General features: G+C 41.0%; 2 protein-coding genes across 2 annotated transcripts; both read right to left on the reverse strand.

The window, feature by feature from the left end:
- Nucleotides 1–4294: 4294 nt before the first annotated feature.
- Nucleotides 4295–16044, reverse strand: inka2 (inka box actin regulator 2). The gene is made up of 2 exons (XM_085777671.1): nt 15641–16044; nt 4295–5960 (listed from the first exon to the last, which is right to left on the reverse strand). Exons 1-2 carry the CDS (start codon nt 15710–15712, stop codon nt 4704–4706), a joined length of 1329 nt encoding a protein of 442 aa, XP_085633797.1. The 5' UTR covers nt 15713–16044; the 3' UTR covers nt 4295–4703.
- An 8973-nt stretch (nt 16045–25017) lies between these two features.
- On the reverse strand, nt 25018–117681 carry LOC146988046 (A-type voltage-gated potassium channel KCND3-like). Its single transcript, XM_085777675.1, has 7 exons — nt 117278–117681; nt 115232–116404; nt 42592–42754; nt 32892–32993; nt 28248–28340; nt 27379–27641; nt 25018–26093 (listed from the first exon to the last, which is right to left on the reverse strand). Exons 2-7 carry the CDS (start codon nt 116332–116334, stop codon nt 25856–25858), a joined length of 1962 nt encoding a protein of 653 aa, XP_085633801.1. The 5' UTR covers nt 116335–116404; nt 117278–117681; the 3' UTR covers nt 25018–25855.
- Between the last annotated feature and the right edge of the window lie 15928 nt (nt 117682–133609).

Here is a 133609-nt window from a genome sequence, read left to right on the forward strand (position 1 = left end):
CGATTCTGGACTTTTAGTTGCTGACGATTATAAAAAATGAAACGTGAGCACATTCCTGAGGGCCAAGGTAGAGCCGTGTGGCTACACAGCTGAGGGCTCATTGAAAGATGAGCGCTTAGCAGGAAATTAGCCTACAGTTGGATCTGGAGAGGTCACAGGGACAGACATGCACACACATAAATGCACGCTCTTGCGCTGAACAGGCATCTCTGCGCTTTATGCACTTCCCCCACTCATAAAATGATCCCTTTTTTTATCATCACATTAGTCCCATCATTGTGTCCAGGCAATAAGTCACAGTCGACTAGTAAATCCTATCAGGACCCGGCCTGTGTGTTGAGTCCTGCTACGAGTCTGAGCTCTGCAGACTCTCTCGCTTGTAAAGTTGTACAACTGTGCCTCGCTCAGGCGTTGCGTGCCCCAGATCTGGGGGTGGGAGTGGTGTTGTGAGGCTGTGAGAGAGCGACAGCTGACTAACTGAGGAGGAGAGAGGGAGGGAGAGGGAGGGAGGAGGAGGAGGAGGAGGGGAAGGAGGGGGAGGAGCGGGTGGTGGTCAAGTTAGTCAGCGTCCACTGTTGGGATCCCAGGGGAAACTGAGCCAGAAGAGAGGGGACTACAGTTGCAGCTGTTGTTTTACACACACACACACACACACACACACACACACACACACACACACACACACACACACACACACACACACACACACACACACACACACACACACACACACACACACACACACACACACGGAGATTATTCGTAGCTCATTCTGAAATGAACCTGTTGTCTTTTTTGATTTCGAGTGCTCACTGGCCTGTTTGTACAGTGTTATGTAAAGTTGCGATATAATTATAAAAGACGTGATCATTGTATTGGATTCACGTAGTTCTTACATAGTTCAGTAAAATGTCAGAAAATACAGTCACGACACATTCCCCAACCCTTTGGAATCATCTAATAGTAATAAACAGCCTAAATTTCAAAGAAATCGATAACTATCCATCCCTCCATCCATCCATCCATCCATCCATCCATCCATCCATCCCTCCATCCATCCATCCATCCATCCATCCATCCATCCATCCATCCATCGTCTTCCAGGGTCATGGGGGGTTAGAGGCAATACCGGCAATAACAAAAACAAAAAAACAATTCACCTTGATCAGTTGAAACCTGCAAAACATTTGATGAAGCTTAATGATTATCCAATAGCACTTGTTTCTTACAGTAATCAGGACCCAGAACTGGAGATTTGTTACAAAACAGAAGCCAACTTCTCTGATCTATGACAGATCAATTGATAGATGGATAGTTGGAGCACTAGGAGCCAGATTATATGATGCTGGAGAGTGGTTTTGACTCTACAGAGCAGAGGTACAGTATTACTCGCTTCACTTGGACAAAGTGCTCGGGGACAGAAAGACGAACTGACTGATGTGGTCTGATGTGTGTCTCACAAAAAAGCGTCTCAGGGATTGAATGTCATGAAGTGCCTGTGCTGAACTGCAGGGCTGCAGAGTTCACATTGCTTTTGTTTATTTATTGAAGACACTGCTGGAGTTGTGGGACAGATTTAGAATCAATTTAGTGCACAGTTGATGCACAGGCAGTGAGTGACTTGCCGGCTCTGCCCTCAATGAAGCTGTTAGTCATGCAGCAGCACTTTACTACTGTATGGTCAGGATGCAGAGCAGAGCAGAAACAAATCAAACTAAGAGCTGCAAGCTAAAAGCAAAGGCTCCATGCTGGGCTCTGAGATTTTTCCATTTCTTCCTGAATAAATATTTCTTCTTGTAGTCTTGGTAACCAATCAGCTACAGTTTAAAATATTTAAGAAACATCAATTTGCCTTTTTAACAGTTTTTGGAATTACAAAATATTCATGTGCAAACTCTGCAGAGGTTTGTGTGATATGATCAGAAGCTCCACAGCAGATGACTCTGTGGCCCTTGTGGTGAGATTGTTTCGTCGACTGGTGTTTCCAAGGTTACGAATTAACTTTCAAACAGTAGTGTAAAAACAGCAAATACAAAGAATCTAGACTTTTTGATGAATATTTTGCTATAATGTGCTGCAACAGATTAAATAGACAACACAAGCCATAATATATTAGTTGGTGAGCTTCTTCTTTTCAAGTCTTTATGCTACGCTCAGGACTTGATGTGTTTCCAGAAATGTCAAACTATTCTTTTTAAATCAGAGCACAACATTCAAGAATTCTGTGTTTGTGTGTATTATCAGTAGGAGTGGGTGACAATTTATTATTACTGTTTACAGACTGTATTCTGATTGTGTCATATTTTACAAAATTTACAAATTCCCAAATTAATTCTATGGCTTTTTGTTTATGAGCTTTGCCAGATGTTGCGAACAATAAAACCCTGTTAACTGCAGTGATTTTGCATAATTTTGCCGTTGTGTTGTGAGTCATACACATGTTAAGAGAATATTTTAATTGACACAGTGCTATTGATTTCAACCATATTTTTCAGCTCATCACTGGAACAACTGTAGTAGCAGATTCACACATCATGTAAAAAAACGACCACTTCATGACGATACAAGACACACAGAGAGAGATTTCTTTCTGAAAACAGATTTAATTTACAAAGAGTCAGTGACAGTTTTACAGTACACATGACACAGAATCACTACTGAAAATTTGCAGAACCTCGATGAAAAATATCAACAGTGCTGAAAATTACACTTAGACAACTGTAAATAGGAAGAAATAAATGTAACATTTACATACGCATACTGTGATATGATATCTCAGACTGTTGACCGCCTGTGTGTGTTGTTGTTGTTGGTGTGTGTGTGTGTGTGTGTGTGTGTGTAAGTTGGACCCTCTCTGTGTGTGTTACGTATTGACCTGAATACTGAGACGACACCATATGGATCGAGCGGCCAAGACACTGAAAAGTCCTGAGGCCTAATCCCTGCTGGCTTGATTGGTCTGGTATCACATTTAAAAACTGAGTGAAATTGACTGTTTTTTTTTCTTTTTACAATAAGTTAAAGTATCAGATTGTCGTTGCATAATAGTGGTCCTATATAAAAACAAATGGAACGGGCAGTGTCATCTGTAATCCTGAGGGAATCCTGATGTTTCTATGAATCTGTGAAGGAAGCTGTAGTTTGTTTAACACTGCTGTGGTGCTGCTTGAAATGACGAATACTGTAACAGTTTACTGTGAAAAGAGAATAGATATAGATATAGACTGACCGGTTGATTTATGGTTTTAAGTACAAGTGTGGCGGCTTTGTTTACATGTAATGGTTAAGAACTGTGACATATTTATCTGCAGAATCATGAAAGTCATGCGATATGGGATATTAGAGAAAATGTCTGTTATTGCTTCAGTTTGCTTGATGGCAAATATGTACAATGACCTGTACATTTATTCTGTCAACTTGATCCTGGCTAAATAGAGATTACGTCTCTTTAGCGCCACTCTCAACTGTCTTGTCCCTGTTCCAGCCCTGCAGTGTGTTCACCTTTGTCTGTACAGCATGTAATGTAACACAGTCATCATAATAATTCAGTTTGTCTAAAGCCTTTGGGATTAACAGGAACGGTTGTGCATCTTCTTCGAGCCCGTGGTGAACAAGCTTTATGTAACATCCGGGTACCAGATGGCAGTCAGTCATTCAGCCAGTGCTCATGGTCGGCTGTGCCATCTTCACCCTCCTCCTCCTCCTCCTCCTCCTCTCTGTTAACAACCCAGGAGAGCTGACAGTTGACTCAACATGTGCCATGTCTAATGTACATGGCAGAGGGAAAAACAAGTGTTTCTGACATGACCGCAAACACCAGGGGCAAATCTCAAAGTTTAATGTGCACTCTTCTGAACTAGTCATGCACTGTATTGCTGTTAATTATTCCTAGGCTAAATGAGATGAGGCAAGACTCGTCTAAACTGTGTATAAATCCCATTTGTTTAAATGTGGCAGTGTCCTAGAGTGTCGTCCTGTGTTGCATTCACTCCCTGAGCAACGTGAAAGAGGACGACGGGTTCGATTAAACCTGAGTTTCCGGTGTTGGAAACAAAATGAAGCTTATGACTGTCGTTAGTGGCAGTGCGTTCAGTAACAGCTGTTTGTAGCATCACTTATAAAAACAGTAACCATGCAATCCAACAGTTGGTGTTTCTATTCATAGATGCAAAGAGGTGAGATATGATAGTATATGTCCACTAGCATTGAAGTGAAGTGGATGTTTTCATAAAGAACTGCAATGATGGTGACATTCTGAGAAGCGTGTCGTTTTTTTTCTTTTCTTTTTGTTTTAAAGTACCGTCTTTTAAGACAACCAGAGAACCCAGTCATACATGCACATAAAGACATTTGAATAATACAAAAACTTGCAGCATAAATCTTCAAAAAAAGTCTCTCTTCGACTCACACTCTCCAACACACGCTCATGAGCCCAGACACACACAGCAAACGAGGTTTCGGTTTTTTAGGATTGTCAGACAAAACGCTGCCCTGATAATCTCTCAGTCGCAGGAGAATCATGTTGTGGGTGTATCGCTTCATTTTTTGGAAGATAACTGTATCCAAGCCTTTCAGTCGTTCATTCGTTCATTCACTCACCCCGCCCCCCCCGCCCCCCTCCAGATCAGCCAATATCTCCCCGCCAGCACCTGTCATTCACTCAGTCTGGCATCACTGGTGGGCTGTTGGCCCGAGACTCACTGTCAGACCCAAACAGCTGTGTTGTAGTCAAACAAGGGCTGCATTTTCTCCAGACCAGTCTCTGGCTGTCTCCTGTCTAAATAAATCCCTGCAAATGGCTGCTGGTGGAACGGGGGGAAGCTCTGAGGGTGGTGTTGATTCCTCTCGGCCTCCGCTAGACACGGCCGGCCTTTGCCCTGCTGTCCGTTTGCCCAGAACGGCAGGTAGAAGCTGCCTTTTGAACTTTTGGGAACCAGTTTCTTGGGCCTTTTGAAGAGGTCTCCCTCTGGCAGCTCCGGAGCCATCCAGCCGGGCCGCTCCTTCAGCAGCTTGTCCCTGTCGGGCCGGACGCTGCGCAGGAACTTCTTGAAGATGTTTGTGGTCAGCGAGAACTTCCTGCAAATCTCCTGCGAGCGGCTGAGACGGAGAGGGTGAGCCGGGGTGTCCGGTCTGTCCGCTCCTCCGTCTGCCATCCTCTCCTCTCTCCTCTTCCTCCTCTCCTCCTCCTCCGCCGCCTCCTCCCTCTCCACCTCGGGCAGGTCCAGCCAGTTGCCCACCAGGTCGGCGAAGACGTTGTCGCCCAGGACTAAGGGCTGGCGGTTGCGGCTGCGACTCATGAGCGAAGAGGTCCAGTCGCTGGCGTCGTCCGTGCTGTCCTGGGAGTAGTCGCTGTCCAGTGAGGGACCCTCTCTGGAGAGGCTGTACAGTATGCCGGGCAGGTCCACCACCTGAGCGCGTTGCGGGGGCTTTGCCTGAGGGTATGGTTCTGGGGGAGGGTTTCCCACCATTGGTCCATAAAAGTCCACCTGAGGGGCGGCGTATCCCGACCACCTCCTGGGTATTGACTCAAGGTCATTCTCACTTCTCGCACTTCTTGAGGTCCTTTCGCTTTCGGTGTCCAGACTGGATGCGGAGGAAGACACAGACGTTCTCAGGCTGCTTCTATTTCGAGATGAGCTGTTGCCATCTCGGCTGAAGGTGTTCCTGCTCTCCACAGAAGGCTGTGGACTCGGCATGGGGCTTGGACAGGGCGGCTTCGGCAGGGTTTGGTTAAAGCAGGACCCTTGATCCTTTTCTGAAGCTGAAGCTGAAGCTGCTGCAGCTGATGCGTCAGGAAGAGCTGGTGGAGCGGGGTATGGGATACCTCGGTTAATGGGCCGACCTGAAATGTCAAGGTTCTCTATCGCTGTCTGGACCTGAAGCAGCTTGAGTTCCTGTAGAGCTCCCATCATCGAGTTCATCTGAGCGTGGAGGCCATCCCCGGCTTCTTTCATGGACAGCTGCAGGGAGACAAGAGAGAACAATACAGAGATGAAGATGAGACAGAAATTGGCAAATGTCCAGTTCATCTGAACAGCAACAGACCGTGTAGAGCTGAAACTTTCATTCATTTCACTCTTGCAGATTCCATCTGATCCATCAAAGACTGCTTTCCTCACTGTCCCATCTCTTGTTCATCATTCATCCCCAGCACAAATCCAAATCATACACAATATCAGACAGTATCAGAAGCAATGAACACATCTATCACATCACAGAAATAGACCTGCTTCTTGTCTGTGAGACTCTGTGCTCTCCCCTCATGCATTTCAGGCTGTGCACCTTGTTTAATTATGGGTCATGTGACCTAGTTTTGGATGACAGGCCTGGGTCCCATATGGCCTGCGTATGAGAGAGGATCCAACCCATGACAGCTGTAAAACAGACAAGCTTGCTGTTTTCTTTCTTCCTCGCTCTTCTGCTCTTTTTTCCTTTTTTGCACTCTTCCTATTTTGTATTATCCTATATTTGCTTTCTCCTTAGAGCTCTTTGTCTTCACTCTTACTTCTCTCTGTGCAGCAGTAATCATACACTCTGCTTTTATCTTCCTCCTCCTCCTCCTTTCTCTTTCCGCTCTCATCTTTGTAAGAGCCTGTGTCATGTGACCTGACAAACCGTCTTCTCCTGAGGGAAGACGGGAAGCCCAGAGGCGGCATCCTGACCTGTGTCTTAACTTGTAGACCTGAATCATCGCGCGCCGTGACCTAGACTTTCTCTCTGCCCTCTTGACACAACAAGTTCAACTTCTATCGTTTGAACACGTGCACACGTTGGCAAAGGTATAGCACCTTCATGATTTTCTTCTTATCAGCAGAAAGACAAGAGAAAGCATGTCAGGCATTTTGAAAAATGTGCAGGTGTGTGTTGGTAAATGTTGTTGGGAAACTTGATGAATCACACCTACACCGCAGACGATATGGAGCTGTCGGTTAAACTGATATCACTCAACTGAACATGAATGCATTTTAATGCAAATGTAATTTGCCTCTCTAATGCAAGAACAGATGCTTGATTTCAGTTGTAGTATTAAATAATGGCCTAAATCATATGAGCATCACTCATTCTATAAACTAATAAAAACCCAACCCTTACCTTCTACAGAGTCTGTCTGGATGTCCCTGTCTGTCTCTCCTGTTGTTAGTTTGCACCTCTGCAGCCTGTCACTGTCTCTCACCTTTCAAACGAATCGGTCCGACTGCCCCTATATGTATCTCTCTCCAATGGGGGGATACCGCTGGGCGTGACAGCCAATCAGCGCTGCCCGTCTAGACTGTAATCCCCAAATGGTGGTTGGAGGGGGGGCGGGGTCACTCAGGCGGAAAGGGACTGAACAATGACAGGGGAGATAGTGAGAGGGAGCGAAGGGGCGGTGAGAGTCAGCAGGATGAGCAGGGATGGAGAGAGGGGGAGGCGGGTGGATATGTGGGGTGGGGAGGGGAGGGGGGTCCCCTCACCATATGTTTAGATGTCAAAGAGAAAACTGTTGATGGATTCAATTATGGATGACACCGTAGGAACATAGCAGGGGGGAGGGAGGGGTAGGTGCAACAACAGGCGGTGATACTTAATCTTGGGGGAGCAGTGATTGTGTTTACCCCCTTGGTGGGAAAAGTAGCTGTGCAGAACAACTGACAGTGTGGCATCATAAACGAGGCCTCCTATAAGCACCGTGAGAGACGGAGGGGTTGTTACTGAGTGAGCCTGTTCTCTTAAACTCACATTAACTTCTCACACTTCTTATAGGTGTTGATTTTTCCTGTGATTGGTCTACCACTTTGGTGCAGTCAGAAATTTCTCATCAGTGTTGACCAGATGTTCCTGTTCCCCAGATGAATGAGGATGAACTTTTAATCATCTTGGTGATTGTTTACATTTTCACATTGAATCATAACCATGTCAAACTTTTGCAAGTTGTCCCGTTATTTGATTCATGACCAAAAATATTAACTAATGGTATTCCAATCACTGTTTAACTTAGTAAAGTTAGATGGTGAACATTATACCCACTTAGCATGTTAACATTTATCTTGGATTCTTTTCCCTGGACATGATAAATATCAAATACAAATATTAAATGAATGAAAAAGGAAAAGCAGATATTTTATTTTGAAAAGCCAGCACCAGAGAATGTTTAGCATGTATTTAGCATTCTTCCTTGATAAATAACTTAATTGATTATCTAAATTGTTGACGATTAATCATCTGTTAACTAACTGTTCCAGTGCTATAGCCCAAGGCCATTTCACATGGTTTGGACGTACCTTGACAGTTTTCCAATACCCTGCCTCATTAACATTAAACCTCTGGGTTAAAACACTGCTCATCACTAACATATGGCTGAATAGGTGCAGAGTGGGGGGGTTGGTAGCCTCTAAGATCAGATAATAAACCTATCAGTGCACATGTTGGGAACAAAAGCCTCTGAGCTTCCCGTTGGATCGCTAAATTAGCCAGTGAAGGTTCATGTAATTAGCACAATCAGGTTGTCTCTTGTCTTTGTCCCTTCCACATATGGCTGACTTCATTAGCTGTAATTGGCTGTGTCCTGGGAGAGGCTGGGAAAGAGTGCATAATTATGGTTTACTTTCCTGCACATCAAAGGTCAACAAGTCTGAAGACAAGACGAGGGTGGATTTCTGCATTGTTGTAACACTTTCGGAAGCAGACATGTGGCTTCGGTGAAGTTTGCGCGGGGATCAGCTGAGGGATTACCGCACCCCGAGCTGCTGCTGAAATACGGTCCACTTATATGTATTAAATCTGTTTTTGAAATATTATCTCCTAAGCAGACCATTTTCATGCAGTCTGAAAGAAAGGTCACACCTGTTTGCACAAGCTAACTAACAACACCTTAATTTACTGTAGCGCTCACATGCAACTTTTCTGTTATCCCCCCCAAAAGACGCAGGCATTCCTCCTGGTTATTTAAAACACACTGAGTTGTTTACCGGCATTTCTATTCTAAGGCAACATTAATAATTCATATTGCGCCCAGGGAAACAAACAGGGGAACAGTAGTAAACTAAACCCTATTATTCCACCTTAGCCATGCCAACTAACTCCAGGCACTCCACCACTGCCATTTCAAGGCTGAACTTTGTGGCCCAAATATGTCAGCCTTTTCAACCTCCATTCTGCCCTCTACTCAGGATGCTGAAAGTGACTTTAATATAACGTCCTGCGGCAGTTCCTGGTTGAGACACAGATGTTGTTCATCCTCACTTTTACAATGTGTGAATCAGCTGAGGGCCGCGTTAGGACAAAGACGCAGGATGCAGACCTGATGGGACCCGCACAAGCACCTTGAGGTCTTAACCGGAATAAAAGGAGATAAGAAAAAAGAAATGTCTGTCTAATCTAATTTAATAAGTAGGCTGGGATGAAATAGGGGCTGCAGGGAATTGCTGTACTGCCCAAGAAAAACTGGCATCATTAACTTAGTCTCATGAAGTTTAGTTAAATCTTCTTTTTAAACCAAAGCCTTCAAGTATTCCAGTCATTTAATCCATCAACCGTGTATTTCTATAAAAAGATGGCTTTAAAGGGGGAAGCCAAGTGAAAATCTGCTGAATGAAAGAAAGAAAGGCAAACATGGACTGGCCAGATTCTGCCCCCTCACCCCCCCCCCACTTCCTCTCCTCCCTCCTCTGACTGTAGTGATGCCAGCCAACCAGACATAATTGCCAATTAAGGGCTGAATGCTTCAAAGTTAAAGAACAATGGCTGGCAGACTTGAATTAATACTGAGTGGAGGCTTATTAAAGATTTCTGGCTATTTTAATTTGAAAGAGAAAATCAGGTGATTGCTGGATCTTTATTTAATATCCTCACATCATGTCTACTGTGAAGATGCACCCAGAAGGCCATTTAGTATGCACGCAGGACAATTAAATACCACAAAGTATAAATAAATCAGTGATTCTCCTCTGCTGTCTGTTGAGATCGGGCTTTCCTCCTTCACTTATGTAGGGAAAAATAAATTCACTGTGCAAACACACACTGCTCACAAATCCACACACATGTCCAGACTTGCCTCTCCTCAATGAAGTCATTGTATGTGCGTGTGTTTAAAAGCATTGATAGGCTATGTGTGCATGCATGTTGTGCTGACTCACATACATTAACTGGCTTATTAAGTGAAAAATAACAACACAAACAAAATAGGAAAAACAAGTTACTGCTCTGTTTTTGGTAGTAAAATAAAGGCCATTCACTGTTGTTGTTTATTTGTTATTGGCTGGAGGGAGGGAGGAAACAGTGAGACCAAGGTTATCAGACCCAAAAGGTCTTCCTGTTTAGAAGGAGCTGGCCAGCAGCTATGGTGTACTCCACCCTCCCTCCACCCCTAATTAAAAATGAATGGTGGGCTGTTTGGGTCAAGGACAGGAATGGGGTCTCTGTCCGGGGCGATACAGAGAGGGTCTCTGTGACTTAACCACTGGACACGCCACAGACCACTGTGGACAACCCCGGGGTCATGATGGAGAGGGCAGTAAAGCTGCACAGCGCCCACTGAAAGAAATGAATTACTGTGCACACAGCCATGAATGCCTCTTTGATTGAAAAAAAAAAGTTATATGGTGACTGTTTGGTCCGAGTGTCCTTGGGGTCACACTCAGTAGAAGGAGAAGTGTGAATAAGGTTCAACAAAAGAACGTGGAGCACAAATCCCTCTTGAATTTGGCCATGTCAAGTGTTATGTAGTTTTTTTGCATTTATATTAATTTAATATGCTGCATTCACTGACCCTGACTGAGAGTACGCTGAATAACCTCCTCATGCATGTCTAACTTCATAATGGATTGTCACAGAAAATGGGATTTAAATGGTCAGTTTGAAAAAAAATCTCACTAACACCTTGTAAATTTTTCCCCCTCCCCAAGTTAAAAACCCTATTAGACAAGAATGATTCAGCAGCATATTAGAATAGCTGAGAATTTTGTTTTTTGTATAGTGTCAAGGCTTTAAAGTAAATATAATGGCACTTAAAACTCTGGCTTTCTGCATTCTGATGCCCCATAAACACCACACCCTCACTATTCAGCTTAAAAGGACCCCACTTCATCTTCCATGTGTACTGGGCATTGATGTTTTGCATACATTATATCCAGTATATCTTGACATATACTGTACAGTATTTGCGTTATGCCACCAACTTAGTAAGATGGAGATGAACTAAACTTCAGTTTGATGATATTATACAGTAGCATGTCATTTGAGGTCACTCTGGGTCAAAATTCCTGTGTTTTATCCAGAGTAATGAAGACACTGTAAGAGATTATGTTGTTGCATGATAAGACCAATATCTGAAAAGTCTGGCAGATAAAACCAGAACTCTCTACAAATAACTAATGGGACCTTGGCTGAAAGTATTCCAACCAAATCTATCAGTGTTTCTTTGGACGTGCTGCTGCCCAGCAAACACTCCCTCATGGCCTTTTGAGAGATGGGAGGTGGTTTAATTGCTTATTTCCTGTTAGAGCTCATTTGTGCCATCAAGAAAATGATGCTGCCGTGGGAGATGCAGGATGATTAGCATCCACATCATCATCTTTGGCAGATGATATTTGGAAGACAGTCTGGGACCCAATCTGTTTGCCTTTCCTGCCTGCAAATCCTCACTGGAACCAATAATCGTTAGTGAGACGTTTGATAAGGCAGCGGTTGACGTCAGCGCCTCGCGTGTGGGCAGTGAAAGTGCTCGGCCAAGTCTTCAGCCCACAGATGCAACATCGAGCGTGACGTTGTTTTTGCAGATGCCGCCCCTTCTTAATCTGACTTGTGGAGAGTGCAAAATCAAGAAAACATTTCCTGGAGAAAACGTGTGTGATTGCTGTGTAGTCATGGGGAACGGGCTCCAGTTCAGGTTTATATTTAGACTAAATGGGCCTGCATCAGCTTTAGCACATTATATTACCACACTCATGCTATGTGAAAGTTATGTACAGTTGTTCAGGGGAGAATACAGAGCATTTTGGAATTTGGAGTTTGTACTTTAGGCAAGTGATGTGGTGTAAATATAATGGTAGTAAATAAGTCTCTAGTAGATTCAAGCTGCACCTGTCAAAATGTAATACGATCAATGACTTAGTGTAATGTCAATGAGGTTGCTTGTTGTAATAAACTAAAGAAAAAGCATTCAAATATATAGTGTCACGTTGTGTCACCTTGCTGTTTTGGTTTTATGGTCTGTGCATGGCTTTTCGTTCTGGTTCACTCTCACCACACTCATAGATTGTTTCCAGCAGAGCAGTTTTCATAAACAAAGCTTGGATAAATCCATTGTAAGCTGCCTTACCTGTAGCTCCCTAATGACTAGAGTTAATGGAAACCAAAACAGCTGAAAGGAGAGTCAATATTGCATTTGCATTTATCAGGTGGACAGAAAAATGGCTCTAAATTGACTTCATGCAGCGATGATTTGGTAATGTTTTCTACTCAGGTTGAGATGTAAAGCATGTCCACATTGTTTTGGTGATAGTGAGAGTGAAACAGACGAGAGGCGGGACCGGAGTTGATCTTAGTTACAGCAGCCGACTTCATCACTGTTATTTCTAAAAACAATATCCCCCAAAATAAATCTGCACTTTGTCGTCTGAGGCAGTGATTTCATTTTCCATTCTGTCAACTGTGATTTAACAGGTTACGTGCGTGGTGCCTTGATAAAAAGAGGCTTTGTATAAGGTTTGTGGTTCCATCTCAAACACAATGATCGCCCACGCAACGACAACAAAAAAAAAAAGCCCACAGCTGCCACTAAGAGTCGGGGCCAATTTTAGCCGAGGGGAAGGAAGGGCAGGTTGGAGAACAGGAGCCATGAGGGAGGCACAAAACAAACGAGCTTAAAGTTAAACCACTCCACAGCTTTGTGTTGTGTACAGTTTTCTGATCCCACGCCCCTAAAGGTAACAAAGTATATTCAACGTTGAGATAGACGAGCTTTTCACACAGCATTGGTTTTGGCACTTTTCTCACATTCCCTGACCTCATGTTTGCGGGCTTGTTGCGAGGCCGTTGAATTCCAAGGTGACAGACATGGTTGAAACTTGCCTCGGGTGTGAAATGGATAAAAGGGGGTGTGATGCATGTGAAATCATCTTCAGAGGTGATGATATCGAAAGCTCTGATTTATGCTCCAGTGTGTGGGATGACGCTGTTAAGCAGGTGTGAACCCTACATTTAGAGAGGGTGAGTCAAAGAAGGCATGTCGGCGTTTGCATCTCCGACTTAGAAGGAGGAAGGAAGGACTCTTTTGTCTGTGCGTTGTATGAATCATGAGTCATGCATAAGATTAAAAATATCACATTGTTGTCATCGTGCACAAGCCTTTGTTGTTGTTTTTTTGTAGAGCCTTGTTTTTGTAGGGAACCAGCCTTTTGGCAAAACACTGTTTTCAGTTAAACACGGGTAAAAAACGATTATGAATTCCTGACTTGAAAACTAATCCGGCAGGTTTTGAGTTTTAGCATGAGCGGTGCGTTGGATGTGGTCAGCAGCAACGAGAAATAGCCCCCAGTCGAGGGTCAAATGTTCAAGGGTGACCTGACACTACCACACACAGACTGCCCCTCCCCCAACCCCCTGACTGACACAGTGTTCACACTTTTATATGGTGCACTGGGTTCACTGTTGTAATTTACGTGACTTTTCACTCAGTCCTTGAATGCCACACTCACATATCTGTAATGTAACACTCACTACAAGTTGACACTTTGCCTGGGCGCGATAAACTCTGCCTAGAGGGAATTACGGCAGCTTTTTTATTGACATTGGCTGGATGGATTTGTCGCTCACTGCTGATTGGGTAAATCAAAATTACAGCCCCTCCCACCAGAAAACAGACGAAAAACACATTTCAGACTATATTATAAAGAAGTCAGATTATCAGGCTGCTGGAAACTGGCTTGTAGTCATGGAACATAAACACAGGACCCAGTACAGTGGCCTATACTGCCTGATGTGCCGTCAAATCAATCAATATTATGATAATGACTAAAATGAATGTAGACTTGATAATGAGTGTGATGGATCACACTACTCGAGCAATGTTCAAGAGCCTATAATTGATTTTCATACAGTGCAGCAGCAATGAATGGAAACCAGAGGCTGCCTGGGGGGTGTAAATACTCTCCAGTCTCTAAAAGCAGCAGCAGCAGTGTGGATTGCAAACTGTTGAGTTGTGGTTTAAGGTTTATGTAGCAAGTAAATGGTCCGAGATATGCAGAGGAACTCGCACGATCCTTTTTGAAGCACAGTTACAAGTGCTCCTCGACTCAGCCTCACAGCTGCATGTCGGCTGTTAGATGTTTGTGATCTGTGTGTTGCAGATGGAGCCGGTTTACCACTCTCCAGTGAGCACTGGATCAGAATCTGTCACAGTGGAAAGAGAAGCGACAGCGCTGGCATAGACGACTCTCGTCTCTCTGAACAACAGATTGCATCCCACATGGTCCAGTGCAGGAGGAGACTGCCTTGGCTTTTTAACCGGCATCTGCTCTCTGTTTCTCCTGTTTTGATCCCCGGCATGGCATGACACTTTTTTTTTTCTATTATGTTACCAAACTGTGATATGGCAGCTATAACACAACATGTCCTCCTGGCATCAACGTCTAACCCTAACCCCCCCCCCAAAAAAGCTCAAGTGCCACTTCACAGACGTGTGGCTAATTTGGAGCAGTGAATCAAGAAGTCACAGAGCAGATCATGTTGCAAAACACGCAGCCATGTGAGGCTTTTCTGCGGGCCAGTGGCTGGATGGGAAGAAAAGGAAAAAATCTGTGTCTGCTTTGAAGATGATTCCAATTGAAATCTGTGCCAGTTAAGGCTCCTTTGAAAATTGGTCTACACTGTGTCCCTGCCAAATGATTGTGAGGGTGCAGCTCACACAGATTGAGGTTGTTTTTTGTTTTACATTTCAAAGAGGAGGGGGGTGAGAGATGGCAGCCCAAAGTTGCACCCATCAATCAAATGTGTTTATTAGAGGAGAGGAGATGTGTGAACATATTAAATAAGGGAAACTGACAAATTCATTTAGGGCATGATAATGTGATGAAACTCTCGCCACTTTCACTCACTCCCCTGTGACCTCACAGAAGTCTATTACAGCACATGATTACATGTACAAACCAGATAATTAAAAAAATACTCAATCTTCTACATGTCTTTAGTTACAACCAAAATAATAAAAACAGCAAATCTCAGAGAGAAGAAGACGAAGAAGACTGTATTGAGCTCATTAAGCCTAAAACATCTGTCCCAGATGCGTGCACAGAGAGGAGGAGGAGGATGTGTACACATGCCTCTGGTCTGCTCAAAGCTTTAAGCCTGTACACAGATTAATGCGATTAAAAAAAGAAAGAAAGGGAAAAAAAAGTACACATGCACCCCCAAGTGAAACTAAGAGCTGTAATATGTGACAGTGAGAAGCACAGAAGTCTGCCAGGGCATATAAGGCGACATGTTGGATTCTATTGATGATGAAAAATATATAATTCATGGTTTAATATATTTTTTGGTCAAAACGCCAGTTTGCGCCAATAAAAACGATGCATGTTTACAACGGCTACCATAATCAATAATGAATAAAGTAGCCCGGTGCTGTTCGCAATAATAGAAGTAGAGATACAACAACAGAACCTACCAGTTCTTGCTTGAGTCGCCTCAGACACGCGTCCATGTTTTTGCTCTCAGCTTTGGAGAGCTGTTGTTCCATGTTCTTTCCTTTTTAAAAAAAAATAAATAAATAAAAAATACAAGAATCTCAGATGAAGCGCGTCGCCAGTCGTCGCTCGAGCATGACTATGAAAGCTTCCTCCTGGGCAGAGCAATTCAAACTGCTGAGCTGGAGAGCTGGGAGAAACAAATGTGAGATTGGAGATGCGCAAATCCTGCTGTGGAATTATGCGCGCGCGGCTCGTAATGACGTGAAGCCTGTATTAGAATGAAAATAAAAAATAAATAAAAAACTCCTGATGACGAAAATGTGTTTACTCCAAAAAATGATAATGAGGTCCGTCTTCTGTCTACGTCAGTCTGCGTCTGTGTGTGTGGGTCTGTCTCTCTCGCTCTCTCAGTGGCTGCTGTCAGCCTGCTCTCTCTCTCTCTCTCTCTCTCTCTCTCTCTCTCTCTCTGTGTGTGTGTGAGTATGCGTGTGTGTGTTCAGCTCGTTTTTCCCTCCTCTGCTATTTTCTCATTCAAGACGCGCCTTTACGCTGCCCATCCAATTTCCTCCAATGAGAGAGCCTCCCAGGACAGACTCAAATCTCGTTCAAACGAGGATAAAACGAGGATGCATCATTATTATGGAGGAGCAGATTTGTCCACAGCAGCTTCTAATGATTTCTCTGAGATATGAAGAGAAAGTCTGCAACATCTGGAAATGTTTTGAATAGGAGGCTGAAAGATCACATAGTGCTGGCTATTCATTTCACAGAGCATGAAAAATGTAATGTCTCCACTCCAGACTGACAGACACTGGTGGGATGGATCCTGCAGCAACTGTTTGAACACATTAGACTGGAGGAGGAAGTTTAAGAAGGATGTGTATAAAAGAAAGCATATGTGTCATTTGGCGGGCGGGCCATATAGGGCCAGTTTCCTGGCCACCATGGCTGAGGTCAGAGAGGAAACACCTGAGCTGCAGGCTTTTGTTGTGTTGACCTGGATATAATACCGTGTTCGCAAAGGGAAGGAAGAGGCACATAAGCAAGGCAGACAATCTGGAAGTTGTTTATCTGTTCCTCCCTCAGAATATAGATTTGACATTTCTGAAAGGTTGCACAGACAGAAACATTCAATGCATCTCCTGCAATCTGAAGTCTGCTCTCTGCAATGAATGCTTTCACATCAGGATGCAAACTTGGGCTGGGTGTTGAATTTCAGCACTCAAATCAATGCAGAGAAAATGACCAGGGAAATTACAGAGCATATGGACAGCCCACAGGGTTACATATGGTACAATACATACACATATACGATTAAATAAATATCCAGTTAGTTTCCTCGCTGCTTGCCTGAAGACCTCAGGCCGACAGTCAGGAAAAACTTGGTGCCCTCTGACCTGCTTCTGTCATCTGGAAGTTTTAATATCAGGCCTGATGTTGGGTGATGTTTCCCAGATGGATGGCTGAATGAAGAGAGGAGGAAGTAGATCCATTTCAGACCCCAAACAGGACTAATGAATAAATCATCTGAGCATAACCTCACTTCTGAGAAATGAGAGAGGAAGAGCTTTAACTGACTTGTGTGTTTTATTCTTTTTATTTTTTATTTTTTAATCTTTTCTAAATATCCAGAGTCTGCAAATGATGATTGTTTTCTGCTGAAACCATTCAGAGGATTTATGTAACTGTCATTTTCACAGCAGATTAACAACTTTTTCATGATTACGACTGTCATATAAATGATGATAATAACGTCAAACACACTTTTCCAGCTGCAGTGTGCGATCCTTCCCGCCCCGTCTGCACTTATCCTCCTTTACATTAATAACTAGACCCAAAATGTATGGAGCTAATCCTTCTTGCCAGATGCTCTTACTGTATGATGTCAGTTAATTTCTGCAGGAACATGTTCACAATCTTAACATGCTATTTCATGCACAGTTAAGATTAAGTTGCTGCATGCGGTTGTTTCTTTTCACTTGATCAGGGAAATACATTTGAGGTAGTGCATGTATGGACACATTTTCTTACTGTATATGCTACATATCAGTTCATCTGTTTTGTTTCAATAAAATGTCAAGAAGTGTTGAAAGAAATAGCCATCACAGTTTCCCAGAGGCTAATATGACCAATATTCAGATCCCTTTCTTTGAACACAACATTCAGTCCTTATGTTAGTGAAACTGGAATGTTTGTGTTTTCTTGATAAATTAGTCTTCTGTTGATCAGCTGATCAATTGTTTCTTAAAGTTTTGTCTCTTCTCCTCTCACTGGTTTGAAGTGGGCGGGTTTCTGTTGGAGAAAAGTGGTGTCGTATACATTCATTCACCAATCAGGATTCAGCAACATTTGAATCTGACAACAGTTGTGGATCAGTTGTTACCTGACGCTGGCAGTGAAGTCTGACCTGATGACTCTATTGGGCGTCAAACTCTTGAAGTTTAACTTGATTTGTTGCCAAATTTGCTACGGTTTATAAAAACTGAAGCAGAAATGAAACAGCCATGTGCACAAGATTTAAACCGGCATCCCAGCAGAAAGAGGGGTGCGCTGCGGCTGCACTCAGCTGGCGACCTCGTGATTATCGGAACAATCTCATCCCAAATGTGACCCCGACCTGCAGCTGCCTCTTGTGCATGTGTCTGCTTCCTCCCAGCTGTCAGCGAACACACACTGGATAAGGAAATGTCTCCTCAGATCACTCAGCGCTGAGACTCAGGCAGCACATGCAGCAGCAGAAACTGTCTTAACTATTCATCACTGCAGACAGAAAGTATTATAATCCTTTCACTGACTCACCCACTGTTATGACTTGTTTGGTTATCCTTACGTTTTTTGTGTGTTCAAGCCAGGAATGAATCAAAGCACCAAGCAAAGACAAAACATAATTGTCTCTGCAATGAAAAACCACTCCCTGTGGTGTTAAGACTCTGTATCATAGATGTTATTACACAGACATACACCGCCAGTGTTTTGGTTGTAAACAGAAACTGCTACAGATCCCTCCTGTCTGAGGGGAAAAAAGAGATTAACTCTAAAGTATGAAGTGTTGCAGGTTTAGATGTGATGTTTTTCTCTCCGACTGCCGACTTCACATTGAAGTTACTGCATTCCTCTTATTCTTTGCAGGTTTTGTGTCCAATAATGGAAACATATCTCCACTAAAAAGATAAAACTGCACTGTCAAAGCTGACATGACCACAAAGTATCATGTGAATTCACCAGTGCATGACAGTCTGTGTGGGGTGAGATACAGTAGCTGTTGATTCAGCTCTGTTTAAAGTTCCTAGAAATGAAGCAACAGATCTATTAATGGTCTTAGTCTCCCTTACTGTAGCAGTTCTCCTCACTGGAGCAGTGAGAGTATTGGATGGGATGTAATATGCTTTCATGTTTTTAGAGGAAACAAGAGCAAGGCACAGTGATGATGCAGTGTCTGCCCGTTAGTGTAATAACTGTTAAATATGGAGTAAAACCACATCAATGCTCTGAGTTTACTGGTGAGAAGCAGCAGCTGTTACCTCACAAAGAGGCCGATGAGAAGAATAAGAGGAATGCAGTAACTTCATTGATGTAGTCATTAAGTTTAATCACCCAGTTCTTGTTATTACATGTGAAACATGTATAAAAGTTTGCTGAACACTGAGACATTTTGAAGTAAAAATAAAATTGAGGTGTTCTCATTGTCTTCTATGTAAGATTTTTTAATATGACCGTAAGTCAGACAAAACAGGTGTTATGACAGGTAATTATAGTGATTATATGACATTTTATAGACCAATTAATCAAAATTATGAAAATGACATTCCTCTTCTTGTTCCACTGCAGTACAATTATCCTCTCACTAATTGTGTAAAACAGTGGTGACAGGGTGTGAAGGACATACATGATGGTGTTTATCTGCATTACTGACACACACACATGTCTTTTCACAGTGTGTCCCATTTAAATAGACCTTATAGTCTTTAGGTTACCAGAGACGCTAGACTGCCATCTAAAGTGCAGGATGTGTCACCACAGGATCTGCAGTGGTCAGTGTTAGAAGTAGATTTTGGGACTGGTCCTGTTGTCATTATAGGTTTAAGGTGCTGAAGGACACTGTCTCTGTTTCAGGTATGTTGCATGTCCTCCTCCGGCCCCGTTTCTCCTCCTACATTCCTGTCATATTTTTTAAAGTCAGTGAAAATTGTTTTCTACACAGATAGACATGTTTTTGACGTTTTGTGTCAGTAGGAATCAAAAGTCTAATCAACTTTTCTGAGAACAACAAGCATATTTCAGATGTTAAGTTTCAGGGAGCTTCAACAGCAAGAGCAAAAATCATTGGATAAAACAATAAAGCCATGTGTCAGTAGTGTCAGATAAAAATAAATGAGATGTAATTATAAAAATGAAATTAAGAGACAGCGTGAAAGACAAATCAATTAAAAACTCAGATAAAATCAGGACCCTGATTGTCTGTCATCTTCAGTTCCAGCCAGGTCTCTGGAGATATAATATCAGTGACTCACATGATGCTAATCGAAGGGCCTTGAAGAGTAGAGTTTTTTGTTGTCGTTGTTTTAAAGAGTAAAAGTGATCTAAAACATACTGTGAGTCAACGTAAAGACACTAGGACTAGCATGTCATGGTCATGTCTTTTGGTTCTGGTTAAAAGCTTGAGAGCCACGTTATTATGTTGCACTCCTGAACCAGCGATAGAGTGAAGAAAATCTAACATGCTCTCATCTCAAGATTTAGTTTTCTTTAATGTTGTGCTTGAGTCATTGCAAAGTTGATTTGAGAAGCAGTTTGATGTGAAGTTCTTTTTTAAATCCCCAAACCGAGTTAGTCATAGTGTGTTTGAGTCATTCAGCTGTTCTGTGTGATGGCATGAGCCAGACGACCACTAATAACAGGTAATAAGCTGTGGATGATCGTCAGAATTACTTATGTGGATGAGACCGAGCTCCAGGTGCAGCACCTGGTTTAATACAAGAAATAAGGTGTGTCACATCACAGGTGTGTCGGCAACACAACATGACATAAGCTTTGTGCATCATATTATATTACAACATTTATAGATGTTTGTTTTTCACATTACCTCATCATCACATTGTGACCATAGTTTTGATCTGGTCTCAGGTCTCATATTGGAGATCATCAAAGATTATGATTGTGATTGTGAAAGGTATTATAAATGAACTATAAATTTGTCATCAGTTCTGTGCAGTAATCAATCGATTAAATATTGATTATTAATTTTCATTTCCTGGATAACAAACAACTGATAGAGGAGAGAGAAACAAATTTAAAACAGATGTCTAGACAAAACAGTATTTCCTGAAAAAGAAATACTGTATTAAATATTCATAACACCTATTATTTCATAATGATTTACCTGTTAAGGTTTAAAGTGTTTTTCTTGATACGGTGAATAGTATAATTAGAACAGTTCATCTTTTTTTTTTTTGAGTAATTTGATTTTTAAAACAGCATTGATAGTAAAATGTTAAATAATGGTGTGCTGTGTATAGAAAATGTGTTGTGCTGTTGTACTGTACAGTCAAAGAGGGGAACTACACTGCCATCTAGTGACACATGGACTCATGTGCATAGATGCTTGCACGCTTATAACTAATAGTGTGAAATATGTGTATATGTGGAACATAATGCTGCCATAAAGAGACGTATAAATGATTCTCAAGGGAGAGTGACTGTATGGTTATGGTTGTCTCATGGTGCAGAATGGATTTGAGGCTGGTCAGACATTTTCCTCATGATAGTGCATGAGAGATGCGAATTGAAAATGTTTTCACAGTACTCTACTGTACCACACTACCAAACTTTTCAAAGATGCAGGTGGTGATGTCAGTGCTCTTGTTCATAGAGCTTGAGCCAGAACAGGGAGTAATGGAGATGTACTGCAGAACAATGCAGAGATTACATGATGACATCTGACTCAGTAGCTTTGATTTCTTACTGTTATTTGTCAGAGTGTCTCCTGCAACCTAATGCAAATGGGTTGGTTGGTTGGTTGGTTGGTTTGTGTCTATTTTCGAAGGGTGAAACAAATAGTGACAGGCAAGAAAAAAAAATACAACAAAATATAATAATAATAATCATAATAACTCTGTGGAAAAGCAGTACATTGCTTGTCTGCTTTGAACTGCATGGAAGGTGGTATTTGACAGTATTCTCTTAAAATACATTTGATTTAAAAACTCTGTCTATTTTAAAAACTCAGGTGGTTGAAGTTTTGAAATGTGTTGTAACACTGAGGGTATAAATTCAGCTATACATGATGTCGGTGTCGGGCGCGAGAAGAAACACGAGGCTTTATTTTGTGTGGTTAGATTTTAATTTTCATCTGACATTTCATAGTCGTAACAAACAAACCGACAGGATACTGTATACACAGCAAACAGACATAAAAGCTCAGTTCAAAAGGATAAAAAGATAAGAAACAACACAAACAGCAATGCCAAGACTTTTTAAAAAAGTGACCCCCACAATCCTTTAGAGTTCAAGTCCATCGTATAATGACGAGTCATCATGGTACTGTAGTCGTACTGGTGTGAGAGAAGTGCTTTCTCTAAAAAACTGTTGAAGCATGATGGTGACCTATGATACTGCACAAAGCCCTAATGTGTAGATACTGTTTCAGCGGTAACCAAGATCTGAGTTATGAACACCACGACCGAGCAGACGCGTGCTATTTTTAGCAATAACAGTGAGAAGAAAAATTATCTAAAGGGTTTGTAGTTCTTTATATAGCAGCATAGAGAGTACTGAGAGGATGAAAAAGTGACCGTTTTGGCACAAAGCTTTCACCTTGGTTGTAAAACGTGACAAAATACAGAAATGCAACACAAAGTTTACCAATACGGGCAAAAACAACTTCACTTCCATGATCAAAGAACACATGAAGGTAAGCTCTCACTTTTAGCAAAACAGAAACCAAAGGACAAATAAACACATTGTTTATTTGATACAGATAACCATAGCACACTTGGCAAGTACTCACAAACTATTCCAAACACCAGGCGTCTATCAACATCACATGAGCGACAATGTGTAGCAGGTAGGCCTATAAATAATATCTGCACACAGGAGTAAGGCCACAGACCAGACCAAGGTTCAGTTCATTTTCAATCAATCATTGCTGCCATCTAGTGGACAGAGCTGAGACTAACCATAGAGCTTCTTGTTCTTCAGCATCAGCTCCTTATGTAAAGTGGGAAATGCTAGTCCCCACTCCCCGATTTCATCACATCTGGGCTTTCAGCACTGACTTACAAGTTAAGCAAATCTAATACAAATTGGAGAAAATGTGAGGCAAAACTGATGTTATGTGTTTAAAATTTCTGTAAAAAAGGGCAGTAACTAGACGTTGAGTTGGGGCTGGCTGGTTTTGTCAATCTCCTCAATGTTAACAATTTGAATTTAAACACCTTCCACACTTTGTAGTGAGACCCGCCCAGAGACCTAAAAGCCAGCCAGCACTGGTGTAACACAGATGACATAAGGTGTCTCAGGGCCAACAAAGCCTTGCTGTTACCTGAGACCTCTTCTCTGCTGCAGGCATGCTGATGACCAACTGCTGCACTCTGTACAGCAGTAAGTAGAATTTATAGCCTCAGCAGCTACAATACTAGCTGACAGAGCCATGGAGTATAGGCGCCACCTGTTGGTCTAAATGTTGCACAAAAGGGAATGTAATTTACCTCCACCAGCTCCTTCACCATTTATCAGCTACCCATTGTCTAAACAGGTCATCTGGACGCCAGTCTATCACAGGGCTGACACATGGAGACAAACAACCTGACACTCACCTACGGGCAATGTTGTTCTTGCTGAGCAGCAGTTCAAACCTGCTTTTTTAACTGCTGTTATGGAAATTTTGGTTGTAGATATTATGTTGATTCTTAATCAGAGTAACAAACTGATGGTATAATCTGTCCTTCCCTGAATAGAGTGGTGCCCAGAAGAACGGATGAATTAAATTTCAGTTATTTTTAATGTCAATATTAATTAATATATAGGCCCAACACACCTCATGCTACCACTGTAGTTAGGGTTTGGCTGTTTCTGGAAATACCAGAAAGAGCACTGTGTCTTGACCAGCTTGTTTTTTATGCTTTCTTAAAGGGACAACGAGGAGTTTGTATTTGGTTATCAAAAAAGTCTCATATTAATGTGGATGAATCTATGCTACCCACACTTGTTAATGGCTCCATTTTCGATCAATATATCGTTTTGTCTCTATCGTTATTTTGTTATTTTAATTAGTGGTGGAAATGCTGGGCGAGCCGACCAGCCTTTCCTTACTTTCGGTTTCGCTGACGCTGCCCGGCGGGTCATGAAAATAACGCCGCCGAATCGTTTATGGTCGGAACTACGACGGTATCTGATCGTCTTCCAACATCTGACTTTCATTCTTGATGAATGAAAACATTGTTCGCTGGTCCAAGAATTTCACCGTGCGCGCGGAGGCTCATGGTAAATGTAGTATGAGAACACTTTGCTTTCCAAAACTCCTCGTTGTCCCTTTAAAGTTCATACAAAGGTAAAAAGGCAGAAAAGAGAAAAAGAGAGAAAATATTTTTCCAGCCATCACAGTGCATTTCAAAACTCCACAATCAAAAATCATCATGTTTAAATTTAGTCTTTTAGTTTGTAAAAAACTGAACTGAATATGAATTGGCCCTGTTCCTGTTTGCTGTCACAGTGGTGCTCAACCTTTTTGGCACTCAGTACCTAACATGCCCACTCATGCTCAAGAGGAATACACACATTGTTGTCATTGTGTCGAATTTTTCTCTCTCCGCCTACAATAGTTTGGCGTGTGGAGGACGCCTTGCAGCTTTTTATTTTTCCACAGGACAAAGAACACCAAATTACATTCATAAACACATGATTTTGTTGTTATATGGTAAAAAAATACTGCATGTAATTTCTTTAAAGGATAAGGTGATTGTTTTGTTATTGTTAACAAATCCTATGACCAAAACCAACAATGAATTAAACCTCTTTGTAGCCAGAGACTGCGGCCTGTGTGCCATAGAGCCTGCATCAATTTTGATAAAGATGAGCACAGGTTTTCTATGAATCTGCAGCTGAAAATGGTCCCTAAAAATACACAGTTTAAAATATGTTTGCTACAATTCCCAACTGTTTCTTAAAAAAAAGGAAACATGACACAGGTCAGCACGTTTTGAAATTCACGGTTGGTCTCTTCATGTGATTTGCTGACGGCAGGAAATAGAAACACAGTGGCCTTGTCCTTTAATGAAAATATCAAACCTTGACTTGAAGGTCATTCTGTGGTTAATTTCAGGGGGTTTTGACCATCAGGTTGAGAACCACAGACTTGTTTCACCTCAGCAGATGTCTTAAAGACGGTGTCAGGCTGCCTCACCCTCCTGCAGTCACTCTCCAGTCAGAATTTTGAAACATGAAGGAACTAAACAGCACAGTTTGGCTTCAGTCTTTGACGTGATGAACGGAGACAATCGTCCTTTGAAAAACAAAGACCTCCAACTCTCTTCAGTGTCTGACACATCAAACTATTAGCATTGGATGCTGTGACTTTTCAAATGATGCCGTAAGGAAATGAACAGTTTTCAATTTTTTTTCTCCCTCAAAAATACTAAAGACAAACGACACATAACACAAACAAGACCAATCAAATTCAAGTCAACACAGTCAACACGTTTCTTTGTCTTTCTTTAAACACATTTTAAACGAAAACATCTCCCCTTTCACTATTTCACCGTGAATTCACTTTAAATTTACTGTAAATTTGTGGCATGTTGATACTGTAGCATCTGCTGATGTACGAATATGCTAGTTGCACAATGTCTCTCCATCTTTTTCACAGTACTTTGCTGTAAAACATCTGTCCTGCTGTTAGAAACTATTAGAAATGCAGCGATTCTGTCCGTATCTACTGTACATACACGACAAGACGAGCGCGTGATTCTCGGTTCACCTATCTACAATCCTCTACCTCAGTGACGTCTCCACATCAGCCGTCTTCTCTCAAACATCACCCGGTGACTCCTCTGGAGAACAGCGCTCTCCCTGTTGACACCTGTGAGACAGGACATGGTGCGTCCATTGTTGTCCATCCTTCTCCCCCTCCTCCTCCTCTCTCTCTTCTTCTTCTTTACTTCTCCTGCTGTGCTGACTCACATCCGTCGCCTAGAGAGTCACAGAGCAGAGACTTTAACGATGTTGGTGCCAGCTGAGCTTGTTGTGGTCTGGATGCTGGGGGCTGGGGGGAGGCCTGGGGGAGGGGGCGGCCTCCTCTGCGGCGGCCCGTGGAGGCCGTCGCCGTCGGGGGTCAGAGCCGGGGGCGTCGGGAGGCTGATGATCGCCGTGGTGATTCGGCCACCCCTGCAGTTGATCCTGCTGCTGTCGTCAGTTTTCAGGTTGAGGTTTGATCGACTAGAGAAAGAAAGAGAGAGAGGGAGACTATGAAGAATATGTAGAGAAGAGAGTGTAACCAGGTTTTGAGCTGTGATGAAACACAGGTAATCCTGACTTTACATTGAGTCATATGTTAGATAACACTCTTTACATCTTATTCACAGGATCCCATGAATCTGAATCGTTACATACTGTATTTTATAGCTTCTACAGCATCTTTTCTTTTAAACTAGTGTTATTTCGTAATTACTGTCAACATTGAACTTCTCATCTACTGTTATTGTTAATTAAAAGCATTGCTTTAAAATATTACTATTAACTTTTTGAATCTAATTAATTCTAATTAAAGAAATTGAGGTAACACTTTAAAATAAGGGTCCCTTAATTAACGTTAGTTAGTACATTATTAAGCATTAATTAACTGTTTACAGATATATTAACAATCATTATTATGTATTACTTAGGATTAGGAAACACATTGATTCATGTAGCCTATTAGTAAGCAGTTAATTAATTAATTAAGGGACCGCTACCGAAATGGAGAGGGATTATGTTATTCCTACAGTATGTTAATTAAGTGTCATTACAGATTATACTGCACAATGTTCCTACAGCCCCCTCTAGTGACCACATCGTATGATACACTTTAGCTTTTTAAACCTGCACCTAAGTATGTTCATCCAAATTACTGGAGACATTTTTCTTACTCGACCAGTTGTATTCAACATTTAACAGTTTTGGTTTTGTCCAGTGATATAGGAAACCAACAGGGTTTTATTTGTGCCAACCAAAGTTTTGAGAAACAGCACATTAACCATTAACATGGAGACAACCTGCAGTAACAAGAGGCTGACATTTATCTCTCGCAGCAATCTAAGTATTTTGTTTTAATGTCATTCATCTTTTCCTCTTGCAGTGAAAATCAGTACACGTGGCCCATCCTCAGATCTTCACCAAATAAACTCTGCACAGTTACCACCTCCTTGGATTCTTCAACTCAACGTTATACAATATAAATAAATAAATAAATACAGTAAATAGCCTATTATAATATTGTATTGAATATTCTGAAAAAGACACATTATTACCAAGGTTTTCAAACGTAACAGCAAAAAACCTTGGTGTATAAAATAATTGTTGCAGCAAAAGAGAAAGTGTGTTGTTCCATAATTTCGACATTGAGTGTAAATATTGTGGGCAGCTCAGTTGTTCCCCAACATAAAGTTGGCATTATTCAGCCTCTGTCTCCCTTTTGATGCTGCTGGCGTCAGTGCCTCTCTGAGTTCCTGCTGTTGAGATTCACCTGGCGCCGTGGGACGGGGGGTTGCCACACTGTATGTGGATGGCGCTGAGCTCCTGCAGGGGGCCCTGGTGTGTGGGAATGGGATGGGCGGTGGTGGGCGTGCTGGCATTAGGCAGGGGAGTGTTTCTTTTTACCCTGCGGCCACAGCAGGTTCCCACAGAGCTGTTGTGGCTGGATATGGAGGGGCTGCGTGAGGGGTAGGTCTGCAGCGCTGTTTCTAAACAGTTCTGCTCGTATATCTGCTCGTCCACAAACTCATGAGCCTGGAGAGAGGAAAGAGAGTGACTGGATGAATAGAAAACAGGGAGTACATAGAGCCTGAAGCGATACAGGATATGAATTCTAACAAATAGACTACCACCTAAGTTGAGTAATTAACAGTGACTTGAATAATCGGGCATCATTCACAGACTCATGCACGGAGCCCATTTACCATTTTTGACTGACTAGTAGGAATCTGCACAGCTACAAAACCCAAATCCCTGTGTGAAGACTGATGATTAACCTCTGTTCACACCCAGCCTCTCGTGAGAAGTGCCAAACTGTCATGTAAACATTGTGAATCATTTTTGGCAACCGATTCTAGAGCACAAAGCAGGAAAATATCCCTGTCACGATGATCGACATCTTTGGGGCTCATAAAACTCCCTGCAGACTCTTTTTAGATGTGCTGTGGAGGATTTGGGAGCTCAAGGGTAAAAACAGTAGCAAGAAGAAGCTCGTGACAAGGCAACTTTTGGATGGTATATGTGGTTATTATAATGGTTCAGTCCTTTTGATGAAAGTGAATGACTTTATACCTGGATTAAGTTTATATGCAAGTGTAATATATACACAGACATAGTGGGTTTAGAGAAAGGTGCACTCACAGTGGTTTTCTCCAGACAGTGCAGTAGGTGGTGGTGTTGGCTCTCTAACAGAGAAATGGACTTGTTCAGCTTTTGCTCATCTTCGTCTGTACCCTGAGTAGACACACACACACACACACACACACACACAGACAGACACACACACGCACGTACATACACACATACACACAACACACGTACACAAACAGTGGTTGTGTTGACAAATTGTGTTGTGTTGACTCTGATATTTACAGAAGAATCTGCAAACAAACTTTGTCATCGCTAATGAAAAGTCAGCCATGTGACGCTTCCGTTTCGCTTCATGTACCCTCATTTTCTTCTGAACTATCTCGCCTTGTGCTCGTTGATTTCACTCTCATTTCCATTACGAGCAGGTATCCGACAACTCCTGCTGTTGGCTTTCAAATAATTTACTGGCCAATTAGTCACATAACAGACCACATTTCTGCTCGGTGTGAATTGATCCTTCAGCTTTAGGTCTGCCTTGGCAAGTGGTTTGTTTTTTCATTTATTTTCTCTACGGTGCATCTTTTGTGTCATTAGTACTGTTATTGCCTATGGTTTGGTAAGCACGCTGCAAAACAACTTCCTCTTACAGTTTATTTTAACTAATAACATAAAAAAAACCTAAACTGTGCTGTTGCCAGCTCTTCTTTGATTATCTGAGTAGGTACCAGCGAGAGTCATTTGATCCTTCAGGCAGCTGAACACTTATTGATGTATGAAGCTTCAGGACAAGTAAAAACAGCAGAGTAGAGAAAAGCAGAAACAGAAACTTATAGAACCTTTTTTTTTTTTTGGTATTTCTCCAAATGGGACTTGGTTTCAAAGCTCAGGCTCCAATTCAGCTTCGTCTCAAAGTAATCACAATTGCCAAATAACATGAAAACTGAAAACAAATTAATTCTCTCCCCGCAGCGCACACTGTTACACAAAGGATTTGGGTAGGAGGCGATTCAGCCCAAGGACTCTTCATTCAGATTCCAGACACATGAACAATACAGCGATGTGAACGCGAGAACAGTGCGCTCTCGGATGTCTCAATGTGTGGATTTACCCTCTGGCAGAGGTGCTGTCAAAGATATTGTATAGCAAGATCTAGAGCTATAGAGGCTGGCTCAGAGACATGTTCAGGCTCAAAGTCCTCAACGAGTAAGAAAGAAGCTGCAATCCATGAGTAATGTAATCCCAATTGCATTAACCTAATTGTTAAGACGAGGCCACTGAAGAAGCTTCTCTTACCTTGATAAGAAATGAGGCAGGTTATTCAGTTACATATGAAATAACTCGACTGTGATTCATAATAGGCAATATGCATAAAATCTATCACAGTTCATATCATTTTGTACCATATAAAGAATTGTGATTAAAAATGTAAAAGGATTATCGTATAGACAAAATAATCAAAAGGATAAGTCTCTCTATCTGGCTCAAACAGTGAATTAAGTACCTGACAAATAAAGGACTTAATCAAAAAACTTTTATCCAGGACCGATTAATGTTCCAGCATTATCTCCCAGAGCTTGGATGTTTCAGTCTACGGTATTCAGATTTTTTTTTTTGATGGTGATATTTTTGTGTTGAGTTATATTAGATAGACCTTTTAATAATGTTTCTCCTATGCTGCCAGACAATTCTTTCCCCACATCTTCAATAAGATTCCCTACCAACCAGGAAAATTCTTCCTAAAACAGATTTTATGGGCAGACCTCTGACTTGAATGAATTGTTACTTCCAGAAGACAGTGGAGCATTAGTAGTCACGACTGCATCATTACTATTCATCAGACGACGTAATTGAAATATGAGGGTAAGGTAATACAAAGTTACTCATCCTGGTAGCACTCCAGTCGTCATTTGGGGGTCTATACTTGTTTGGTGTTTTACCTGAAGCTTGATGGGAAGTTGGTATCAGTTTAGTGTGTGTCCCATGGAGAGACTGGTCCAGGAACCAGCTAGCTTGGCTCACTTTTCTTTGAGACTGGGATTTCGTGGGGAGTTGTGTGCAGTCACAGAGGCGACTAAGCTCACTGCTGCCGGACAGTCAGTAAATCCCTCCAAATGGTAATGCCTGTCAAGCACAATTTCTGCCTCTTCATTTCTATACATGTTAAACACAAAAGATGTAAGTGTGGGGTGTGGCGCTGTTTGAAGACACCTTTACTTGAGCTGAGTAAGGAAAGTAATGGATTGTATGATACTTGATGCTTATAGGTGACATAATTATTTTTTGATAGTATGTAATGAATATTTGATCACAGTATGCCCAACTTTGATCATTGTACTTGAGTAATATTCTGAACATACTGTATACCAAAAGTGAGACTGAATTTCCAATCAATTGGAGTTATTATTTTCTTAAGTAGACTTATAACTCATTAAGTGTGAGTGACATGACTTTTTCTTTTCATACATCGCAGTGTAATACTGTGGTGCAATAGGAATCCCTTCAATATCTCTGGTTGCTTCATGGTTAAATGATAAAGAACTTAATGCTGTATTAGTCAGTCTCTCAATTGATTTCCCAGCCAGAAAATGTAGGACCCCTTCATAACAGAGGATTTTATCCATATTGCCCATTGATTACTCGCATAGATGAGTTGATCTCATCAGCATTTGTTGACATTTTTCTGGTATTTGCGCAGGAATTTGATGTCCTTGCAAAGATCTGATTGGTTTGGTTATCTCTTTTCAGTGAACACACACCACTGGACCTGTTTGAAAAAAACAAAACAAAACTGAGATGTCAGGCAGCCAGTCTGAGAAAATGAAGAAGTCTTGAAAAGTGACAAGTGAAAAGTGAAAATTAAGTAAACAGCATCTAAAGGGATGAAGCTGTGCTGCCTTTTTCATACAAGGCTATCATAAAACTTAACAGGATTATTCACACATCACCCTATGATAATGAGCCTGAGATCTGGATAACAAATAAATAACCGTCAGGCAAAAAAAAAAAAGCCTTCAGGGAAAACTGAGAGACCAGCAGTGAACTTCTAATCTAACTATGGGTTATGAGAGAACCAGTCATTTTATCATATCCCCACTCTCTCCCACCCTAGCCCTACGCAGCATGGCTGACTGACAGGCAGCGGTGACACTACCATAATTTGATGCGCCAGGACGCTGGCAGCCTCATCACAGACACACAGAGGGATGGGGGTCGCTCAGCACTCACAGATGGCATTTATATGATAATTCTAACCACTTCCAGACACCCATGAGCTTTTAGACTGGACTCGATTAGATCCAAATGGATTTTAGTAACCATCTGCAAGAAGGGGAGTGTGTGACTGAAAGCAAGAGTGATGGACTGGATGGGAAGGATATAGGCAATTTGCTCATGCATTACCAAACACATTTTTCCATGGTGGTGACAAGTTAAAAAAATAAAAAGCGGGCGAGTAAAAATTGAAGTAGAACATAGTGCTTGGGCGGTTGATGTCTGCAGGTGGACGTAAAAGGAGGAGCATGTCATTTAAGGAGTTGCTAGACTTAAAATAGGCTTTAGTTGTCCTCTTGCATAGCTAGATGAGAGGGTTTATACCAGTCTCATGGCAGTGCTATAAGTATGGAGAAACAAGGAGCTAGCTTAGCCTTGCATAAAAAGTGAAAGCAGGGGAAAAGCTAACCTTTTCAAAGTTCAAAGTGCCCTCAAGTTACAGTAGTGTTGGTGACTGACTCTGCTAGGCTAAGCTAACTGGCTACAGTAGTTTTAGCTGTATAAGCCTAGTTAGGCTTGTAATTCCTGACAAAAAAGTGTATTTTTCAAAATGAAATGAACAATTTCTTAACTACTTGTATGCTTCTGTATGTGCAGTCAGTAGCTTCTTAGCACAAAACAACAGATACAGTAAGTGATTAAACATGTAGGCCTAAAAACGACTTAAAATAAATGGTTAATGGGAACAAGGGAAATGTTTGCTACTTTTAAACACCATGTTTACCATGGTAAAGAAGACAGAAACATGTTTTCTTATAGGAACAGGAGTGTGTGAGGCTATAGTGTCCTATAGTGGCCTCACTGCTCAACTTTACTGCAGCTTGTTTTAATGTGCTAACAGTCTAATTATCAGCACAAACTACTGAGCAAGCAACTAAAGTGAAAACAGCCTCTGTTGTGTGAGCTTGCTACTTTCATAGACATGGATTAAATCAAGTCCAGGATTGAGGACAGCTAGGTAAAGTACTTTGTGTGATTACGCTGATAACACTCGCATGGAGGATTATTGGCGTAACTCCTCTGCTATCACCCCTGCTCTGTATAACAAGAATGTAATGACTCCAACTTCTGCTGCTCTTTTATAGCCTCTAAATGACTTTTAAATTGTCCTTTGGTTAATTATGGCAGTAATTGTTAGTCATTTTTTGTGTGTGTGTGTGTGTGTGTGTGTGTGTGGATAATAGTGTGTGTGCACTGCAGATGTGAAGTTGCTGCTTCCAAGCTATTGAGTTGCACTGAACTGAAATAATTAGTAGATGGGCGTTTGACAAGAAACAATATGATTAATCTCCCATACTGAATTACAATCTGCCTTTTTTTCATGTAATTTTTAATGAACACATTTGAAGTCACTTCCGAGTAATGATCTCGCCACTGTGCTGTTGGTGGTTCGTTGTGTTCAGAGGGTTCAGAGGTCTTTCTCACCTTCAGCTCCAGCAGTTCGTTGAGCACTCCATTGTGTTTCGTCTGTAGGAAGGCGTTGGCGCTGCCGGACTTGGCTATTCTTATCCTGGCCAGTCTGGCTTTCTGGACGTGGGAAGAAGAAGAGGTTGTAGCATCAGACAGGGTGGGCGGGAGGTCACAGTATGACTAACGCTTTATTCAGCGGTGAGAATCTGCCAACTCACTTGGTAGTAATCTTCACAACTACTACTGCACTGCTATTACTCCTTCAGATTTCTACACTACCCGATCACTACTTCTACACTAAATATACATGGACACCAAACAGTACACCCATATGTCCCTTTCTGCATATTTAATTCCAAAACTGTGGGCATTAATGTGCTGCTATAACCACCTCCACTCTTCTGGGAAATCTCTCCACAAGATTTTTTAACCTGACTGCAGGCTGCATTCGCTCCCATTCATTCACAAGAGCAGTGGTAATGTTGTGCAATGGGGCCTGACGTGAAATTAGTTTCCTCCTTAGGTGTCAAATGGAGCTGAAGTCAAGGCTCTGTGTAGGAGAGAAGTTCTTCCACACCAAACTCTGTAAATAATTTAAGCCAGGTGGTTTCAGGGAGTGAAAAAAGAGTTGACTTTCTCCAAACTTTTGCCACAAACTGGAGGCACGGTATTGTCTAAAATATCAAGAATATTATAGGATCTTAACTGGAACTGAGGGGCCTCTCCAAGGCAATGGAGAACAGGCCAAGGTCAGACAAACGATCATGAGGACTAAAGCTAAAATACATTTTGGATTAATCCAGTGGTAAATCAACAGAAAACTCATTTGTAACTCATGATAACTTATTTTACACTGTAAATCTTGAAGTTTTTGATTGTTGACCAGACAAAAAAAAAGACATCAGAAGATTTGAAACCTGTGTTCTTGTTGTATACTTGATGTGCAGGCAACAAAACTTGATTAAAGGGACAACGAGGGGTTTCTCCAGCGGCAGAACGAAAAATTCTGCAACAATAAAAAAGTCTCATATTAATGTGGATGAATCTATGTTACCCACACTTGTTAATGGGTCCATTTTTGATAAATATATCGTTTTGTCTCTATCATTATTTTGTTATTATAATTAGTGGTGGAAATGCTGGGTGAGCCGACCAGCGTTTCCTACTGTGGTTTCACGGACGCTGCCCGGTGGGTCATGATAATAACGCCGCCGAAACGCAGTTTATGGTCGGAACTACGACGGTATCTGATCGTCTTCGAACCTCTGACTTTCATTCTTGATGAATGAAAACATTCTTGGCAAGACGTCCGTCTTGCGCCGGTCCAAGAATTTCACCGTGCGCGTGGAGGCTCAACACTTCACTTTCCAAAACTCCTCGTTGTCTCTTTAATTGATCAAAAATGGGATTTATCAGATTTTTCTCATATTATGACCATGGTATTTTCATTCATCACCAGTGATCAATCAGTGATGAAATCTGCATAGCTACTGCAACTGTGTCTGCAAACACACGTTGTGTGATTCTGTGTGTTTTTGATTCAGATTTAAATATTTTTCTTTTTTCTTTTGGATGACACTTCTACATCAATTTCTCTTTTTCATTGATCTTGTTCCATAGATACAGTCTAACTGCTGCTGGGTGTTAATCATAATTTCATGTGGACCCCAGGAAGACTAGCCAACTCAAACTAATGAGGATCCAAATGAATAATGAAAAATATCTCTTTGAAAATGCAATTTTTGAAACATGTTGCAGGACCCCTCAGTCTAATACATTTCTATCTGATCCTAGGGACCATGGATGCTGCTGTGGATTCAGACAAGGCCAAAAACAATCACCATTGATCATGAGCCAAAATGAAACAACAAGAACTTTGCTGAAACTTGGGACAAAATAACATGACACGCATCAAGACACAACATGAAGCCAAGTCCCGTTGCCGATGTAGTTTGTCAGCAAATGAGACCCACAGCTAATAGTTAATGGACAGTTTACTGCATTAGGGCTGTTTCTGCCACTGAGAGGCCGAGGGGTTTGTGACAATCCACCTGCCTGCTGAATTTAAAATGAATTATTTTCCTATTCCTTTTTCAAAGCCTGTTTGCAGCATTTATCAGTTTCTTTGACACTCCAAAGGCTGGGGAGAAAAAAAGAGGCCTGTGTTCAACTTTAAACTGTGTAGCAAACACTTTAAACAATAAATATAAAACAGAACAGAGACAGAGAGAGACAAACAGGAAATAAGAGAAGAATCGTATTGGGAATTTCTTTAAATGGACAGGGCATTGGGACGAGTCCATAACAAACACCCACTACCTCGAGTGCTTCTGGACACGGTAAAGTGAGAGACTTCTTTAACCTTGTCTAGCTGCTTTCTCCTTCTTCCATAAATGCATTTCAGAAACAGGAGACAGACGGAGCAATCTCTGCTTCCCAGGCATGAATCAAAAGTAATGGAATTAGTTTGGATGCCTCAGAAATTGTCCGTCAGACTGTAGATACCTGTGAATGTGTGAGGAATGCTGGAGACTGAGATGTAATAATAATGATTGTGTACGTACGTGTGTAGTGTGTCAAGACAGAGGAGTGTGTGTGTGTGTGTGTGTGGTGGTGGTGGTGGGGGAGGGGGGCTTCATTCTTCGAAGCTCTAGTTAAAGAGTGAATGAATTTGAAAGTGAAAAGTGCTGTCATGTGCTTCCTGCTTATTGATCAAAGGCTCTTCTTGACTCAAGGAGGCAAAATATGGAAAAATAACAAATTCTGATTTCTCTGAAAGTGCAAGAGCTCTGTAAGTGGTAGCACTGATGTTCTGTTGAGCATCCACTCTTCTGTGATGGTCCATTGAGCCCAGCTCTTGTTTTAGGAAACCTCTACTCTAACTGCAATCTAATGAAATTTTTGGGCTCTTTCTGAAGTCTCGAGCCGTGACAACGGCAGATTTGATTTCATTCAGAGCCAGACTCAAGCACTGTGGCAGCGTTTCAGTCCCAGTGGGTTAAAATCAAGCCCACGAATGACCGATAAAGGTGACACAAGGGGACGAATATTAGTTCACCGGCAGGAAGAAATATAAATTTTTCAACTGAGTATTGCAGTGTCCATTTTTATACTGTATTGTAAACCCAGCTTTTTCCAGGTCACCATCTGCTGAAATCCATTTAATTGAACTTTTGTTCTAAACTTTAATGAGACAAAATTAAGTTGTCATGTTCAAATTCAAATCCTGATTTTATTCTAATTTAATCCTAAATTCTACTTTGACATAAAAATCTGAATTTTTCATTTGAACACTAAAACTTGCAAAATTATTAACTGCAGAACTCATTTAATTATAATTGTTCATGCAAATTTATTTTTACAGTGTAAGTTTAACTCAACTGTCAAATCCACAATCTGGCAATAATAGCATTTAATAAAACGTTGTAAATAAATAATAGTTTTTCCATTTGTATTTGTTATCAGTAAATTAATCTGAAGTGGCTGAAAACCTTAACACTCTTGTGTAACATCAGCTGTGGTCCGACCACATTCACTTGTGATGTCTAAAGTTGAGCAGTCTGGGGAAACAGTGGCGATACTGTTCATAGTTTGACACTCAATTTGCCGTTATTGAAAGCAGAAGCATAAAATAACGTCACCTACAGTAGCATGAACCAATCAATCCTCAGGCTGCTTAAATTAGCCGGCTGAAAATATGGGATGTCTCTCCCAGTTCACTGTGTTCTGATATGTACTTCAAAGTTTCCAGATAACAATGGAGGTACAGAGAGTGAGACGTATCAGACGTTGGCTACAGGCTGTACTTTTCATTAGGACAAAGTCACTGAAGCTTTTGGTCTTTTTGTGGGATTTGTTGGAACAAATATATTTTATCGTCTAATCTGTCACCAGCAGTTTGTCTCAGCTCATTTTGTTGCTACAGCAGGTAGAACAACTGACAATGTTACAGTCACCATTTCATCATAATCTGATTAGGCCTCTTTTATAAGATAACATGGGCTACAGTGGTGCTGTGACCCGGATGAGTTCAGCGGAGGTGAGTGTAATGGAGGGTCCGGGTGCACTCACTCACCCATAAAGGATGTGCAAACCAGACTGCCAAGTGGTCACTGACCTCTTGGCAAAACGGTTTGCATTGTTGCCCGCCGTGCAGGAGACTTGGGTTCAAACCCCACCTGGGGCAGTCGTACCCAAACGCAACGCAGAGGGCCAGGTAACATCAGTCACTACTAATTTGTTCATTACATTACATGTAGGGCACACTCACACTAGGGCCAGTTGTTCCGTACCGTGCTGAAGCACGAATGCCCCCGCTCACAGTTGCCTCCGACACATTCGTCATCACGTTGATTAGAGGGATAATTTGTTTACCAACACGGCGGATGTGCGCATACTCTGACTGCAGAAAGAACGGCGCTTTTTGACTGTTTGACCGGTTGTCATGGTTATCTTGAAGTTTATTCAAAGCGATGTTAGCTAGCGGTGTTGACGTACGCATGGCACGACGTAATCGTTAAGTGACTGTAGTTTACATGCGGTTGCAGAAACGTGGTGGAGAACGAATCCAAAGCGTGTTACTGTACGTGCTTGTGCGCATTTGTGACCAAGTGTACACCTCTCCCAACCGTGCCGGGCCAGGGAAGTGTACGGTACTCAGGCACGGAACACTTGCACTCACACTAGCAATGGAATCTGGACTTTAGGGGGCAAACGTGCTTGTGCACGGTACGATTGCCTAGTGTGAGTGCGGCCTTAGACTGTAACAGTTCTTGGTTGAAGTTCAAAAAAAATTGTGGCCTGGATTAAGGCTCTGTGTCTTCAGAGATTTTCCATTGACAGTATATTTCACAAAAAACAAAACAAAACATGATGTGTCCCTAAACTTACCCAAAGCATTTTTGTTGCCAACACAAAAACAACTGTGTGTGAATGCCTGTGACTGTGACTATGCTGCTGTTAATAAATGTACCATTTCATTCACTCAAAAGATATGCTGCCTCTGAACATAATTCAGCAAGTGATGCAGAGAACAGCGGTGACAAAGGAGACTGGTCTTTCTTTGGTGATTATGTGTCTATTTTGACAGTGTTTGTTTGTGTGAGAATGAAATTACTTCCATAATACACTATATTTACTGTTCACCATTTTATCTGAGTGTCCAAATTCTTAGTGTTTATGTATAAGTAATTTTTCATGTAGTGGGCTGAAAAACATTACTGTCACTCTAAATCATTTTCTAATGCCTTTAGCAAAACTATTGTTAAATAAGCGTTCAAATTTAAAAACTTTGAAAATTCCTACCAAACCAATGGTACATGTGTGTAAACCTTTCAAACCTATACTGAGTAACGGTGAGAAAAGATGAAATTGTAGTTTAAAATCTTCCAAAATTAGTATTCATTCAATTCACAAACTCGTGTGTAAGGATAAATGGCTCCTTAGGGCCGACGCTGAAGTATTTCAAGGCTGAAGAACTTTGAGCTGAACACACTAACTAAAGTAACGGTCTGTTGAGAGGCGGTCCGTCCTAATCGGCTTCCTCAACACCCTGTCCAAAGTCCAGGGATGATGGATTCTCATTATTCGACCTTCTCATCTGCGGTCTTGGTCGACCGAGCAAATCAAGCTTATATGTTCCAACATTACCACAGACAGACAGTCGGAGAGCCAGAGTGCAGCCTTCTAGGGAAAAAAGGCCTGAAACGTTCACCTCCAAGACAAGTGAGCCTTGAAACTACTTCACATAGAGACCTTCTCTTTTTTCTTTCCTTTTCTCCAATCAGCCTCTCTCTCTCTATCCTGCCTCTCTCTGACTTTCCTTTGTCTTCTTTTTTCTTTTTTGCCTGCCTTTGTCCTCTGTTTCTGCACCTCTCTCTCCTGTCATCTTGTTTTGCCCTCACGTTTCTGGTTGTGGGTCTTTTTGTTCTTCCCACTCGACAGCCTGCCATCTCTGTGCGGCTCCACTGGACATTGCTGTCCCATTACCGGCGTGACCTCAGTCCATTTACTGCCTCGACACTCACCGACACACTGATGGTGAATATGCTGTGCTGCTGATTTGTGCAGGAATAATACAAAAAGAGGAAAAGAAAAAGAAACCTGTCATCTTTTTCTGGGGGAGTTTTCTTTTTGCCTTGTCAGGGAATTAGGCACATTAGTATCAGGGGTTGTTCCTCTGGCTAGTTAAGCCCTCTGTGGGTGACTGAACATTAAGAGGAGAAACTCTGCTCTACACTGAGGTGCACACACACACACACACACTGCAGTATTTAGTGGGGAACGACTATCATTAAATCCAATTGAGATTCTCCACTTTCTATTTTCTGACTATGAAGCCATGGAGGGTACACGAGGGCCTTTTTGTAAAGTCAAATCCCCTGATGACGACATAATTGTAATGGGAGCCTGGAGCTGGCGACTGTTAGAGAAGGATGAAGATGAATGAGACCGAGAGAGGAAGAGAAGGCCAGGAGAGATGCAGTAATAAAAGGAGGGAGAAAGGATGAACAGGGTTAATATACAACACATCTCCTGTTTTTTTTTCTCTTCCCCTTAATTTCAAAAAACAACGAGCACAACTATAGGAGGAGTTTTATGTGCAGTCAGTGGTGAACAATAAGAAGCTCACATGTGCACGGTAAATGTCTCATTTATGACTTCCTCAGTTCTAGGTATTTACTAGACGGTAGGAACAGATAATTACACAGACCAGTCCAGCAGGTGCTACATGCTGAGCTCCAGGTTCCCTATGCACATCTACATAGTGTAGTTTACTGGATGGACAAAGCATCCTGTCTGTGCAGATAACAAAGTATTTAAAGCTGCGATTAATAATTAGTCAATCTGAAACATAAATATACCTTTCTGGAGAATTTATAACAGTGTGTTGGTGTGTTATACTGATGTCAAAAATATACCTCACACTTTTACATAATATAATTATGTATATATATATATTCCCATTTTTTTTATTATAGGCATAGATATGATGAGTATATTTTATTTTACTCCTCATATTGAGTATAGTCAAAATAAAAATATACTCCTGGATAAACAAGGTCTTATCCATCTGAAGTAAATAATTTAAAACAACTGCAGTACGACTGCAGTATTGAGCCTCAGAGTTATTTAATAATAATAAGCCCATTTAGTAGCTTTTCATCATTTTCGATTTGATCACTTCTGACATTTTCTTAGTGGTTTGTGGACTTAATCCTTTATCCATGTTCATTCAAAGTCTAGTGTTGGGTTAATATAATATATTTTATATCCATAATAAAACAACAACAACAAAAAAACATTTAGGTGTTTTGCTTATAAAATGTTGATTCTGGTCCGTTCAGTTGCGCAATGAATTTCCAGTGAGAGGGCGTCCTCCATGACCACACTGTAATAGCCTCAACAAAATGTTATGTCTTTTTAATTTCCATTTAGCAGCTCAACAATGTTTTTTGTAAATGAATCTTCATTTATAGCAGGTATTGTATCCCAGAGTTTCCCCTCTGACTGATTTAATGGGATGGCTGAACCCGAGGAGCTGCTGATGGTAAAATAACTTCATTAGTGTGTGTTTTACTGAGGAGTTTTACTATTCTGTCATGGTGTTAGACCACCACCAAGAATGAAAAAAATAACAATTTCCTTCAGGAAATTGCTGATATTGTTGCTGATATTGCATATTTGAATGTTACAAAGCTACGTGACTCCTGTAGCCAGTCAACAAATTAAAAATATCTTTGACGCACTGTAATTTTTTCATGGTGAGTCACGAAAACCTGTCTCCTGAGATCTTCACACAACCAGCTTCATCTGCCTTTGAGGCATTTACTGTATCTAAATTAAAGTTGATGCTTCTTGATTATAATGGGAAACATCTCACTTTATAGACTTTTGTTATACTTATTAACTTTTGTTTATCAAGTTTGCATTAATTGCTCCTAATGTACTTTTTATACTGCAACATAGACTGACTGTTACCTGAATCTATAGTGATTATTAAGTAAATCTCTCACTATCAAAAATAAAACCTTGAATAATAAAATACATCAATACAACAGTTACTGTTTCTTTATTCATAAACATTGATATGACATTGAAAAGAATACTCAGTAGTCAGTGAGCAGACCTAAGCTGCACCAGCTGTTCATAAATTTACTATCAAATTTGAAAATAACTGCAGTATCATTAAAACTTGAGAATCGTCTTTGCTCTTTGGAGTCGTGTGTAAACTGAATAGAAAACATCTGACAGGCTTACAGTTACAGTACATTAAATATCAGAGGAGCCGACTTGAGACCAGAAACTGTTACTAGTTTGATCCCCAATCCAGCATTGTAAATCATTTATTCACCCTTTTCTCACCTCTGCTACTTCAGCGCTTATTGGTCAAATGGATTTCACTCAGGAGATTCAACCTGACTGGAGCCAAACTGGACTACATGAAGGTGTAAGAGGGGCTTGCTTCATTGCCTTTGAATTGTGTAAAAGAAAAAAAAAATCTGATTCAAACCAGACTTTTTCCCTCCTCAATTAGCTATCAGCAGCTGCTCTCTAACTTAATAACACTCTTATCTACCCCTGTGGAAAGGTCAAGCCCACTGGGTGAGTGTAGTGAGTGGATAGCTACCACTTGCTACTTGGATCTGAAGTGTGTGTCTGTGCGTGTGAGAAACAAAGAGGGAGACAGAGAGCGTGTGTGCATGTGAAGAAGGACATTGACTAATGTGGATCTAAAGGGCAACAAATGAGTGTGTGTTGTCAAAATGTGTGTAGTTTGAAGGACAGCGATTTTCAGTGCAGACGTACAGTCACTAATTGGGGTCAATCCATTTCATCATCTTTTTTTAAATTTTTTTAAATTTATAGATGTGTCCTAGGTTTTGGATAAAAGACACTCATCTGTCATCAAGATCTTTTAACCCACCGCTATTATTTTAATGATCTGTTATCTAAAAAAGAAAAAGAAAAAAGAAACCTTTGAAAGGTCTTTCAGGCACGGCCATTAGTGTCCACCCACCCAGTGTTTTTATTCAACACTTCAATCTCCAATTCACTCTCATTAATTTAACAACATCTAATAATCTTGTGCCACTCCGGCCCTTTCAAAAGCAGGAGCACACAATCACATTCAACCCACACATTATCTATTGACTGTCCCTATAGGTGCAGATCTTAAAGGTATAATATAAATCACCCCCATCTAGCGGTGCGGTTGCATATCGGAACGTATTCTTGATGTTGCATTCACGTGAAATCGGGCAGACATCAGACAGACAACAGACGCTGCATGTAACAGGATAAACAAGCGTCTATGTAAACAAGTGGTCCGCCAGCACGAGGCAAAACAATGCAGGCGTGACAATATGTTGTCATGGTGATGTCATATTGTTTACTTGACCCACGTTTTACGGTCTTTCTCTTGTTGAGTAAAATGACATCCTGCCTGACTGCACCTGAATGCAACATCAGTGCCTCCGTCCTTCCTCACACTACACAGTGGTGACAGTTTTAACAGGCGCTACCTGGAAAACTTTCTCCTCGAGCCGACAGCTCCGCTGAGTTTCCGTGGTTACCTACGGTCACGCTGCCCACTTATGTATTTGTAACGACTTGTAACAACTCTTTCTAAGGTACAAGAAAGCTTTCATTTGTATGCAGGTGTGATTCGACTTCAGTGAAATACATACTGGGGCTTTAAGATGGGGGCTTTTACCTTCTGAGCGCGGCGTTTGTCTGCTCGCTGGTTCTGGTGGTAGATGCGACTGAAGTTGGAGACGATGACTGGGACGGGCAGAGCGATCACCAGCACCCCACTCAGGGAGCAGATGGAGCCGAAGATCTTTCCAGCGATCGTCTTTGGCACCATGTCTCCGTACCTAGACATGAGACAGATGGGAGGAGTTAGACAAAGTGTTGACCTACATATGTTGCTCAGGATTCACTACAGGTAATGTTTCCATTTGGTTAATGCCCATTTTCAATTAGTATGTGAAAAATGTAAATGCTATAATCAAACATCATTGCTAAAGAGTCGGTGAACTGTGGAGGGGATTAAAAAAAGGCATATCAGAAAAGAGAGATTTTTCATCTGAAAGCACTCCTACAGTAATTGTGCCATTTTATTCAAATGTCTCTGTTTCTACTCGCCGCAACAACTTGAATTAAATCTGAAAGTCTGAAATTAGACATGTAAGAGCGGAGAATAGTCCCTTTCAATTAATGGCTCACTATAGAATTAAACCCTTAAGTTTTAATTAAGATTTCTTTTGGCCCTAAGAGATGACACTGGACACTGACACTGACTTTTAGCTTTGTGCTTTTGCAACAGCAGCTGATTTACATTCAACAGATAGAGAAAAACTATTAGGATTCATTTGTAGTCATGTATCTGACCACGTACTGACCAATGTCCACTTTATCTATATAGCCATGTTTCTTTCTTCACCAGTTACTGTGTGAACTAGCCAATCTGGCTCCAGTGTGTGTCTGCTCTATTGTGCTTGGCACGTCCAGTGTCTGGATCCTGTTCTGGACCTATGAATTATTGTTAATCATAAAATTTTGAATGGGTGCTTTGCCTTTAGCCTTCACAGCTCGGGTTTAGCTACCGAGAAACTCCCAGGCAAATAGCAAGCCTTGTAAATCATCTGCTCCTCAGCCAATCATTGTGACTCGAGTCAGTGACTGAGATACACTCGCAGGGGAAAGATGAGAGAGAGATGAGAGAGAGGGTAAACGGTGTACGGAAAGAAAGAGAAAAAGAGGTGCTTAAGCTATTCAACTGGGAAGATGTGTTGAGTTTTTTGATTCTAAAGTAAATTGGAGTTATCAAAAAAGAAAAAAGAAAAAAAAATACAGAAAGCCAAGCGACACTTTTTTCATATTTATAACATTAACAATTTAACTAATGTTTCACACACGTTTCAAAAGCTCTTGTTGCAAACCTTAATTTCCTTAAGGAGAGAAAAGAACATTTAATCGTTATTATTTTGTTGAAAAAATGTCACTCTAAGCGGACATCTTTGAACGTTAATTGCATACTCCTGACCTGTAGCCTTGTGTACGCTTTTTTTTCAACAAGAGGCCAGTCTCATTTTAATGCCTGTTGTTCTCTGATTCCTTTGGGCTTCTGATTATTTGATTACACAGATGAATGGCTGCTGTAACGGATGGACATTGGCGAAGGAACCGGACGGCAGCTATCTACTCAGCTCAGTCTGGGCATAACAAAGCCGTACCAGTGGGAGCTGGGGCCAGGAGGAAAACAGGGTCCGACTCGCTGGCCAAAGCTGTGAGCCATGCCGGTGAGTAGTGGAACAAATTGATATAAAAACACAGACTTGTGGGACAAGCTTATAAGTGGGTGGGAGGAGAAGACGCTGGAATTGTCTCCTGGAGAGGCTGCTGACATGAGGCTTAAGCAGTGTGAAGTCAAGTGATGGGAAACAATGTTTACTGGAGCAGGATAGGTTCTGTTTTCAGAACAAATCAGAGGAATTAGAGAAGGGGGGAGATGACAAGCAGGAGAGATGAGTGTGTATTATGCATACAACCATTTTCCTCAAGGCCGCTCTAAAACCAGAATTACTGCTTTACAATTGTGCACCGTCTGCCTGCCCACTCTGATATACATATTGTGAGGGAGTTCAATAAAAGATACTAAGTGTATGTGTTAGATTGTAAGTGTTATCATCTGTGGGTATGGGTGTCAATAAGATTTATTTTTCATCTAATCCATATCTTTATTGATCTAGTTCAGGCAGTTGCAGTTTTCTTTTTTCTTCATTAAAAAGGGGAATAAATCCAGAACTAGGTTAGAATTGATGGGGCTGGTTTATCTCAGCCAGTTGCTCAGTTTACAGCCATATGGTACATTTTGAAAGTCATCCATTTCCTTTTAGTGTCTCCTAACAACTCTGTTGTACCAGCATCATGTTGTGTAAAAGACTTGGAGACAGCAGGCAAAATTGTTGTTTGTTGCTTGTTCAACAGGTGGTGTGATAAAGTTATTATTGGCCTCTACACTCCAGTTGTTGCCAACTACAGTAATCTTCGGTTATCTGTAATAAATCTGGTTCGCTGTGTGTGTCTCCTGGAGAGCAGAGGTCTGAGAAGCAGTGTGACTGGGAAACATAAAGTAAATAATTATGGCAGTTAATAGTGACAGGTCAACCTGTATAACCCAATGAATGCATGGGAAACGACTCGTCATCTTAAAAATATGATACACAGTAGACGTCGATATGACGACTGATTGTGCCAGTTCTACCAAAATCTAATCAATTCATCCTTGAATCCCAGTGAATGTTTGCTCCAAATTTTTAGAAAGATTCCTCAGGGTGCTTCTGACACGTCATGTTCACAAGAATAAGATGGACAACTTAAAAGTGTAATGCCTTCAGCCGTGAACGAGGCATAAAAATAGATCAAGCACGGGTTTGATTTTGATCCTCAAAGTTGAAGTAAAATGCTTGTGCTTGTCAAAAGACCATTTTCTCTCTTCCTCCCTGGTCGTTTGGCCTCTTTGGCTCCTCTGAGTTTCCTCTCCACTGCGTTCTAGACACAATGAGACTTTTGACAGGTAAGTCCCATGCACTGTTGACCACTGTGCCTCAAGGACCACTCTCCGCCCAAACGTGGGTGCTGGCTTTTCACATTATTGAATGTTTTTTTCTTTTCTTTTTCTTTTTTTGGGGAGGGGCAAAGCTCCCACTGTAGATTGCTGGAAGCACGCTAATCATCAGACTTACCTACCTCCTGTTTACTACCCACAAACTGGAGAGCTGAGGGATTATCACAAACCAGCCTTCTGCTCTGACTAAATAAATACATGAGGGAATGAACATGCTCAAATCCTCTTTGAGAAATATTGCTGTTTTTCTTTCAAAGTAAACACACCATGTTTTTTTCCTTTTTGATGACAAAAGGTTGACCTGCAAAGATTGACTGAAACTAGAAGGTCACTTGGACCTCACTGTCAGGTCAATGCCAAACAGCATGTTGCAGATTGCACACTTCAGAGTAGAAGAAAAAAAAAATCTGGATCTTCCCCAAAATAATGCGGGCCCTTCCTTGGCCCATGTCCCATCTCTCCGACAAGTTCAGTGAAAATCGGTTCACAGCTCAGTTGGCCTTTGGCTAAACAATGATTGTCCATTACAACCTTAATTTGACCAGCAGGCTTGTATTTCCAAAAGCTTTACAAGGTTGAAGATGAGGAAAGAGAGTTATTCATGTTTAAATAGTTCTAAGGGGAGTGTGCTTTTTATTTAAAAAATAAATCAAAAGCAATTTAAAAAGCCAAGCAGCACATCATCAACTACCTATCCCGAATCCATATCTGAGATCATGTTGAAATTGCCAAACAGATCAGTTGGTCCTTATCCTCAAAAGAGTTTCTCTCTAAACCATCATAGCCTCTGTATTGCTTGTTTGAATACATTTTTGAATAGAATAGTTTATAATAGTATTGAATAGTTTGCGTCCAGTTAGGGTTACACTTCCAAATCATACACAACATGATTATTATTCCCATGCCCTCTGAGTAACATACTGTATCACTTGCTATGGTAATGGATTTTTACCTGAGGTGTGCAGTTTTAGCCTTTGTCTTTTCGTGAAAAAAAAAGACACTTAACCTCTTAGGGCTTAGCGGCCACATACGTGGACAGCACTTTTTAGCTCTTATGTCCATATTTGTGTTCACTGCTGAATTGGGGGTGTTGTGGACACATACTTGGGCACTTACACTGCCATCTGGTGGTGTCAGAAGAGTCAAGCATATTACGGTGAAAATTCAATATGGCGGCAAACACAAGGGAAGATTCAAGTGGCCGCTCCATACACAAACATAGACCAGGTAAGAATTCCTGTCTTATTTTATGGCTTATTCTTATTTAGATATTTATAGGAGTGTTGGACATTTGTTATGACAAGCAAATCTGGGGGGAAAAAAGTAAAAATAAGAACTTAGCATGTCGCTAAACGTGAAGTACACATATGTGTACTTATGGACTGAAGCTCCTCGAAACAGCTAAAATGCTTGTAAACATGCACACATGTAAAATGAGAAAAAAAGTATCTCTGGTGCAGCTAAAAAGCTGTACATTGTCTAAATGTAATAAATAACAATTCAATCACTAAATATATATACATACATAGATCAGTTGGGTTAAAACCTGTTAAAATCCAGAGTCCCCCATTTGGGGGACTTGAAGACATGCATAAGCCCCCAGTGCACTGATCATGAAAGAATATGGTCATATTATATGTCAAATTAAACAGCAGAAGCTGGGCTACAACGTGTAAAAACCATGTTTATATGACCCAAACACAGCCCAAACACTACTCAAACAAACAACTAGACATCAAACTTCATAAAGCACCTCTGTGTGGACCCAGTCGCCACATTTCTGGCTCGTATACAACTGTACATTATGCAAAACACATCAGCGACCTCTCATCTGAACGTGAACATCGGGGCGTCCCCCAACAACAGCAGCTAGCAGCAGCAGCTAGCAGCAGCACGGCAGAGGGAGAAGACAACAACCAGCAAAGTCGAGCAAAAACAGACACTGCGTGGCCAAAACATGGTCGTACATTTGCTCTTACCTTTGCTGTTTTGCCGTGAAAAGGTTGTGTTATGGGTAAATCCACAATATTTCCAGTTGAACTCTGCCTAGTGTTTACATCTGAATCAGCCGGGCCGAAACCCGACGGCTCTAGGACCCTGCACTGAGCCTGACGGAGCGCACACAACCCCACGTTGGCCTGCACGTGGATCTGCTGATCTGACTGGTTCATGGCTGTCACATGGCTGCCAGTGCGGCCAATCACATCGACCTGGGTCTAGCGTCATTCCTCTCTCTCTATTGGTTAAAATGAGCCGCCACTCACTCGAATCGACCACTCCGCTGCAGAGATAGAGGCTGAAAGCCAAACCCACCCAAATAAGCTGCTCTGAGCAGCAGGGACGCAGAGAGACTGAATCCACAATGTTAGTTATTTACAATCGGTTCCAGTAGATTTATTTTCAGTTAGTTCATCCAAATTGTGTGAAAATAAAGATTAAACAATAGTTTATAGTAGCAGGTGGTTCCAAGCTGTGCCAAAAATGGACATTTTGGAAAGTTCGCCTGGATATTTTGTAGTAAAATCTCAATAATTTTGTCCTGCTTCAATTAATCAGAATCAACCACTGCAGAGACAATGTTCACATGTTGTACAATGATTTTATAGAGAGTTTGAGCTTCATCAGCATTATTCTAAAGGGCACTCATCAAAAATATGATTTTTTTTTAAGGCGAATATTAATTTTATTAATTTTTTTCTGTGTGTCATCTTCATTTACTCTTCACCAGTAACAGATATACTGAAATTTACACATCTCAGCAATTCCTCATTTTTTTCCCTTTACTATGACACCAAAAGTATTCAAATAGACCTTGTGGTTGCAGAGATATACTCATTTTATTATGGATATGCAATTTTCGAGAAAAGGCCTAAAAAAATATTAAAATGTCAGTAAAATGTAATATGCTAGTAAACTAAACTAGCTTGAAGCTAACTCTGGTGCAGCTAAAAAGCTGTACATTGTCTAAATGTAATAAATAACAATTCAATCACTAAATACATATATACATACAATGGTACAATGTACTGTACAGCTTTTAGCTTTTAGCTTTTTACTTGCTGATATTCAAAACATGTTCAAAAATGTGTGTGTATGTGTTATTAATACATGCAAAAGCAGTCAGGAAAAAAACTGCTGTGTTCAAGGTGGAAATAAAGAATTTTTCATTCTATAACACAAAGGTGACTTAATTGTGTTTTATGGAAGTTCGGAACAAGAGTCCACATATGTGGACATCATTTTTCTCAAAAAGTACATCATATCAAAAGATGATGCTTAGTTTTTATTCTAATTAGGTTCCAATAAGCCCAAATAGCAAAGAGAAATAAAAAATGCATGTAAAAAAACTCCTTGGGCCTTAGGAGGTTAATGGAGTCATTAGGTGCTTTATTTTTGGATTCTGGTACAGGGTTATTAGTTATGATAAAATATGCTAATGAACAGGGATGGGAATTGAGAGGCAGGTCCAGTTGAGAGTGAGTCTCAACTGGTTTTAGCTTCCTCAACCACTCAAAACTGTTCCAAGATAACATCGTCTGTTGTTGCTTACCCAAGAAAAATAATTAGTAGCCCATTGATATTAATGAGCCTATGAAATTCTAGTGGTAATGACCTACCAGTGGCATATTTGCTGCTACTGAATACGTGCCAGGGAAACACTTTGGTCTGGTATATCTTTACATTGCACATCAGCATTCATTCAAAAAGTCTCGGATTTGTTTGGATGGATTCTGAGAGAGACGGACTCTGACCAGGGGAGGGGAGCTGCCGATGGGGAGGCTCAAGTAGTGTTCCTGTGTCCACAAGCGACATTAGCTCCCAGGCTATCCTCGCTCTCCCAGCTCCATGTCCCAGCCCTGCTCTGCTCCCCCCAGGGTTAGCCAGCGGCAAAACCCCATTCACACTTGCAGCAAAGGGCACAATGACACAGGAGAAAGAAGACTTGTCTGTCACCATGCTGTAACACAGTTGGTAGTTCTTTGTTGCTTTTTTTTCTGCACACAGAAAACAGGAATTGACAAGGGAATGGATAATGCAGAATCAGATTGGTGAGGAGAATTGATAATGACATTGGTATTAATAAAATCCCCATCCATACTGGCGACAGTTGCCATCTCAAGCCTGCGTTTGTGAGACTAAGAAAACACAGACCACAAAAAAATCTCCCAATATTAATATTGTGAGCTGCACATGTGCTGTGTGAGGTGGTGGATCAGAGTTATTAATCAACATTCACTCCATCTTAGACTCCATGTGACTAAAATGCTTCTCACATAGTTGTGGCAGTCATGGCAGACAGGCTGACTTGCACAGAAGGCAGAGAGTCAGACATACAGTATAAAGGAGTATTAACAAACTATGGAGATTTGACCACTGGGCTTGTTATTATTGTTGCCTGGTCCTGGTCCTGCTCCTGGCTGACAGACTATCAGACAAATGATTTCACACTTTGCTCCGCTCTCTGTCTGCCAGCTGATGGGAGATGACATTCTCCTGGCTGCGACGGCTTTGTTGTAATAACGTTTGACACTGCATACCCACTATGATGCGTCAGACATCATAACAACTGCAATACAGTGGAATAATTCAAAACTCTACAGTGTGTGGGTTCACAACAGGGTGCCATATCTAAAGGAGAACAGAAAAACACTAGTTACGATTAAGCAAGCACAAAATGTGGTCGACCTGGCTTTCACTCTTCACCTGACCCACCTAGCCTCTTTAACTTCCAAATGTCCAAATAACTGATGATGATTGATATGATTCATTATGATTAACTATGTGTATTACAAGAATAAAGTTAGGAATTTGAAACAGACACTGATTAGTTAAACTGTAAGTGGCATAAACATTTAATTTCTAAATTTATGCAGTTTTTACAGCCTTTGCTGTGCTGGCACTGCGACATGAGTTTTGAGGGAAAATCCAGTATTGTCAAATGTTACATGAATATGCAAATGTAATATTTGTATTGACTAATCAGACTCTGAATTCATTTAGTACAATTCAAACAACAACATTACTTTAACAAATCTCAGAATGATGGTGTCACTCTGACATCAAAGCAGAGGCAGTCCAACTAAATCATGGTAGAACTACATGTCCAAATTCACTGCAGGGATAAAAAGCAAAAATCCATTTGTTGTTTACTTTAGCTGAACAATCCCCTAAAGGAGCTGGGTTACTGAGGGTTAAATAAAAGTTGTACAGTAATAACCAGTGACTGGTGTGTCATGCCCTTCTACAACAATATAGTGTGTGCAATTCCTTGCAATTTTCGCAAGGTATGCCAAGCCGGGTCACTTACAACATTGGTATGTATTTATTTTCAGGAGTCCATATTATTTTGTGATGCATTTCTGCTAATCCGATGGGTGTATTTTGCATAAATAGATATATAAATTTGCATCAGTTTCAGTCAGCAGCAGGAGAGAAGCAGACTGGAAAAACAACAGCTGCATTGTGAAATGTCAAGAGTTAGAACCCTCTTCTCGTTCAAATAATCATGATTAATTAGTGAGTCGCTGACAACTGCAATCAGGAATATAAATATTTGTGTATAAATAATGCAAAACACCGCAGGTCAGAGAGTTGCTTGTCTCCTGAATAAGCAAATATGGATATAAATATAAGGATTCGCCTTGATGCAAGGACTCAGCTGTTAACCTTTCCAAATCTGTACTGACATACAAATGCTACTATGACATACGGGTCAGTATTCAATTTATTAGGTGGGCAATGAATTGTTCAGGGAGAGGCTGAGAGTAGGTAAATAATGCAATGAGGTACAAAGCAGCAGCGGCACGTCTTTGTCTCTGGTAAATGATCGTCTACTATAGCCATTTATTATTTTGTTTTTCCATCCGCACAGTTTAAAACAGAGACCTAAGCGGGTGGAAAAATCAATTGTGAGGGGAATTTATTCAGTCGTGTGTTTTACTCTTTCCAATCTCTTCCTTGTTCTTCTCTTCATTAAAGGAATATCTGCTGCGGCTTCCCACGGCACACGGGTAGAGCAGCGTGCTCCTAATAGATCTATGATAGGCGTCAAAAGAGGATTGGATTGGATGTGCCGCATCAAAAAAGCCACCATGACACCGAAGCAGTCAATCTGGTTGAATGATTCCTGCTCATGAGGGGGAGAATTGAAAGCAGCAGAGTCAAAGCAAGTCAAACTTTCTTCCAGCTGTGATGCTGGGGATTGAAAAGGGTTATCACAAGTACAGCGGACACAACTATTTTTTTTAATCGTATAGGTGTCGTATTGGTGTTTGCGGCTTCAATTGTAATTTGTCGATTTTTTTCACAGTGACTGATCACCTGTAGGAGAGGTTGAAAAATACTCTGAAAACCCATAAAATGACCACAGTCACTGGATGTAAGTCATCAATCAACACACATACGGCGCACAGGCCTACACATTCTCACACAAAGAAAATCTACAAAAATATTTCAAGAGCAGGTAGGAGTTTTTCTGCTTTTCTGCAGTCAAAATCATGACCGGGAGGAAGGATTTATCTCACATTCAAACCCACTCAGGAATATTTCACATCACATTCTTGTGCATTCGTTTACTGCAATAAAACCTTTTAGGCAGTCACACCGCGTTAGTGTTTTTTGCACAGTTCATGCAGCTGGCTTTTTAACACATTACTTTGTGCAAACCTGTTTTAATTTAGACTCCACTTAAGATTCTTGGCATGTGAGTAAGGTGTTGTGGATGACAACGGAGGTAAGTGGGGTCATTGTAGGATTCCCGCTGGCTTTTGGTGGAAAACAACATTTTGCTAATAGCTCGCAGGCATTAATTATGGATGGACCATGAAGACAAACAAACAAAAAAAATACTCTTTTTTTTATTCTGCTGTGATAGAGCCCAGCTGGATAACACCAGGAGCCACACGGCAGGTGCCATGAATGAAAGCAGTCTCTCCTAGCTCCTAATGCTACCTGCAGACTGTTGCTGACAGATGTTACAGCTGAAGCAGGTCCCAGAACAGATATAATGGATTATTGGAGTCCTGTTTTAGAAGCCTTTAAAGATCATAACAAATAAATAAATGATGATACTAGAGTCAAACCTGAGCATTTTAAAAATGATTCTTAGGAGAAAGGAAACAAGGAATGACTGTAAATTTGAGTTTGTTAAATTCTCTATGACTTTGCCACTGGCTGATGCACAGGGCAGGAAGGAGGCAGAGGGCAAAATCATCAAGTCCATGTTTACTTTGCACCAACTTTGACTTCATTACTCCTCAACAAGAACTTCATTACATTTCGTAAATAGCCAATTGCCTCTGGGCTTCAAATAATGCAATTTATTTGAAGCTAACAAATAAAATGGTGATTTCTTGCTTTAATTCAACGGCTCTACCAGGGAATGAAGTGTTTTCAGCATTGGGGGCATCTTAGTCCTAACAACACCAGAATGGCAGAGGACATTCGGACAGAGATATATTTGCAACAATGAGGCTAAATTGATCTCAGAAAGCAAATATAATGGTTACTTATTCCCCCAAATGAAACCAATTGAAAAGTGATGATGACAGTTACGCGAGAGATTTCATTTGTTTTTAACACAACACACACATGTTAAGTTTTGAAAGTAACCATTTGCAAAATGCAGGCGGATCCTCTCATGTTTTTAAAAGGATTTACTGTACTGCAACACACATTTCAATAAATCTCCTCAATATTTGCTAAGCTGTTGAATCCTGATTGCTTTTTGTCAGACACACATTCACTGTGTGACAGTGCAGGTTAGCAGGAGATCACTTTGCATGCTGTTTACATAATCTGCCTTCAATACCAGCGCTTCCTACAGTACGCCACTGGAATCAGTGTTCATTTTTGGCAACTGTTTTTGGGCTTTAGAGGAAAATGTGCATTACTTTCATTCAAATTTGAGCCATTTAGTTTTTGCATTTTTATGTCCTCAGTGCATTTTGAGGCTGCAGCTGTTTGCCATGTTTGTGTATCTGTTACCACGGTTACATGTGCCTCATGCAAAGTGTCCATGTGAACTCAGTAAACCAGTTTCCAACCGGTGAATTCCCTCATCTGTTCACTACAACACTGTTCATCTTCTGGGGCTAGGTTTAGGGTAGTTCACATTGTCAGAAAATAATAATAATAAGTACTGTAATTTTTAAGTCACCTCCACTTCCATATTGTGTTGACTGCATGTGCGTCTTTTAGGTTTATTCCCCTAAATTAGGGATATGCCAAAAATTATATTGCAATTCCTTTTGTAGATATTACAATAGTAAAATGAGTCATTTAAAGCTGGCGTAGGCAGGATTTGTGTCTACAGCAGGCACGTGCAGAGGGGGAGGAGGGTGCTGGAGCACCTGCCCCTTTGCTCCTTGATGCCTATACCCTTTTGTAGTGCAATTTTTTTTTCTTGCGTGTGTGTGTGTTTGTGTGAAAGCCTGTCAGTAGCCCTTCAGGAATAACATTTAACAAATAATAATAATAATTTATGTTGCCTAAATGAAATGACCTGGCTCCCCTTGGTCACATCATCCACCAAGATGTGCCCCGACATGCCGCAGCGAGAGACGGGCTCGGCCCAAAATTCGTCCTCTAGTGTGGGTTCAAATCTCAGCATAGGTAGTACCTTTAGTTAATGTGTTTGGTTGAGGAGCTGGCCCCCAGTCAAAATAGATTTGATTTGATTGGTCAACCAGGAGCTGTAGACTTTTCAGGCTGCTGCATACAAAGAAACCCTGTGATCGCCCCAAACACACTAACCTTTGCTTACAAATAGCTGAATGGGAAAACACAATTTTCTTTAAAAAAAAGTTAATATTTTGTTTTTAAACTAATCCTGCCTACCCCAGCTTTGAGTGAGAATTTTCATTGAACTACTGTAATAATGATGATGATGATGATGTCTGCTGAGGTCTGATCATCTTCATAATGGATTTCTTCCAATAACAGGTAATTGACCCTGACAGACATGTAACTCTGCAGGGTGTTTTAGTTTTAGTTGTGTTTTTGTTCTAACAAAGAGTTTTCTTTATGGTTTTTTATTCACAAAATGAATTAGTCCCTGATGAATTGGACTGACACTCTCAACAACAAGGCAGGTGGTGGTTTTTGAACAATAAAACATTGCGTCAAACAACAACTTGGAAAATAACTGAAATCTATTCAACACCGTGATTTTCATTTATTTTTAATATTGGTGGTGTCTTTAGAAAGAGGGTTTCTTTTATCTTTTTCATCTTCCTTTGTTTTTTCTCTACTGAGAAGAATTAGGGAAAAAAAACCAACAACTCCCCAAGGTCGTAAGTTATAATCCTCATGATTTTCATGAAATCAGAAACCATTCTCTGATACTGTTTATGGTCAGCATTTTTCAGCACATGCAATTTAATGTCTTCACACTAAATTAGCTTTCTATGGCAGAGTCAAACATTCCTGTGGTGGAATGAAATTGCCTTCACACACAATTCACAGGAAACAGAGGATCCATGTAATGCAGCGTTTCTGTAATTTCACCTCATTGATATTCAGCCACACTGTTCACCGTCTACGCTGTATCAGAGCTGCGCTAAGTTACTACAGTACAAAATTACCGAGCATTTCCTCCGCCTGCTGCATCTTCACCTTGAAAAACAACACTGTAAGGAGTTTTTTGAGAGAGTAGATCATAAGTATCTTGAGATCATAAATAACTTAAATATTGGAGCATCAAACCAGTTGCACAAGGCATCGTGGAGAAGCGCAGCTATTGACTGATTTCTTTATTACAACATATTGAGCAGATTTGGCTTCACTGGAAGCAGAAAAACACCCGTGGCTCCTCAGTTGTATATCTGACAAAGCACACTGGGACCTGAAACCTTACACCACATTTGCTGTTTCCATTGGTAACAACCATAAACTTTATATTAAAAATTGGACATCAGTGACATCATCCAGCCATACTTCACAGCTCATAGCAGACTGCCCCACGATCGACATCTTGGCAGTGCCTGGTTCCCCCCAACTAACCACCTCTCACTCAAACGACACAGTGGACACACACTCACTTATGCAGAATTTAAACCTTCAACAATGTTAAGAGGAGAATTATATAAAAATTCACCTCCACTGTCATGAAACTGGGAATTAGTTTCAGAGACCAAAACTACTGTACTTTTTGCACTAGACTTTAAACATGGCACTGGTCTTGGTGTCACCAAATGAAGAAGAACTGAAATTGGAAAGATATGGACTTCAGAGTAAATTTTGAAATTTGAAATAAAACTTATATATATATAAATATATATATATATATTGAAGTGTTGGATAAAACCTGGAAACACATTGGTAATGAAGTCTGACAGGGCAGGTAGGAAGGAGCCAAATGTTCAGACAGATTGCAAAAAAAATGTCCACAACAGCACATGCATTTACAACTATGATTCTCTGTAAAATGTGATGACAGTTTTTGGGAGCGTGTAGTAGTTTGAGTTTGGAAAACCTCAAGGTTTGTTTAAAAAACTGTATGACTGCCAGGCCAAGAAAATTATCCATTAATCCATTCAATTCAAAAAGCAAAAATAATTTATTGTAACATTGTACAAAAATATGTAAGGCCAAGAGAATTGAATACCACTGTTGAAACCGTATGAGAACGGCACATTGGACTGAAATTTCTTGCATATTTTCTTTTTCAGTTCAATCTCTAAACTGCAAAGTTAGATGCTGCATTGTAAGTAATACTGCTTCATATATTTCCCCTCTCTCTACAGATAAAGCAACGTTCACAGGTGAAACACCTTGAAGCACCACTGTTTTACCCCTCACAACAAATTTATGGCCCTCTCTTGTTCCTCTCATCAGCGCTGAGCCAACACAGAAACCAATCTGCTACCACAAGAAAGTGAACATGAGAAATGGCTGACCTGACCATATATCCAGGGGGAAGTGCGAGGGTACACAACCTGCTGTCCTGACATTCACACACAATCTCACCTTTCTGTTTTCCACTGAGTGAAGCAGGAGAGGGGGGGCGATAACAACGGAAACGGGAAGGGAAGGTAGGAAGAAAAAGACAGGGCCGGGATGGGATTAAACAGGAGGAAAAGAACCAACCTGATGTCTGTTATTACACGTGCCAGCATGTGAGCGATGCAGGATATTAGTTGGTGTGACCCGCTGCCACTGGAAAGAAAGCGCCATCCATCATGACCTGTGCGAGCTCCTGTTTGAATTAGAGGCTGGTCTGTCTCAACAGGGACGGTTCACATCAAGGGCAAAGCAACCTGCCACAGAGCTGAAGAAGATGACCTAAACAATAGCAACTGTATTATTATTATTAGCTTGACTAAAAGAGGCTCAGCTGAGCTTCACTGTTGGCCAAAGGATGATGTATGAGTGACCAACACTTTGTGCCACAATGGCACAAAATAAAAAGAGTGAATTAGGCCGTTTTTCTTAACCTTTATTTCTCCAGGGAAACCTCTTTAATCATATCGTCCTTCTCAACTCCCTGCTTAATATTCACACAGCTGGAGCAGGGGCTACTCACGCTGCCCGGTAAAGTAACGGCCCCCTCCCAGGTTGCTCGGTTGAATTTCACCATCCGGTTTTTCTCTCTGCTGCCGTGTGGATTTCCTCTCTAACATAACCTGGTTTGCAGTTATGGGTATTTGAGCTTAACTTTGTTCCTTTGTCCCTAACCTCCTCGGCAAAGTGGTTTGACAAAGCCTTTCAGATGTAAATGATGATGACTGGACCTGGTGCAAATTATATTTATTTTTTAATTTTAGTCCAGCCTTTTCTGTTTGTTTCCTGGTTTAACGCTGGTCTTTATATGTAAGTCATGTATAGATGAGTCTGCTACATTCCTGAAAGCCAGAGAATATTTTGTTCTTAGGAAAATTTTGTCAGTTGTCAGTGTGTGAGAATTTTCCTAAGAACAAAATATTCTCTGGTTTATAGCAGACTCATCTAGACATGACTTTGCCTCAGGGTCTCTCTGCAGGTCGCCATCCAGTGGTTCATCCAAACTCACTCACTCTGCATTATAACTACATGGATTAAATTCTCTCTTCCATCTCCATGACTGTCACATTACCTTGACTGCCTTCCATTTACAATTTTGTTATCTGTTTGCTTTGCAAAGACATTTTCCCTCATAACTTCCTATTTATTCCTTCATTATTTCTGCCACCACACGCCCCTGTGATGACACAGCATCCACAGCTCTGGTAGTATTTCCTCTTCTTTTGCGTTGTTCTTTAATACGACTACCGGCGGTGCTATATTTACCATGATTTAATCTGCTGATTAGCAGCAGCAAGACTTGTAGCTGTTCTTCTTTTTACTTGTTGATATTTTTGTGAATAAAAAGTTGCCAACAAATTCAGCAGAGTGGGCAGCACAACGTTGTGTTGGCGCAGGCGACGTGGTGAGAGCAGCATGTTAACAGAGCAGTGGATGTTGTGCTCTGTGTGTGTGTCTACAGGATGCATTAAAGGAGAATTCCAGTCATTTTTGACCCCTAAATCATTGTCCTGATAGTCAGTGTTGGGGGGAGCAAAAAACGTGACTAAAATTGATGCAGGCAAACCGGAGTTACACCATTGCTACCCGGCGCTAGGGATAGCGAGAACGTTAAACTATGGGGGCAATTCTTTCAACCACAACAAACACTCAAAAACAATCAAATATCTATGGTACATGACTCGAATCATTATGACACACCACTGAACTCAGTGTTTTTGCATGTAATCAGAGACGTTCTCTGAAACATCCTGAAAAGACATTACTAAGCGATCGCAGAGCGCCTGCTCTCCCCGCCACAGAAACAAACACTCTTTTCTTGTTGTGATGATTTCTTTACAAAAATAAACGGTCAAGCAGTGCAGTGGTAATGTCCAAAATATGTCCGACCGACCAAGCAAGTCTCCCACACATAAAAGTGAGAGATCGAATATGAAGAATCAGTAGGTTCTACAAGTTTTTAACTAAACAATACTGCGTGTATTTTCAGTTTCCCCCCCCTCCCTCATTGATTCCAGCTCTGAATCACTGCTCTCATTCTTTGTTTATCAAGGCTGCCCAGGCTTCTTTATGGAGTTTCTCTCTATTGCTGTCAAACAGGTTTCATTGACAATTTCAGCCACACAATCATCAGAAGTAATGAAGCATACGGTGTGTCCTGAGGATGTGACAGGAAATTTATATTTGTCTTTTGTGTTTTACTCTGCCGCAGAGATGTAGCAGCATATGCAGCTCAGAGAAGTGCTGGGGCAGCAAAACATTCAGGAACAATTATGTATCAGTGCTGAGCAAGACAACAGGATTGGTATTGGCTTTTTTTTTTATTGTGATAAAAACACTACAATGAACAACATTAAGCCTACTAAACCTGGCATTTCAGCAGATGCAGACAATGACATATTATTGCCACAGTCCATTATAAACAGTGCTACAAGACACAACATCGTTCAATAAGCTTTGTTCTAAACCACATTCTACCTCAAGCTGAGCGGAGGATTTACAGTGTTGACTGTGGTGAATGGCAGACAGAGTTATTGGGGCTGAATAATTAACATTTGTGTGTGCAAAAATGATGAAATGCTGGGTAAAGTCTGGCCAAATATTTGCAAAGACTCTTGCAAAGTGTTTTAATCAAGAACTGATGTGTTTGACTGCAAATACTTCAAATCCTTTCTGTGCAAAGCCTCTTCACGTTGTTTGAGTCGTTATTTGCAGTTTTCTTTACATTATGTCACTTCACTAAAAGAGACTGCAGCTCCCACAGCAATAGAGTTGCCAATCTCATTCAGCTAAATGGTGGAATATATTGCATGTGGCCTTACATGCCAAATTGTTGTGGTGTATAGTAAAGGCTGTCATTTGACTTCAATTAATCTGGTTTCTAATGAACCCATAGAGTGCAGCCAACTTTGATCTGTCCACCTTCATATGTCCCTAAGGTGAGGATATATTCTCATAGCTGAGTTATTATGGACTTTCTACCTTGTCATTTCCGTTCTCTGTGAACTTTCCAATGCGAGAGCATGTGACATCTGGTGAATGTAATGTTTGACAAGAGGAGTCATAATTGGAGCCAACGATTTAACCTACAACCAATTACTTTATCATCTCTGCTCGAGCCCTGCTTCTCTTGTACTCAAAGTTCCTCCACCATGATGTGCTGGAATGATACACAATTAGCGGTGGATCTAGGGAGCTCGCCTCCAGTGTCAAATCAGGGGCAAGGAAATGAAAATGTGGCAATTAATAAGCAGGAAGTGCTGCCCTGCCTATTCTCTCCCTAATGTACCAATCTGGCAATTCTGTGACTGAGCTCCATCACTGGAGCAATAACAAACATGACACTAACTGTGGCGGAACCAGACCTGAATCGACGAATTGTAATATCAGAGGACAGCTGGATATAACATGCCTACCCACTGTCTCACTTTGATATGAGGGCATTTTGCATTAAGCAATTGCTTTTTAGTGGGAAGCCTAATGCCAGCCAGAAACATTTATACTGACCAAATTCTCAAAATGGTCATGGCCTATGATAATGTTTAGTGCTGCTGGTGCATGAAGTAGTCTAAAACAGCTGTCTCTGTATGTGCACGGGCCATTTGTCATATTAAACCAGCTTGGGTGGAGTGGGAGTTGCCAATAAAGCCCCCCCAAAAAACTGTGCCTCCATCGATATTGAACAGTTATTTTGCACTGCCTCTAATCAGGAGCATTGGGACTGGATAACTAAGGAAATTTCAGTCTTGCAAATAATATAGTATTTAGCTCATGCAAAAAGCCTAATGGCCCATCTACAAAGGAGGCATATCAACCGATCAGATCTGCATCTATGTATTATGCATCCGTCAGAACAGGTACATTACTACAGTATTCCTTTTTAATAGAGCTACACAGGTCAGATGATTCCAGTCAGATGTACTCATATGTTCCTATCAACAAGTCTATATTATGCAGTAACTACACTTACGTGATCTATCTGACAAACATGATGTATTTTAGCAGACAAGCAAACATTTTGGAGAAAATGAATATTCATGGGGAGCCACAGCTGGTGTGAGGTTGGCATTTTACATTTTTGCTTGTTAGCATGCAAGTATCTGGTAACACAAAACATAGCTGTGGCTGACGGGGGGTGTCATTAGTGTTGCAGATTATGTGTCATAATATTGCACAAATTCACACACCATTTGTTGTGAATGGTGACATGAACATGTGTATCAAATGGCAATCCATCTAATAGCTGTTGGGGCATCTCACAATTAAACAAAAATGTCAACCTTCTGGTTGCATTGGAGGAAAAGTCAGGGTGGTCACTGAGGTCATTAGGATTCATACTAGGAGCACTGTTGATATATGAACCACATTTCATTGGAATCCACCCAATAGTCATTTGGACCAAAGTCATAGCACAACCAGCAGACTGACATTTACATCCCAAAAGTCATGCTGCTAATGTGGATAATAACTCTCCCCAAGGCTTTATACACGTTACCTGTTTTGGGGACAGTGTGAATTTATGACATAACAACGTGTAATTTAACTACAGCACAGTAAAGCGTGCAACAACCGAAGCATCATCTTGGTATCAATAATAACAGATGCTTGTTAAAGCGAGGAGTGTGCCCCCGGTCATCAGGGTAGATAAGAGTTTGTCCTTCACACAAGTGTGAGGAATAATAGGAGGTTGGCTCCCTCTGCGTTGTTAGCCATGGTACTCTACTGTTCAGAGTCCTGCTGAAGACCTGTTGAATAAAACCTCTCAAGACAGGAAAGTGGGTTACTTTACGCTTTTCTGAGAAAGCTTTCAGTTACATACTGATGATCACTTTCCAACGTCCTCCTCGCATGACTGATAGTTTTCAAGAAAACATTCTATCAACTGCTGTCCTTGATTTTCACACCAAACTGTTAAAGCGCCTCATTTCATTTTCGATTATCAAGCTTCTCTCTCAAAGAACTAATGCCCAGCAGCCAGTGTAGCTGCCTGAGTGCAAGACGGACACGACACAGTCAACACAAAGGAAACAGACTAAAGAGAAGAAAAAAAAGAGGGGGCTGATGTGAGTCAGAGAGAAGAGACCTATATACACCACAGATGGTCAACCAGATGCAGCCGATCACTAGCGAGTGCAAAGTGTGCTGAGTGGTTTACTGGATCATAGACTCCCTTCTGGACAAGACTCTCAAAGCAGCTGTTACATCTCATCTTCAAAATGCAGAATGCAGGGATGGACATAAACAAGAATGTTTAGGGACTGATTCAACAGACTTAAACGAGTAATGTTACAGTTTATAATCCTCTTGAAAAATTAAATTTACAACACGCACTATAAAGAAGCAAATCATTGGTGAGTTTTAGGTTAATACAATGCACGATGCTGCAAAACCAAATGTATTAAAATATCCAGATTTATCCACAGAGAGAGGTGTTAACAATAGATGAGACATCTGGTTTAGTGAGCATTGTGATTGTTCTACATGATGAAGGCTTGTTGAAGTAGGTGCAAATTAGTTTCTGTTATTGATTACTGAGTGCAAACTGAAGCAGTAACTGCTCTGTTCTACCTCCAGAAAGCAAATACTCACGAAACACTGTTTATTTCACACCTCATTTGACCTCTAGTTGGCTGAGAGTCCTAGTAAACAGACACTTACACCGCTACAGTACCGTCCAGCCACACCAACCACGTCCCCCACGTGTCTACCTTGACTTACGGTGTATATCCCTCGTCATGTCCGACCTCCAATCAGCTGTCTCTCCATCTGGCTCCTTTAGAGAGCATGAGATGAGAACAGAAATGAAAAGGCTTTCTTTGGGATCTTTTTAAAAAGCCTCCTAAGTAGGTTACAGGAGAAAGTAGGCTGCCAGAGAGGCTCAGGAGACCCAAGGAGCTACTGTTGTATCACTCGAGAGGAGTGGCATCCCACTTCAGGAGTCCACATAAAGCGAGGGAGGATGGGGAAGAGAGAGGGAGATGAGGTATTTGTGATGCAGCAGGTAGAGTGTAAGTAGCCTCGAATCCTGGAGCACAGGGATCATTCAGGGAGCTGATGGCACTTCTAAACCTCCTACACTTTGTTTTTTAAAAACCATCTGGTGTTGAATATCTCAGCACGTAACTTGCAACACATTAAATAATAATTATTCCCCCTTAAATTTTTACAGCAGTATCCTTAAACTAAATCTTTTGGGGAAGTATTTCAACAGCAGAGAGAAGGCATTGCTTATGAATCTTTTGCATCGTGCTACTTTGGTATACAAAGAAACATCTCTGATACAATTTCAGATTTAATTTCCTCATTATATAATTGGACATAATCCCTGCTAATAAAACTATAATTAAGCAATAGATAATTATGTTTCTGTGTGAGGCAGCAGCCATTATGTACCAGGATTGCAGGAAAAATGTCATTTCACTCAGCATTTGTAACCCATGTCACTGAACCCATGATTAGCATCCACCCAGGATGGAAAGATGGGGATTTTCCAGAAACTTAATTGGAAGGAATAAAAATGTGTCCTGCAGCCTGATGTACCTTGAGATAACAGTGATGCTCACCTGTTTTTGTAATTCTTATCTCTGATCTCTTATCAGTCTAGTCTGTTATCTGATGTGTTCGTGGAACAGCTGGTCAGGTTTGACCTTCTCCAGAAAATGAAAATGGCTATAAAATACTGCCAATGTGTGACTGACTGGTGACTGAAAACAGTTTACATCACAATTATTTTTTCCCAACCTCTCTCACTGCTTCCTGGAGCAGTCTCTTGTTTAAAAGGTAATCAATTGACCAAGATGTCCTCTAACCTTTACGACCCTGCAGGTTATTTGTCCCGACTCTCTGAACATTTTGTGAATCAGATCTACCTCATTAAATATGAGAAGCATGAACACTGGCTCAAAAATGTTGTTAAATGTAACTTATAAACAGTTTTGTGTTGAGAAACAGCATTGAACAAATTGATATTATTTGTTTTTACTGGATCCATTGAAACTAAAAATCATCAGACATTCAGTATCTTTAAAAAACAGCTGATGTTGTTGAGCATGTGGTAATTTTGATACATCAAGGAATCCTCAATCATAAGGGACCGTTCGTTTTATGGAATGGGCCACCGGAGGAAAATGGGGGGGGGGGGGTCATGTCATAATATTCTTTGTTGAGGGGTGGGTCCACTAAAAAAAAAAAGGTCAGCAAGGGGGGATCATTCAACATTTTGTCTGGAGGACACTGCAATGCCCGCAGAAAATAAACACAAAACAAAAACGGGACATTTCTAAGCTGCAAACGCTGATGACAACGAGAGCAACGGCCCACATCACAACGTTATTTTATATTGCTCTGGTCTGCCCTGAGTGGGGTTCGAACCTACAGTCTATGGTTCGAACCCGAGTCTCCCGCACGGCAGGCGACGATGCTAACCGCTTCGCCAAGAACTCAATAAGGATTTTGCCCGCGGCTTAGCACGTCTTTTATGAGTTTAACTTTAGTACCATACAGAGGCTACGCTGCCTCATTGCGTAACTCTACATAGTCTGAGCAGCACGTACGTTCACGTTGCTTTCGTGAATTGTAAACACACAGACACCCCCCTCGGTTTTCGCGTCCAGCAGTTTAGCGGCTAATTCAACAGCAGTGATGGATAACTGTACCGGAGAGGCTCAACAACTTAATGAGCTTCATTTGAGGAATAAACAGCAGCTTTTACCTGACTGGAGACCGACGCCTGAGTTATGGTAGCTAACAGTTAGCTGGTTTTATCTACTTCTCTCTCTCTTTCCCTCTCTTTCTTACACACACACACACACACACACACAGTTGTCTGTCATATCTGTCGTAAACCTTGTAATAGCCTACGTTGTTGAGTGCAGTTCACATTATTGTTGCTTCGGTTTGAGTGTGGATTAATTGTTAATGGTTTATTGTGTAATGTGAGCTGGTCCAAAATCGCGATTCTGTTATTGATGAGTTGGGTTTTAATAACAGCTGATAAATGGCATTGTGATGAGAAGGTGTTGCACACATGGTTGTCAAAATGAAATAATGGCTGGGGGGGGGGGGGGTCATGTATCTTTTGATAAGACTTATGCAGGGTCATGTTAAAATTTACTGACTCCGACAGGGGGGTCATGTAAAAAAAAAAAAAAGTCCCGTGAATCCCTCCGGTGGCACTGATGATAAATAACGAACAGTCCCTAAATGAACGAGCCATTGCCATGGTTACACTTATAGCCTCCGACAACAACACTACTTTGCAAGCAGCAAAAGACTGATTCACCCAAATCAATATTAATGGCTGTGTATGTGCATTAATATCTGTTCATTTGTGACAAACATTGCAGGCATATTGCTAGAAGCAGCACAGCAGGAAAGATTAACTGTGTGATGACTGTACTTCATCATAGCTTGGAGCAATCTGTCGTTATGGTGTAAATGTAGGGCAAGGTATGACGAATCATTCTTGAATGAGAGACAGCTGTCAAGAGAGCACGGTGACAAAGCATAAACAAATCTCTATAGTGACAATGTAATTTTACAGACTGAACAAGTTAACATTTAAGAGAAGAGCTTTTCAACACACTAATCCCGATAAGAAATAATGGTCTAGACTTGTCTGTGGGATTACCCTTTGTTTCACTCCACAATTCACCACAACAAAATTCTGCAAAACAGAGAAGAAGTCCTTTAATAAGTTATCTTAATTAAAGTCTGGAGACAGAGATAGAATCTAATTAAATGATAACAAGTTGTTGTTTTTGCTCCATGAGGGATAAAACTAATGAGAGGGAAGAACTAGTAGAGCTACAGTACCACAAACAACTGGCTTTACCTTTAGAAATTCTTATTCATACACTGTTCCATGGGAACTTAATAAAACTGGAGTGCAACAAACTTGAAAGATGTGTTAGGAAACATTCAGCCTTTGGGTCCAGTAATGTGGTAAGAAATGAGAAGATCGAAGAGGAAAAAAAAGGAAATATCATTTAATCTGCACAATGTTTCTTCTATGGGGGTCAAAATTCATAACGAAAAACTGTTGCTTGAGATTTCATCATGGGGTGGACCTTGAACACACATTCCAAGATATTTAGTATTTCATTGCTTTTTTTTAAATAATTGAAAACTGATTCTGTTTAAACACAAAGAAGGACTTCCATTTTTTTGTCATAATAAGTAATCAATACTGTCCTAAATGTGATGTTGAAAACATAACAAGGTTCAAGGACTTGGAGACGTTAAATGGGAATGAGCTGTCTAGGCGATGCGTGTGTGTAATTAGCCTGAATATAAACAGTTTTATTTGAGTATGGAGCAAATTCATTTTTTCATCGTTGTGGCTTAATGAAGATGTATTCCCCACCCACGGACAACCATACAGTTCGGTTAGAGCAGAGATGACTTTCTCTCCTCTCATGTTCCTATTTAAGGAATCAGAGCTACAGGCACTTTGTTTTTTTCGCTTGTTGGTTCAGTAAACCATGCCCACAGGCTGATTGAATTCATAAGATGAAAAAAATCAAGACAGGGCCTGCTCTTCTTGCATAATTTTTTGAACACAGAGGAAGTGGTAGCAGGTCTTGTATATTCCTTTCTGAGACACTACTGTATTTGAAGCTTTTTTCTAAAGATCTCTACCGGTTATAGGAATTTTTAACAGCATATGAAGTGACTATGTGAAAACAACAGTCCAATACAAAAAAAGCTCGGTCATAGTGATGGACCTACTGTTTTCCTCAGCTGATTGTTTCGCTATAACTTTATAGTTTTGGTTCACTCTCTCTGCACTGATATTCTTGTATCCATCTGCACCAGGCTGTGTATTAGGGATGTCCCGGTTTTCATTGAAATACATAATTGATGAATCAGAATTAATGCCTCTAGCCACCAATCACCTTAAAACAAAGTTTTAGCTGTGTTTAATACTCCCGCCTCCCAAACGTCAACTGGAACTTTACTGCAGATAATGTCCCACACACTTTATTAACACACTTAAGTGTGTGGGACTGGAATAACATACATTATCTGCAGTGCATGCCATGATAAAATACCTACAATAAAGCACTGTGTATCTACCAATCTTACTAGCTTGCATGGTGCAACTGAGTTAATATTATGAGGCAGATTTTATTTTATTATTGAATAGCTTCTAATTTGTTTTAAGTCCTAATAATCATGCTTTACACAAAGCACATGCAATGTTGTAGAGATTAAAATCTGGGCCTATAGTGTTGAAGATATGGAATTGCATTGCAAGGTTCAAGTCAAGACTGTGCTGAACAAGTAACACTGCTCAGAGGCTGGCTGAAGTTGGTATGACAGGCAAGTAAACAGCTGTTAATGGTAAAATTCCTATAAAGCGATTGGAAACTTAGAAATTTCCAACATTTATTACATTAACTGTTCCCTTTCAGCTCTCACATTGTGATATTTTATGAATTTGTTTGTATCATTTTCCTGTTTTGTCCCCCCCCCCCACCCCCAGATGCTACAGTCTTATTCAGGTATCATTTAAGTCATGTTATCTCTGAAACACATCCTCACCAGCAATTCATCATGGACTAAAAGCCAATATTTGGCCAAATTAGCAACTGCACGGAACTCATTGAACAGAATTGTTGGAGTGAAAATCGGATGACTGAAAAAACATTGTTTTTTCCTTAGATATCACATGCCTCTTAGTGCTTCAATACAGCGTGAAATACTGTGGCTCCCAAGGGGATGGCTGATAGAAAAAGTTTAGAAACCACTGGTCTAGTCAGTACTTGAAATTAAAAATGTAAACCGTGAAAAATAATTATGCATTACTTGGACATGCAGCCGACATACACTATAGCCTTGACAATCATCATCCAGCAGAGAACGATACAGAGTACATACTGTACAGCGACCCGACCAGACTCTTGCCAGTGTGTGGGAGGCTTGGTATTTATTTTGAGTGTGGCCCTTTAGCTTCAAGGTTTATATGGGCCAGCACTCAGACGAGGTGAATGTGATGGCAGGTGGTCTGGCAAAAGTCTGTCTATAGGGGCATATTGCAAAGATATTAAAACTATGCTCATTTTGGAGCCTGTAGTTTATGGTGGCGGTGAATGTTGTTGCATTATCCTGAGAGGTGACTGTTCCAGTGAAATCAGTGAGCGTCGACGTATTCTGTTGCCATTATACTTTTTATTTCCAGATTAATGATTCAGAACAAACAGATAGGGAGGATACATACTGTACACTCCCTTACTAGTTTGGAGCGGTCAGTTTTTTATTGATTACGTAGTAGTAAAACTAATGACTTGTGTACATTTTGTACGTGCAAACACCCACATCAGTATAAAAGTGCTCAGTGCAAATAGTGTAATTAAGTGTCTGAAATGAAATCTGATCGGATAACTTGCTAATAACAGTGTGGACAGCCAGTCGGGAGGATTCAAAGAAATAAAACATGATAGTCTTGGAAGGCTTTAACTGTAATAAAAAAGATATATTGGGTTAGATCAGCTTCAAAGGACTGAGATAGAGCGTAGTCTTGTGAAGGCTAAAATGCATTAATGAAATAGGTTTGTCAGAGCAAGAGGGATTGAAGGTCTTACAGGACTGGATTACACAGTGGATGTTACACTTGAATAGCACAGGTGAAAGAAGTCAGCTAAAACCTATATGCTGTCAGTGGAGGTTAGTTGGCAGTGATAAGCAGGCATTTCCTATCAGTAACAAAGGTATTACCCAGCTAAATGTGAGGCAGACAACACCTACACACGCAGACAAGTATTTTGTTGTGTATGTTTAGGTAATTCCAAGACTATTACAATCTGTTTGTGCTTGTCTCGCCATGTACTAGGCCTTTAAACAAACAGTATTTACTCTGCCATTTCCGTGGGCAAACATCTGCTCAGCTGCGATAGGTTTTAAATATTAGGCTGCAAAGCTTCCTCGAGCTACCTGGCAGCCGCGGAATAAATTATATCTGACATTTTCCATGAGGGTGATAATGGAGGGATTCTGTGCCACTGGAGAACACTGTTTATTTTCTTGCGTTTAGTTTACATACTAGTTGATTTCCCTTTTTTTTGTTAGTGTTGCACAGCCATACATGACCTACAGTATGTGTCTTCTAACTCAGTTCAGAATGAATGAAAGTGTACAGAAAAATGCAGTGGGTTTCCTGTTGGTGTCCCTGTGACTCTCTATATATCTCTTGACTCGGTCTCTCACCTTGCATTTCATTTCAGGCTTTTCATCTCCAAATCGCTCTCTATCTCACTGTGAGTCCGTGCAACTGCAAGCGGAAGTGCGAGCAGTATGCAATAGCATGGAAATTTGAGCTTCCCAACAGGGAAGAAAGATGTAGATATGATACCTGTGTAGAATAAAGATGGCCTCCTGCCTCTCTGGTTTTACATATGGATGTCTTACTATTTATGTGTGGTTAATGGATAACAAATATTATGGCCTAAATATTAGCATGCATAGAGTTATCCTGTTAAATCTTAAATTAGGTTGTGGGGCAGTGTTTAGCTCAGTTGGTAGAGCACCCGCCCCATGTGTTGAGGCTATAGTCCTCACTGCAGTTTGAATCCTGCGTCGAGTGGCCCTATCCTGCGTGTCATCCCTCCCTCTTTGCCTCCCATTTCCTGTCACTCTATCAACTGTCCTGTCAATTAAAGGCAAAAAAGCCCCCAAAATATATACTAAAATTAGTTTGGCCTAATAAAAACTTAGCTATGAAGGGGGATGGAAACTATATGCTTCGTCCATCCCCTTTTCAGTCCAGGTGTTGTTTTTTGTGTTGTTGCCGTTTTGGTATGTTGATGTCTGAGTTTGTTCTGTCTGGTTGCTGTGGTCTGGTGTGAAATAAACACACACCAAAAAAAAGAATGGTAGCTAAATAAATGTAAAACAGGGAGATAATTAAAGGTATAATGTGTAGGAATTCCCCCCATCTAGCGGTGCGGTTGCATATCGGAATGTATTCTTGATGTTGCATTCACGTGAAATCGGGCAGACGTCAGACAGACAACAGACGCTGCATGTAACAGGATAAACAAGCCTCTATGTAAACAAGTGGTCCGCCAGCACGAGACAAAACAATACAGGTGTGACAATATGTTGTCATGGTGATGTGGTATTGTTTACCTGACCCACGTTTTACCGTCTTTCTCTCGTTGAGTAAAATGACATCCGGTTGGTTTGCCGACGGCCGTCTGCCTGACTGCACCTGAATGCAACACCAGTTCCTCCGTCCTTCCTCACACTACACAGTGGTGACAGTTTTAACAGGCGCTACCTGGAAAACTTTCTCCCCGAGCCGACAGCTCCGGTGAGTTACCGTGGTTACCTATGGTCACGCTGCCACTCAACGTAAAAAATGGCGATGCAACATGGCAGCCTCGGTTCAGTGCGTCGCCCACTTATGTATTTGTAACGACTTGTAACAACTCATTCGGTACGAGAAAGCTTTCATTTGTATGCAGGTGTGATTCAACTTCAGTGAAATACGTATTTATGAAAGCAATATTTGATTTTTGCTAATAAAAAGCCAAATAAGTTACATACTGGGGCTTTAAGGAATACAGAAATGTTCAAATGTGACTTATTTGATTGACTTATCTTGGGTTACAAATTGCTGCGTACAATGTCAAATTTAGAAATACATGTTACAACATTTACTGGCGATGCAGTTCTGCTGTAATGATGTAAGAACAGGTGAAGTACTATCTAATTATTATCTTGTTGTCACCAAGTAGCATTTTCTCTTTGGTTATAGATAACTTAGTATTCAATGTATGAGCTCTGAAAGTTGCATCACACCCACATGACATTTGGGCAACCCTGTGTGAAATATGGATTGCATCACATGGAGACACAGGAGATGCCTATACACATAATAAATCAGCTCTATCATACAGCACAACACACAGTCTTTGCTGCTTACTTGTTGCACCTACAGTATGAGCCAATTTAATGACTTTAAAATCCTGCAGAAGATATGCTATGTGTGTGTGCACCTGTGTGAGAATGAGTCATGCTCACAGAGCCTCAAATGGATTATACCCAATAATGTCATCATGTAGAGGTCACACATCATGATGTGTTTGCAGGCTGCAGTTAAGGTCTGGCCACCTAGAGGAGTCCCGGCAAGGAGATGTGCACACAGACAGGGTGAAGGGTAAAAAATCTGTGTGAGCACCATAAACAATGAAGGGCACGAGGAAGGGTGAGGCCTGCCTGATGATTCCAGTGGGGCTGTTATGAACTCAGACGCATGTTCATTTAGACTTCCACTGTGCAGGCGTACTCTAATTAATCACCTAATAAAATAAAAGGATATCTGAAGGTGAATTTTATATCGGTGAGCGGAGGAACAGATGCGCAAAAACTATTTTGGTCTAATGTATGTTTACAAGGGCTGCCCTGCTCTTCACTCTTAATTCAATTTATGAGTCAAGAAGAGCCTGAGTTCAGCCTTATTTTTACATCGTTGTGCTGTTTATGTTTACAAGTGTGTCGTGGCAATCTGCCTGGATAACAGTCTGGAAGGCTTTAAACTAAACTAGTTTCATCTCGTCTCAGAATGAATCTGAAACAGATATGGAAAACAGTTGTGGATGATCACAGTGCAAATTGTTTTCTCTACTCTGATGAGTAGCGACATTTTGTTTGACTTTATGACTGGAAATGGATTATGGGCTAATCTTATTATTCCAGATGAATAATGGTGGGTAATGTATTCTTTTGAGAAATGTTGAAGAGCCTAATAAAATCTGCACATGAGAAGTTAAATTTTTCTCCATCACAACAAAACAGTTTAACATTTTCATGGCCAATGAAACAAAATTTGCATTCAGAATGTTTTTAAAATGCAGATGTCTGCAGATAATAGGCAGAAAAACAAATAAACATCTGCACTGTGGTTATTTCTACCTGGACCATGATTTAAACAACTGCATTAATCAGCTAAAAGTAACTTTCATAGTTTCAGAGCAGTGACAGTAGTAGGAACAGTAGTGCAGCAGTGCCAGCCACTGTCGTCTGTACTGACACAGCAGTGGTCAGATGATGCTGATGATCCCTGGGTCAAGATTAGAGGGTGAAAACCTGCAAGCTCAACAGTTAGCACTGAGTCAGTCAGTTAGAGGTGGGATGAAGCTCCTGAGGACAGTCTAAAGGCTATAGCTCTGTAGTTCTGAGGTACTTGTGAGGAGAGATAGAAAAACTTTTTTCCAGTTGGCATCCCGCCAGGCTCTTATTTTGATATGTGACAGGGAACAAAGTGTCTGCTCTTGTCTCTTGAGAGCAGTCCTAACTCTCTGACAATGTGGGAACAGGAAGACAGGTGAACCTTAATGAAGGGCTGGAATTAAAAAGTAAGTGTAAGACTGGGTTTGATAAAAAATCTGTTCGATAATAGTTGGTGGCATGAGGAGATGAGACGATGGAAATGACAAGCGATATGATATGACTCTCTTAAAAAAAGATGGAATCCACACATTTCAGTGTGTAGCAAAAAAAAAGTTTGCACATGTGCATGCATGGCCTTGCCTGACTGTCAAAAATAAAACAAAAGAGAACAGAAATATACTGGTATTGATTCTTCTGAAGCTCCCTACTCCTCCCCACACCATGTCTCTTCCATCATCCCCCCACTTTCATCTCACAGATGCTGGTGCTGGCGAGAGAAGTTCATGCTATTCACAGCTCTCCATCCACTGTGATCTGCAGCAGGGGGGTCTACAACCCAACTAACTCCCCTCCCCCTTGTCTGATCTGACTTTGAGGCCTCACATCATGCCCTTTCAAGCCAACACCAACCTTTAGCATTCTGCAGAAATGCTCTGAGAGGCCAGCCTGCAGTTTCTCTGCATTTTTACCAAAGCCTCTATTACTAAAACATTTTTCAGTCCAGTCAATGAAAGCACAGAGTCGACTTTCGTCAGAAACAGTCTGCATTTTGACTGTAGTGTGGAGTTGAAAAGAAAGTTACCTACACATATACCCATGCCAGCAGCTTAGTGAGACAGTTCTTGAACACACTGGTGCTTTGAGTTAAAAGTTGATAACATGTTAAAGGGACAATGAGGAGTTTGTATTTGGTTATAAAAAAAGTCTCATATTAATGTGGATGAATCTACGTTACCCACACTTGTTAATGGCTCCATTTTCAATAAATATACTGTTTTCTCTCTATCGTTATTTTGTTATTAGCCTATTATTAGTGGTGGAAATGCTGACCAGCGTTTCCTTACTTTCGGTTTCGTGGACGCTGCCTGGTGGGTCATGGGAATAACGCCGCCGAATCGCAGTTTATGGTCGGAACTACGACGGTATCCAATCGTCTTCCAACCTCTGACTTTCATTCTTGATGAATGAAAACATTCTTGGCAAGATGTCCAAACACTTCGCTTTCCAAAACTCCTCGTTGTCCCTTTACCGGGTTAACAAGCTGGAAATTAGCATGTTTCTCATGTTCAACAACTTAGATTAGTTTTTTAGATCTAGCTGGTTGGCACTAAAGAGAAAGTACAGCTGAGGCTGATGGGAATGTTATTACTTTTCCAAAAGTTGGACAAATTGAAATTGTGAGATATGAAACGTCAAGGGATCACTTACTTAAATTCTTCCAATTCATCCTGAGGCTGGCATAGTGGTCAGTCCAATGATTGTTCAGACATTTCTCCCAAAAAACTAAAAAAACACAGAACCTCAAAATAGCAGAGAGAAAAACAACAATACACTTTATTTCTGAGAAACATAGAAGTTTCTACCAAACTTTGTGTCAAATTAAGTGACCGCCAAGACATCAGCCAGCAGGACTCATCCTCTGGGAAGCATGAATATTTGCAAAACTCAGACGACGATGCCTCCAGGAGTTGTAGAGATACTTATCTCAGTCTGGACCACAGTGGTACAACTGTTACTTGAAACTCAATTGTTAGTTGTGGTTGAACAACTGTTAACGTCACCTGTTTAGATAAAAGGGTTCCATGAGTGGAAAGTTGTTTTTCAGTAAATGCACAAAAAAGCCATCTCAGCCAGTAGTAATGATGACACAATATGAAGGGGCCTGTAACACAGGGATTGACGTCCAATAAAAACATCTTAACTTTAACTTTGTGTTCCAATGCAGTAGTAAGGGGCAGGCAGTTACCACTGAAATCAAATAACTCAGTAAACCGTTGTCACCACCACTCACAAGTACTGGCTGCAATTCACCTAGAACAAGGCCCTGCAATTTACAAAATCACCTTTGTTTTGCTGTCTGGGGGTGTCTTTGGTGTCCAGCCGTCAGTGAGTGAAAGAGACGTTTGTTTACCACAATCAGAGCGAGCAAAAGTACTGCAGATTCCACAAATTACATCCAGCCACTTAACTCTCTCTCCGTCTCTCTCCTCTCTCTCCGCTGGGCAGGTGAAAAAACCAAGCGGAGAGGCACACTGAGATCAAGGCTGCAGCAGAGAAGCAAAAAATGAATAATTTATTTATGCTATATGCTAGGGAAACAGAAATTAAGCTCAAGACACACGATACAAAGGAGCCAGAAGTCAGAGGGGAAATAATCTTTCTTTTCTTTTCTCTTTTTTTCACCTGCCTATCTCCTCTCAGAATTCAATTCAATTTTTTTTCAGTACAAGACATGCCCCTGTGGAATATTGTGGTCAAAATGATTAACTTTCTAATAGAAACTGCTCTCTCTCCAAGATCTCAATTTTCCTGTGTTTACAGTGTGTATACTGTGTGTGTGTATGTGTCTGTGCAGAGGTTTCACACCTCCCTGCATTCTACGTAGTGCAAATGAAGCTCTGTTTATTCCTCATTTTATACAGCAGCTGCATAATAAATCCCGTATGAGAGGAAAACGCATTGGAGCACTCACATGAGTTTTGAAACAGTCTGTGAGACTTTAAGCCATATCTGCTACTGCAGTTGATAATGCCCTTGCACCCAAGTATATGGTGAAGTACTGTACTGCACAGTGTGTAAACAGAACATATAACAAGCAAACAGCAACGGCAGAGCCAATCCCCATGGACCTTTGTATTAAAATTCTCCACTTGATGGCAGAAATAAACATGTTTACAGCCTGTACAAGGCCAATTTCTCCCCTTTGTGGAACTCACCAGTGCTGCTATGTCGGCCACAGTGGATCAGCACATGTCGTGCTTCAGAACCATTGTTCAGAAACAAAGTGATGTCAATAAGCTCCATTTTAATATACAGTCAAGGATAAAACTAAGGTCGGAAATGATACTGTACAGTACATTCAGGTGGAAGGAGCTCTAGCCTTAGCTCCTTCATTTAAACATTACCAATCCATCGACAAGTTGTGGATGGTATACAGTACAGTATTCAGTTGCTTGAATTAAAAGTACAAAACTACTCTGCAAGACAAAAACACTGTTTTTTCATGCACTGCTCAATCCTGATGCATTAGTGCATACACATATCGCACTGATGCAATTAGTTTCAAATACTTGATAAAATGTGAAGTAGTTCACTACAGTGGTTTCCAAAGGGTCTGGTCTCTCCCAGGATCAATCTGAAGGGTCATGAGATAATTGAGAAAAAGCGAAAGGTGTGTGAATTTGTGAGGGACTGCATGAACTGTGTGATGTGAATGGCGTATTTCTGCTGCTTACATCACAAAAGTCACAAGGAGAGATAAAGTAATTGCTAATGCGATAACTTTCCAGAGTTCTAAAACCCTGTTTTACAGTTTTTTAAACAGCGCCTGATAAGCCTCCAGTCTCTTTTTATTCAGACTGCACTTCCGGGATTATATTTCTTGCTTCATTGGCACATGAAGCAACACACCCACATCAACGCAGTCCCTTAAGTTAAGGCTTTTAAACAGACCTTTGACGACCATATGCCGCATGCTTTTATTCAGAAATGGATTGGTTAAAATATTTTTGCTTGAATTCTTTTCTCAATTAAATGTGGTAAAGTATTTAAAATTCAGGTGAAGAGGCAGATTTTGTCGTCATGAGAACGAACAAGAGTTACTGCATTTTGCAGTGGCCATGAGTTTTTGTCGGTTCCTCACAAAGTGTACTTTAAATATTGATTGGCACTACACTACACACTACCACAAGAAACTTCAGATCAGATATTCTATGGTATCTTTCAGAAATTCTGAATGATACAGTAGCACCCACGGGCCTTTTCCAATACACAGTCTCTGCTTATACCTGTACCTTATGTACAGCTATTGTTTTTTACCCAGGCATTTGTTTGTAAAATACACAATGCAATCGACCAAGCTGGCGGAGCCTCATTGGTTATTACCCAGTTTTCAGTTTTCTGAGCTTTTTTTGCTCCTTGTTTGAAGCAGCTGGGTGATCCACAGTGCAGCCTGCTGTCTGCTAACACATGGGGGCAAAAACACTGATTTTTGGAGTTTGGGAGTTAAGCCAAGCATATTTATTATTCAAAAGCTGAGCATCAGGCTACTTCCACTAGCCGGCAGCATGCTGTATATTCTGAGTCAGATTGCACAGCACGTTTGAGGCTTTCATAATGTCTACTGTACTTCATTTCAACTCAAAAGCTTTATCTAACAGGCCTTGTGTGTGCAAATACTTCACGGATATGTTTGTTTGGCTTTTGACTGGCTTTACTATGTGGACATATTAAATATAAACCTAATTTCACATCTGATGTGACCATTATGGAAATCACGTGGAGCTTGTGAGGCGTTGAGGCGCTCAGTCTAAGCAGTCAAGGACGACTGCACATTGAAACTCAGACCACATTGAACTCAGTGTTCATGTCGGTCCCTGGAGAACCACTGAGCAGCGTGATCAGGAACTCACCTGGCTCAGCCTCTGCCTGCAGCCCAGGGGACTGAAGCCTTGCGTTAACGCTACAATAGTGTATGTGCACTCTACCACCACACAGTAAAACTCATCTTAACAGATGGCTTGTTTGGCCGCAGCACTTTAATTAATACCAACGAGGCTTTCAGTTTCCACTGATTTTTGCATTCTATTATCACGCCATGGATTTTTGTGTTGTGTTGTCTTATGGAAGTTTTGCACTGGTTTAATATGTCTCCTGAGATGGTCTTTGAAATTTAAGTTTAGTTTTATTAAGAAGGCCATGTTATAAAGGCCTTGAACTGCATTTTGCAGTACATTCTTTGTGTATCACAGTTACATACCTTAAAGAGAGGAATGCAGTACTGTAGCTATTAGAAACTGCTACTTTAAAAACCATAAAAATCACTTCTTTTTTTTCTTTTACACAAAAACAGCACTTTGGTCCTATCACAAATATGAAAGAAAAAAGCAGAACTGCTGAGCTAATCACTCCATCAAATACCTTAATAGATTACAATCATTGTATTTTTGGCATTTGTGACTTGATCAATACACTAGATAATATATTTTACATGACAGTCAGATCTAAAATCCACTCAGTTTGAATTTTATGTTCAAAGGGTTCAGCTCTGCTGTAGATGTCTTTAAACTGCAAATCAAATAATCAAACTGATAACAAAGTCTCTCATGTGGCGATAGGTTTGAAATGTATCTGACTTTCTTTCTGTGCAGAGGGAAAACCTGTAAAAGCACACGTGGTTCTTCCACCTCCAGCTGTCACATAAAGACCCTCGGGTGTCTACTTCATTTTCAGCTTTTGCTGTGAAATCATCACCACATGCTGAAAAAAAAACATCAGGTGCTATGGCTATATGGCTCCTCATGGTTTACAAGTAATTCCGTTATATGTTGCCACTAATGTATAAAGATGCTCGTGACTGGTGTGCAGTGATGTCCTGATGGTTGTATGCTATACGCTAATGATACACTTAATTTGAAACAGTGAGGGACCCTTCCATGTTGGGTCTGGCTGTTTTAGCGTCAGTGTCAGTGTAAAGTGTCACCTGTCAACAGAGATGCAGAAGGGCTCTCCTCTCCAGAGCTGGAAAAACAAGTATGAGCTTGTATATGATTTTATGTATTTGTTTTATAAATAGCGACATAAATCACAGGCCAGCCTGGCCAGATCTTCATCCTATTCAGTGAAGCAACTGTTTTATTTGCCCTGTTATTGTTATTATCAGGTCTATTAACTTGCTGTTTAAAAAAAGGCTGAATGAGACTGAATTGGTTCAAATTGCTGTTACAGTGCTTTTACTGTCATTAGTTTGAGGCTGTGAATGCACTTTATTTCTCGTTTTATTTCATTAGGTTTTAAGTCCCAATTGTACTTTTTTTCATTTAAAATTGAATGGGTTTTAAGCTTGTCTATGTGTGGACTGTGATGACTCTGGAGAAATGTAACCCCTAGGCTATAAACACTGCTGTATACACTATACTCAAAAAAGAGAGAAAAAAAACCTAATTAATTCCCATCTTAAATTAATCAAAGTATATTCACCCTAAAATCAAATGCAGCAGGTCTTTGAATGCAACACAACACAATGGCCTCAAGGACACAGAATGAATTTCCTATTTCTGCCTTAATAATCTCTAATGCTCTTTAACATCTCAGCGTTTATGACAGTGGCATCTCAGAAGTGCTGATTCCTAACTGCAGTCCTAATTTAGCTTTGGAGTAAATTGTATGGTTGTAAACTCCACCTCAATCGATTTATGATAAGGTTTGTGGGGCTATTTTCATCTCAGTTTCCCTTTCCAAAACTTGCTCCTGAAATGCATACAGAATATCAGAGAGCGCAACATTTTACTGATGGGTTTGTGATTGCCTGCAGTATGCCACCTGTTTGGATGTGGGCGGACAATCCATCACTGATGTTGACATACAGAATCATTATCATTAAAGCCCTCGTCTCCCTCCTCTGGAAAACTGCTTTAATGTAATGACATCAGGCACTGATGAGTATATACCCGTTCCTTAAAGCACAATTACATTTACATTTCATGACATGCTGTAGAAACTCAGCTCAAGGGAGAGCTGGCTCGCTGCCTGGTACCTGCACCACATACAAAAACAGTCTGGGGAAACAAAAGCTGCAACCTATCATTTTTATCTTCAGCTGTGACTATAGGAGCCCCGGGAGTCAGTCAGCATCACTGTGGTTTATTTGTTGTTTGAACTGGTCCTCTATAGTTTCATGAAAGGCTAGATGTCAGATCATCAGCAGGAGTCTGGTGCTCAACTGACTCATCACGTTGCATATATTTTCTCAGAGATGATACATTGTTTCAGAGAGTAAATTGGGTTTGGTTGTAAAATGAGGAGTGGAGGCCGTGGGAGTTAGAGAGATGGACAAAGATTTGCAGAGGGTTAAGAGTTGGTGGGCTCAATGAGCTCATCTGGAAAACCTCCAACATTGATTGTGCTCAAGTGGTCATCTCGTGGCTCACTTACAAAAAGGGCCCAGCCATCGTCAGTCATCATCATCAACCTCTCAACCATTAACACAATACAGTTCCCCTGCTTCTCATCTCTGGTGAGTTATGGATGTTTGGAAACACAGAGGAAACAGTATGGGCTAGTCAACAACACTAGAAGGTTTGTTTTGACCACTTCAGCACAAGATACTCTAGTTGTGGCCTAGAGTGAAGTAGAGTAGAACACAATGAAAGAGTCTGGGTGGTTTAAAGTGTTCAAGTGTTTAAAGGCGGATAACAAACTATTTGGTCCAAAGTGAAGTGGCATGGGAGCTGCAACCACCCATTGTCGAAGGTAACAAAGTGCAATTTTATATTTGTGCTTGAGTATTTTCATTTTGTGCTCCTGTAAACGCCGACCACTACAACTGAGAGATGGCCCCCTAGTCCTTACTCCTTACCAGCAACAATATCAGATTGATGACTTTTGACAGTATTTTCTTTTTACAAGATGGTATTTTTTTTTAAAGTATATTTTTTGGGGCTTTTTCGCCTTTAATGGACAGGAGAGTTGAGAGAGAGATTTTAAAGTCATTAAATTGGCTCATACGTGCAACAATTTAGCAGCAAAAACAGTGTGTATGATAAAGCTTATTTATTATGTGTATAGGAATCTCCTGTATCTCCATGTGATGCAATACATATTTCAATATACTGCAATACATGTTGCCCAAATGTCATGTGGGTGTGATGCAACTTTCAGAGCTCACACATTGAAGTTATCTATAAGAGGAAATGCTACTTGGTGACAACAAGATAATAATTAGATAGTACTTAAACTGTTCTTACATCATTACAGCAGAACGGCATCGGCAGTAAATATTGTAAAATGTATTTCTAATTTTGACATTGTACACAGCAATTTGTAACCCAAGATAAGTCGATCAAATAATTATTCCTGTGATATTCAAACAGGGGCCGCCTGCAGTGAGGGCTATAGCCTCAACACATGGGGCGGGTTCTCTACCAACTGAGCTAGACACCGCCCCACAATGTGGTATTTTTACTCTATTTTCAAAAAAATATTGCCCTTCTTTAGACAGTCAATTTGTTGCATCTAATGTGTGTTAGCTCATGCTTTTCCCCAGAATTTTATTTAGTCTTTCTCACCTTCAGTGGACACTCCATCATAGAGAGGCAGACAAGAAATAGGGGACAAGTGGGAGCTATGACATACAATGCAGGTCCCTGGCCAGAATAGCACCATGGATGTTGCTGTAATCATTCAGCTGCAGTGGTGCTCCATGGAATATACTTATAATTTGCTCCTGGTCCTGAGGAACAAAATATAGAAGGGAACGGGTAACAGCTGCTGCATCTAACTTGTCAATGCTGACCACTGACCAGTGCAGCACAAATTACACAGAGCCAATGGAAACAGTGAGGGAGATATTGTGAAAGAACTTTGGTCAGTAAAAAAATATCCCTTGGAGTAGACTATGGTATTGCAGCAAAGTAAAAAGTGATGCATTATTAAGTTACTCTATACAGTATGGTAGCTCTGTATTTCATTTTCAATACTTGTGTTGTCCCTGCAGTGGCTCATGAACCAGCTAGAAATACTTATCAAGTTATTGGGTCTGTTTTCAACAACGATTGAATCAAAGCAGCAGTTTAAAAATTTTCTTGAAAATCTCCCACACAGACTTTTCACAATTCATTCAATCAATAATTAAATCTTTTTGCTAAACTGACATTAGGTTATTCAGCTATTGCTACATACAATCCTCTGCTTGCATGATTAATAGAGCTTTCAATTCCACAACAACAAAAGGCGCTAAAAGTGTCTTCACAAGAAATGTTCCGGTTCAGTAGCACAAAACATTATTTTGTGCTTCAGAGGAGCTGTGGTTGGGCTCATTTACATTTATAGTCTCTAGAAAGCCTGCTAAATTGAAAAATTGCATTGTCAAAACTTTGCACCTTTGACAGTAATTTACATCAGGGTTACTAAATATTCCCCAGTCTAATGGATGGCTAGCATCACAGAACAAAGAGCACCTTCTTAATTAATGGTGGGATGGTGAGCAGAGAAAAGGAAGCAACTCACTCTTGGTGATGTACTGTCAGTTATTAAACAGGATAAAAAAAAAAAATCAAGAAAACTCAAATGGCTTCTTAAATCGTTAGCTCTAAGGCTGACCACATTCATATGATATGTGGACTTTACAAATCTGGATGAATCACTTGCCCTCAGATTTACCAGGTAACTGCCGATTTAAAAAAAAAAGGATGATATTTTATCAGAGCCAAAGCTCCAACAGACACAAGGTTTTCCAGAACGGGAACCAAGCAAGGCAGCCTGTCTATTGTGTTGAGGACACTGGAGGAACACATTGTTGACAGCTCAAGGGAATGAAGCATTGTGCCGCCGCTGCGTCTGAAGAGACAATGACAGAAGAGAAAAGGCCACCGGAGACAATTTAGACTGGAGTCGGTTCGTCTCCATGGTGACTCCTCACTTTGTTGAGCTGCCCTGGCTCCTCCAGTGGGACTTGGTGCTAACAAGATATTTCTAACGAAGTCTGCCATAGACAACATCTCGCAATAATGAGGTGTATTTTAGGGATCGTAATGAGTTACTGGGATTTTAAAACTGTTTATCTTGATTAATTGAATGTAAATTGGTCCTGCACACTCGAGACAAAACCTCTTATGGGCAGCTACGCCTAACACTTTTTTGTGAACTTTTATCTCTCTTAACAGCTCATAAAGTTCTGTATCTTCATGTCATGGTTGAAAAAATCTTGCTTGCTCTCCAGTCCAGTAGGCTACCGCACATACACAGAGCGGTGATGCTCTCAGATGGCAGATTTACCACTCCAAAGAAACAGTCCTTTTTGAAACAACAGGTGGTTGATAACAGACCAGCTGAAAAAAGAGGCTTCAAGTTTCTTTAATCCATGACCATTTATTTTAACGGTGCTGGCTGGCAGCTAGTTGCAATTCCTGTAACATGTTATTTCTCCTTGCACAAGTATAGGTCAAATTTAAATCAATTCTTGATTTCAGCCTAGTTTTTTTTTTTTTTTTTTTTTTACGTATATTTTTTTGGCTTTTCATGCCTTTATTCGATAGGACAGTCGAGAGTGTGACAGGAAATGGGAGGCAGAGATGGGGGGAATGACATGCAGGATAGGGCCGTCCGACGCGGGATTCGAACCGGGGCCGCCTGCAGTGAGGACCACAGCCTCAACACATGGGGCAGGCGCTCCACCAACTGAGCTAAACACCGCCCCTCAGCCTAGTTTTTTTTTTTATCATGTAATAGTCCTAGATCACTACAGTAGATAACTTTAAGCTTACATGCTAATGTTAGCAACTTATGTTAGAGATCGTACTCCTGTTTTGTCTTGTTGTTTGCACTTTGAAGTCGGAGGGCACAATATCAATCCTCTGTATGTCTTGTAAAGAAATCAACAATAAAGCTGACTTTGACTTCAGTCTCTAGCATATTCCATACAATTAAATATAGCCTCTAGGTCTGGTTTCAGAGAGGTCATAAAATGGATGAGCTGTGCTGCTGTAATTTTAACACCAACTCTATCAATCCTACAATCATTCAATGAACCATGGTAATTGTAAACATGGGAAACTTTCCCATCTTTCTGTTATCATGTGGTCTCCTTAACCAAACTACTAAAAACACTTGAGTGTGTGTGGGGGCTACAAAGTACTTTCTCATCTTCAGTCACAGTATTGGTTCATTGAGATAAACTACTACTCATTATTAGAGGTTTATCTGCATGGCTGATTAAAGCAACAGTGCCTTACTGGATTTCAGTCCATGAACTCAGTCTGTTTGCAAACCTTAACTCTGTCAGCCATGAGGCATACCACTGCAGTCTTTGCTTACATTTTTTCAAAACTAGCACAAAAAGAGGAGTAACAGTGATAATCCAGACAGCAGAGGTGTGCACTTCAAGCTACATTGTGATTCAGACTTAACCTTGGCTCTAGCACAGATATATGAGAGATGACTGTAGAATGCTTTTACAGAAGCATCAAGTTAGCGGTGACATTTTTCCTCCATGATTATGGCACTTCTGACAAACACAACACCATCAGCTACCACACAGTTTGTCATAGCAACTGAGGAGAACAAAGACTTTTTAAAAAATTGCAGAACTTTCATTGTGCTCTTTTCATGATTCAATGGCAGGGCATGATGAGACATGGCTCATAGTAAGTTTGTGCATGCAGTGGGAACAGGAGGAATACATTATCACAGCAGCAGACATGAACATTCCTCTCTGTAAAAGCAATGCACTCTGACTTCGCCCAAATAACGTCTTGCAGCAGGTCTCTTCACTGAATCTACCACACCTTCTACAAAATGTCCTTGGAAGGAAATAACACCTTTGGTTATCTTGTCACCGTGTCCTAGAGGAGTCATTGCCCACTGAAAGAAATGGCTCAGAGATATGTGAAATCCAAAAGAGCCAGCTGTAGTCTACAAGCTCTATTGGCTATTGACGAAGGACTACTGGTCATTAACACTTTCATCGTTGTCAAAATATGACAATGGAGAGTGGTTTACAGGTAGCAGCAAAGTATGTTTTTCAGAACGGGGCCAATGCAGGGCCTGTGCACGATCCTTTTAATAGATTCTAAAGAGTGTTGGCTCTGCAAACTCTCAATACCAAGAGTCTCTATTTGTCAGTAGTAAGAGCTTTATGTCCCCACAGCTGGAGAAATCACTCTGGAGATCCTGAAAATGCTCTGTTTGTGTAATTGAATTCCGTCAGTCGAATAGATTCGTCATTATAGCGTCAGCTAAATATAGAGGTGAGTGAAGCTCTCATGTAACCTCATAAAAAGGATGTCAAGGATTTCCAGGATGAAGGAGCAAAGCCACTGAGGAGAAGAGGGCGAGGAGGAGAGAGATATTTCCAGAAACAAGAAAAATAAATCATCACCAGCCACTGTCTCAACAGGTGGGACTGTGTAATGATGAATATCACCCAATTCTACTATGAAATTAACAGTGTGCTGTATTGATGAGGTTGTGCAAAGACTACATTTCATAAATTGGGTTTTCCATGTAAGAGAAAAACCTGCAAATGACTACTACTGTACTATACTGAACTGTACTACTGTACTCACCTCAAATGGCCACTTGTCTGTGAGCCGTCAGCTTCTCTGTATTGGGATTCAGGATTCAACACAATATTGGTTCATATAGTCAGTATCAACAATAGTCTATCTGAGGAAGGTTTGAATCTTTGCATCTAAAATTCTTCTCCTTCCTCAATGGGCTGAAGCTTCCCATGCTCAGGCCAGATCAACTAAGCATTGTGCCCGTTGTTTTAGAAGCGTGCTGCTGCCTCTGTGTGAGTGATAATCAAAACAGGCACAGAAGCCTGGAAGTGCAGTTGGCATGACATCTGAGGCAAACTTCGTGAGCTACCATGGAAGTGCATGGATCATCTTGATGCATATGCATGAAGGAGATCTGTGTTGTACAGATAACAGCAGAGGGTATACAGTGTACTTAATGACACATTTCACTAGATTCACTGATGTTCTCATGTTAAAGTCAGCATTCTCCACTACACCACAGAAGGTTTGTGGAGCTCTCTCAAAGAAAGCCTGTTAACAATCTGTATTCTGTCTGTCTTCTATCTTATTTCTAGCCACAATACACCTTGCATGGTTTACAGGTTGAATCTAGACTGAACTGGATCTGTAAGAGTTACACTAGTATCCTGTAGATTGTCATTTTCTGAGCTCTTTGTGGGGGAACACAGTTTATCACATCTTAAAGCGATGGGGATGTAACAGTGATATAACAATGTATGTTTGTGATTCTGCTGCAGCTCACAGGAAGTGGTAAAAAGTGATTCTAAAAAATCCTGGCTCTGCCGCTTTAACCAGGTTGGTACCGAAATTTAATGAGTTCTTCCATGGCCCATAATGCATCCATCAAATTTGGTGCAAATTGGTCCTGTTCTTGATATGTAACTACACTGACACCTCCAACAAAAAATCGCAGCAACCAATGACCAAGACATTCAACTTTCATTATTATTAAACTTTACTTGGAGACGGTCTCATATGACAGAGCGACATCTGCCAAACCACAATTATTACCTGTCAGTAAACTTCAGTTCCATCTTCTAACTCTTGTTTTAGATTATTAAAACAAAAGGTTCAGATACAGCAACAGATGAGCCCTCCTGAGGCTGGAGCTGCAAAAAATCAATGGTGGCAATCACTGTTAGATGTGAGGTGACAGCTGTGTAGAAAACTAATCTATAAAATCTCCTCAGGATTTTTATAAAGAACTGACAAACACTATTTTGAATGTGGAAAATAAGTGCAAGCAAAATTGGTTTGTTTGGCACACAATCAATGTCCCAAGCAGCAATGAGGCGCTGCTTTAACTCTCTTTAATATCTGACCCTTTGCCACCAAGAAGTGCCAGTAAACCCAAAGTAACAACTGGCATTGGTGCCTCATTATAGGCCACTTAGTGAAATTCAGAAACCACAGCGGTGTCCAAACAAAGGAATCAAAAATTCACTATAATACAATGAGAGCAATAATACATTTAATGGCCTCGAGAGCAAAAGTCTTAGACTAATATGGTAGTCATACTGTTTCCAGGGCTGAACCTCTCCATTTTGACACAAATGTGAACATGTAGACAGAGTACAATGATGCAGTGTAAATTTTAGGGGAGAAGATAAGTGGCTTTTACTCAGAAATCAGAGATAGCGTCCTTCCATGGATAAAACTAGTTGTTTTTCTGCCATCAGTGGTGTGGACTCTGTTTTTACTGCTCTATTTTAGAGGTGAAAAGAGCATTAAATCATTTGCACAGCACAGACGAAATCTGCTTGGACTATTATGTTACCTCAAAAGGGCGGAAAAATAAAGAGCCAGAGATGGGGCTGAGAAGTCACTCTGCGGCAATGTGATACAAAAGGTACAGAACGTCTCAAGACGACAGAAATAAAGCTTATGATAAAGGCAAGAGAACGCTTTGTCAGTTTTGACCTCTGAAGATGAACAGCTGAATTATCACCATCATTCATGTGCAGAAGAACTTCATAATGTTCTGTCAACAAAAAAAACCTCAACAGTCTCTGAACAAGTGACATTGTTCATGTAATAAATATGCTGAAGAAAAAACCTTTACATTTTTGTCTGCTCTATGGGAACAACCAACTCTATTCATAATTATTGCTACACATAATGAAGTATAAGCACCAGTGAGGTGATATAACATAATTATAAAAACTAATTAGTGGAACTATAACTCTAACTATAACTCTAATGAATGGGTGTTAATGTTTGTAAAACTGTCTTTATGCACTTATGGTGCATTTGTTTACCTGGTGTCCTTGCATTTATTCAACAGTTCCCCTTTACTGAGGCTTTAGTGCTGTGGATTAAAGTGTCTGACAAATTAATTCACATGATTTAAAACACCTGGGAAACAAACAGTCTTTTTATTCTATAATATAAAATTCTGATGTGTCTATTTATAAATGAACTAAAGAAATCAAAGATCATCTTACGATGGGATCTCACCAGCTCAACATGTTGACATTCTGACCCATGAGAGCGCACTTTGGTCAAATGAACTATCTATGATCTATGATCTCAACTGCAGACTGGTAGGATCATGTCTGTATCTTGCACGGTTGTGAGGCTATCGCTCTGGCAACATCTGTCCACAGACACAGAGAGAGGAAGAGAGGAAGAGAGACAGACACGTACAAGGTGAAAATGACACCAGCCTGCTGGTGCAGCTGATAAAATCGCACTTCATGTCCTGCGTGTTTCTAACCTAATACAACTTACACCCTTACATCAGATATCATAAGATTATAATTAAACACTCTGATGTTAACAATACCAGTAACAATTTCTGTTCTTCTATTTCATTCTAATCATCTTCTATCCATGATTATTGCCACACAGTCATCTTCATTAGCAGTTTTATTATGATAAGCCACGTCTCAGTCAAACAGAGACAGAGCACCTGGTTTATTGGCACTGAGTTGTAACCTTTAGTGAGAGGGAGGGGGCGAGGGAGAGAGACGGCGCAGCATGTAAAGTGATGGGCCAAGTGGTGCTGGTGGCTTGTAAGAGCCCAATATCATTTCATTAAACTTGTTCATCTTCTTCGCTCATTCTATAAAAGGCTAAATAATCAGGCTCGGGCCAAAGTGACCTTACAGGTCCTCCTTAGAGTTCTGGCTCAGTAATATTGTGGTTTGTGCACACACAGTTGTAAGGTCAATCTTCATTTGGTAAGATGACATTTGCTGCTCAGGGGAACATGTTGAACTCTTTACCCACAGAGCTCAAACCTATTTTGAACAGTGATGTAGTCATGTATGATCTGGTGCTTGTTGTGTTGTTGATTTACATAATTCTATTGCATCATAGTTTAGGAACAAGATCTATTTAAGTGTTTACGCAATTTATCTTAGGCTATAGATAGTTACACATACATACTGCACATATAATATTGCATAGCCTACAGCACAGCTCCTTTAATGCGTCAAGCTGTTCACCTGTTGTATTACATTGTCGGCTTCTGATATGTAAATGAATGTGCTGGACAGTAATGACATGATTACTCTTTTCTACATAGGTGAGCCAATCTGCCAGCACAAGCTGCTATTTATTATAGACTGATTCGGCGACGTCACCGGAAATCGAACGGCCGCCATTACTGCGGTGACAACTCACAGTCAGGCAGCTGTTGGCTCTGTGCGCGAAGCGGGCATTTGAATGCAAGTGGACCTTTTCTCTTCCCTTTCTCTTCTGCGAACATGTCCAGGAAGGCTGGGAGGACATGTGCCGTCCTCGACTGCTCTAATATCAGCAAAACACAGCCCCTTACTTCAGGAGGAGTGTCCGTGTTTAGACCGTAACGTTACGTACAGCGTGTCAGCAGCAGGAGCAGCAGGAGCAGCAGCAGCAGCCAGCGATGCAGTCACAGCTGACCTGTACAACCTGGCTACTCTCCCTTCTCACCGTTACCTTCACATCGTGTGGACAGTCTGTGAATGTCTCACTGATCCCTTCAATATGATGTGATCATGGTCGTCTAAAAGCCGGTGTAAAATATGTCCGACCCATCCGGAGCTCAGGTAATTTTGACCATAAATCAGAGACCTGTAATTGACGTTTTTTCTGATCATCGGAGGCCAGCTGGTCAATAAAATATTCTTGAATATCTAAAACAAAGCAAAAGTTGTTGTTGTTTTTATAATCTTATTCATGTAGCCTGTCCACATGATTAAATATCCCGCTGCTGGCTTGCTAACGTCAGCACGCATAACGTACCGGTATGTTATATCGTTTATGATACAGTCTCTTATCTCCCTGTTACTCTAATCTTTCCTGCTAATCGCTCAAACAAATGATTAATTACTAAATTAATATTGGTATTCATGTAAGATACCTTAATCAGTTACTGGGGGGCACTAAACATCACAAATGCAGCCTATTTATGATGCTGTCATAGAGAATCAGTTTACTATGACTGACACATGTCACCGCAGCAATGGCGCCGCCGCAAGATGGCGGCATACACAAAACGTTCTCCGAATTCGTCTATAGAGGGAGGCCTTTGAAATGCAAAGATGATATGCAATTCACTTGGTCAATTTAATCCTCCTGCTAACTTGTCATTATCGCCTGTCGACCGCTCGCTTATGTTTTAATAGCTTTGAAAGGGGTTGTCTTAACTTATTGTCCAGTTTTTTTCTTTTTTTTTCTCCGCATGTGTTACATGCTAAATAATTGTCATGGGAAACATTGTTCTGGTTTTTTTGTCAAAGCTGAGTTTTGGTTGGTTTAAAAAACACTTAAAACTAAATATAAAATATGGTACGACACCAGAATAAGCAAAAGAAAATCCTAAAAAGCGTGAGATGGTGAAAGTGAACAGCTGTCATGGAATGGTATTTTTAGAAATCCGCTGCAACAGCGGCTGAATCTTATTGACAGGCTTGACAGTTGAATGGTACTGTGCGACAACGCTGTTCAAATACACAGATGCAACATAAAACGCGCTATTTGTTCTGCATTTCAGTTCGCACAGTTCCACAGCATCTGTGGTTTAGCTTTCATAAACAAGTTCAACCCAGCGTGAGAATGAAGGTGTTTCACAGTGCAAGAAAAAAAATCAACACAACACACACTTCTCTAATGTGCACCGCTAAAAAACTGAGGCACCTGCTGCAAAGATGATGTGGCATTTGCTTTCATCTGTGGTCTGTTCTGAGGCAGGAGTCATTTTATTTTTCTATTCTGTTGAACTACCTAAACGATTTTAATAAGCTGAACTCAATACTTGACATGGGCACCACTATCCTTTCTGAGAAACTACTGATTTTATAGTATGTCTAATAAAATCCAGACATGGTAAGGGCTGACAACTGATTGAGGTCATTGATTGATTGACATTAGACAAGAGTAAGAGACCCACAGATAAAAGTGCCAGGCCTTTCTGCAACCTTTCACTTCAGTACACTAAGTGAATGGGTTTGAACTTCAATCCTCTCATCCCCCATTGTCATTTGATAGCACTTGGCCACTTACCAAAATTTCTGTCCAGCTGGACATCTGTAAGCAGGTCACTTTCTCACTGGATGTAGCCACTATCTAGTCCACTGAGTTACCAAAGTGAGTCCATTCCTCTTTTAGAATAATTTTTCTCTGACAGCATTGTTCAGACGCTGCTTTTGAGCTCATCATCCACGGCGGACGTCATTTGCGGCTGTTGGACAGAGCTTCTGGTTTCTGGTTTATCTCTCCACAGCGAAGACATCGCAAACACTCACAACTCTTGCACTCGCACTACTACTGTGATATGGTCTGGGCAGCTACACATCCTACTCATCTCAAGAAATTATGTAGGCTACTATTCAGAGGAGGTTCTTAAGATTCAAGTATTCTCTTCTACCAATTCACAAACTGAATAACTATTAGATTTGTTTGTTTATTCACAAGTTTATTTACAGAAACCAAGATATCCCTGTCACTTTTCAAAATTTCTTTACCTTCACTTATAATGTACATTCTCACCATACTAGACACAGTAATAATCTCACCCTTTACCCGCACATCACACCACCAGTTTAATATGTCCTACAGTATAGATCCTACTGTATGTTTTGGAATGGACTACCTCCTTCGCTAAGATCCATATCTTCCTATTCACTCTTTAAAAAGCAGCTAAAAGTACATCTTAACTTTTCTTGAATTTCTCGCTTTCTCCATATCCCACATCCTTACTCTGTCCTTTTTTAAGATTTCAATCTATGAATTTTTTGTACCTCATTTCCATTGTCTCTATTTGTTACTGATCATTTTGTTCTCCATCTCCTCATTTTTGCTCATTCGTTGATTATGTATGCACTTTATCTCCTTTTTTTTCTCTATGTTTATTTGTTAGCCATATAATTTTTTTGTTGTAATTAGTGACAGGGGGAACTTATGTACAAGCCAATCAGCTGTGTTCCCTCTTTGCACCATCAAATATAAATGTGTGCTAAACTTAAACCTAAATAGACAGACTTGAAAAGGCTTACTAGCCTTGCGATATTTAAACTACAAGACCAACAATACAACATTCTTATCATGTTACTCTCTACACTCAAAAAGAAAACCTCATGTTAGGGGTCAGCAATCTGGACTAAAGATTATACCACAATTCATGATCACCTGTTGTGCATGTGCCTGTCACTTCACCTCAATACAAGTCATCTTGCTCTTCTCACAATGCTTTCATCTGTTTACAAATTATTTGATGACCAATACTTCAGATAAGGTTGCTGTTTGAATGTAGCTCTTCTTTATTCAGGAGCTGTTCCCCTGAAAGTTCAGTCGTTGCTAACCAGCTCAGTCAGCTTCCTCATGGCAGCAACATCTGAGAAGCAGATCATTGCCAAAGTAAAATTGTCTACAATATAAGATCGTCTGATTGCCCTCCCGTACCCGATGTAATAAACATGTAAATGTCTGGTGCTCCATTGTAAGATGACGCACACTTTTTCAAAACTAATTTCCAGGAAAAAAAAACCCATCATATTTACGCTTGAACAGGTTCCTTTTATCCTGGGCAGCCGAAAACTCTCTGCATAATTTCTTTTACATTCATTCACCTTAGGCACTCACACAGTCTAAAGGCATACTGTAGGGAAAACCATGACAAGTGCTATGACAGTGTTCACTACGGTGAAAGTAAGTCTATCAAAACCTTGGTGCTGGTCCCTGCCTGTTGAGGACTGTGGTTCAACAAGTAATACAAATGTTGCTTCAAATGGCTAAGGCATACTGTATAAGCATCAGCATAAATTATTTAATGTGGGCACATATAGTAATAATAGACTGAGAGAGGCCGTTTATGTGACTGCAGCAATGAGAGGAAAAACATCTCAGGCTTCAGAAACTGCATTAAAGGAATAGTTCACCAAAAAATGAAATTCAGTCATTAGTGACTCACACTTATACTGATGAATACTCTGGAGTAGTTTTTATTTTCTTCAAAGTGCATCTGGAGATCCGGGAGGCCGGTTCGTAGTCCGACGAAAACTTTACATGAGAAAAATAGTGCCCAACACAAAAACGTTCACGCTATGCACGCGTGCATCGTGCCCGACACAAACAGGTCCATAAAACTACACAAAAACCTTGAAATATTCGTCGGCACCGCTCGCCCACGGCAATCCAAGTGTCCGCGTGTGTTGCCTGAATGCGAGAGCGCGCACCAGGTAAATTCAATACAGGACTGTTTAGGCTGTAAAAATGTCCTAAATGACGTTGTTTTGAGTAAACTCTGGACTATATCCCTTCAGGACACTTGGATTGCAGTGGAAGAGCAGTGTGGAGGAATATTACAAGGTTTTTGTGTTGGGCGCTATTTTTCTCATGTAAGACGGGACAAGTGGACAAGTGGACAAGTGTTGTCTCATATCATGCTTCTCCCTCTTTCCCTTTCGGGCCATGTTGCTGTATTACTTAAACTGAGATGATGTGTGATGAAGTCTGATTTTATTAACATGTCTGAAATGCATGGATTAAAGCAAAAAAAAAAAAATCAATAAATGATTCTGCATATGCATAAACCTGAAGATGTACACTAAACTCAGAAGTGGTGAAAAAGGTGAGTCACCAAACCCCTGTATGGGGGTCTGGGGGCAAATTGTGATTTTAACACATAAATTAAGCATTCTGGTGTACTCTGAGAAGAACATGAAGGGAACATTTGTTTCAGATTTAAAAAAAAATTGAGTAGCTACTGACTGAGGTTCCGATCATTGTAAGGCAACAAGGAAAGAATGGCTGTATGAAACTTAAACTGAACTCAGAACTGGTCTAGTGGGGAGCAAAAACAAATCTCATATTTTAAATCTAGGGGTCTGGACCAGTCATTCAAGGGCCCGTTTCCTCTGCTATTTGTCTGTGCAGCGGTGCACCGCGGACATGCACGGTAAAAAAACAAAAAAAAAACGAAACCAAATGCGCACCGCCACGTCCGCTTGGACCACGGCCACTCGGACCAACAGGTCCGCTCGTGCCGACGTCAACAACGGCAGGAGACACAAAGCTACTACGTACCGGTATCTGCCTCCAGCGAGTGACGAGTCACGTCACTGGGCTCATACCATAGATACGCGCAGGCAGGCCAGGGTTGCAAAAAATATCTGATTAGCGGGAGAAATTACCTCCACCCTTCCCTCCTGTGCTCGCGCCGTCCCCCCACCCCCGCACCTCCCCGTTGAGAACCACTAGGTTAGGTTAGTTTTATTGATTGAGAGCAGCAATAGTAAACCACAACAAAAACACGTGTAGCCTTTTTTTTTCTCCCCTCATTTTTTCCCATTGACGGAAATCCGTTGTGGCGACGGAGAACTTTAACCCCTGGAAATGAAGGAATCAATAAATCAAGTTTTTGTTGGACTATGAACCAGCCTCTTGGATCTCCAGATGCACTTTCAGGAATGAAATAACAATATCACAGAAAAGTCCATTTCCAGTAGTTCAACCCCAACCAAGTATTGAGTGTATATAGATGGACAGTTTTCAGAAGGCCAACATTTCTATATTAAAAATGCTTTAAAAAAATAAAAACCATTGCAATATTAACATTTTGGAGATACTGATTTTTAGGTCTTCACTGAATGTTAGTCATAATTATTACTATTAAAATAAACTGAAGAAATAAAGACATGGGATTTAACATCCCATTCAGTGTGTAATGGACATATAGGCCTATATAATGTGTTAGTTTCACTTTTTGAATTGAATACATTCTACATCGCGGAGGCGACGTCTTTCCACTCAGGGCTTCCTTCACCTCTGAAACAGGGCAGAGCTCCGTGGAAACACCTGCCTGACACAGCAACGTAGGGAACCGTGCATGTCCGCGGCGCACAGCTCCACGGACATGCACGGGGGGAAAAAACGGCGTCGCCGCTTTGGGTAACGTGCGTGCATGTCGCGTGTCTACATTGGAGGTAGGCTGTTATCAGTATAATCAGAGACCATGAATGAGTTCGCCTCACGTGATTGTCACTGTCAGCCTGTTAGAAAAACATTTTACTGACCCGAGCTGAGACCCCCCCCCCTCAAAACAAAAACTCTTCGGATCTGAACGATTCACACAAGTCACCTAATTGGTCATGAAAAAAGCGAGTTTCGCTTTTCGGCGCGCTGTTTGCATCCCTGTAAATGACAAAAGTTGCACACTTGCCGTCCATCTATTCAGCTACAATGGCCGTGAACTTTGCTCCACCATTGCCTAAACTCAAAATACAGCAGCGGCGGTGAAGAAAGTAGCCACTTTCATGCGAGAATAACAATCCCTCCAAACGGCTTTTATTCTGTGAGGACACACAAAGGTCGTGGAGATGTCGACGTAATTGGCATCCAGAGCTGTTGATTCACTTCAGCAGACGTGTGTCATGTTGACGTGGCCAAGAACGGAGCTGCACTCCTGTTTGATGGAGGATAATGATTGTGAATGGAGCCTTTCATGAAGGTCTTTGGTCTGTGGGAATACTGAATCAGTGAATTGCTTGTGGATATTTATTTTTGATTACAGCTTTATTATTGCTGTTGTGTTGTTGCACCAAAAGAAAAATGGAGAGTAACACTGTGACTACAACTACAACTTTGACAGTGAAAACATGGCCATGGGCTGTTTTCTAACTGGAAATATTCCTTCAAACATTGCTATATTCACTCATATGTACACAGTATTTCTATGGCAGCCTTTTAAAACAATGGTAATGCATTGCTTTAGAGAAAATACGTGTAGGTAGCGGATTAACCAGAGCTACAGTACTGAAACTAGAGTTAATGGTTTTTACAATTTTACTCTTCAGCACTGGTTAAATTTAGTTGTCAGGACTTCAACCACTGATTATTTTCATTATCTGCTGATTGTTTTTTAGATTCATCAATTGATTCAGTCCATGACATTAGATTACATTTTCTGTTGACTTGCAACTGATCAACAGACTAATTGTTTAAACTCTGGCTGGTGCAGATAGTGTTTCTTCAAATCAAATAAAGATCATATTCTTGTTTATTTAGAATTTAAAGGTACATTGTGTAGGAATTACTCCCATCTAGCATTGCGGTTGTATATCGCAAGCAACTTAATCGTATTTTTCACGCTGCATTCACGTGAAATTGGGCAGACAGCAGACAGACAAGAGCCACTGCACGTAACGGCATAAACAAGCCTGTATGTAAACAAGTGGTCCGTCAGCATGAGGCAAAACAATACACATGACAATATGTTGTCATGGTGATATCGTATTGTTTACCTGACCCACGTTTTACCGGCTTTCTCTCGACTTCCGTGACTAAAATGACATCTGGTTTGTTACCGACGGCCGTCTGCCCGACTGCAGGTGAACGCAGCATCAGTGTAACGCTCCATTCCTCCTCACTGCGTTACCGCGGTGACTTTTCACAGACGCCACCTCAACCTGAGCCGACAGCTCCGGTGTCTCCGCTGAGTTTCCGTGGTTTCCTACCGTCACGCTGCCACTGAACGTAAAAACATGGCAACACCACATGGCAGCCAGCACCGAGCTTACCCGCTCCATGTAGATATGAATGATATGAACGACAAATTCAGAGCTGAAAGGAACACTTCAGTTTGTTGATGGGGGGATTACTGATTGATGAAAAACATACTTTTGAACGTAATAGTTGATTTTCGTGAATAGATAACAGGAGAAGTTACACAATGTCCCTTTAATATTTCAGAAAAATACAAATTCAACAAAAGATTTTAAAAGATTTTTTAAATTGTTATGTGTGTTTTTAGTGCTCCATTGACCTCCAGTCTTGTGCGTCATCTAAAAGCAACAGAGAAGAAACAAAAAGTGAAGGTTTCTTTTGTGTCGTGTGTTGACTCCCATCCTTCCCTGCTAATCCTTCCTGTGTTTCAGATGCCTGATGGGTGAGGCAGGGATGGCCGGTGCCAGCTGGGACCACCAGGACCCAGTGTTCCCAGTCTACAAAGCGCTAGCTGCTGCTGGCAGGTCTCTCTCTCTCTCTTTCCCTCTCTCTCTGACTTCCTGTGGACAGCTCTCTTTTGTTCCTCTTCACTTCCTCTCTTTTTATGTGTTTGCATCTTCAAACACTCAAATCACAAATCCCCACTCTCTCTGCACTTCTGACATTTTAAAAAATGTGTTTAACTCCTTAAAAATGTTTCCCCCACTCCTGTCAAGGCTGTGACACCTGCCACTCAAATGAAAGGAAATAAGCAGTAACATCTGTGGACATCTTTTAAAACTACATTGCTCCTCTTATCAGTTTGAAGGCTGTGGGAGTAAGTAATTGTACCACAGTCCACACGTGAACACTATTCTCGACTGAGTCCAACAAATAATGGACAATTTATTCCTGTTCTTCATCACAGCCAAGATTCAGTTTATTGACTCCTCCACTATCACATATACAGTAGATCCATTTATGACTGTCTCTGCAATCAATGCATTCAGCAGCAATCTTTCACTTTTCAGTGCTGCTAGCATTGAAAAAGCAGCATCATTCACTCCTCTTTTGCTCAGACTTGTGCTTTCATTTTTTAAACACACAAGCACAGCTACAAATTCAGGTCAGGCAGTCTGACTGTCATGTTAACATACCTTTTATAGCGTCTGAAAACTCTGTGTGTTGAAAAAGCTATTATTCACAGCACTGTGGACAGTTCGGCTGAAGCTTCTACAATGTCATTAACAGACATTTGAAGAGCTCTCTCGCAATTCACATCTTTTACTACATTCGTACCTGTGCTGTATTATACTATATTATGGAGATGGGATGTTTCCAAGGCAACTAAAATCAGTATTCATAGTACTTATCGAAAGGCTATAAAGAAAATCATGTCTGTAACCTATTTAACAACATGGTGTTTGTTTTATAGTAATAATTACAATAATGTGAAATAAGCAGTCTACACCATAGCTTGACATATTCACCTTGTGTGGGTGTGTGTGTGTGTGTGTGTGTGTGTGTGTGTGTGGTGTGTGTGTTGTTGTGTTGGTTTCTCCCCTCTGACACTAACCATCCTGATTACTGCTGTTTCATTGGTCAGCTTCAGCACTGCAGCAACATAAGAGCAGTGAATGGGAGACAAGGAAGTCAGGGTCGGTGCACTTGAAGGCCTTTGTGTGGGAAAACTATGATCAGTTAAATACTAATCATAGCTAGGGTTGCAAAATTTTCAAAGTTGAAAACTTTCCAATGGAATTAAAGCAGAAGTAAGCGATCCGGTCGTTTTTCTGACTTCTTGTCAGCCGATGGAGTTAGCAGTCCCCGCCCTCGTCATGGATCTATTGGTCCTCGTCCCTACGTCACCACATTCACGCACATCCCTTGGCTGCACACACAGAGAGGACCGCCCCTTCATGCCGTTCTCTCTCCTCATTGGATAAAGGTTGTAGGATACAAGGAAAGTTTTCTCCTCGGCTTACAGCAGAGCAGAGTGACTGACAGACCCGTGTTTCAGACCAAACACTCTATGTAAGTGATTGCCGTCGGAAGATATAACTATTTAAGACTTATATTAACACAAATATTCCGCTTACTTCTGCTTTAATGGGAATATATGGGAAATAATGTGAATAAATGTGAATAAATCCTAAATTTACAAAATTGAAGGTTGGTCCTTAACAGGGACCTTACTGTAAATATAGTTGGAGAAAATATATTGTTTTTGGAGGGAGGGGTGCTCCTTTCATTTAACATTTTCAGTGGAGGGTCAGTTTACTTTTTGATTGGGTGGGGGAGGGGGGGAGTAATATTTTACTCAACATTCATGTTTTTGTTGTTCAGTAAAATAACTGATTGTTCATACAAGAATTAATAAAACTTGATAAAGTTCTACTAAATAAATCTGTTGAAATGTCATGTTTTTAATTGTATTATTTTGCATGGATGTCTGCTTATGACAAAACAAAATATTTACATTTACATTTGGATATGACATCCCCAATTTTCAGTTAATTCCCATAAATTCCTAGCCTAGAAATCTAGATGCACCCTAGCGACAGCAAAAATATTTGCTCCGTAGGTGGGTCTAGAAATGAGCCATAGGAACTTTTTCAGTCTTGAACACCGATTGTGTTCACCAATCACAGCGCTCTATCTGTTTAGAGAGTCGTTGGGCGGGCTTAACGCGATGACGACTTTTAATTGGCTTGTCAGGCTAACGTCATCCTGCTCTTTGCTCTGATTAGTTGTAGCGCTACCCTATTGCGTGCAGAGGCAGTTTGAAAGACAGCCTTCATCCCGCCCCCTGGATTGAGCCGAGGTCTACCGGTCGTTGCCAGACTAGACATTTTAATGATATAGTCTGGCTTGTCAGGATAATAAATTCCCACAATTCCCCATAATTCCCATGCAAAGTTTCCAATTTAGAATATTTCCAAAATTCCCCAGTTTAACTTCCCATGGAAAGTATCTGGAAATTTACCGTAAATTTACTGGAAATTTATCGCCCCTTTGCAACCCTAATCATTCTACATACTGTACAACATGTCTGGAGAGGCACTGCAATAAAAGCACGTCTACATATTTGTTATTGACATACAGACTTCAAGATACACAGGGCCACAAGTTATTTCTTCCATTGTTCATTTAAAAACACTCTAGTATGAGGAAGCCATTACTAGGCAGCTCCTGAGCATCTCTGTACTTAACATTAAACATGCTGTGCACATCTGAAATATGTCACAAGCCATTGTTTTATTCTAGTTTATTGGCCTTTTGTGAGTTCTTTGTTACACAGATATTCTTTGCCTTTATTCACACAGCCGAGAGACAGGAGAGTCGACATACAGCAAGGTTAAAGAGGTTAGGCTCAAATTTCATCCCACTGCCGTTAGGAATAAGACTTTACGGCACACGCTCCACCAGCTGATCCACTAAGACACCCTCCACAGGGGGGATTTGTGGCACAGCTTCACCTACCTCCAAGGTGCATAGAAAAGGAGAAGCCCACAACCTCAAACACACTGGCCTCTAACTAACACACCTCGTACTAGAATCGTTGCTGACATTTTGACATTTTCTTAGAAGAAAACCGCTGCAATCACTTCCTTTGCGAATATGAATTAGCTAATTTGATGGACGTGCAGCTGCTTTTCATTCAAGTTAGATTACTCTCTTCACAAGTCAAGTCAGTGAGGGGGATTTAAATTATATGTTGTTTTTCGTTTGGTGCGATTGTGAAGTGTGTTCCAGCACGTGAATTAATAAACAACTTGGACAGCGTGAAGACGAAGAACAAACAACACATCTCACAGCTGGATCCCCCCCTTCCCCCATTTATCGAACCACAAACAGACTGAAAAACAAGAACAGGTTATTATTAAAGTCTTCCTATGATATCTTGTCATGAACATTTCAATGTTGTATGGGATGATGCCAATCTAACACATTACAACAGTACAAATTAAATAGCTCCTCAGGTCAGTTAAATAAACCAGCGTAGTAACCTTTCTGTTGTATATCTATCACCAAGGACGAAATAATAGAAATGTAACACCACCCCGCCACTTCCCTCTTCAATATGAATGTACTCTGCATCTTCATTACAACAAACTCAGAGACACTGATTGTTTTTGCCATCCAATCAGAAAGCTCATTGTGGTTATCGTATCTCATATCTTGCTTCATGAATGAAACACAGCCACATCATCACTTTCAATTCTGATGCAGAGGGAAAGAAATGAATTCTTGATTCAAGTAAATGTCAGGTGACCTACACTTTTTAGGCATCGGCCGATCTCAAAAAAGCAAATAAATTGATATTTACAGGCAAAGTGAAGAGAAAGCTGCTGCATGAATGCTACATTTGTATTTTTAAAACTCCCCGCTGATGAGTGGCACCACTCCTCATCAGTGAGGGGGATTTACGTAATTGAATCATCTTCTTGATTAATACCATCAGTCTAATCTCAGGAGTTGTGATGATTCAATGGATCTACAGTCTGTACTTCAGAGGAACACAATAGGACAGTGACTGAGTGTAGATAAAGAGATTTATTTTCAGAATAATATATGTATATAACTGCTGGTCACAATTGGGGACTGGAATGTGGCTTGCAATTTATGATGACTATTATTCAAATAGCAGTGTTCTTCCTGCCATTATATCGGGGACGTGGGGTCTTCTGAAAGTTTTAGAGGGCAGTATTCAAACTTTGTGAGTCTGTCGTGAGAGTCGAGTGAGCTGTAGTTGTGCTTGCAGAGCAGAGATGCACTCTTGCACCGGTGAGTTGTGCACTCACTCGCAGCTACTGTACTGTACTGTGCACTCCGGAGTTTGGTTTTATCTCATGATGCGTTGCGTCACGTGTGCCTGAGGGGTTCCTACTGTACGAGTTCAGCGACTTTTGACTCTGAACTGTTTGTGCAAGTTCAAATGCCCTCCAATTTCTCCAGTTGGCCTGGTTGCCCATTAGTTAGTCCTCCGGAGTCTGGTTGTCCATCTCCCTGATGTGCTAAAAGCTTGTCTGTTTGTTTGAGACAAAGCTTTTTTGTCTCTGAAAGTCTTAATTTTGCGTCCATAGTTCACATGTCCTCATTATTAACTTTGCTATATAAATGTAATCCATTATTATTATTGTTATTATTATCTTTAATGGCTTGTAACAGACATGGAGCTGTATTCTGCAGCTGTATTTCAGACAGTAATGGAAAACATGAATAAAGATGCTGCTGTCATTATTTATAATGTCTGGAATTCAAATGCATCTGGGCTAAGGTAGACAACACACACACACACACACACACTTTCATTATATAAGATTGACTTTTTTTTTTTTTTTCAAAGTGATGGACAGTAAAAGTTTCTTTTTTTCCCCTTTTGCATTTTAAGCTCTTCATTTCAATTTGACTGCATGATCAGTGAGCTTTGACACTCCTCGGAGTAACAGTGAAAGTATAATTGCACCACTACACTTTCCCACCCTATATCCTCCTTCACAGCACGCTGAAGGTTATTAGTACATTTTCTTTACCTTTTCTCTCAGCCAAACCCTTACCGGCTGTATAGTGAGATAAGGGCAGAGCATCTAAAAATATCCCACTCATTCGCAGCACAGAGCGTGTCTTGTCATTCAAGGTTCTTCTTTGTGCCCTGATACAAACATCTTGAGATAGCATGTACAAGATAACATCCCATCTTCTCTCTTCCTCACTGCCTTCCTCCCATTTCCTTTTTCTTTTATTTGACATTCACTCACTTCCTTTCCCTTTCAGCCTCCCTCCCCCCTACTCTCTTCCCTTTCCTTGTTCTTACCTTGTCTCATCCATCTCCTTTCCCATTTCCTCTCAGTGACATGTTGTTGGGTTGTTTTTATACTGTCAATTTTTAAAACTCTCATTCTTCTTTTACAGATTTTAGAACCTCTCCTGACTCTTGACTTTTCCTTGACCCTACATGTCATGTCTTTTCCGAACACTTTCCCCTCACTCTGTTGACCTTAGCGTGCCAAATTCAATGACATACACACACTCATCTGGCATGAAGACCAGGACGAGTGTCTTCGTGCCAGTGCTCTACCTCCACCCTGGCTGTGGGCAACGGCCTGGTGCTGTTCTCACTGACAGTGAGATCATACAGGAGCCGCAGGAAGCATGTCACAGGCAGTTTCACTAATTTGTAAAGCAGGCAACTAAACACCATCTTATGTAACTCAAGAGGACAACTTCAAAAAGTGCACCATGGGAAAGAAAAGGTTGAAATAAGTGTCATGTGTTTCTCTAATCAAAATGTACTGTTGCTTCTTGTTAGAAAAAAATTGGCATCAGCCTCACACACGCACACACACACACTCACAGCCCTGTCTGTCTGTGTTTCATGAGCAAGAAGAAAGATTAGAGTCACTAACAGCTCTTGATTAAGCGGAAAAGACTTTGTGAAGTGAGCTGACATGAAACAAAATCAGATGCAAAAAAAAAGGCTGTCACTCCTCTCACCACAAGTTTTGTTTAATCTCAATTAAAGGACCACTAAGTGATTTGTTGAGAAAAGGGGGAAAAGTTGCTTCAACAGGTTTATAATAGCTTGTTCTTATACAACAAAGCACGGGTACTGCTGCTTGAAGGCTGTTTACTGCTCAGGTTGTGCAAAGACAACATTTGTGCCTGTTGCCACTAGCTTTCTGTTTCCCTTTTCTTTTCTTTTTTTTACCGTGGTCGGGTTGTGAATTAATTAATCAATGCTCGTCTCCGGCCGTGTTGGGTCCGAGATTCAACAAGCCGGTCGGGGTCGGGTTTTACCGTTATATACCGGCACGGCAGTATGCTCATTTATCACCAATAAACACAGTAGATGAGGGTGAGTGACTGAGCTGAAGCTGTGTGGCGGGCGGAGGGGGGGCCGCGGTGTGGAGCATTGCGGGACTCTGACTGCAGCCGGGACTATCATGTCTCTGCTCCGTGACACTGCTGTGAGACTGACCGCCGGTGAGTGCTTTGACACGGTGCCGGGCACGGCAGCAACCGCTGATGGTTGAAAACAGTCTCCAAACCAGAAACGTCTGGAACAACATTGGAAAAGTCGCTTTTGATTTAAAAAAAAAAGAGCGCGAGAGAGAGACCCGCCGTTCCATGTAAAAAAAACAACAACAAAAAAGTATCACGTGTCATGACTTCCTGTATTTGGCCCTTCAAAATAAAAGTCCATATTGATTTTGACTTAATTTTGACAAGACAGGGCTCCAAATGTTTGTTTTTTTCCTGCGACCAATCGACCAATGAAATTTTGGTCAGCTAATGATTTTTTGGTCGACCAGGCAGTCCTAATTTATATATTATATAATATATATAGATATATTATTATAGTAATACAATTTTAAAACTTAATTTAAAAAAAATAATAATCGGCCGATTAATCGGTTATCGGATTTTTTTCCCCCTAATAATCGTAATCGGCATCGGCCCCAAAAAATCCATATCGGTCGGGCCCTAAAATAAACACCCATAATGTGTATTTTAGACCATTTCTTTGTATTAGTCTGAAAGAAGACATGTTATGGAAGCAAAATAGCCCAAAATCTCAAAATTGATAAGTGCATGAAAAAAACGATGTTTTTGCCTGCCGTGTCTCGCCTTAAGTAAGAAGGTAAGTAAAGTAAGTAAAATACAGAGATCACAGCACAATACATATAACAGCACAAATACAGGTAACTTCACATGTTGTTCTGATTCAGCTGCTGGTGTTTACCGTGCAGTCTGTATGGTGTGTTCACTCCTAAGGTCAGGTATAAAAAACAACCATTATAGGCCTACCTTATTGGCAAAAAAGTGCTAAACAATTAGGGCTAGAGAGAGAAAAGAGATGAAAGACAAAACAAGATGAAAGAGAAAAAAGAAATTGGAGTCCAGTAGCAGCAGAGACTGAGAGCAAACAGTTCGGCCTTTTCAAGCTGGATCGCTCTGAAGATGGTTGAAGGATTGTTCAGTGATGCCAGAATTGCTTTATTTCTGATAAACGGGAACATAAAATAATTGAATAAATGAATTAAAAACAAAGTTATTGAACTGATGTGCAATAACTTTGTTAAAGGAGGGGGGAATGGGTTCACTGTCATTATGTGACATTGTGTTGTGTTCAAGGTGTCTCACAACAAGTTTTGAATGAACTGTCTGCTCTCTCACTCTCACTTTTTTTCTAGCATCTTTCAGCTCATAGTTTTGGTTTTCACAGCCCACAGTGTTATTGTTTTGATTAGTTCCACTGCTCTCATCAGTGAAGTTTTCAGCCACAGCAGGCAGACAAGAAAGCTCTGATGAACCCAATCTGCACCAGCGACCCAGCATCAAACAGCAGCAACAAAGTTTCCAACTAATTGGTGAACGTACAGTATAGTGAATCATCTGGCAGCCAGAGAGCCAGGCTTCAGGATGAGAGGAGAAGAAGAAACACTTGAGTTTGCATTTGCATTGCCAGAAACACAACTTCATTGGCTTGATACTGTTGTTCTGTGTCTGCTGGATGTGTAATTAAGCGACTGTTTGTTAACATGTTTGCCTCTGTGTTTACAACAGGTGATGAAAAAGGAAAAAATAGTGCTTGAAGGAGGATTAAAGTTTAATAATACCTACTGTACCTGTCAATATAGGGATTCTCCAAATTGTTTGTTCTTGAGAGAATGGTGAGTGGGCGCAATGGACAGGTTTATGCTCGAAAAAGTGTCTGTCTATGTCCAGAGGTAAAAATGCTACAGTGGACAGTGTGGTGGTGATAAGCTGGTCGTACAAGGGAGAGGTGGACATGATACAGTAAGTGCTTAAATATGAGGATAACAGTGAACATTTCCCCAGACTAACTCAGCTGCACTGAGCCGACATGTTGAGTACCAACTGAAAAAGACAGGTTCAAACTCTGGGGATCGGTGATTTTGGGGATCAGTAATTGGACCAGTGATTTTTGTGCACATGTGGTGATGCTGCTTCACTCTGAAGGGAGAACTGATGGCAACAATGCAGTTTAAATGTAGGATGTGTGTGTGTGTGTGTCTATGTGTATGCTCGGATAAGACTGGTAAAAAAAAGAAAAAAAAAGAGAAACAGCGAGAAAGAGCAGAGGTCGTTAAGCTTTCTGGACATCACTATCCTTTCTAAGTTTAATTCTTTTTTAAATGAGTTTAGGTGTTAAATAAAACCATGTTGGAGCTAAATTAAATTCCACAGCTATCGTTAGAAAGGTTTCTATTAAAAAGGCGTTGTGTTGGGAAATTGGCTCCAAGTGGAACTTGGTCTGATAAAGGCAGGAATATTTCTACTTTCCTACAAGCTGCGCTCATTTTGACCCCATGGGTTCAGCAAAGCAGCAAAATAGCCCATTATTTCTTACTGAAAGCAGGCTGCCATAGAAAACCACCACGATATGAAACCTCTGATGATTTGTGTGAAAGAATATTCCCACTTAGGACCTATGCAGCGCTACATCCCAGTTCTGTTTCATCTTGGCACAGAGATCCTGAATTATTAACAAAACAATGTATGTCATTCCAGAATTAATTGGCATTTATTTCTTTTCTGAATGCCATCCAAACTCCTCCCTTGTGCTACCAATTATGCTTTATAGATACGATGTCTCCAGCACACAAATGCTAGGAAAATATAGAGATTTGCTTGCATACGTATAGCAAATCAAAAGGCAAAACACTTTGCACCGATCCAATTCTTCCTCACACATAGATCCCACATTTCGATAAAAAAAGCAAACACTCTATATGGTGCAAAAACTGACAGACTCAAACAGACTATTAATTCACCCTCAACATGAGAGTCTTTGTTCTACCCAGTGTTAATTAATCCCTTTACACAGAACCGGGTGCCAGGCTAAGAATGCAGTTAAGAATACCTTTCATCAAAACAAGGCCTGAGATTATTGCTCTCTATTGCTTTCCTTCTTGTGACCAAACTTCTCTAAACTTTCTTATTGTAGTTGGAGTTGGACAATTAACCTCATTGACATGTTCTAAAGTGTTCGTGAGGAACACAAACTTCAAGACAGAGCGCAGATGTATGCGGCTTATCATTTGTTGAAGACGCCAATTCCCAAATATCAAAGTAAACAACAACAATAGTGCTGTAACCTTGCACAGCTCCAAGTTATTTGTTTGTGGCTGAACCACAGTGATTTGGATCAATCAAAGCTGTACGATTGAGGAACTACAGACTGCTACAAATGACTGGTTCAATAAGAGTGACTTTTCTGGTCAAACTGTCCATGCAAAGATGACAAGAGTTGTTTACATACACGCTAACTAGCTCTCAAAGCCCCACAGACTGCAGTTTGTTGTTGTGTTTCCTCTTTGGCTCTCTCCTGCAACATCACATATTGACAGGTGGTTCATCCAGTTACCTACCTGATATTTTTTGAGCCCCCACCCCCCCACCCCACCAACGCTTTCCCAAACAAAGCCTTCACAGATGGTTCTGTGTGACGAACCATCTGTTGTGTCAGGTTAGCAAAGCTGACGCACAAGACTAAAAAAGCCTGTATGAGTATGTTTCATCTGTTTCTATGGAGGAATACATGTGTACGCTTCAGAGTCTTGATATGATGAGTCGATTCATTTATTTGTCAATTGGCAAAAAAACCCCACCAATAATAAATGATTAGTCATAAATGAGGCCAAATGCCAAACATTTCACTGGCTCCAGCTTCTCAAACGTTCTGTCTTTCTGCCTTCCATAATGCAGTCAATTGAATAGCTCTGGGTTTTGGAGTGTTGTTTGGAGAAAGAGACAGGTTTTTTTGTTTTTTTTCACTGAGTGACATTTTGATGAACATTAATTAAATGATTTCCAGGCAACATTGCCCCAAATTTGACAGTGTCGTGTTCAACAAGTCCTTCAAATGACATGACACCTCTGGTAATTTCCCTCCATCTTTTCAGCAAAAATAAAAACTTTTTTTTTTCTTTAATGTGATACTGTCATGGTTGAGGTTTCATTAAATGGCAAAAATGACTAGGTTTGAGTTTGGAAATCATAATGGTTTGAGTAGAAATTATTTGGCAAAGGTGAGGGAGCAATTCAAAGAAAGCAGTCTAATGTTTTCTTGACCAAACCATCGACCTAAACCCTCCAGTCTGCAGACTTTATCCTGCTGTAACACTATACTACCCCACACTGGGTGTATGCATGGACAGAAATATGTCTGTAAATTACATGGACCCGCATGGCTACACAGACAAAGTATAAAATTAACTCTGGCTAGATTGACTGGAAAATGTATTGCTCGATTAATCAATAATGAAAATAAGTTTAAGTTAAATTAGTTCCAGTACCTTAATAAGCATGTGTATGACGTGATGTGTTTTCTAAATGTGGAGGCAGAACCAAAACCGAAGCAACAGTGAATCAAATGAAGTATCTCAGTCACCTTCTACTCATTTCGACCAAATTCACACCACGGAGGTTTTGTGAACCTGAAGCACGATTCGTCTGACCTCTCTCTTCCTGCCTTTGGCCCCTAGGCCCAGTCCACTTTGTCTAATGGAGATGTTGAGCAGAGAACACAGAGGGGAGCGAGCTAAAAGTCTCTCTGAAGAAAAAAGCAGATTATATATAGCCACTGATTAAGGCAGAGATGGGAACATGACCTACATGCATAACAACATTTTCTCACTTTCTGCTACAGAACAAGCCTCCGTCCAGGACCAGGACTCTACAACTGGGAGAATCACTCTAATTATAAAACCAGAGTCAGATTTCAATGCACACCTCATTAATATTTCTCTCATTATTGGGTTAATAATGTTTTTAGAGGCGTGGGAGACTTGGGAGAGCCAGTGGCGTGCCAGTGAACCTTTGCTTCCAGTGCACCTGTCACGTCGCAGGTATAAGCGGCCGCTCTCATCCATTGTGCCTGTGTCGTGTATCAGATTATAGTTGGAACAGATAATTCCCTTTCATACACAGAGCCTGTGTTTCTCAAAATAGCTGTTCCCCTGGGAGACTCATGGGGATGAGGGGAGGAGAGAGATGGTTAGGGAGAGAAGGATAGGGGTGAGAGAGGGCTTCCTCCTTCCTCATCAATCTTTTGGGTCCTGTCCCACTGATGCCGACGGCTGTGTATCCGCTCGGCTCCGACTGCGCCAGCGCCAGCAGGCAGCCGCGGGGAGCGGACCTTGCTGAGATTCAATCCAGATCCCTTTTATCAGCCACCTGAGGTTGATTTAACACCCCTGTTCCTGGACAGTGAAAGCGGCTGATTATACAGCCAGCCAGTCCCCCCTCTCCCCCCCCACACCCCCACCTCATCTCCCTCAGCTACAGCCCATTACCCAGAACTGCTGTGCTGCACTGTCTGGGCTCACGCAGACACGGAGAGGACGCAGAGAGGCAGGTCATAACGGTGAGACAAGATCAAAGGCAGTAAGTACGTGTGTGAGTATTTGTGTCTGTGTGTGTGTGTGTGTGTGTGTGTGTGTGAATGATGCAGCATATCAATGAGTGCATGTTCTCTTTGAAAATCTGTATGAATTTGATCAAAATGTTGTCTGCCTTTTGTTTCAATTGTCATCATCAGAACTTATCATTTTGCTACTCAGTGTCTCAGCTCAGGTTGGGTTTAGAATGAGGATGCTGAGTGCACAATAAACTGGTCGCCTCTGTGTGTACAGTACTGTATGGATGTTTGCTGTGAAAAGCTTTGATATGCAGAAAATGAATAAAGCCATAAATGTATTCCGGCATCTTGTTTACTATCTGATGATGAAAGTTTGCTGCTTTGTGTGAAATAGAAATAAAAAATTGATTTAGAAGTAAAGAGAGTGCAATTTGTTTTATGTGTCAGCTAGATATGAATAGCCATTACACAAAAAAACACACGCTCGGTCATGATCCAACACTCACCCACACACATACACAGCTCAATCTACAAATACAAACAGTAGAGACTGGTGATCTTGATGAAGTGTGATCACTTTGATAAAACTGACTACACATACTAATTTAGAGCTGAAGAGGCCAAGAATGAGTGCCATGTTAACAGATTTCCTTTTCCATCCTGCGCCTTTTTACGTGCTTTGATGGATTATGGGTGACCTCATCACCTGAGCATATATCCTTTCAGCAGGTGAGCACATCGACATACCGTAAAACTTCAAATAATGGCCGAGTCCCAATTAACCGCCGGTCCCAATTAATTAACGCTCATCCCAAATAAGCACTAGGTCAAACATTGTTTTTCTGGTTGCCAAAAATTATTCTATGCAAATATACCCTGCCTAAACATAAACAAATAACCTTAAAGCAGAAGTAAGCGGAATATTTGTGTTAATATAAGTCTTAAATAGTTATATCTTCCGACGGCAATCACTTATATAGAGTGTTTGGTCTGAAACACGGGTCTGTCAGTCACTCTGCTCTGCTGTAAGACGAGGAGAAAACTTTCCTTGTATCCTACAACCTTTATCCAATGAGGAGAGAGAACGGCATAAAGGGGCGGTCCTCTCTGTGTGTGCAGCCAAGGGATGCGCGTGAATGTGGTGACGTAGGAACGAGAGCGGGGACTGCTAACTCCATCGGCTGACAGGAAGTTAGCCAGAATGACCCGATCGCTTACTCCTGCTTTAAACAAATTGAAAGGCGTGTCTCGAGACGTTAAAGACAGCAGAGGACAGACGAGACGCCTCTCAGCTGGTTGCTCCTGCCCGGTCTGTCCACTCCTCTCAGCCGCACATCAGCACCTGTGCTGGGCTGCCCAGTGTCGGCTCGGCTCGCTCCTTGTTTTAAATGACTTATTACTCCTTTGAAAAGTAGCGTAAACTATTTACTGTTCTTAATTAGTTACCTTATGTTGCATTAGTTACTTCATTCCCTCAAAAAAAAAAAAAACAGATGGCGGAGCAAGCCAACACTGTGTAGCCCAGGACAGGTGCTGAAGTGTGGGAGAGGAGTGGAGAGACTGGGCGGATCAGGAAGGGCGGAGGACCGACATGAGTGGGGGTCTCGCTCTCCTGGTACCTGTGCGGGCCAGGAACGCGGAGGTCAGCGAGACCGAAAACGAGTCTGCCCCAACCGTCTTCAATGTCTCGAGAAACACGTTATCGTTCCACCACCGCCTGCCGCCACGGAGTGAAGCCTCTCTTTCCCCAGAAGGAGATCCAGTAGTTATTATATCTGGTGAGGTTTAGGTTGAATGGAGACACACTAGTGTTGCACAGGGGCCCGATACCGCACTAAAATGCTGGCATCGGTATCGACGAGTAAAACAAATGACGCACCGATGCCATTTACTGATATGAACGCTGCGCCTTGTGTCTTCTCTCGCCCGACACTCACTGCTGTGTGATCACACGTGTTCAGTGCATGCCAAGCCAAGTAAGGATGTAAACAATTCAATTAATTGCAGTTAATCCTTTTCAAGGAGTTTTTTGTGAAATGTAAACAAGCAAAGCCGACATAAAGTAGCGGGATCTCTATTTAAATGTGTGCGCACCGCACTGAGCAGCGCACTGAGCACACACAGGGGAGAGAGGAGGTGAGAAGAGACAACAACACTGTTACCTGCTGTATACTGGCCTCAGGCTGTACCATCGCTAACACACAGAGACCAGTGTGTAACGAGTCAAAAAGCCGCCGTCACTGAGCTGCCAAACCGACGCGGGTCCGGTGTGTTTATCAAAGCTTGTTCGCCGTGCTCAGACACCGGTCGATTTGAGCTGAGTTCAGGCTGCAGTGACGGCGGCTTTTTCACTCGTTACACACTGGTCTGTGGCCAGTAGCCTATACAGCAGGTAACAGTGTTGTCTCTTTTCACCTCCTCTCTCCGTGTGTGGTGCGCACACATGTAAATAGATCCCGCTACGTTATGTCGGCGCGGTCGCTACCGGAGCTTAATTAAAAATAATTTTAAAAAGCGCTCGTTGCGGTGCAGCTGAGAGCAGCGGAGTTTCCTCTGCTGCAGCTGATCAGCTGACATGTGGTCAAGACGAAGCTACAGAGTAGACCTGTCACTGTCACAGGTGTCTCTCATCTCATCTCATTATTATAGGACTTCAACCTCAGCGCTCTGTCTTCAGACCTGTCCCTGAACATCACACATGGACAGCATGGAGTTGCCTGTGTGATTGGTTACTGAGTTTATTAATGTTTACATCAGGCTGCGTTCAACCAATCAGTTTATGCTACTGTTATTTATGTATATACAGTAATCATTAGTGTAGTGGCAGGAAAGACCATTTCATGTATCAAATCTATTGTTTTGGTCAAGTCAGAGGAAAAATGTTTGGGGTGTGTTTACTGTTCCTAAATGTAAAAATGCGTTATATTGGACCCTCAACATTATTTAAAGGTTAAATAACGTGTTACTTAAACATTTTTACCAGGTAGGCAATAAAAAAGTTCTACTGGATTATAGTATTAGAAGAAAAAAAGCTCTTATATATATTTTTTTCCAAACTGTGTGGTATCGGAACGGTATCGGTATCGGCAGATACTGCACAGCCGGGAATCGGAATCGGTATCGGGGGCCAAAAAATGGTATCGGTGCAACACTAAGACACACTAAAGGCAGGTCCCTAATAAACGCCTGTTAATTTGAGCAATTTAAAGCAGATATCAGTGGAATGTTTTTGTTAATATAAGTCCTAAATAGTCCTATTTTCCGTCAGCAATCACTTACATGAAGTATTTCAGCCTAAACACGAGTCTCTCCGTCACTCTGCTCTGTTGTAACCCGAGGAGAAAATTTTCCTTGTGGGATACAAGTGTTATCCAATGAGGGGAGAGAACGGCATGAAGGGCTGTGTGTGCAGCCAAGGGATGCGCGTGAATGTGGTGACGTAGCACGAGGACCAATTGATGCCTGACAAGGGCGGGGGCTGCTAACTCATGGTGCGTTCAAGGAAACTCGTACTTTGTGTTTTTCCTTCCTGTGAAGTCATACCAGTTCGATCTGGTACGAGTTCACGGGTCGGAAGTTACGAGTGGCCGTTATAGGGAACTTTCACAGACAACAGGACGGTAAAAACACGAGCTACGGGTTACCTGGAACGCTACCAAGTCGTAGTTGTGACTTGAAGCTGTAACTTACGGTTTCAAAAGCCTGCCTTGAACACAGCATTAGCCGAAACGGCCGTGCCACTGATATCTGCTTTAAGCAAATAAATGCCTGGGCCTTTTTTTGGCAGGAGGGCACAAAAAAGCCCAGCACACGATACCTATCTTTTAAACAATGCCAGTATAAAAGTCTCTATTGAATTGATTGTGTTGAAAATCCAGATAACACTGACAGTATGGAATAAAAGGTCAGATTATTTTTTCAAGAAAAGAAAATGGAATGATTTTTTGGATATTGGTTTCTCAGTGGAAATACTGAACATCAACACTCGCAGAATGCTTGTTTTAGCCTTGAACATGCATCAACTGATAGTTTTCACCAACTGCAAACGACTGTCCTTGGTTAGTGATGAGGATCACCATTGTTGGGGCTGTAGATGCTCTCAGTGCTGCTGCCTATTGTGTGTGAGGATAGAATGGTTCCACACTCAAACTCATTATTCAGGGTTCAGAATTTACATAACACATTCACCTTGGCATTTCTATCCTTTACAGTGTTTAATACAAAGGACTTGTAACACACATACTGTAGCACAGGTAATGGTGGGTACTACAGGATAATCAGGCCGATTTTTGTCCTAAGAATCTGTTCGTGTGCGGTGTGCTGCGTAGTGCAGACTACACACTATAAGATCAGAAGAGAAAGATCTTGTGCGATCTGTCTTTTGTTATCATCAAGTGTGTGGTCTTCTAATCTGTAAAGGTTTGAATAATCCTGTAATGTGTGCCAGCCTTTAGGAAAGGGTTGTTCTATTCTGGTATGGAGATTCTTCCTTGACTTTTCAAATGGTTTCCATCTCTTTATTTGAGAAACAACAAATCTCCGACACACTAACCTCAATCAACAGCTCTCTGCTCTGAAACAACAGCATGGTTGCTTTAAATTACAGAAAGTTGCCAGTTGAAACATGTCACTCCTTGGCAGGGAAATGGACTTACTGGACTTTGTTGGCATTCCAAGCCTCAAGGTCGCATCATAACCTTGGTAAGGGTCAACTCAGGTGCAGCACAACCCGCCCACACATTGTCCTGTTCAGTGTTTACTCAGCAGATCATTCTCAATAATGAATAAAATCACAGGACTTCTAAGTAAACAGGCTTTAAATCTCTCAGTCTGTAGTCGTGTTTGGAGAATCTGTAAAAGTGACTGCGATGATACTTAATTTAACATTCTTTTGGGAATGGAGGTCCTCATTAATAGTTAAAGGACAGGTTCATATTTTCCATAATTATACAATTATGGATTTGAGTTCTGGTTGGTAATTTGATTCTGGTGCAGGGTGGCGGACTCTGCCACTGATAATGAAAAGTACCAGAGAGGTAATTACAAACTGTATTGAATGGACTGAACTGCCGAGAAAAAACTGCCATAAATAGTATCAAAAAATGGGCCTTTTAAAGAATACAAACATATGTTGAGTTATTGGTAGTGGCAGACGAAGTGCTACGACCCTAAAGTAAAAGTTCCAGTGTAAAATGCTTAAGTGCTAGTAAAAGTATTGCACGGAAAATCCTAGAGTAAAAGTATGTAGGCTAATATTAGCAGCAAAATGTATTAATATACATATATATATATATATATATATATATATATATATATATATATATACATATATTGCATATTAAAGGCCCTTATATATATGGACGTGATGAATTATATATATATATATTCACCGGCGATGCGAATATGTGACGGATGCAACAATTATAAACCAAAGTGTCGGGTCGGCCACTGTCATCTTGTTACCACCTCTACTGCAGTACATGTACCTCCAAAACAGCAGCGCACTATCTGATCAGTATCTCATACTATAGCTGAGTTGTTTGCCGATGCTTCACCACACTGTCCTTCATTTCATTGTCTTTGTAATGTTCGTGTCCCTTGTCAAACAAGACAAGGTGATGAGAGACACAGGTTGTTGACAGTGTTGTCATGGTGTTCTGTAGGGTTGTGATGTACCTCCTTTTAATGTGACATGATTGGTCAAAGCGTTCAGTCATTGAAAAATTACCCTAACTCCTAAAAAAATGATGACGCATTTTCAGTCAGTTTGAAGGACTCATGATGAAAACCAGAGTTTGAAAAAAAATCTGATGTGCGAATTACATATAGTCTATACGTCCCTGGTGTCTAAGGGCCTTAAGACTGAAGAATGTAAAGTTGTACATACTGTAGAGGGACAGCAGGAAATTCTGAGGCATTGTCAGATAATTTATCCATCTTTGATTTTTGGTGAGATTTTGACTCATTTGAACATTCATTGAAAGGAAACCAAGGGACAAGTTAAGAAAGGGAGGTGGAGCTGTTAGAAGCCAAAAAGATTGGAAACTACTGGTTTAATTAAAATCTATTGTACTTTAAACGGTCTTTAAAGGGCTCTGCAAGAATGTGCTCTTACTGTATGTTGAGTTAAAGTTAATAAGAAGCCTCAGCAGTCTGAGGGTCTCCCAGTGTTACAGTGGAAATCCATTCTTTTATACCTACACAGACTGTATTTCCTTGATGAGCTGCAGGTGTGGGAAAACAACAATGAACATCTGCGCTAAAAATCCACCCAGAGAACGAATCAACAACAGTTCTGATACCTGATTGATGTAGTAAGTGGTGGGAAGTAATTCATTGGTGAAAAATAACAGATACTCACTGGTTACAGCTTCTGAAATGTGAGGATGTAATGTTTTCTGTGTTGTACTGTATGAAATAATGTTACAACCACTGCATCCACTGCAAACATTTAGGAGATTTAGGAGACAAAGCATGAGGGGGGAAATCCCCTCACAGCCAGTATGGATAAGAATGAGGAATCACATTGACCAAAAAGCCCTTTCACAGTAAATGCAGGCATGTGGGTATGAGGCAATGTTAATGCTTTTCCTGCCTGATTTCTAGCTATCTGTCCTCAGAAATATGCCTATCTATCTATCTATCTATCTATCTATCTATCTATCTATCTATCTATCTATCTATCTATCTATCTATCTATCTATCTATCTATCTATCTATCTATCAGTGGTGTAATCATTTTATTCTAAAGGCAGTTTTGCATTTTTACTATACAGTACACAGTGAGACCTAGAAAAGAGACAAGCTGAAAAATGATTTTCAGGAACTTATCATTATTCTTACACTGTGCCTTCATAAGAGTGCTTCACTCACCCTGACTTCAGCAACACTTTCAAGTTCACCCTGCCATTCATAGCACTGCATCTCAGCGAGCTTGTGTGAAAGATTAAGAGCATAGTGGAATCATAATAAAGGTGACAGAGGATCTCTCAGGGGACACCTCGCCTCCAGGCATGCAGCAGAGAGCTCTAACTTTCTAATGTATTAAATTAATTTCACACAAGGCATCTTTACACAGAATGTCTAAACCATAAATACAGTGCTTCTGGTCTGGGACCAATTAGGAGACGAATCTGTCAGAAACACAGTGTAAAAAATTTTTTTTCCCCCCTTGAATAATAATCAAACTGAACAAAATCCTTATTACCTATTAAAAAGAACATAAGGAGATGTGTCACTTAAATGTCACAAGGGTGAAAAGGTGGAAAAATGATGTTTGTTCATTGGGTAGTTCTACATCGGTCGACCTCTTGTTCGTCTAATTTGTCTAGCACCAGTACAATTTCAATCATAAAGGTTCAGCCTGCTCTTTCACATCTGAGGTCAGGCTACAGTACATACTGTACTGTACATCATTTTCTCAAGAGGCAAGGAATTAAAATGGAAAGAAAGAAATTTCAGTATTCCCACATAAACATATAGACATATAGATAAAAAGGAACTAAATATATATGACTGTATATTAAACAAGTCCTTGAGACACACACAAACATGCATTGCATCCAGGCATCTATTCAGTACCTTCCTGTACTATTGTATGCATTCAACTGTTTGCTTCTTTGGCAAGTCTTAAGTGAGGTAAACAAGATGCCACGAGTGTTTGTGCTGGTAGATAAATGCTACGCTGCCCACCATTACTCACACTGGCAGCCTCAAATAAGCTGTAGTGTACTGAGTTATGTGGGCGGGCTGTCTTAATTCCCTCTTGAAATTCAAAGTGTTTTTCATAAATTATTCAATTTATATAAAAATACACAAGACAATCATCTAGTGCATTTATTAACATCATAACCGGCTGTTTTGGTTCTGTAGCACAGGGAACAAGAGGTTAAGGCTTCTTAGGACGTGTACACATGTATTACAGTAACCTGGGCTTGTGTGTGTGTGTGTTTGTCTGTCAGTGTACGTGGGTGTGCATGTGTCTATTACTCACCCCAGCGTCGTCATGGTGACAATGGTGTACCAGAAAGAAGCCGGGATGCTGGTGAACTTGGTGGAGCTGGAGCCCTTCTCCGCATAGAACATGACCGTGGCGAAGATGATGATGGCCATGGTGAGAGAGAAGAGGAGGAAGCCCAGCTCTGACGCGCAGCTCTTCAGCGTATAACCCAGGATCCGAAGGCCCTGCGAGTGGCGGGAGAACTTGAAGATGCGAAACACTCGAAACACGCGCAGCGTCACGAAGGCGCCGCTCACGTCCTCGTTGTTGGTCATCACCAGGCCGATGTAGTACGGCAAGATGGCCACCACGTCGATGATGCTCATCACGGAGCGCATGAAGCGGTAGCGGCTAGGCGCGGCGAACAAGCGCAACAGGTACTCCACTGTGAAGATCATGACGCAGGCCGTGTCCATGCAAAAGAACGCCACGGTGTAGCGCTCGCCGCATGGCATGTCCTTCTGGTTGGCAGTGGAGCCGCACGGCACCGTCTCCACCACGTTAGTGATGACTGAAATGGCAATGAAGAAACCAGTGACGTAGTAGAAGACCAGGGCCATGGTGGAGGTGTGGGGGTTCTCGAAGGCTCGCCACATGGTTTCCCTAAAATTCATGTTGGGCAGCTTCATGTCCTTGTTCTCCTCCTGATCATCCTGCAGCCGCTCTAAATTCTCCCTCTTTCTGTCCTTGTACTCTTCGTAGCAGCAGTCGCCGATGATCTCAGGGATAATACCGAAGAAGATGAGCTCCTCGTCGTAGGCTGAGATGCACTCGTGACGGGGGTAGTGGAGCTTCCCCGTCCGGTAGAAGTTGAGGATGCTTCTGAAGGCATCAGGGTCCCGGTCAAAGAAGTACTCCTTGATTTCCTCATTGTAAAAGAAGTCCTTTTCAGAACTGCCCAGCAGGGTGTCTGGGTAGCGGTCCAAAGTGGTTCTCCAGGTCTGAAAACGCCGGCCACTGACATTGAGGATGATCAGCTCGTCCTGTCTCTTGCTGTTGTCTCTTGGGGCAACAGGCATGGGGCAGTTGGCAACGGGCATCCAGCCAATGGCTGCTGCCCTAGCAAATGGGAGCCATGCTGCTACTCCTGCTGCCATTGTGATGGAGAGTCTTCAAAGAAAGTCCTCCTCACCTTCAGACTCAACTTGCCTCGAAATAAACTGGCATCTGAGAGGTAAATGGTAATTGAAAAAAAAGAAAGAAGAGGAAACATAAAGCTGAAAACAGCAGTACACAATATGATTAACCACATTATCAGTGTTTGCAAATCAACATTTGGTAAAAAAAAAAAAAAAAAGGAGCAGCATGAAACCCGTGACATTTCAGGTTCCAAATGACTTTTCCCCTCCATTAAATTTCCAGTCACATTCCCCTGCTTTCTGTCCAAATCCACCAGAACCTGCCCGAAAATGTCATCCAATTTTGTGGAAAGACAGCTGGTGTATGGGTACAACTAAAGCACAAGGTCAACCAGAGAGGCACCACACAGGTAAAGATGATGTCTGACCTCAGTGAGAAGTTTATTGTGTACTTCCCGCTGATATGTGAAACCTGCAACAGTTTGTACTGCATTTATGAACCATTTATGGATTTCTCTTTCTCAGTTCAACTTAAAACAACAGAAACACCACTATCAAAGAAACAATCATACACCTAAGGTCCTAAACAGCATGGTTAGACTCACTGACGGTCATGGACTGAAACAGACCTGTTGAATCATGTTAATCTGCTCCAGGTTTGTCCACACGGAAATATTATTGTAGATTTCCATTCAGTTAATTCAAAAGTAAATGACCTGATTCAGCTTCTGCAGTAACAAGTCGGATCATCCTGCCTTTAGAAGTCAGTGAACTGCGTTTCTATACATCATGAAAATATTAAAAACTTGAGCAAAAAAGAAAAAGGTTTACGCACTGAAAACACATTAAATCGCCAAAACACCCTGTAGGGGAAAAAACGCACCAGTTCACCTGACGTGCTAAATTTGGGAAGATTCTTAACAATAGCTGAAACAACAAGGAATAGAGCGAAATAACTCACCGATGAAAGTGGAAGAGGGAACACGATCCCAGCTCTTCCCTGCAGAAACAGAGGAGTTTCTATGAAGACCGAGTACTAGTAGTTAACAAGTGCGCGCGGAGAGGCTCGGATCCATCCAGCGGGATGAAGCAGCGAGCGGCACCTCTCCTCCTCCTCCTCCTCCTCTTCCTCAGTCTATCGACAGACTCCTCTAACACCGAGCAGCGCGCCAAAAAGAAAAGACAAAAAGCAACCAAAAAGCAGATTTCACCAGTCTTTGGAATCCACAAGTGAGTTAGAAGAAACGATCAGTAGCGCCGGGGTCTGTGCACATCCCCAAACTGTCTCTACATCCTGGCCTCCTTTGTTTTACCGTCAGTGTTTGGAAAGTGTGATGTGGAGGAGAGGAGCAGCGCGCTTCCCTCTGCTCGGCACAAAGTACAATGTGCGTCTCTCACCCTCTTCCTCTCTCTCTCTCGCTCTCTCTCTCTCGGTGTCATCAGCCCTCCTTTCCCTCTGCCTCACTTCACCATCATATGTAACACACTCAGCCTGTCACTTCTGCTCAATCCAATAATGTTCCTCTGCATTGCTTACTTAAGCAGAATACTACAGCATGGTGATGGTGGGGAAAATAATCAGTCACAAAGGAGGTTTTAAAAATGCCAACAGTGACTGCGGTGTAGTGAGCGGTGGAAAACAGGCTTTTGGGAGACCATTAAAGTAAACTAATTCTATCTGAGGAGTAATGTGATATCCCAAAGATAAAACATTACTCTTATTTTTCATATAAGCATGTGAAGATGACAGGACTCTCCTTCTGAGGACTGTTGGACACCGATCAACCACCCAGACCTCCCCTATTTTAACACAAGGTCACATTTCTTTAATGTAAGGAAAACCATCCTTCTCCTAGAACCTCATATAGGGAGAAAAATCTATTATAAAACAGAATAATGATAAACACTTTATCAGGCTTATCCTGTTGGGAACGTTCCCCAGGAATACTACAAGGACAAGATAAGGGGGAAAAAATTGAAGAAATATCTCCAGCAATATGACACACTTTGATTAGATGTTTTTTGTCTCAGTTTTGCTTATCAGGGATTTATTTCTTCCAAAGCAGCCACACTATCAGAAGCCAGACTTCCTTCAGGGATGGCTAACTCTAAAAAGACACAAACCAAAGGTATCACTAAACAAGAATGCCAGTGGTGGATAGGTCTGCAAAACCCCAGAATATATCCAATGACCATGTCCCACCCACTGCCAACCTGCAATCACTATCTTTAAAGATACAAACGGTGGTTTCCTTCAAGAAGATTAGACTTCAGTAAATGCCAAATCCTGACCTCCACACCCTTATTTTTCCAACTCTGCACATATGGGACACACTTCTTGCACTGGCTGTGAATACTGGCACTGGATGTAGATCATGAGATGCAAGATTGTGCAACATGGATGCAACATGTGTATGCTTATATAAACAATTCATAATGCAGCACGCTGAGTGTCACAGCCGCCCTCTATAATGCAGTGGACAGTTGTGAAAATGTATGTCTAAGAACGTCCTGTTTTTTATTATATAATATTAAAAAACGGTTATTTTGGGCATGGTCATTTTAGACATATGCAATATGCAAGCAATAAAATGGTTGCTTTTTGTGAAATTTCTGTCAAAATTAGATGATGAAAGGGACACGCCATGTGCAATGCATTGTGCTATAGTGGCGCATATTCCTGGACGAATAGACGGTGAAATCAAACAAAGCGTTTTACATGCAGTGCAGCTTTTATGGCCCCAGGAGCTCTGGCGGCCTGGAGCAGTTTCCTGCTTTGCCTGGTTGATAATCCAACCCTGGCTTTTAACCTTTAACTGAATTAAGAGTGTAAAGCACGTTGAGTAATGCTATATATTTTTTTAAATTTCATGACACCACTTATCATGGATCACATTCCCTATAGGGAGCAATGAATTATAAACTCCTCTCCACTTTTTTGTGGGTTTTTTTTTCCAGTTTTTGTTTTCTTCTTCTTTTTTTTTTTTTACTTTGTTTTCATGCGAAGTAACAAATAGCAGTTTTATGGTGTAGAGTTTGAATTATACATAAGATACAGTGCTTTGTATGAATGGAGTGTAAGTCTCAGAGTTAAACAGCACTAAAAACTCCACCGTCCTTTTTCCTCAAACAAACCTTCATCATCTAACAGAGTGAGTGTCAAAGGAAGTCCTATAGAGCCCCATATCAGAGAGGAAGAAGCAACGAACCCCACTGGCTCTCCCTCACCAACTCACACTTCAATCCCAGGCACCACGGTCTGTACATAGGCACCTCGGGGGACTGCTGAGGTTGGACGGAGAAGGTCTTTCAATGGGTGGCCTTGTGCATGGCTGTTAGAGGAGAGACGGGAGGCAGAGGAAGAGAAAGAGAAAGAAGGAGGGGGGGGCTGTGTGTGGCCTGGGTGTTAAGACAGATAGGCTATTGATGGACTCCAGTACATTCAGATGCTCAGATGAAGTTCTGGCACATCGTGTAAAATATTCATGAATTGAGTCTTTGAACATTTTTTTAGATGCAGGGTTTCTCTCACAAAAAACTCGCTTTTGTTGTACCAGTGGTCTTGAAGAACTGTTGAGCTGGAGATTGAAAATATTTTTTAGGTATTTTTTTTTCTGTCCTTTTCTTTTTTCTTTAAAAAGTATCTTTTTTCTTTGGCGTAAACTATTCATTTTTAGTGAGCACTGACTACGGTCGATGCACTGATCCACTCCAGAATTATCATTAGAGAAGTTGAGCACAAATTTATATTACATACAGTAGACCTCTTTAGATGCATCACTACTTCCCTACATGAGACGTAGCACGTAGAATCTCTCTTCCTTTTGTCTTCAGCAGATTATTCTTTTTGCGGGGATTTTTTTCATCATCATTTAATCTACCAAATGCCAGCATAGCCCTCTCAGTGCAGTGGATCATTCTCTCCACTCATTCTTCTCTTTGTGACATGTTCAAACCTCTGGGGTGGCAGCTGAACTTTAGAGAAGATCACTTACAAGCAATTTTTCACAACACTTCCAGTGAGATGACGCCAGTCTAGGATTTCCTATTTTCCAAAAAAGGAGAAGTCGAGTCCAAACGACTTTTGTTCCAAATTCATATCTTGAGAAAATAACTGAGAAAATAAAAAGTAACAGACTAAATCCTTTTCCATTGAAGGACATGGATATGCAAATAGCTTTGCAAGCACGTTGTCCGACGTATTTCAAATACAATGTCCTTTCGGTACTGTAATACAACTTTGTTTATTACATTTTTTTTTTTAAATCCTTCCTTTTCTAACATATTTTTTCCCCCACAGTACTGAATTTGAATTTTCTTTTATTCATGTGTCACACACCAGCCCAGCCTATAATGGCTTACAAGACAAAGATTTCATACTCATAGCCAGCAAACATAATCGACACAAAATAAACCAAACCAAGCCACATAGATTGTAAATTTCAAGTAGAATTCACAAAATTCATTTTTTCTTAATTTCCAAGCACTTTTTTACAAAAGTAGCTATAGTAAAGACCCCTTCTCTGAAACCATTCCAACTTAACCTCATCATAAATCCAAACCAACACAGGCTTCACACTCTGCATCTTCTTAAATAAAAACTGCCTGGCTTAGTCATATAATGGATAATGAAACAATGAAGTTCATCCACCATCATATTTAGATTACATACAGTATAGAGTCTTCCCTCCTCAGGCACAGAGTTAAACCTTCCTACTTATGCCAGAGGGAGAATCCCAGACCTCAGCTGAGCACATAGAGATCTTTTGGATCTATCCAGTATGCGGTTCTGGACAGTACACATTTTTCAACTGAGAATAAGTTCTGTGTTTTGATGTCATTAGCCCATTTTTCTTTATACTCAAGAAATAACTTATGCTTAACAAAATTAACACTACATCGCAAACCATTTGTGTAGATGTATTGCTGATCCGCTTCATTAAAGATAGCAATCATTTCACGACACCAAGGATAGTTATGTACTTTAAAAACCTTTTTGGTATTCTACCCTCAGGCATAGAAGACATGCAATTCCAGAGCCTAAGCATTTCTCCCTTCTGCTTAATCAAACAAGGTTCCCAACCCATGTCACCTTGGAAAGCTAATACAGGAGTAAATTTGTGCACACATAAGAAACAACGAATAGCCCTGTTTTGAATAGCATTCACCTTGGATAACTCCTCCATATTCCAGCTGCACACCAAATCAGAGAAACACAGCCACATCATAGAGCTTTGAAAAGGCATAACCAAGATCTTTACAGTTCTTCATACTTATAATAGTGCCTAATGCCCTGGCTGCTGTATCAGTAAGGGTATTAATACATCCAGGGTGAAGCCAAGGTATTTGCATAAACTTGTGTAATATAATGGCTTAACTTTAACATTAAAATTAAAGGAGCTTCTGTTTTCTGAAATGTATGACTTGAGTTTTCCCTTGATTAACTGACATTCTCCATTTCTGGCACCAATGATTATCAATGTCTAACAGTGACTGTAACTCCGCCTCCCTCTCTACCAAGATAATGATATCACCCGCATACAGAAGTATATTTAATTTCATATATCTTCATTTTTAATTTGTGGGGCTAAATCATAAACAAGGAAAAGAAGAGAGAGAATATCTCCCTGTCTGACTCCTAGTGGAGCGGGAAACCACCCTGTCCTCATATCATTCACCTGTATACATGTCACTTTTGTATAAAGCTTTAACAGCTTGGTAAAATATACCATCCATCCCAGCTGAAATAAGTTTAAACTCGTTCTGGAAATCAATAAAACAAACAAAGGTAGACTTCCCCTCAGAGATTCTGGCTCTAATTGCAGTTCTCAGGGTGTAAATATGATCTAGACATGATCTAAATTATGTTTTCTGAATCCATGCTCCTCCACCAAAATGTTTTCGGTCTATAGATATTGAACCTGGAATTGAGAATAGTATTAGATTTTAATTTATAAACTGTACTCAAAAGGCTCCTATAGACTCCTCTATAGCTGAGAGGGACCCTAGGGTAATTTTTGGTTGACTTTGGAATTGGTTTAATGAATGATTTGTACCAATCAGAGGGAACAATACTGGATTTAAAGCATACTTAGAGGAAATGGGTCAAGAACTGTAACAATTTACTGTAGGTGTTTTCAGTACTTTGTTGGAAAGACCCTCAATGCCAGAAGCTTTTCTCAATTTAGGGCGCTTTCACACCTGACCATTTGTTCCGAAACAGGGAGCGTTTACGTCATATATCGGTTCGTTTGGTCAGATGTGAACACAGCAATCGCGCTCGATGCGGAACAAAACAAGCGGGCCGAGATCGCTTGGGAGAGGCGGTCTCGGCTCGTTTCCATCCGAGCCCTGGAGCGGTTCGTTTGTAGTGAGAACGCAACCGACACATGTATCGGAACAAATTGACTGGTTACCTGGCAACCGGAGGAGGAGGACCACGGGCAACTGCCCCAAAAACATAATGGAGCATCAGCAGCGTGTCGTCTTGGCCTTAAAACAGGAAAGCCGGTGGCCAAAAGAAAAGAAAGACGCAAACTCAAGCCATGAGTCCACCAGCCTTTCCAAGCTGACCCGCGGCGATCAGCACCGGGCAGAGCTCCGCAAACAACCCCTATAACTAGTCATGCTACGGTGCCCGTTTACTAGAAGAAAAAAAGAGTCAAACTGTAGGGTGTGTTAGAGCAGTGGTTCTCAACCTTTTTGAGTCGCGACCCCCAATTTCACATGCACTGCTGTCCGCGACCCCCCGCCCCAACACACAAACACACACACGCCGGTGTGAACGCATGATGGATAAAGCGCAGCGCTGTCCGCGGTGGGTTTTTTTTTTTTGCCTTTTTAGTTCTTGATCCCTGCACTGAAAAAAATAATTGGCTGCTGTAGTTTTGTCTCCATGGCCAATATTCCGACCTGGAGGTTTTCATCAGGGCAAAAGAACAAAACAAAGCGACGGAGTTTAAATAGATGCGGCTGGCGAGTTGATGCGGTGTCCACACACCCGGGCTGGTTTATGTGACATGCGGGGACCTGTCGGCGCAGGGGCGAGTGGAGCGTGGATGCAAGCCAGTCTCCTTCAACCATGCACGGAAAAGGGGAATGATAAGAAAAATGTTTCTAATTTATTAAGAAACAATGCCCAGGTCAGCAATGCATGCCAAGAAACATGTCGTTCATTCGCCCCCTCCAGCCACATCAACTGGGGTCGGGAGGGACCCCAAGGTTGAGAATGGCTGTGTTAGAGGACAATTCATCTGACATAACTATGACACCTGAAACTGAAAACACAGCTTGACCAACACAACCTGACCACCCCTCTCCCTGTCTCTCTCTCTCTCTCTGTCTCTCTCTCTCTCACGGGCAGTGACACGCTCTGTCATTCATTCACGTGTCAGCAGCACTGAGACAGCGGACAGCACGCTTGGTCACTAGCTAATAATAATAATAATAATAATAATAATAATAAATAATAATGTAGCCTATTAGACTACATTTGTAGCTATAGCACATTATAGGCATACTTCAAGGTCTCGCCCCAGCCATAAACCAGTCAGCTTGGGCATTTTTTTTAATTGAACTTCAACTAAATAGGCTACTCGTCTGCCCAAATATTAATAAGAAATTGAACCTCCTCACTACTGCAAGTCAGCCCGCGGTTCATTGTTGCTATTGTTGCTGATCAGCTGATGGGGTGTTGTTAGGGCCGTTGCTATGGCGCTGTTCCACAGCGCAAAGCGCTGTACCGCTTTAGAATCATGCAATGTGAACACAAACGGCCCAGAAAAAAGAACGCAACAGTTGTATCGGTTTAGTTGCTGAATCGGAACAACTGCAGGTGTGAAAACGCCCTTAGTACACTCAACAGCCTTATGAACCTCTAGAACCGCCGTGAGGTCATTTTGACCTCTCTCGCTTCTTAAAATGCATGTAACTCTGTTTGTGTAAAAACCCTACGTCTCCCAGTCGGTGACTTTTCCTAAAAGTGTGTTCTACATCATCTTATGCGTTTTCATGATTGTAGTATAAAAGAGAACGAAAAAAAGAGTGATTTTACCTAGAACCGCCAAGAGGTCATTTTGACCTCCATTCATTCTAATGCAAAAATGGTAAATGGACTGCATTTATATAGCCATATACATTATATAGCCAGCCAGACACACAGTTCAAAACACTTTATGGTAATGCTTCACATTCATATACATACACATACTTTACCAAAAATAACAGTAGTCGTTGCTAGGCAACCAATATAGGCGACTCTTTATTTTTCGAACAGTGTGTGTATATAAAAAATTATAAAACTGATTTTCCAATCATTGCAATCTGGGCTAAAGAATGTCCATTTAGTCACTCAGTTGGTCAGTTAGTTAGTTAGATAGTTAGTTATTTAGTTAATTAGTCATTTTGACCTCATCCCACAACACAACACGAGTTCAGATATTAGAAAGTTGTCAAACAGTTAAAACAGGTGTCAAACAGATAACAAATGAACATTACTCATAAACATTGAACATAACAATGACAGTCCCTTGCTCTCATGAGAAATGGACATGAATGGTAATGGTATGGTAAGGCACTGGTGGATGTTGCAAAGCGTGTAGTGATATTATGAGCATAATAGAGGTCAAAGTCACGGTTTTAAAGTTCTGCCCCCAATACTTCACTGTTTATGTAACTGCAGTGTAGCGCAGCAAGCAGGAGGAGAGCTAGGTCCGGGCTGTACATATTTTTCTCGGGTCTTTTCTTATGGTAGCACTCAGGGACGCGATATTTTTTTTCCCAGCATAGCCACGCCAAGACCCGCCTTACTCCGCCTCTGATTGGCTGACCTCTGCAAGGCTAGCCTACCAGCATCTTACCCTAACCTTAACCACTCCCTTCTTCATGCCTAAACCCAACCGGCAGAGTAGAGGGCATCGTGATAAGCCAATCAGAGGCCTAGTAAGGCGGGTCTTGGCGTGGCCATGCTGGAAAAAAAAAAATTGCCTCAGGGACCTATAGCTGTAGAGCGTTATTTAGAAGATGACCAGGATTCTCCTTTAATGTCAGTATTTTGTCTCTTGACCAAAGTCCCATCATGACCCCCTGATAAATAATCATTTTCTATTACCATTTGTGGTTTTCTTGCTGTCTTTTTAAGAGTTTTTGTAGAGTTTTGTTAGATTCTGCTCGACGCTCAGTCATGCGTGTTTACCGGCGTCTGACGTCACTCCCACTCTCCTTGCCTCTAACTTTCTGACTTTATCTCAAACCATATTTCCTCAAGTGTGAGGAAATATAGGATGTTGACTGGAGCTCATTATAATAAATTCTTGTGTGGATGGCTTAGCAGTAAATGTCACTGTTGACACTGACTGTGCACCAAATTTCTTCTGATAAAAAGCAATAAAATAAAATAAAAAAAATAAAACACCTGTGTGTTTTAGCATGTCATCCAAATATGCACTGATAAGGCTGAATTTAATCTTTGCAGTGCTTTTGGCATTCAGAAATGCCAGTGTAATCACTCATTATTTATCGTGTATTTAAATCTTAGAAAGTAATTTGTATCATTTTTGTAATAGTTAATCATCTAATTTCTGTGGCTCCAGCCAAAGCAGCAGCTGAGTTTTTAAGGTGTTTTTCTTCTGGCTGTCCTGCACCTGGGGACGCTGCTTGCTGATTGGATGACAGCCAGATTTTCTGAATTATAGCCCACACTGCTCCAACTAACTCCATGCGAGTGAGGAACCTGATACAGCCTTCATCTGCCACCATTTATTTAAGCCGTTTCTCATTTTGATTGAGGCATTTGAATTAGATTAGATCGCTACAATAAGACCTTATATTTAGCTGTTTGATCACCATTGTGTTATTCAAGGTCATATCTCCGTTTATTCCATCAAGTGTCATGGTTTTCAGGGCCCCGCGAACAAAGAAAGAAAATATCTGCAAAATTCTAAAAGCATATCAAAGCAGCAAAAGAATTTATGTATGAGGAAGTAGGCCTACCTTGAATTCACAAAGAATGTGCTCTCAACTCACAACAAACCACAACCTTCAAGCTGCATGCAATAATACGTTTGTTGGAACGCTGAATATCCATCTTTCATTAAGAGCTGACATTTTTAGATAGTTTGTAACGTTATTCTTCAACTAAATTCCTGAAGTAGCCATCCACTACAGTGTTGCATTACTGAATGAAAAACACTATAGGTACTAGAGCAAACCCTGTTAAATCTATACATTAACAAAGAATGACCTTGTGAAATGTGAAAGGTTTCGCTTGTGACAATGATCAGATGGAGAATCAACAACCAACCCCTCATTTTTAGCATCTTTCAGCTCATTGTGTTGGCTTCATTGTCATAGTTCATTCTCATGGCATGGCATATACTGTACAGTAAGAGCTGGTGAGTTAGCAGGTGCTGGTAATGTACTGTACCAATAAGCTGCATACCTGTAGAACACAAAGAGGAAAAAAAGTGATGAGCATTCAACGTTTCTCTCGTCTCTTCATGTGGATGAATGAACCATCGGTACCTTCTTTCAAAAAGTTCCTCCTGCACCAGGGCCCGGCTCTGTACAGCAACTAACTTCCAAGGACGAGTACGGAGAGATCGGACTGGTAGCCTGCAGAGGTATGTGCTTTAAGGGAAGGTAAAGAGAAGCACAAGTTGTTTACTTGTTCTGATGAAGGGAAAAAAAAGAAAAGATAGATAGACGAGTTGTGTCCACTGCTATTTTGCTTGTTTGTTTTCTTGTTATTATTATATGTTTCATCATCTTTAATTTTTTTGAAATAGAGTATAATATTGGTGCTGATAGTAAGCCAATGCAATTATAACAATAGAGAGGGGCAGGTAGGTACTATAAGTTTTTCTTCATCCTGCTCCTTTTCATTTATGGTGACTATGTTATTATGTAAATATGTGCAACCATGTGTAGTATGTATACCATGAATGGAATAAATCAAAATGAAGGAAATGAAATGAAATGCTGTGACAGTAAAGTTACTGATGCACATAGTACATTTATTGTATTTTTGTTCAGTTGTGGTTCTTGAGAAATACAGTATTTATTGCCATAGCATTTATCAATAATGCAGTTAAAATGGGAGTAAATCAGTGTTGCAGGTAGATTTAACTTGTGCACCAAAGTTTACTGCGTGTTCTCTTAAAATTTTCAGTAGGGGGCTCCTAGTACAAAAAGTTGGCCGGAGCCTTAATTGAACGTTCATTCAGAAAGATCTCAAATAGCTTTGAGTTGAAATCACAGCCTTCCTGCCCACAAAACCATATGCACAACTAATCGTGTGAGCATGAGCTGAACATTATATTCTATTGAAAAGATTGGCATATGATGTTTTGGACAGATTACCCGCACCACCAGAGAGAATATTAAACTTACATGTGTCATGCAGTCAAGACCACAACTCCAAATGAATGCTAATGTTGATCTATGTCTGCCAGCGGTATAAATAGGCAGTGATTTTCTATACAGTATCAACTCAACTATAGCATGTCAATGTTGTAAAATATGTATAATGCGATGAATGTTTTAAGTTTCATATCTCTAGTTAATTGCTGGTTCTCACCAGTAGTTATCCTGATGAACATTGGACAGACATGGATGTAGATGACTATGTTAAGAGTGTTTGTTGTTTCTCACACTCATTAATTCACTGAGTCGGGATTAATGATAACACTCTAACATCTAAAACCATAATTGCAAAGCAGCTTTTCACATGAAAGTGATATTTCCCCCTCACTAAATAAACTTATCTCACTTTACTCTAAATCTCTTTTTACGCTCAGATGAAAGCCAAAAACATCCTTAAGTTAAAGTCATAATTCACTCCGCATCATCTCATGTTGCATCACTAATGTATAAAAGAAGCTCTCACTATATGACCCTTGATGATTGCAAATGATTTACTTTCCTGTAATCTTTCTGCTAAGCCCCAGTCTATTGAATATTTATCACGAGCAGAGATGCTGTAAATTGAGAGGGTTTGATGTCATTCTTTATCTGATAAGAATCAGTCTGCAGTCATTATCCAACACCCATTCTTTGGTTCTGTGAGCGATGGTACTGAAGTTCAAGGTGGATACAGTGGAGATTCAATGTGAACTTCATTGTTAAATAAGAGAATGTGATGCATCCCACTTTAACAGTTACACAGACGGGCAGCTAGATAAACAAAAAAAGACAGATCAAAGCTTAAAAGAGAGAAAGAGACAGGGATGTGGCAGTCAACAAGAGGAAGTAAAGGTAATGAGGTGGACACGGGCCACAGATGTCCTCTGAAAAATTATGGAACATGAGCTGCTAGAGAAGCAATGGGGCTGAGAGGCTGGAAAAAAAACAACAACAAAGGAGAGAACTAATAGAAAGACGGAGGAGTCTGAATCATTGGAAGCATGAAAAACCTCAAGTGTGTATCTTAAAAAAGGACAGGCAAGGCAGGCTATCAGTCTGACAGACTATAGACCCACAGATACAGTGTGGGTGTGGATAAATGAGTTCAGATGAAAGCCAGTAGCATTGATTATGTTTGAGTAGTCATCGTATGACTCACTTACTAAAGATCCAAGCCCAGCCTTCATTATCCCGAATAACGAACCCCACACTGCAGACTAACACACATGCAAATCCCCACTGCAGAGGAAATGTGCAAAAACACAGACAAATGATGGACGGACTGCCGAGTTGACCGGCATCATCACGCTGGTTGTTGTGAGAAAATAAAACCCATCACTGAGGAGAGAGATGGTTTTGACTGCGGGAGCCTCTTAAGCTTTAAGCAGCAGAGCAAATCAACAGTGCAAGAAATCCTATGTGAAATTCATAACAGTCAACAGCACACAGAAAATCATTCAAATCAGGAGGGGAGTATGGGAAATTAGCGCACGCGCACACACACACACACACATACACAGGCATAAGTCTGACTGCCGTGATGGAGCTCTACAGTAGAGTTTTGAATTTATTTTACCACCACATGAATCCAGAAGATGAAAATATGTTTAAATTACAAGATATTTAACACATTATCACATGGGAATCTGATTAGATCATATCACAAGTCACATTTCAGGGTTCCAACTCTTTTCTTGAAATCATTTTCCAGGACTTTTCCAGTTGCTACAGTCTGAGCGACATGTCATTACGTCACGTATACATTAATACATCCTCCATCCTATTCATGCTTTGAAGAGGTGTTCTGTTCAATTTTGTACATTTAACCAGTTTGTTTCTATGTTTATTCCTCTCTCACCCCCAGAAGTCTGATTTAAAGGGATAGTTCAACATTTTGGCAAATTGGCCCATTGCCATAATCCCAATAGTTTTAGGAGTAGGTTCGTTACTTTTAATTGTCGGTGCAAGCTGATTTTAGAATGGCGGAGCAGAGCTGCGAGCTGCTCAGAGCTACGCTACGGAGGCTAATGGGATTTCTTGGTTTCCCTCATCAAACTCATCAAATACACAATCTAACAACTCCAAAACGTTCTGGTGGACAAGTTGTGACCTGCACATTCACCACGCTATGAGATAATAACGGAATGTTATGAGACAGAGTTGTTTTAGAGGTAAATTCATGCAAAACCGCTGATGCGTGTTCCCGTCGGGGACAGTTTTTCGGCAAGCAGTCTCTGAATTTACCTTGAAATTTACCAACTCTGGTACGTTATTATCTCATAGCGTGATGAATGTGCAGGTCACAACTTGTCCACCAGAGCGTTGTGGAGTTGTTGGATTGTATATTTGATGAGTTTGATGAGGGAAACCAAGATATCCCATTAGCCTCCGTAGCGTAGCTCTGAGCAGCTCGCGGCTCTGCTCCACCGTTCTAAAAATAGCTTGCACCGACAATTAAAGGTAACGTACCTACTCCTAAAACTATAGGGATTATGGCAATGGGCCAATTTGTCAAAATGTTGAACTATCCCTTTAAAGATGTGCAGTCTGTGGCTGATTTATGTATGAAATAATCTCTTACATGCTTAGAAATTATGACAAATTTATCATAGAACAACACAAAAACAGACAGCTCTGTGCAGAGAAAACCCTCATGCTCTTGGTCCAACACCGGAAACACTCATCAACTAAAGGTCTCTAGTTTTCTCACTAGTCACTTCTTTGGAAAACAAATTCTTAGTGGGGTCTGAAAAAGTCAGATAGAGCTCTGGTAGCTGATGTCACGATGTGATAAATAATTTTCCAGGACAACTCAAGTTTTTCCAGGACATTTGACTTTGTCTCTCATTTTCCATGAGTTTTCCATGACTGGAAAATTGGTCAACAGTTTTCCAGGTTTTCCAGGACGAGTAGGAACCCTGACATTTACAGTCTACAAATGAAGACGCACACAAAATAGTCAACAAAGGGAAGTGTCCATTATCTATTGTTGTGCTTTGCTGTCAAACATGGAATTGACTTGTACAGTATTGCCGAGAGATAATTATATAACTTTCCCTATAATATTTTATTGCCCTTCAGCGAATAGCAACGTTATCATAGTTCAGTGTTTTAATTAAAACTCTAATGAGCGCACTGAATGGTCCAAGGAGTCCACGGCTGATTTATGACGAAGTGATAAATTACGTACAGTAATGAGTATTTTCAATTATAGAAGTCCTGGCTGACAAAATCATCAGCCTCAGTGGACTCAAATGAGACAAACTTCATCTTTTCACAAAGTAGACTGGATCTGATGAGCTGGCCTTTTTGTAGCATTTGTTTTTGTTTGTTTTAATAATTTGTATTATTTATGGTATAGAGAAAAAGAGAAAGATTCTGGAATTACATTGTGACGCTACCACCTAATTCTTTTCATCTATACTGTTTTTAATCTCTAATTAATTCCTTCACTGCTCACCCTCTTCTCACTATTCTGAAATCAATATACAGTACAGTGCAGTACTGCTTTCTGCAGTACAGCATTGTGCTGATGCTGTATCAGAGGGTGTAATAACAGTTTCTGAGGGTTTAGAAGTCATCAAGAAAAGTTTGAAAACCTGAAGAATTGTTTGAATCTAACTTTCAGGGTTTCATTTATTCTATTGCTGGAGGAAACCTCTATATTAATCAATTTCTTAATCCCCGAAAAAAGGGTCAGTTTTCTGTGAAGCTTCTCTCACCTTTGGCAGTGTACCACCTACTTGTGAACCAATTTAAGTTTATTCACTGGACTTGAACCGTTTAAATCGGAGTAAAAGCTGTAAAAATGGGGGTGTGTGTGACAAGTGAAGGATGTGAAAGCCCAACTGGGTTTCTGCTGTTTTGACCTAGTTAGTGTATAATGGTTCACATCATTATGTGCAACACAGTTATTCAGAGACATCAAAGCAGACACAAGACAGCCACTAGATTGTCCTGGAGGGGCGAGGCACACTCCATTACAAGTATGAGGGAATCCACAGGAATATTCTAATAAATTATATAGACCTGAAACAAATAGTGGATTAAATGATACATTAATGAGCAGAAAATAGCAGATAATCAATTAATTATTTAAGTCAGTGACGTCTATGAAGGGCTAAGACTCTACAGCAATGCTGGCAGCTCTTTGAGGCTGAAGCTAATAGGCACAATGATGCTTTGAACTAAATGCTAACATCAGCATGCTGAATGCTCACAGTGATAATGATGTTTGGTTGGTATGTTTGCCATGTTAACAATCCTAATGTGGGATGTCAGTATTTGCTAATTAACAGTTTTTAGTTAGTCGTGAAAGTGTTACACTGCCTCAAGGTTTCATACCTATATCCCTTCCCAGATTTATAGCATTAAATGTTACAGCGTGTGTATTTGTGTAGTCTTAACCGTCATAAACAAAAGATTACGGGTTACAGAGCGCGTTTGCGTTGCGGTGTGCAGAGACGAGAGCTGGGACACCGGGGCAGCGTCCAGGTACTACACTGATGTTGCAAGGTTGGATTTCAGCCATGAGACGGTGAAGGCAGAGAGCCTCTGTTCTCACTCGTAACAAGTCACAAGTCATGTAGTTAACATCACAATTACTCCGGAGCTTTTTAATGAAGGTAAAAATGTAGCAGAGCCACGGGAGAAATCCTGCTTAGTTCCTCTTTAAGACATGCTTTCTTTCAAACTGTGACTGAAAATCGGCAGTACGGCACCAACACAGCATCAACACAGCACCAACACAGCGGTACCATGCCTTGTTAGAAAATAAAACACTGCACCAAAACTCAAAACTAGTGTCTTCTAGTGCATAATCTTTCCCCACATGTCTGTCTCACTTTTGCGCTTCCCCCCTGGAGGCCGATAGCCGGTAAAAATCTATAAATTAGCCGCTGTATAGGCCGTGAAAAAAAAAAGCGTGTGAAAAAAGTAGCGGCTTATAGTTCGAAATTTACGGTAGATGTTTGGACAGATGAATGAACAACCTAAAGTTAGTTAGATTAATTCCAAAAGCATCCAATAGTTTGAAACACTATCCTCTAAACCACATAAACCAACCTCGTAGTGGCAACAGAGAAGTAGAGGGAGAGGAGAGCAGCACAACCACAACAGCCTCATAGGAAACACGAATCTCAAAAATTCCAAATCTATCAAGTTAATGCTAAGACACTAGGCACACATATTGTCGTCATGTGAAACATTGCTAACTCAGGGACAGTATAGATAGACCCATGAGGAGAAAGATGGGTAAATGTGGGAACAAGGCTCCAGTTTTCTGGAGGTGGTGTACACAACTCTTCACCCAGATATTGTACTGTGGTAGCTCAAAGCCACAACATATTGCTGTTGGGGGGAGAGTTTGAAGAAGCCCATGAGAGAAAGGCCTTCAAGTATACCAGGCTTTAGTCCAGGAGGGCAAGGAGGAAGGATGGCAGGCATGGCTGTTCCCTGTGGATATTGGCTGCAGAGGTTTCCCAGCCACATCACCGTGGCGACTGAGCTCTGAGCCTGGTTGCTCAGAGGACGGAGGAGCCGGTTCAACAAGCCTCTTGCTGAATTTGGAAGCTGGAGGCCAAGAGCAGATGGGCAGTGATTTGGCCACCACTGCCGGCCCGGCCCCCCAACTGGAGAGAGTTGGGGTTAAGGGTTGAAACGCTCAGTGAAGGTTGGGTACCACCTGACAACATCTGCTCCTGCCTGAAGGCAATGGCTAGCTCATTAGGCAACCGCAGAATGCAGCCCAACTGGTATTAGTTGGCAAATTTTGATAAGTGCCTTTCATATGCAAAGTCAAACTAAGTACTTTTCATTCTCTGGATACCATGAACATTCGTACCAAATTAAAGCGTGATCAATTTAATAGCTGTTGAGAATATCTATTCTCTTT

Source organism: Trachurus japonicus, chromosome 5 (assembly GCF_045865225.1).
Source record: "Trachurus japonicus isolate A0001 chromosome 5, Traja_1.0".
In the NCBI taxonomy this organism is placed as follows: Eukaryota; Metazoa; Chordata; class Actinopteri; order Carangiformes; family Carangidae; genus Trachurus; species Trachurus japonicus.

Coding starts and splice junctions, on each gene's coding strand:
- inka2 (XM_085777671.1), bottom strand. CDS start 15,712: ATGGAACAACAGCTCTCCAAAGCTGAGAGCAAAAACATGGACGCGTGT. Junction 5,961..15,640: donor GGCGACTCAAGCAAGAACTG/GTAGGTTCTGTT, acceptor GTCTCCCTGCAG/CTGTCCATGAAAGAAGCCGG.
- LOC146988046 (XM_085777675.1), bottom strand. CDS start 116,334: ATGGCAGCAGGAGTAGCAGCATGGCTCCCATTTGCTAGGGCAGCAGCC. Junction 42,755..115,231: donor GTCACCATGACGACGCTGGG/GTGAGTAATAGA, acceptor TCTCATGTCTAG/GTACGGAGACATGGTGCCAA. Junction 26,094..27,378: donor CCCCCGTCCCACGGCGCCAG/GTGAATCTCAAC, acceptor TTCTTTCTCTAG/TCGATCAAACCTCAACCTGA.